We start from the raw sequence: 144,179 nt of genomic DNA, 5'->3' as shown, positions 1-144,179 counted from the left end.
TTCATAAAGTAAAGGACAATTTCATTACAACGGTTTCCTTTGAATTTTTGGCTTTAAGTATTTGGCATCAAAAAGGAAAAGCATTACTCATTCAAGAAGGGAAACTGTCCTTGATGAAGAATCTGAAGAATAAGTAACACTTTTTGGAGACTTTCTAATGTAAAAATGTATACGATATTTGTCCTAATGCATTCTGTTATAAACTATGTCATTCAAGTACCTCTAGGACTGTGGGCTTTGATATCACATTGCCTGGATTCAGATATTTGGCTCCAGCACTTATTTTGGGGAAATCCTTTAATCTCTATGAGCCCCAGTCTACTTGTTTATAAAATGGCTAATAATATTAGGCTGAAATATGAAATTATTATTTTGATAGGTCATAAGCAGTCAAATATGAGCAATTTCCTATGTTAAATCTGATAATTCCTACTTTACAAGGTTCTTGACAAGATTACCTGAGATAATGACAGTCAGATGGTCAGAATATTTGTAACCATTTGCCTAGCAGGACCAGTTCCAACTGACCCCATCTCTTATCGACAGAGTGACTATGAATTGTTTTTCAGAAAACTTGCAAAGTCAGGTAGTCATCGCATGCACAGAAGAGGAAATCTTGGCCTAAAATGACTGTGGAACCAAAGATTCTCCTCCCCAAGGACCCACAGGACTAGGACATGACCAGAACTTGCAAGTCGGACTCTCATCAGAGCCAAGGGTTCCGTCGTCCAGAATGATGTGGTGTTAAAACCCCTTCCCCACCTTACCATAAAAGTTTAAAAGCTTACCCTAAATACTTAAAGTTCTCCAATTAAAACCTGCCCCACCAGCATTTCCATGTGCCAGCCAGTTTTCCATCCTGTTTTCCCTAACCTCTTAAATTTTGCCCCAAATCTTGAATTGGGGAGACAGATCTGAGAGCATATGTCTGCTGTCTCCTTGCAGATCGATCTCACAATAAACGTATTTTTCTTTCCCTAAAAGCTGATGCTATAATAATTGGCTCTTTATGCGCATTGGGTGGTGAACCCTTGCTTGGTAACACATTCTTGGCACTTAGTAAGTACTCAATTGCACCAGCCAAGATTAATATATACTATTTTCTTCTTATCTGTAAGTTCTAAATATGTAATATAACAATTTAGAAACTACTGCTATCATGATTGAACACACGAATGGTAGGCCCACTTCTTGCTAGTCATACACACTCTATGTTTAACTTAGTCTTGGCTGAAGTGAAGGGAACAGATCAAATCAGGACCTGGAATAGAGGTAGGGTGGCACAATACTTCATGACCCAGTTTGAGGAGCAGCAAAAGACTTCACTCCCCAAAAAGATCTTCCTGATCATGCTTACCATTTAAATATCCTCAACATTTCTTCTTCTTTTTTTTTTTTAAAGATTTTATTTTTCCTTTTTCTCCCAAAGTCCCCTGGTACATAGTTGTGTATTTTTAGTTGTGGGTCCTTCTAGTTGTGGCATGTGGGATGCCACCTCAGCATGGCTTGATGAACAGTGACACGTCTGCGCCCAGGATTCGAACTGGCAAAACCCTGGGCCGCCAAAGCGGAGCGCACAAACTTAACCACTCGGCCACGAGGCCGGCCCCATCAACATTTATTCTTTTAGGTTTCCCATTGCATCTACCAAAGTCCCCTTAAACAATTAAAATGTCATAATTATATAAACATATACACATAACAAGAGGGTGGGGGAGAAATTCATCAAAAAACAGCTAGGATGAAGCAAAGATGAGAAGGATGAGGGACCAAAGCCAAACTTCTCGCTTGTCAAGATGGCACCAACCCAGCGCTTAGCAGAGACGATCTCAAGAACTCTTCCATCTTAAGACACTTTGACTTCATAGCATAAATAAATTTCTTGGAAAAGGAAGGGAAAAAACGAAGAAAAGACAAACAAAAAGCAAAGCGAAAAATTCCATCTGAAATGAAATTTTTAGTAAGGGCTACAGAGTGGTGACAGCATCCCTATTGACTTTACGCTGCAAACAGTATTTTTAACGTTATCTCATATAAAAAGTGATGTAGAAAAGAAGCCATATATCAATAAACTTAATTTTTTTTCTATTCAAATAGGAGGGAAAAGTAGCCCTACTGACCAGAACGAGGGCTGATTCATGCACACTTTAAATGACTGATTTACAAACATCACCATGAGAATGGGCTATGTCTTTGATAACAAAAACCCAAACATTAACAAATCTTTTCCTCTTCCAGAAGAGATGCAGGGCAGCACAAGGAACCTGTAGTCTTATGCTTGCAGTAGAAACTGTCTGGATTATGTGCTCCTTTGGAATCTACATGCCCTTGTTTACTCCCTGAAAATCTGACAAACTACCACAGCCAATAGAGTAATGAGAATTCATTTTTTCATGGGAGAAATCTTCCCAGGTACTTCTTAACAAGATTTTATAAAGATTTTAAGAAGTTTTCTTTTTAGCACTTCCCCTTTCCTTTCCATTTTCTCTAGCACTAATATTATTATTATTTTAAATTTAGTATTTCTATTTTTCACTCTTTCCCCACCTTTCTCCTCATTATTATATATTGGTTCACTCATGACATTTCTGGTAAAATTATTCTTTGGAAATAAAGTGAAGTAAAAACAAAGAAGAAACAGCTCATTGAATTAGGCAAAGAGCAAACTGGAGCTGCGTGGAGAAGGAACATCTCCTCAGAGGCCCTTTGTGGCCACTCCGTTATCTTCCTCTCCCAACTCGCTTCTGCATAAGCAGTTACCTAATGTCCTTGTACCTTAGTTTTCTTTACCCATAAATTAAGTTAGTATGATGAAGTACCTGCCTGATAGGGCTTTTAATGAGAAAATACCTGTCAAGCACTCAACAGATGTTAGTGATATGGATGATTATGATAATGATGACAAAGAAGGAAAAATTCCTGGGGCCACTTAAACAGAATTTCAACCATATCTCTTAATTTGCCTGGGTCCCAGGAATGTCAGTGGAGAGAACCCGGCTCATGGCCATATTTGGTATTTAGTCACATAGAGAAATGTCTGATGTCCTCATGGGAGGATGGGTCTAGGGAAGCGAGATTAAAGGGAGGGCAATGCGGCTTCTGAAAGAAAAATCCTTATAAGGGAGTCGGGAGTCTGTTACACTTAGGTGACTTAGGTCTAAGTCTGAGTTAGAAGGTAGAAGAAGATTCCAGATAGAATGTGTGACTGCACATGAATCCACCGTGACTCAGTGTCAACCCTGCCAGCTGCTATATACGAAAGAATGATATCTTTAGGGGTCCAAAAAACTCTGCTGTGGGAACCCCTCTAAAGAGCTTAACAGGAAAAAGAGAAGGAAGCATTCATCAGTCACTGCCTTCTGGGAGCTCAGGGAGATCTTAGTTAAGAACGGACCTATAAATAAGAGACATACAGATAGAACAAAAACAACATGAACATATAAAGTATTTATCCATTTACATGATGTGTAAGTCAAAGAGAAGCTACTTTAGAAATGGAGGCCATAAGATTAGTGCCATAAGATTACCAAATGGATATCGGTTATGGTGAAAGACAGATGTCAGCTCTCATTTGGAAGTGACAGGGCTTGGGACAAATCTTTTTTTAGAGCTTGGGACAATTTTATTTTAGGATTTGACCTATTTTAGACTCCCACTGGAGGCTGGATCAAGGGAAAGGATCCTGGGTGTTATGAGTTGAATTGTGTCCCTCAAAAAGATACATGAGGGGCTGGCCCTGTGGCCTAGCAGTTGGGTGTGCTCCACTTTGGTGTTGTGGGTTTGGTTCCTGGCCATGGACCTGCACCACTCATCAGTGGCCATGCTGTGGTGGTGACCCACATACAACATAGAGGAAGATTGGCACAGATGTTAGCTCAGGGTGAATCTTCCTTAGGCGAAAAAAGAAGAGGATTGGCAATGGATGTTAGCTCAGGGTGAATGTTCCTTAGGAGGAAAAAAAAAGATACGTTGAAGTCCTAACCCCCAGCACCTGTAATGTGACCTTATTTGGAAATAAGGTCTTTGTAGATGTAATCAAGTTAAGATGAGGTAATTAGGGTGGGTCCTAATCCAGTATGATTGTTGTCCTTATAAGAAAAGGAAAACATCATGTGGAGAGAGACACACAAGGAGAACACCACGTGATGATAGAGGCGGAGATTGGAGTGAGGCAGCTGTGAACCAGGAACCACCAAGTATTGATGGCCACCAGCAGAAGCTAGAAAGAGGGAAGAGAGGATTCTACTCAGGGTCTTGGAGCATAGCCCTGCTGGCACCTTGACTGTGGACTTCTAGCCTTCAGACTGTGAGAGAATAAATTTCCGTTGTTTTAAGCCATCCCGTTTGTGATACTTTGCTACGGCAGCTCCAGCAAACGAACATACTGGGGTATGTTGATAGTAATAAGTATTGTTGCCATCAACTTATTATTAAAGAGTGTTTTTTTCAGGCAAATGTTCACAGCTTATTTTTTTCCTTCTCCTTTTTGCCTCTTTTTTTTTTGCCCCTCTGCTTTTTCTCCCCAAATCCCCCCAGTACATGGTTGCATATTTTTTAGTTGTGGGTCCTTCTAGTTTTGGCACATGGGATGCCGACTCAGCATGGCCTGATGAACAGTGCCATGTCGGTGCCCAGGATCCGAACCAGTGAAACCCTGGGCCACCAAAGCGGAGGGCACGAACCTAAACACTTGGCCGCAGGACCGGCCCCAGGTCACAGCTTTTTTAAATCTTGACTGTGCCTTTACAAATAAAAGTTTCAGTTCATAGTTGCTCTTGATAGCCATATTAGAATCTATTCTGTATCTGGCACAGAGACTTTACTTAATATAACAACTTTTTGCTGGTCAGCCTTTAATCTCCCCATTTCTTGCTTCCTATGTTGTCACTTGTTTCTACCTCCCTGGTGACTGGTCTTCAGTAGCCTATTCCAAGGTATCTACCTTGGAATTTTGATTTCGTAGCATTTCCATCTTGTAGCCTTTCCTGTTCACTTCATGCTGTTCTTACTGGAATCCATTGGATGTGGGGTCTATTCCACTCCAGTGTACTGAGGGTAGGCGGTTCCATGTTCATGTTGTTTCTGGTGTTTTCACAAGCAAAACACTTCATTACTGTGGGTGCCCCCCTAGTGCTGACATTTTAAGAGGAGTTTTCGGTTCTAAGGTTTCTCACACTTTCATTAAAAACACAAATGTAGGGAGATCTCCATTAAGTCAGGTCCCACCCCAGCTAGGAACCCCTAAAATTGCTTTTAATTTTTGATGCTTTTGCAGGTCATTGACTCATGAGTTTTCACTTTGTCACTGCAAGATAAGCTCAAAACAAAGTCTGTTTTTCTTTGGGACTGAGAATTGTCTTGAGCCCCAGAGAATCTTGAGGTTGCATCCTAACTCTTATCAGAGTGTCCTTCGGAGGCCATTACTCTGGTTCCTTCATTTCACAAGTTAAGTGAAAATCAAGGCCTGCCTTAGTCAAAAGCAGACTGAATGTTGCCTCCAGTCCTGTCCTTCTCTTTTTGGGCTTCCTTTTCCATCAACAACTTCCTGTTTCCTATCCTTTTTAGCCCTTGGGAGGTGGTCTCTCTTTAAAAATCTGACAAAATAACACAGCCAACAGAATAATGAAAATTAATTTTTGCAAGGGAGAAACCTTCCCACGTGCTTTTTAATAGGGATTTTCTAAAGATAATATGCTAACTTTACTGGTAGGAAGGACAAGCCTTAAATGGGGAAATTTTTTGTTTTGTTTTGGGCAAGAGAGGCCTTATGATGCAGTTTAGATGTACATCCCAGTTTAGTCTTTCAGACATTTTTAGCAGATAAAACCAAAAAAAAGAGGAGGCTTATGTTTATAGTGCTTTCTACAGTGCAACCGTTCTAGCATTCATTGTATTTTCAGGCCCCATCAAAAGAACATTGAGCATCTCTCTTCCTTTTGGCATCTGCTTGGTTGCTCCGTAATTCCAAGGACTATTAAAAGAACTGATTTGTGCATTTGGTTCAGGAATTCCAAAATAACCTGGAGCTCTCATAATAAGCAGACTGCTGGCTTTTTTCTTCTTTTTTTTTTTTTGAATCAAAGCAATTATAAGATGCATGCAAAGTAAAGGGTTTTGTTAACTGGCCATTTTCGAAGTGGCAAATGGAGGGGAGGCAATGTGGTGACAAACAGTTCTCACCACTGTGTGATTTCGAAGTCTCTGATATGTGATCTAAATTAAGCAGGTTTTCAGAATATATAATTTCTATTCTTCCACCACTCCTTCAGGAAAATAATAAAGAATAATAGTGTGTGACATCTTTCATCGATACGTTTTCTTTCTTTCTTGTTTTTAAAAAAATTTTATTTTTCCTTTTTCTCTCCAAAGCCCCCTGGTACATAGTTGTACATTTTTAGTTGTGGGTCCTTCTGGTTGTGGCATGTGGGATGCTGCCTCAGCATAGCTTGATGAGCGGTGCCACGTCTGCACCCAGGATCTGAAGTGGCGAAACCCTGGGCCACCGAAGCAGAGTGCATGAATTTAATCACTCGGCCACGGGGCTGGCCCCTCATTGATACTTTTTATTATTTTTTTTTTTTGAGGACAATCAGCCCTGAGCTAATATCTGCTGCCAATCCTCCTCTTTTTGCTGAGGAAGACTAGCCCTGAGCTAACATCCATGCCCATCTTCCTCTTGCTACTTTTTAAATGATGGTTTGGCAACACAACTTCTTTTATTTATTTGCTTTTTTTTTTTTTTTTTAAAGATTGGCCACAGTTGTTAGCTCAGGTGCCAATCTTTTTTTTTTTTTTTTTTTTAAAGATTTTATTTTTTCCTTTTTCTCCCCAAAGCCCCCGGTACATAGTTGTGTATTCTTCGTTGTGGGTTCTTCTAGTTGTGGCATGTGGGACGCTGCCTCAGCGTGGTCTGATGAGCAGTGCCATGTCCGCGCCCAGGATTCGAACCAACGAAACACTGGGCCGCCTGCAGCGGAGCGCGCGAACTTAACCACTCGGCCACGGGGCCAGCCCCCTATTTATTTGTTTTTTTTAAAGATTGTCACCTGAGCTAACAACTGTTGCCAATCTTCTTCTTTTTTTTTTTTTCTTTTCTGCTTTTTCTCCCTACATCCCCTGAGTACACAGTTGTATACTTTAGTTGTGGGTCCTTCTAGTTGTGGCATGTGGGACACCGCCTCAGCATAGCCTAATGAGCGCTGCCATGTCCGTGCCCAGGATCTGAACTGGCAAAACCCTGGGCTGCCAAAGTAGAGCGCGTGAACTTAAACGCTCGGCAACAGGGCCGGCCCCACAACTTATTTCTCATAATGCATGTTTGAGTCACTGAATGCATTTGTCTCTAGCTTCTTTATTTTCCTCTATCAACAAATGTTTATTAGTAACATTTTATTATATTCCAGGCAGTGTGCTAGAGACACAAAGATAAAACATAGTTCCTATCATCAAGGAGCTCAGAACATGGTATCAAGCTAATCAATAATTGCCATATAGCTTGAAAAGTAAAAAAACCCCAAAAGTATGTATTTGTTACAGAGGCAGCAAGGGGGAAAAAAAGGACCAATGTAGATTTGGTAGATTGGAGAAGATTTTGTGAAGAGGAGATCGTTGAGTTGGGTATTGAAGGAAGAGTACGCATTTAATGTACAGAGGTAAGAGGCAAGGGCTGATGGAAAGACGTTTCTAGTAGAAGGAACAGTTCGTACCAGAGCAAAGGGGTGAAAATAGGAGGGCATTTGAAAGTCTTTTTGGAATGGCTGGAGTGTAGGGTGATCTGGGGAAGATCTGAACTGTGAGGCTCACAGGAGGCAGGGGCGCAATCACAGAAGACCCTTCCCCGCCTTACCTAGGAGTCTGTAGAAAAGGGGGAAACTCTGAAGGAAGGCTGTTAACTGAAATTTGTGTATTAGAGAAACTAGATACTGGATTTAAGAATGGTGAAACCAGACAGAGGCAGACCAATTAGGAGACTGTTCAATGTTGAGGTAAAAGATGAAGGGGGCCTGAGGTCAGGCAGTAGGTGTGGGCAGGAGAGAACAAGATAGAAATAAGAGATGTTTAAGAGAGAGAATTGAATAACTAGTTGAGCCTTGGGAAACGCTCACATTTAAAATGTGAGTGGGAGCAGGGAAAGAGAAGAAAAGGCATTTAGGTAACGCAGAAGGAAATTGGCCAAGTAGCAAAAATTGAACTAAGTATAGGATGGTATTCCACAGCACCTGAGTCTCAGCCTTGTACCTAGGCAGAGCAACAATGACTACGTTCATTCATTCATTTGACACATCTGTTTGAACGTCTGTGGTGTGTCAGGCTCTGTCTAGGTTCTAAGCATGTAGGGTTGGATAAGAGAGATTGATCCTTGCTTTCCTGGAGCCCGTGATCTAGTGGAGGGGAGACAGTACAGAAGTAAACACATTGATAAACAAGATGATTTCAAATAATTACAAATAAAAAAAAGAAATCAGGGTTATGTGACAGAGCATGACTGAGGGGGTAGGTGCTGTTTAAGACTGGGTGATCTGGGAAGGCATCTCTGAGAATGATGAGAAGGGGTCAGCCATGAAAAGATCTTAGGCAGGGAGTTCTAGGCAGAGGCAACAACTAGGGCAAGACCCCAAAGGGGAAATGAGCGTAGAGGAAAGAAGGGAAGCTGGTGAGGCAGAAGGGTAGCTAGAGTGGGTGAGTATAATGAGATGGGTTGGAGAGAAAGCTGAGGCTTAATCATGTAAGCCTTAACAAACCATGGTAAACAGCTTGGACTTCATTTTAAGTGCAATGGGAAGCTGTTGAAAGATTTTAGATATGAAAGCAACATGATCTGATTTTCAAAAGTTCACCCCAGGGGGCTGGCCCCGTGGCCGAGTGGTTAAGTTCGTGCACTCCACTGCGGCAGCCCAGCGTTTCGCCAGTTTGAATCCTGGGTGCGGACACGGCACCGCTCATCAAGCCATGCTGAGGCGGCATCCCACATGCCACAACTAGAAGGACCCACAACTAAGAATATACAACTATGTACCGGGGGGCTTTGGGGAGAAAAAGTAAAAATAAAATCTTCAAAAAAAAAAAGTTTACCCTGGCTGCTATGGAAGAATGGATTGTAGTGGAATCTTGGAGACTGTTTGAGTAGCAGTCCAGGTAAGAAACGGTGGTGGCCTGATCTTGGGGTTTGGTGGTACAGATGAAACAGATTGTGGATGTATTTTGGAAATAGAATTAATAGCATCTGCTGAAAGGTAGGATTTTGGTAGGGTACCACTGGGAGGTTGATGATGCCATTTTACTAAGATGGTGGAAGACTTGAGGAGTAGAGGAGGTCAAGAGTTTTGTTTTTTATCTGTTAAACTTGAGGTGCTTATCACATGAAGATGTCAAGTAGGCAGCTGAATATATGAATTTGGAGTTCAGGGGAAGATGTAAATTTGGGAATCTACAGATGTATTTAAAACAACAGGACTGGATAATATTACTTTGGAGGAGTGAGACCACAAAAGAAATGGGGCTCCAGAACTGAACCTGAGATAACTGAGTTTGAGCTGGGGAAAAGGATCCAGCAAAGGAGACTGAGAAGGAGCCTTCTGTGAGATACGTAGAAAACTGGGATGGTATGGTGACACTGAAGCCAAGAGAAGAAAGCTAATCAACAAGGGAGGAGTGATCACGTGGGTCAAACGCTGCGGAGAAGTGGTGCAAAACTGAGGACAGATTCAACACCACTGGGGACTTTGACAAGAGGAGATCTAGTGGAATGGAGGGATGGGAAACTCGACTATAGCAAACTGAGGAGAGAATGAGGTGTGGAAGTAGAGATTGTGTCTTTCAAGACATTTCACGGTGCAGGGAAGAAGAGAAATTTAGTGTTGCTGTTTATTGAGCACTATCCTGTGCTAGGCATTTTTGCATATATTATTTATAATTCTCACAACTCCACAAGGTGGGTATATTTATTTTAATTGTTTAGATAATTGAACAGAAGATGAAAAGGACAGGAAACATTCTTAAAGCCACATAACTAGCAATGACAGAGCTGGAATTCAAGCCCAGGTCCATCTTGGTCTAAGTTCTATCTTGTTCCGTTACGCCTTATCCCCCTCAGAGTAGCAGATCACCCCATCGGCATGATTTTCCAGAGCCTAAGAATTCCTTCTCAGCTTCTAGCTGGAAATATTTTTCCTGGGACTTATAGTTTTCCTGAAATTTCACTAATAGGGATTTAAAAAAATATCCATTCTTGAAAGTTTTGCAGACTTCTGTTATTAATTAAAATGTCAATAACAAAGGGAAAGGTAACATCCAACAGCTTAATGCAGATTCCCATGGTTTCAAGTACTGTCTATAAGCTCATGACATCCCAATTTTTATCTTAAATCTAGAACTTACATTTGTGTTCTGGGTTCATATTTCCAACTTGACACTTGAATAGCTTACAGGCATTTAAAAATCAACATCTCCCAAAAGGTGCTCTTGACTTCCACAAACCCTCTTCCAATTTTCCACGAGAAAGTAAATGGTGACATAGTGCTTTCAGTTGTCTGTTATGGAAACCTAGTAGTCATCTTCTATTTCTCTCTTTCCTTATCCCTCACATCAGATCCATCAACTTATGTCAGCTCTGCCTTCAAAAGAGACTTTAAGGGCCAGCTGGTGGTGTAATGGTTAAGTTTGCAGGCTCTGCTCTGGTGGTCTGGCTTTCATGAGCCCAAAGTTTGTAGGCCTGGATCCCGGGCACGGGCCCACACACTGCTCATCAAACCATGCTGTGGTGGCATCCCACATACAAAAAAATAAAGGAAGTTTGGCAACAGATGTTAGCTCAGGGCCAATCACTCTCACCAAAAAAAAAAAAAAAAAAAAAGAAGAAGGAAAAAAAGAGACTTTAAATCTGTCTGCCGTTCTTCTTCTTCAGCATCCCACCTTTAACTACTACCCCACCTAAAGTGGGTTTCTCCCACCGCATCATCTCACCTATCAACACTAATTTCCTTCTAGCACTTATCCCATGCTATTATCATTTGGTTTCATTTTTTGTTTATGTCTCCCCTCTAGAATGTAAGTTCCATTAGGACAGGGACTTTATTTTGATTACTGTTGTATCTCCAGTGTTTATCATGATTGGCACACTGCTAGGCATATGGTAGATGCTCAACCAATATACTGGTACTTGAATGAAAGGATTAATGAATAAATAATTTCCCTATGGGTGGCAGAGACTCAATGCAAGGAAATAGCCCCGGACAACTGTAACTGAAAAAAAAAATGTGACAAAACCCATGGTCATCAAAATTGGGCTCTCCAGAATTTTTGAGGCATTGAGGTGACTAGGGCTGGCTCCCCAGTGGCATCCTTTCCGTCTCCCCCGCCGGTTAAGTTGTACATTACTCCTGTCTGACATGGCAGTAATACAAACAACAGCTTATTTTTTGGTAGTTTACAAAGTACATGCAGATACGTTACTTTAATAACCTGCGAGATGGGGACATAGGTTTTACAGATGGGAAGTTTCAAGAATAAGAGGATTATGTCTTAGAGCTGATAAGAGCTGAAACCAGCGATGGGCCTGCATCCCTGACTCTAGCTCTTCTTTGCATTCCACACGCTACACTTATATATTCTCTCAAAAGGACATCATAGCTAGTTTCAGAGAACAGCAGTATTATAAGGTCAGTGCCTGGTGATTTGCCTAAGTATAAACCTCTCTGTTGAAAAGGGATATCTACCTTAGAATTTGGCTTAGGATTCATCTTGGTCATTTCTAAAAATCAGAAAAGAAACTGAACACTGTAATGATTTATAACTCACTGAGACTTTTACATATAATGATCTCATTTACTCCTCAAAAAGACCTAGGGAAATACGTAGAATAGGATTATTATCCTCATGTTTGAGATAAGTTATCTGAGTTTTAGGAAGGAAAGGGCTCAAGGTGACCCACTTTTAGAACATTGATTAAAAGCACAGGTTCTTGGAGGAACACTGCCTGTGTTTGATTCCTGGTCCAACCACTTATTAGCTATGTAATTTTGTGCAAGTTCCAGAACTCTCTGTGCCCCAGTTTCCTCATTTTTAAAATGGGGATAATAATAGTATGTACCTCATCAGGTTATTGTGGGGATTGTATCTGTTAATCCACATAAAGCATTTTGTGTAATGTTTGGCATATCACAGGTTCTCAATAAATGCTGGCTGTTAAAAGAAGTGACTGAGCCAGGCCTTGGACCTACTTCTTCTGGCTCCAACTCCAGCGGTCTTCCTATCATTCATACTAGTCCTATTCTTAGAAAAGCAAGTTGAAAGAAATTTCTCTTGAAAATGCTCTTTTCAGGAGCATCAGAGGCCAAAGACGTCTTGTTTAGATTTTTACTTAACTCATAACTGGATTGCAGAGGAGCGATAAGAACTTAATGTTGCTACATCTTATGAAATCATGGCACGGAATGTAATTTTGGCAGAGAGTATGCTGAAGATCATAATAGCAACATAAAGAGTTGTTCTTTTTCATTTTAATTTTTTTCTCCAGAATTTCAGACCTGGAGCAAATGTGCCCATGCCTTTTTGTTATGACACATGCTCAGACTTATTGTGTGTCGGAGGAGAAATCTTCTCTTTCAACTTCAGATATTTAACATGGTATTAGAGGCTGCATCAGTTATTTATTACTTCTTCTGTCTCTTTAGAACTGTATCCCAGAAGAATAAAAGGCTGATATATTCAGATTATATGTATAAGATATTTTTTGCAGCATTATTTGTAATGTAAACAAAACAAAACAAAACAAAAAACCTGGAAACAACCTGAATGCTCATGAAGAGGGGGACAATTAGATGAATTCTGAAACATCCGTTCTGCAGAATATTAGGCAATGAAAAAGACTGAGTTACAGACTGGAGGAGTACCTGTGATGTACTGCTAAGTGAAGATAAATTCTGCTGCAGATTATGTACAGAGCATGATGCTGTTTTATTTAAAAACCCTAAATTCGACTTATATGTCTATCCTTCTACAAGGATGAGAGGCACGGAAATACAGAGGTGAGAGAATCTCTCAGGACAGGGCAGTACAGGAGAGGGCTGTTAGCATCTGCAAGAACGCTAGCTTAAAAAACAATTACATCGTGACATTATTTTACACACAGGGAGCATACACTACGTATGAAATAAAAAGTCTAATAAGGACAAATAAAAATTTGTTTTTTCTTTAGCAGTGGCCAGTTGACACATTCACTTTCCCAAAGCCCAGTGATCTTGAGGAAACATTGATAAGACGCCTCAAGACAGCCAACAGTGAAGCTGTCTGTCCCGCTTAGGAATCAAACCTCCGACCTTGGTCTCAAGAGCACAAAGCTCCACCTGAACTAGTACCCGCTGTTTACACACAATCATAGCAAACTCAGAGTCTGCTTGCAAATTATATAAGCATGAGCTGATGCAGGAGCACACAGCTCCTTAACAAACTAGATTTAATTATTTAATTATGTTAGCCTTTTGATTCATAAAAAAATGATACTTGAATTTCAGTACAGTGTGAAGCTAGAACCTATAAAATCTCAACCTCAGTTATAATAAATGTAATTGCCTTTTTTCCGCTGATTTACCGGTGTTCTTTAAAATGTATGTCTGATGTCATTTAAGCCATATCTGCTATTGTCACAACCGCCTATAGGTTTCAGATTAGTGAAGTCTTTGAAATATGACTCTGCTCAGCAGAAAGGAATCTGCAGCACTTGGCATAAAGATTATAATCTTTGGCCTTCCTGTGGCAAGATTTACAACTGTGACCTTAGGCTCTATTTCTTTTGGAGCGTAGTCACTTCAAGTTACCAGTGATGATTGTTTTGAGTTACTAGGTCAGCGTGAATTGCCTACTATAATGTCAGATTCGTGCTTCCCGAGGGCTGGGCAGTATTAGGGACACGAAACAAAGTGAATTTTAATGTCTGCAGGAGGCAGGGCTCTGATATATGAGCCACCCCAGTAACAACGACTTTCCACGGCAGGAGACTTTATCACCGGTTCCTAACCTCTTCCATACTATCCGTCCTTTAATTCATGAAAGATTATGAGTTCACTTTTAATTAGGTGAAATAATCCGAAACTACTCAGTTAAAGAGATGAAAGGAAAGAGTTGAAAGCTAGCTCTACCGTAGGGCCAAACTTTTCCTAGAATGATAAAAAGAGGGAGTTGTATGATGGATGATGCAAAGCTGAAAACAGTGCCTTTAACACTGCCTAGAAGCTGAAGTCTCCCTCTTGCTGCATTCCAAAGTGAATATTTTGTTTGTTTAAAATTCAGATCTGTATCCGGATGACAAGCGATAAAGGTAGTTTGAGAGTTTGGTTCTTCCTAGTCAGATGTTGCCTAGTTTTTAACAAGAGGGAGTCGCATACGGTGCATGAAACAAGACCCTTCTTGATACACTGCATTTAAAGACGTTGCTAACACTAGATGGCACTCTAGGGTTGCTTTTCTAGTATCTTCCGCCAGTTTCAAGGTCCTTCAAGATTAATTCCGTCCTTTAAAAAGAGCAAACATGCTATTCAAACAAAGGTCCCTGTAGTTGCTCTGTAGTTCTGTTTTTATATTTATAGTCATGTAATCAATATGTTGGAAGAGTAATTAATTTTTAACCTCAATCCACGGGGAGATCAAATGTTAGTGGAGTTAATGGATGGAACAGGCTTCATTATTCTAAAGTAACACTAATGATAAGGCAAGGAAGAAAGAGGAGGTTGTAAACAATTGTGCTTTCAAACACAATCATAAAGCCACAGTGCCATGTGGTCACGGGATGCTGACCTATTGCCACTCTCCTCAGTACAGCTGTAGTTTCTGCTTCAGTCAACTAGTCTGAACAGAAATACTCTCTGAGCTGATCTTTTAAAATATATCCTATTCTAGTCAGTGCTGTTGGAGTTATTATTCCAAATAATAGTCCTGGTTTTGTTGCCCTTCTGTTTTGAAAGCCTTTTGTCATTCCCCATTTCCTAATACCTTAGGGCGATATTAAAGGCCCTTCATGATTTGGGTCCTCTGCACTCCTGGAGCAAGCACCCTAGCTCCAGGTGTGCAATGTGAATCTTCACCCACAACATTTTTGCAGTGCCATGTGCCTGACTGCGTGCTGTATTCTTCCAAGAGATATAAAACTCAGTGCAGACTCTGTATTGCATCATATCCATGGGCACAGAGGGTTCTGGATGGGCTCACTCCCAGGACAGGAGTGTGGTGGCATGGACAGAGCTGAGGGGCTGGAAGCCAAACAGGACAAAGGACTTACTCTCTTTTGTCCTGATTATATCCTCCCATTACCCAGCCCCATCATTGAATTTCCAAACTTACTTCCCAGGGTCATGAGAAAATAAGAAAGATCATACTGTTGTAGGCAGCAGAGATGTACAGTTGATTGTATACCAAGGCTCATTATCAATAGACACATTACTATTTCTTCCCTAAATGTTATTATATTCAAATCAATCTCTCTTGCTCCTTAACCATTCTTGTATGTTCCTTTTTTTTTGAGGAAGATTAGCCCTGAGCTAACATTTGCCACCAATCTTCCGCTTTTTTTTTTTTTTTTTTTTTTGCTGAGGAAGATTGGCCCTGAGCTACCATCTGTGCCCATCTTCCTCTGCTTTATATGTGGGACGCCTACCACAGCATGGCTTATAAGTGATGTGTAGGTCTGCACCTGGGATCGAACCAGCAAGTCCTGGGCCGCTGAAGTGGAACATGCAAACTTAACCGCTGCACCACTGGGCTGGCCCACTTTCCTGACTTTGCTTATGTGATTGTCTATATGTGGAATGTCCTTTTCTTGTCTGTCTATCTGGGCCCATCTTGCCTTCATCTTCTTTCACAAAACCTTCTTCAAAGTCTTCTATCATAATGAATCTCTTTATATGCTGAACTCCCAAATTTCTTAATTTACAGGACAATTCAATAGCCTATTACAGTGAGGATTTCCGTCCTTTTTCTTTTTCCTTTTTTTTTTTGCTGAGGAAGATTCACCCTGAGCTAACATCCGTTGCCAATCTTCCTCTATTTTGTACGTGGGTTGCTGCCACAGCATGGCCACTGACAAGTGGTGAAACTCTGCACCCCAGAACTGAACCTGGGCCGCCAAAGTGGAGTGCATTGAACTTAACCACTAGGCCACGGGGCTGGCCCCTTATTTTTCTTTTATAATAAACGTATATATCATGTGAGGATTTGTAAATCTTTGTATCTCCTATATTGCCGAACCAGCTGCCTCATGCAACACAGATGGTCCATAAACATTGAATTTACTTAAATTAGATAGGGTAAAACTTGATCAAAGGACTGAGGATGGATGGCTTTATTAAGGATAGCTTGTTTTTTTGGACTAATCATTAAAAGAGGAAGATTCTTAAATGGTTTATTCCATAAAAAACACTGGTTGATAAGGGTTGTGTATACCCCCTCTGAAAGAGACTACTAGTTGCCTACCAACATCCATTCTCCCCTTCTCCCTTAACAGAAACCTGGTTTTTAGCTGGCAACTGGGGCCAAAAGGCGGCCCAGTCACCCCCTGCATCTAGGTGTAGCTCTAAGACTACATTCTGGCCAAATACAGTAGGGAAAGAGTTTCACAGGCCTTTTAGGAAAGTTCACAAAGGATGCTGACTCCGTGGTTCCTCCATCTTCCTGAGACTCAGGAAGCCACCCAGACCACAAAGGTGACTTTGACGATAGAAGCCTTGCGCCGGGAACGACGGGGCAGGAAGATGGGAGCCTGGGTCCCCGACAACACCTTGCAGCCTCCGCACCAGCCCCCAAATATTTGTCTCCCAACTTGTTTTGTGTAAAAAAGGAAACTCTTACCTCATTTAAGCCACAGTTGTTTTGGCATTTTCTGAACCTGATCCTGATACACATACTCTAGATTAATTGTGGATCATTACTTTTGTTGTTTTTAGAGACTTTCTGTAAGTATGATAATGATCCTATAAACATACCATCTAAGTATAAGCAGGAGTTAAGGTGTTCAAAGAGAACAGGTAAACGCAGGATGAAAATTTTCCATTTTAAAATGAAAGAAGACAAGCTTGGGTAGAATTTGTGTTAATTTAGTAACGTAAGCTTTAGAGTAATTAGAACGAGACGGAATTCTTTAGAAGGATAGGAGACCTGTCATTTGGGATTACTAGTTGAGACGCACAATGACTTGTCAATGTATGATCTTTGCTGGTTTATTACATGCAGTTGGGGCCTATGTAAAATTGAGCCAAACTTTTTTTATTCCTAGGATATACAGTGGCTCCCTTCTCTTTTTTTTAGAACAAGTGATTAATTATATTTGGATATCGGGAGTGGGTAAGAAGGGAGAAGGTTAAACAAAAAGGAAGAAATGAACAATTGTTGAGTGTCTTTAACTGGCTAGTAGCAAACAATACATAATTTTATTTAATCTTTCCAGACAGTAACTTTGCATTTTACGACGAGGTAGGTAACTCCTGCTCAGTCTCACTTCCCTGACCTCTAAACATTGCATGCCCTGAGGTTTCATCCTTGACCCGCTCTAGATTCTATCCCTAAATGGTCTCATCTGGTTCCAAGGCATTATACCACCAAATGCTGATGGTTTTCCTCCTCTAAACTTTGGACTTTGTATATTCAAATGCCTATTTGGCATTTTTTTTCTTTTTGAGGACGATTAGCCCTGAGTTAACATCTGCTGCCAATCCTCCTCTTTTTGCTGAGGAAGACTGGCCCTGAGTGCACATCCGTGACCATCTTCTTGTACTTCTTTTGAGGAAGATTAGCCCTGAGCTAACTACTGCCAAGCCTCCTCTTTTTGCTGAGGAAGGCTGGCCCTAAACTAACATTCATGCCCATCTTCCTCTACTTTATACGTGGGACGCCTACCACAGCATGGCTTTTGCCAAGTGGTGCCATGTCTGCACCCAGGATCCGAACTGGCGAAACCCGGGCTGCCGAAGCAGAACGTGTGAACTTAACTGCTGCGCCACGAGGCCGGCTGCTACGAGTCATCTTTGATCATTCTCTTTCCCTTCTCATGCACGTACAGTTCATCAGCATGTTCCATTTATTTTATCTTCAAAATGTATCTCAAATCTGTCCACTTATTTCTCCCTCCACTGCCTCCATCCTACTTCAAGCCCCCCATGATCTCATGCCTGGAGTTATTCAATAGCCTCCCTGCTTCTCTCCCATTGCTACGATCTACTTTTCCCTCAGCAGCCAGACTGATCTAGTAAACAGAAATCATGTCCTCTCCTGTTGAACTCTCTTTAGTAGCTTCCCACTGCTGTTCGAATAGAAATCTAACTGGTTGTTGCTTACATTTCCCACTTTGCCTCACACCACTCTTAACCAGCTCAACATATTACTGCCATGCAGGCCTGTTACCTGGGCCTTCAACAGGCAAAGCCCTTTCCTGCCTCCAGAAGCAGCCTCTGCGCTTGATGTTCTCTCCGCCTGGATTGCTCCGCACCAGCTCTTCACAGGGCTGGCTTGTTCCCGTCTTCAGGTCTCAGCTCACATTTTGTGTTCCTAGAGAGGTCTTTCTGGATCACGCTATGCCACATAGGATTATTTTACTATCCTATTTATTCCTTTCATAGCACTACAACAATTTGAAATTAACTTTTGTGTATCTAGCTCTTCTATGCATCTATCTACAACATCTATCTATCTATCTATCTATCTATCTATCTGTCTGTCTGTCTATCTATCTACCTATCTGTCTTCCTTCTTGCTTTGGAATAAGTGCTCCACGGAGGCAACAGTCTTGTCTAGCACATGCCCTGCTGTATCTTCCTTCCTTAGAACAGTGCTTGTCATGTAGAAGGCTCTCAATAACTTTTTTAAATGGAATAAATAGACAACCGTATTTGTCCAGTGGCAGATGGTGAGTAGATGGCAGAGCTGGGATGGCTACTTGGCCCTTTCTTGCTTCAAACCCTTGTTTTTTCATTACAAGACCTCTGTACCAATCAACCAGGACTCAAAGTTCTTCTCTGCTATTGAAGCAAAGATTATTTTAGCTAAATGTACTGAAGAATTGCAGTAAAGATTTAGTTAATTGGTGTTCCCTCTAAATTATTTTACCTGAACTCCATGGATGCTTCAGTTAAACATACATTTTTTATTTGAATTATTTAAATAATTGCTTCAACTCTCACTTTTCTTTGCTATCAATTTTTATCCTTGCTATGTATGAAGAATCATTTCCTTTTAAAAATAATGTTGTCCATACCCTTATGAACTAGTTAATTTTCTTTCCAACATTTTCTTTTGGGCCATGTAGATACGACCTAACAGTTATTGCAATAATGCTGCTTTTTTCAAAGGGCAGAGACCTTTTTTCTTATAAAAAGTTGAATGTGAAAAAAAAAAAAAACCCCACCACATACAGTGTGAAAATGCCTGTTTTTCTTGGTCATATTTCATTTCCTTAGCAAGACTATTTTCTTCTGCTTTCCATTGTCAGCAGACAAAAAAGATCCAATTAAATCAAGGAAACCTGGCAGGGCGATTTTGGAAAATAAAGGGAATTCAGTTTCTGATTTGAACAAAGAGCAATTTATTATGTTGGAAAAACACTGCCCTGATGAGATTCAAACTCAACATGTCTCATGTTAGCCCAGGACACCGCTTCAGATCTGCGTTTGTGTTTATCTTTGAGAAGGGGCAGTGATTTCACCCCCAAACTTTGAACTCCAAAGAGAATGTGGAGTTCTTTAAGGGTCAACTAGCAATGAGCACCCAGCACCCCTGTGCGGAGGCCCAGGGCCTTCTCCAGTCCTGAGCTCATTGATTCTAAGTACAGATTTCTGTAAACAACTCCAGCAATTACGTTGGAACAAACGAAGTGCCAGGGTTGGTTAGAGGAGATTTTATGAATCAGATGAGATCTAAGGTGACTTTTGAAATAAAAAATATTTTGATGAATCTAATAATAATAATACCTTATATTTGTATAAAACCTTATTATATAATTTAATATTTACAACTATCACTGTGAAGTATAATTATCTTCACTCTTTATAGAAAAGGAAAGTACAACTTAAAAAGATTGTGACATTGAGGGTCACACAGGTAGTAAAGTCAGACGGGACTAGGACCCCATTCCTAACCTCGGGCTGGTACCACTAACAAGGATGAGGAAAATCAGCGTCTATTTTTATGACTTTCACCCTCACATATTTCTGGATTGTGCTAAAATTTGGAGCTGTTTGTGGTAATTTCATTCTAGAGACTTCCACTTTGAATCTTTTTTGTGGAGCAAGGCAGATGATAAATAATAATAATGATGATGATAATAATAATAATGATAATAGTAAAATTCAAGGTCTTTAGAAATAATTACTGCCACTTACTGAGAGTTTTGCATGCATGGTTTCATTCAATCCTTGCACAATCTTACGAGGAAGCCACTATTCGTATTTCCATTTTACAGATGTGGAACCTGAGGCTTAGGAAGGTTAAGCAACTAGTCCAGAATCACGTTACTGGTAAGTGGTGGAAATGATTCAAACCTAGAGTGTCCCAACCCAAAGTGTGTCCACCTAACCTCTATGTTACAGCACTTCTATTCAGAATGAGAATAAAGGGTGGGTCTGCCGGGTCACTGGGCACTGAATTATGACTGGATTAAGTCAGTAACATGATGTTGGGCGTTTCAGGCTTCCACTTGTAGCTCCTTATGTAACGGACAAAAATCAGGTTGAGTGTGCTCCTGCCAAAAGGACGGAGTGCAGCAGAACGACCCGCTGCAGTAAACAACCCGTCTCTGTGGTGTAGGTTTACCACACATAAGTACGGTTTCCAGTGAGTTAAAAGTCGTCAGTCAGCTGAAATTCTGAAATAATCCCTCAGAGAATGCTGCTTATCGGGAATGGGTGACTTATTTTTATTACCTAAGTTGAAAACCCTTTATAACTTACAAGCAGTCTGGTTCGGAACATTGCAAAAGAGAACTAGAATTTTAGAAAAGTGTACTATTTTGCTGACTTTTTTTTTTTTTAAGCATATTGATTCCGCTTTGTTAGATGGAAATAAAGAAATCTGTTCTTTAATTTTCTTAAATAAGAGAAAATCATTTCAATCTCCTCTCTATTTAAACAAAAGTTAGGAAAATATTTAAAGAATATCAGTTTGAAGGGATATCAAATTATAGGCCCCCTTAGCGGGTGAGGGTGGCCCGAAGACCTGGTCTAGCCATGTTTAAACAGCTCATATCAAAAGGGGGATAATTTTGGTGGAAGTTCAAAGTCACAGAGGTAGAGGGACAATCTCTTGACTGCTGAGATTATGCTAATAGTTTGGTCAGTAAGGTGGAGGCTTTTGAAGGACGTCTTGAGGTGTCTGGCTTAGTTTAGAACTGATGCAGGATGGAAATTTCTGGAAAAATAGACAAGAAAGTGTTAACACCGGTTACCCTTAGGAAGTGAGGATGGAGGGTGTGGGAGAATGGTCAGAGGATATTTCCTGTCCACTTTATACCTTTTGTCTAATTAAAATTTTTTTCCATGTGGATATATTTTATAAAAAAAAGAAACAAAACGAGACATAACAACATAAAGAATTGAATTGATGCAGGGAACATCTAGGAATGGGCGTAGGTTTTCAAGCAGGAAAATGATGTAATCAGGTATATTATATAATTTTGGCAGCTGGTTTTAGATCATAAGGAAGAGTCAATATGGAGAGGGCAGAATTAGGAAGCTAATTGTCAGAATAATCTTGGAATAAGACGTTGAGTAATGACTTCCAAGCCAAGTATAATTTGAGACAATATTCTAAAGCCCACGTGGAGGATCCACATTTTCTTCACATCAGACTATTTAAAAATACGATGATTCAGAGCAATCATAATTTTAAACTTGATATGCCTGCATTAGGGGGAGTCACATTTTTATTCACAGGTTAAATCTCTGTCAATAAAACAATCCATAAGTAAACATATCCTCAGAGTAAAAGTAGGAGATAGATGTATGAAAGAAAACAATTATAAAGAATATATATTTTTCCTGAATTACAAGTGAATTAAAAAAATGAGTAAGAGCAACGCATGACACATTTTGCATTAGCTTTTTTTTTTTTCTGTGAATCAACCAATGCTAGCAGCTCTGATTTTGAAATTTCTGTCATTTTAAGCATTCGTTTACTAAACTAACAGCATTTCATTAAGTAAGACTAATTCCTGAGAGCGTCCCCTTAGCCCATTAGCTTCCAGACAGTCATCAATTCCTGTGACATGTCTTGGGATGAGATCATTATTATTCTCATTATTATTTTTACCAATTAAGTTCATTTTCAGAAAAAAATATCTTTGTAGTTTTAACACTGGATATTTGCTTTCTGAAACAAGTTTTTTCAGTATCTTTGCGATAGTGATTTCTTGCTTTATCCACGTGTTTCCATAGACCCTTTGGCTACCACCAAAGCGAAGTTAAATTCCCTGTGTTTAATTCTCATAGTCTAACTAAAATTAGAAACAGCTTTGCAGAAGTATCCCGATAGGATATTTTGGTTTCTCTGTAACTTTTCTTTATTGCGACTTCTGAAATAATCTCTGAAGGTCACGCGACTGACTTCAGAAGAGAAGGGCAGGATTTCACAAAGGCTCTGAATTTGGCATTCTTGTTTACAAGGACTGTTGCCCCTGATGAATAAGGTGGTGCTTTAGTCACAGTGCTACAGGAGGGAGGGCCCAGTGTGACTCTAATGGAAAGAGCAGATGTCCCTGGAGCACAGTGACAAACGTCAAAGTGAGGGCTTTGGCTGGCAGGGAGCGGTCTGGCCATTACCACTTTCCAGTGCTTTTAGGATGGGAGACAGAAAGAACACTCATAAAACAACTGTGAAAATTATAAACAACCAAGAGAGGTAAATGAAATATGGTGCTTAAAAATTCCAAGCTGCCCAATAAAATAGGAACTGAGATTACAGATCCCATGGACCATAATGGGGAACACAAATGGTTTGGGGAGTCAGCAAAAAACAGTTCTGACACGTTTGGATGCCAAAGATTTTTAAAGTTGATCTCTTTCGGCCTGGTAAAATTTTATGCATTTTTGTCGTTCCAGCCCAGAGATCTAAGGATTAGTGGATGTTTCTGCCAGCCTGGAACTCATGTGGTGAAAAGAATGTACACATGTGACAGTGAAAAAGTGAATGCATAAAGACAAAGGGCTTATTTTCAAGAAAAGGATAAAAATTAATTATCATAGTAATCCGGATCCAGTGTTTCAAAATAATGTTAAGAGTTTAAATTAAAAATTTCTCTTTAAGCATCCTAAATATGGCCATTTTCAGCTTGGAGTTGCTTCTTTCATGCTGTCTAGTTTTCAGAATGCCTAACCAGGTAGCATTTAACTGCCCAGGACAATAGGACCTGAGCCCTATTCTAAATTGGTCTATATGAGGAGCTAGCCCTTTGTTAAAAAATAATAATAAAGGATTAGGAGTTATTTGGATGTTTGGATCTACACTTTTTATTGATAAGAAGGAAAACACATTCATCAGAATAGCTCAGAAGCATGCAAGGAGAGAAGGGAGAAGACAGAAGTTCCTCCTGTTTCCAGCATTTGTTAAATATTTGCCTTGGAGCCAACACAGTACTCGCTGGCTGACAGAACAGTAAGTCCTATTAATGATGGGCTCTTCATTACTGTAGATATGCTTTTGCAATTTTCCTAGATTTCTGCTCCAGGGTCACATGGTAAGTCAATAGTAGTTATAAACCTCTCAGCGTGGTGATCAATACCTTTGGCTGACGTAATCTAGACCTCTGGTGTAATTTACAACAGAGGACAGTTTGGGCAAGCCTTTGTTTTATTACCTTCAATTCACCAACTGAAATATTTCACTGGTTTATGACTGAAGTTATTTCCAATTTTTGATAGATAGGGAATTGAGATAGTCCTGAAGAAAAACGTCAAGTATGAAGAGGAAAAACATTTCATGGGATGAAAAGCAATGCATTTCTTCCTTTGGGGCATAATGTCTGCATACCTATCTCCTGAAATTGTCTAAAGCGCCACAAGAGTGAATCGTGTCTGTGCAGTTACCTGGGTATGTCTGGTCCTAGTCATCCAGATGGATTACAACATTAATGAAGTTTTCCTTATCTTCAAACACACACCATATAACTAAAACAATATTGTATTTAGTCTACTTTTTCCTGAATCTGAATGATCATTAACCATACATGTGAGTCAAACAAGCAACAGTAATAATCTCTAGACATGAATACTGAGGATTGTGACTCCTGTCATCGTGCCTTCATGCAACCTTCCTATAATTTAGGTGGATTCTTCCTTTCCATGTCTGTTGTGGATCCTAGGTCTGAAGGCTAAACCAGAAAAAAGGAAACTAGTTATCAGAGATGTGATTAAAGGAACAGTAGGAAGTTTGGAGAAAGAAGAAGGGATGGCGGTATTCTTCAGGTGTTCTGCACTAAGAGGAAAGGTGCCACCATCTTGTCACCCTTGTCATCCCCCACCCGCATTGCCATATCAATACTCAAGGATGAGGTGGAAATACTACTGCATAAAGCAGCTATGAGGTGAAGGATGGGTAAAGGATTTGGATTAAAACATCTGTTAGGTCCCTTTCAGGCTTAATTTCCCTTTCAATCAACCACAGGCTAACTTTAGATGGGCTCTTATTGTCTGAGACTGAAGATAATAATAATATCACAATTATTGAGCAACTATATGGTGTGCAGGTGCCTTTACATACTAGTTTTTTGTCCTCAAAAAACCTTATGAAGTAAGTAGAATTAACCTAGTTGACAGAGGGAGGAATTTAGGTCGAGAGAAGTGCAGTATTTTGCCCAAAGTCAGTCAGAACTTGATCTATTTGCCCAAGAAGCTTCACTTTGGTATGTTTAAACTGTGATGCCCTCCCTGATTTCAAAGTATATTACAAAACTGCAGGAATCAAAATAGTATGATATTGACATAAAAACAGACACATAGATCAATGGAACAGAACAGAGAGTCCAGAAATAAACCCACACATATATGGTCGATTAATTTATGTCAAAGGAACCAAGAACATACAATGGAGAAAGCTCAGTCTTTTCAATAAATGGTGTTGGGAAAACGGGACAGTCACATGCAAAAGAATGAAACTGGACCACTATCTTATACTATACACAAAAATGAACTCAAAATGGATCAAAGACTTAAATGTAACACCTAAAACCGTAAAACTCCTAGAAGAAAACATAGGCGGTAAGCATCTTGACATAGGGCTTGGTGATGATTTTTTGAATCTGACACCAAAAACAAAGGCAACAAAAGCAAAAATAGCTGGCACTACATCAAACCAAAAAGCTTCTGCATAGCAAAGGAACCATCAACAAAATGAAAAGGCAACATACTGAATGGGAGAAAATATTTACAAATAACATATCTGATAAGGAGTTATAGCCATAATATCTAAAGAACTTATATAACACAATAGCAAAAAATCAAATAATCCAATTAAAAAATGGGCAGAAGATCTGAATAGACATTTTCCCAAAGAAGACATATAGATGGCCAACAGGTACATGAAAAGATGCTCAACATCACTAATTATCACGGATACGCAAACTGAAACCACAATGAGATATTACTTCACATCTGTTACAATGGCAATTATCAAAAGAACAAGAAATAACAAGTACTGGCGAGAATGTGGAATAAAGGGAACCCTTGTGCACTGTTGGTGAGAATGTAAATTAGTGCAGCTACCATGGAAAATGGAATGGCAGTTCCTCAAAAACTCAAAAATTGAGGGGTTGGCCCCATGGCCTAGTGATTACGTTTGGTGTGCTATGCTTCGGCGGCCTGGGTTTGGTTCCTGGGTGTGGACCTACACCACTCATCAGCAGCCATACTGTCGTGGTGACCCACATATGAACTAGAGGAAGATTGGCACAGATGTTAGCTCAGGGAGAATCTTCCTCAGCAAAAAATAAAAAATAAAAAATTGAACTACCATATGATCCAGCAATTCTACTCCTGGGTATTTATCCAAAGAAAATGAAAACATCAACTTAAAAGGCTATATGACCCCTATGTTCACTGCAGCACTATTTACAATAGTCAGGATATGGAAACAACTTAAATGTACATTGATGGATGAATGGATGAAGAAAATGTGGTATATATATATATACAATGGAATATTATTCAACCACAAAAAAGAAGGAAATCTTGCCAGTTGTGACGACATGGACAGAACTCGAGGGCTTTATGCTAAGTGAAATAAGTCAGAGAAAGACAAATACCGTACGATCTCACTTACATGTGGAATCTAAAACAAAAAACAAAAACACAAAAAACCAAGCTCATAGATACTGAAAAGATAATGGTGGTAGCCAGAGAGGAGGATGGAGGGTGGGAGAAATGAGTGGAGGGAGTCAAAAGGTACAATCTTCCAGTTATAAACTGTGAAGCCTCTTCAAGAGAGTTTACAAATGTAAGAAATGATAATTCTAATACTCACTAGTGCAGTAATTTTGTTTGTCTCTTTCATTAAATTCCTTGGGGTGGGAGGGACTATTCATTCTTCAGTCTTCATTGCCTAGAACAGTGCCTGACATATGTAGATGCTCAATAAATATTAATTGAATTAAATGAATACTAATCAATTTCTTTTACATAATGCTAACTGGTTTCCTGAACTAAACTGGGTCAATCAACAATGGGAGAAGTCAGCATTCAAACATTTAATTTGCTCTACAGGTTTTATATCCCTTCCTCATTTTTTTTTTTTAAAGATTGGTACCTGAGCTAGCAACTGTTGCCAACCTTTTCCTATTTTTTTTATTCTTCTCCCCAAAACTCCCCAGTACATAGTTGTGTATTCTAGTTGTGAGTGCCTCTGGTTGTGGCACATGGGACGCCGCCTCAGCGTGGCCTGATGAGTGGTGCCATGTCCGTGCCCAGGATCTGAACTGGTGAAACCCTGGGCGGCTGAAGGGGAGCGTGTGAACTTAACCACTCAGCCACGGGGCCGGCCCCTATATCCCTTCCTCATATTTCTTTATGATGCAATCTGCTGTCTAGGTCAGAAAGAGCAAAAACACAATGGATGCCTACATTGTGAAGTGAAAGATACTGTGTTGATTAAAAATTCACAGCATCAAGCAAAACTTTGCAAAAGGATATCTTTTTATCCCTCTCTCCCTAGAAAGGTACACCCCCGCCCCTCAACAGTGTTCAAAAAACATCATGGGAGCTACATAGGTAATAACCGTATCTGTGGTGGTTTAAAGTGGATGATTGAGGATAAGAAAATTCTGTTTCAGTTCAGCAATTGTCTGAGAATCTACGTGCCAGACATGAGGGATATAAAGATACAGGTTCTTGTCCTTCAGAGGCACAGGGTCTGACTGAACTTCCGATGGAAATGCATCTCTTGGCCAGGAGGCAGTCTGGCTGGGTACAAGGGTTGAATTCTCTCTCAGTAAAGAATCAGCCCCCATTGTATTTTGTAAGCACCAGTTTAAACTTGGGTTGTTCTTTTTTTATCAGATTGCTCCAAAGTGCCACATGATTCTCAGATGACCGAAATATCACCTCTGCGTTCTCTTACCATTACAAGAATATTCATGGAGACAGCCTGAAGGTAGTTGCTCTTGTAACCGGGGGCTCTTGAACAGTGGGAACCTGTATAGATGGAAAGGGTAGTTTTAAGGGGGTAAGAAGGCCTCTTTCCTCCAACTTTCAACTAGGTATTTCTATGCTAACTGTGGGGTTGCAGCTCTGTTGTCATATCTTCTGGTTCACGGATGCACTTTGCTGGAGCCACGTGCCCTAGCAGTTGAAAGATTGTCAGAGAAATGCAAGTAATTTGGCAACTCAGGGCCAAATTAGAAACCCAAAGGCTTCCAGAGATTCAGGGATGCAAATTAGTTTAGCTGCTCATGCATTAACTTGACTAAGGTTCTCATAAATGGACCATCTTGAAGCAGCCAGGTGAAATCAATCTTAGACATCCTGTGTCATTATGTAAAAGCAGGCAATCAAGCGTGACTAGCAATAACCAACTCTCAGTATACAAGATGATACAACACTTAATTTTAATTGTATGATTTATCAAAACAACAACTATTAACATACAAAGTACCATTCAGCTCAAATGCAGGTATCGGCAGTGACAAGTATCTAATTCTTAGAAGAATCACTTATTCCCACAATCTGTCCAGACACATTAATCTAAGGACACGTTTATAAATAGCAAACATGATTTTCACATTGCAGCTTTCTCAAACATATGTACACAGGTGTGTAGTCTTGTTGATGGGTTGTTTCCATAAGTTCTTTCTATACTTGATGCATTGATTCTCCTGACATTGGTAGAGATAGTTATTTCTTTCTGCGGAGTAGATTTTTTTTTCGTCATCCACCATTTACAATACTCTGTGAATTAGTATCACTCTTTACACTTTTGAAATAGTAACATTTGAATGGGAATATCTCTGCAGTACAATTCTTTGTGTCTGCTGGTAAGTTCCACCAATGTGAAAGAGCTTTTGGTTGTGATCACTCTCTTGCAACAATAGCCCAATTCTACTATTGGGTTTTAGTGTAACACCTTCTCTTTATAGCTTGCTGTGTTAACCCTTGGCTTCAAGTCCTGGTGATGTAATGAGGGTGGGGTGTACTGGCAATCAGTAGATTTCCTTATCATTATTTACAGCTATTTGAAACCATGCTGTTACTAGTCCAAGTCTGACATACCTTTTCTGAAATGTTCACAGTGCAGTATTTTTGTGGCCTAACGAAAATTTTCTTATATCATTAAAAATAAACATTTTTATAAAAATATAATACTTTAAATGTTTACATTGACAAAACCAGTTAGAGTATCCTGTGCCACATGCACCATACAGTAGTAAGCACAAAGTCCCACAGAACAAAACATCACAAAAGTCCTGCCCAGAGTAACTGTTCATCCTGGCGAAATGGCCAGAACTTTCAATTGCTTTTTTTTCCCCTAAAATGTGTTTTGCTTAACACAAAATATACCCTAATGCAAAACAGGACTCCCCAAAAGCTTTATTGTCTCCAACTGTTTTGGGGATAGGAAGTTGCCACTTGAGAAAGAGGCTAATATTCCAGGCCATTGATCATTTCTTTGCCCTATATGAGAGCTGTTTTTGGAACCAATGAACCTTTTAGTCAGATGTATTCTGCTTTAAAAACATGCTGAATTACCTTAGACACACTTATCATCACAAATTACTTGTCTTATTTGCAGAGACGTCATTTAAAAAAAATATAGACAAAACATCTAAATGTCCACATTCATTAGATCAGAATAGCATCATTCTCAAACAGTTGATTTTCAAACGACAACTAAATATTCCATTGTGACTAAGCTATTTTATGAAAACCTTCTTCATGTCATCTATGTACAATATGTAAATATCCCTATTAATTTATAAACACATTTCATGTCCTGTTGTTTTGAAATGTTGACTGTGTTGCCTATGGATATTTCTCCCATAAGAGGAATGTGTATGCAAAAATTTAAAAGAGAATGTTTGCCTAATGGGCAAATGACAACATCAGTAATAAAAAATGTTAGAGACCATACAATATATAAAAGTTCTTTGAAACGCTTTAATTCTAAACGAGTGGCCTGGTCCTGGGGCTGCCATATATGTCCTGGACACTACCGCTTCTTTTGAATTTTCCGTGATCAAGAAGTCCTCAAAATTCATCGCCTCAGTTCCTCATGTGAAATCAGGAGAGATCCCGATTTTCAAAAATTTCAACCCAGAATTCAGGTTTTGGCTTGACTGTGACAGGAGTGTCATCATAGCTGCAGTGTTGCCGTTGGACACTGGCCTAGGGGACAAAGCTTCTGGCTCTGATGCTTTGTCAGATGAGAAATTCCTTAGAATCCAGTTATTTTAAATAACAATATAAGGTCCTATAATAGTGCAATTTTGGCAGAAGCAAAAAATATCTGGTGGCCTTTCAGTGGCCAGGCAGTGAAAAAACATTGGACAAAGGGTGGACTGTTGTTTGGACAGTTCTGTGATGTTTCTCAGAAGGGGGCCAGTGGTGTACCCATCCATCATGTATCTACCTCGCCATCAACGTTATCTTGTGATGACAACAGAGAAGGATATGGAGCAACACATTTCACATTCACATAAGTAGCGTTCACATGGACGTAGTGCTCCCCGATGAAAGTAGAGAATATCGCTGATATCCTGGAGACCAGTTCAGAAAAGGATGGGCGCAGTTCAGCTTTAGGGTGCCAGCATTTTAGCATCACTTCATACCTGTTTCAGAAAGGAAGAAATGCTCTGAGAGACCCTTTGAAGGCAAGCATTTCTGCAAAAGTAAAGAATATAAGAGCTATAGAGGATTCTGTCAGAATTTCTACTTACAAGGGATCTGGGCAGTACTCTGGTTGTAAGAGCCTTCTGCCTTGCAACAAGTAAACTGTTATATCAAAGGTGTTGACATCGGGATAAGGTGGTGCTCCTCTTGTCATCAGCTCCCAGAGGAGCACGCCAAAGGACCACTAGTCAAACAAGGGAAGGGAGAGTCCATGTGAGAGGAGTTTGACTGTACAAATGTGAAAGGTGATCAGTAGGTCTTAATAACTAAAACTTGGCTTAGAATATTCAGTACTATTGCTGTTTCGGGCAAAAATTTCCTTAAAGGCAGTCAGTAAACTATACTTTTTATGACTTGTTTAAAGTAGAATTGGATAAAGTTTAGAGCACAAGTAAATGTAAAGTTTTCAAAAAGACTGTCTGAAGTCCACAGGATGAGGAAGATTTCGTCTGTAGTTAGTGGAGTATGAACTTCAAGTTCTCTCTTATGGATCAAAGCATTAACATGTTTCTATACTTCTCTTTTCCAATCTTTCTCTTTTCTATCCTTCTCTTTTCACCACAATTTTAGATTATTAGTAAAAGAAGAAGACAAATAAGCCTTGCAAAATTTAAATTTGTGGGATTTCACAAATGAATGTAAATAGTCTTTAAGAAACGTAAGGTATCTAAAAGTTAATGTTAAAAGAGAAGATCTAAGTCAGTATAAGTAAAAATCCATATTAAAAACAGAAGTTATAAAACTGCTAGGCAGCAAGTCTCTCGACTGAAAACTAATTTCAATACAATAACTGTAATTTGAGAATGTTAAAGTAGGAGATTAGTATAAAACGGTTGTATCAGTACTTCACAGGAAGATTGCAGGGACACCAGGAAGTTAAGAGACTTTCTAAAAATTCCTCAATAAATATGAATTCACACTAGGATAAACATTTAAGAGTTCTTGACTCTTGGGTCTTGCTTGGTCTACTAAACTGCACTAAATACGCAATTTCTTGATTTAAAACACTAGGAATAGATCAGGTCATACACATTATCTCCCCCTGGACGTGTGCCAAGGTGATAATGACACAATGAGGGTAAGTCAGCATGTGTGGGTCACGCCAGGGCAGAGGACCCAGGCAGTCAGCTCTTGCTTAGCCAACACTTCCAGGACACTCATGGACTGAGAAGCCTATGGGGGGAGAAAGAGGCTCTGAGAAAAAAGAAGCTTGGAGGGGAAGGAGAATGCAGACCAGACAGGTGGAGTAGGAAAACCCTGAGAAGGAAGTGTAGCTCGTAATATGCAGCGGGAAGGAAAATAAAGCATGTCCTTGAACCTTGCGATCAACCGAAAGAAAGAAACCAGGCACTGTAGTTGTTGATACAAATCTCCCTTAATGGCTCTTTCCCTTTGCCCAAGTGCAAGAACCCTTTAAGACTGCCTTGACTCAAATTGAGGAAACAAACTCTTTCCCAGGTGGGAACTAGGTAACTTTGCTGTCTTCCGCAGCCTTTCAAAATCAAAGTTTTCAAAGCTTGAAAATCCTAGGAGTCACTTCTGACAACTTCATTGTGTTAACCTTCAAGTTCCAGAATTTGCATTAAAATTTAAATCAATTTAACAAGCATCTAGTGAACCTTGATTAGGTTACTGTCCAAGTTAGGTTACTGTCCAAGTTATTGGATAGGCCCCAAAGCTGATTTAACAGGGTTAAGAGTATTGTGCAACTAACTGACACATAAAACAGTAAGATATCATAACTGTAATATAGAGCAATAACAGAAAAGAGGTACAAATGTGGAAGTCAAAGAGATAACAGTGGGGTAATGAGAAAGGCTTTAGGAAGAAAGTGACAGTACAGTGGGTCTTGAAGAACAGGGAGAATTTGTTTAATAGGTACATGCACTGTGAGGGCAGAAAGAGCATTCTGGATGGAGGCAGTGGGCCTAGGGGTGAGAGTACTCACGTGTTTTTTTGAACTGTCAGGACAATAGGTCACTCCGATTGACGTGTGCAGTACATGAAAGGACGGCAGACAGATAAGGTTGAAACAGGACCATGCTGTGGACGTTTGTGAATGTTGAAAGTGGGTTAAACTGAAATCGATGGGACGTGACTGGAGTTGAGCTCCGGGACATTGCATTTGTAAACACTACGCTTTAGACAAATAGGGGAGGTGATCCACAATACGGAGACCAGTCAGGAGGCTTCTGAACAAGAACAGGTGAGAGGTGCTACTGCACACTGGCAACCTGGAACCCCGAGACTGAACCCCGAATTAGGGGGGTGGGAGAGAGTATGTATCATATAATGAGCTGAACACAGGCATCATGCCCTTTAAAAAAATGATTATCTTGGGGTCAGCTCCATAGTGTAGTGGTTAAGACCAGCATGCTCCACTTTGGTGGCTGAGGTTCACAGGTTTGGATCCCAGGAGTGGACCCACACCAGCCATTCAGCCATGCTGTGGCAGTGACCCACATACAAAATAGAGGAAGACTGGCACAGATGTTAGCTCACAGTAAAAAAACAAAATGGAAGACTGGCAACAGATGTTAGCTCAGAGTGAATCTTCCTCACCAAAAAAAAAAATTGTTTTATTTAATCCTTATAACAACTCTGTAATGTAATTGGTTTTGTAGATGCTTTAAGGATGAGGAAACCAAAGTTCTGAGAGGCTGATTACTTGTCTGGGATCAGGTCTCCCTAAATGCCTAGGCTATAAGTTTGTCTGGAGGCAAATTCACAAAAAAGGGGGGAGAGTTGCATAAGTTTCTGAGGAACTATAGGATTTGAGCAATAACTGGGTATCAGAGGAGGGTTGGAGGACTCGAGGGACTGGAGACGTGAGAGGGAGGCAGTTTCCAGGAAAAGCACAGTCCTGTCTGCATTCCAAACTCCCCTTAACAGCTTTGCACTGACAGGATGGGGAGGGGTGAGGCGATGAAGGAGAATGATGACGACCAAGAAGGGTGGGGAGGGTGGGGGAAGACAGACAGAGAGAAAGAAGAAGGAGTAGGAAGAGGAGGAGGGGAGGGAGGGAGGGAGGAGGAGGGGGGAGGGAGAAAGAAAGAGGGAAGAGAAGGGGTGGGAGAGAGAGGGAGAGGGGGCGTACAATGTATGTGCTTTAGGAATGAGGGAAACAAGTCAATTTTAGTTTCAAGATAGGAGAGCTCTGCCATTCATCCTTACTGTGGGAACGGTTAAGTCTTTTTGAACATCTGAGCACCAGCAGTAAGCTCATCTAAAGAATCTCTGCCTAACTTTATCAAAGGTGAAGACCAAAGCAGTGACTAGATGTGAGAGAGTGTCATAAGCTATAAACAATGATAGAAAGGGACACTGCTGAGGCAAGCAGGGAATAGAGACAGCCAAATGTGAGCATTCAGAAGTAGGTAAACTGAGATACAAGACAATTTGTAGAAAACTACAATTGACTGAAAAAATGGATAAATTAATAACATTTTTCAACTGGTAAACTGATAAAATTTTGAATAAAATTTAAAACTTCTGTTCTTTGAAAGATAACAGTAAAGAAATGAAAAGTCAAGCCACAGACTGGAAAAATATATATGCAAAAACACGTATCTGATAACACATACCTCATATTCAGAATATATGAAGAACTCTTAACAACTCAGTAATAAAAAATAACCCAATAAAAAAGTGATTTTCTAAAATTTATTTATTTTAGAAAATAAATTCTAAAACTTAAAAAAAATGGACAAAAGATTTGAGTAGACATTTCACTAAAGGAAGTATAAAGATGGCAAATAAACACATGAAAAGATACTCAACATCATTGGTCATTTGGGAAATACAGATTAAAGAGAAAATGAGACAGCACTACAACCTATTGGAATGGCTAAAACCTCCAGATTGACAATGCCAAGTGCTGGTGAGGATGCTAAACAACCAGAACTCTTACATATTACTGTTAGGAATATAAAATGATACAGCCCCTGTCGAAAACAGTTGGTAGTTTCTCATAAAATTAAACATACACTTATCTTATTACCCAGTAATCCTACTTCTAGGTATTTATCCAAAAGAAATAAAAAATTATGTTCACATGAAAACCTTTAAGAAAATACTATAGAAGTAATAATTACATATAAGCAATTTCCTAAAACTGGAAAGAACCCAAATGTCCTTCAAATGGCGAATGGATAAGCAAAATGTGGGACATCTGTACAATGGAATACTACTCACAAATAAAAAGGAATGAATTACTCTGCTATAGAAAACAGTATGGAGGGTCCTCAAAAAATTAAAAATAGAAAATAGAATTACCATACGATCCAGCAATCCCATTTCTGAGTGTATATTCAAAGGAAATGAAATCAGTGTCTTGAAGAGGTATTTGCACGTCTATTTTCATCGCAACATTATTCACAATAGCCAAGAGATGGAAGCAACCTAAATGTCCATCACCAAATGAATAGATGAAGAAAATGTGGTATATACATACAATGGAATTTATTTAGCCTTAAAAAAGGAAATCTTGTCACATGCTACAACACGGATGAACCTTGAGGGCATTATGCTAAGTAAAATAAGCCAGTCACAAAAAGACAAACTCTACATGATTCCACTTATATGAGGTATCTACAGTATTCAAACTCTTAGAAACAGAAAGTAGAATCGTGGTTGCCAGAGAGGCTGGGAGGAGGAGGAAATGTGGAGTTGTTCAGCGTCCATAGAGTTTGTTTTGCAAGATAAAGAAGTTCGAGAGAGCAGTTGCACAACAATGTGCATAAAGTTAACACTACTGTACCCTACACTTAAAAATGGTTAATAGAAGGACCTACAACTATAATACACAACGATGTACTGAGGGGCTTTGGGGAGAAGAAGAAGGAAAAAAAGAAGATTGGCAACAGATGTTAGCTCAGGTGCCAATCTTTAAAAAAAACAACTCGTTAAGATGGTTGATTTTATGTTATGTGTTTTCTCACCACTAAAACAAAAAGAGGAATAACTACTGATACACTGACGCCACTGATACCACAACATGGATGACTCTCAAAGGCATTATGGTGAGTGAAAGGAGACAGACTTAACGGCTACTTACTGTGATTCCGTTTATATGACGTTCTAAAAAGGTAAAACTCTAGAGCCAGAAAACAGACCAGTGGTTTCCAGGTCCCAGGGAGAAGGGAGGAGCGGCTACAAAAGGCACCAGGAAATTTTCTGGGGTGATAGAACTGTTCTATGTCTTGGCTTTGGTGGTGGTGGTCATACAACTATATGCATTCTTCACAACTTGAAGAACTGGACACTAAAAAGGGTGAAGAGCCGTTATATTGCACAATGGAGATGCCATTAATGGAAATAAAGAAGTGAGGAATTGACAGTTGGCAGGAAGGAATTTGACTTTGAACATGGTAAATTTGTGAGGCTGAGGAAAACATCCAGAAAGAGAGGTTGAAAGGTGACTGGTGATGGGAATGGTTGAAATTGTTGAGGCTGGCTGACACCTGAAAACCAAAATCCTGGGGGACAGTTGTATGATGTGGGATGTGAAAGAAGGAAGAGAAGCTGTCAAGGGTAAAGAAAACACAACCAAGAAGCAGGAGGAAAACCAGATGGTGCAGAGTCCCAGAAACCAAAGAAGGAGGACATTTCAAGAAGGAAGGAGTGGTTGACAATGTTAAATGCTGCAGAATGCTGAAGCAGGATGAAAAAGCCAGCTTGTTGAACAACTGAGAAGTCAATAGTGACTTTAATGGAAGCATTTGTGCTAAGTGTGAAACACTGTACAATACTGGGTTTGAGTAACTGCAAGTATAGTGGCACTCCCATTTTTTCTGAATGAGTTTCAAGAGCATTCAGACTTTAGCTGAACTCCTTCTGAGTATTTGTGAAAAAGTGGACCTTCCTACAAGCAGGCAAGTTTTTGTTTGTAGGTTTCAACATACATAGAGCTTATGACATGCTTTTGGAAATGTTCCATGTCAACATTCAAAAGACTGTGCTATCCTGGAAATGAAACTTCACGCAAATTTATCCTTGCAATCAATAACCATTTGCCAAAGCAGCACTGTGCAGGGATTACCCAGTTTCACCCTTTATGTAATATACTATAGTGTCTTTTAATGAGAGGAAGAGAGACACAGTACTTCATTTCTACAGAAGCGTCTGTAAATTTCCAGTCAAGTATTTGAGTGATAGTTGCTATGTGAGAAGTGCTGGCCTCCGTACTCTGTGAGTATATTGGTGGAGGTAGGGGTGTGTTTGTGGGGTTGTCAAAAAGCTCAGAATCTCAACTCTTGCCTTGAACAGCCAAAATTTCATCAGGCTCTTTTTGTTTTGTCTTGTTTTAACAGCTTTGCTGAGGTATAATTTATATATCATAAAATTTGCCAATTGTAAGTATACCGGTGATGATGTAAATTTACATAGTTGTGCAGTGATCATCACAATTCAGTTTTAGATCAATTCCAACATCCCAGAAAGTTCCCTCATGCCCATTTATAGTCAATCTTCACTCCCACTCTCAGTGCTAGGTGACCACTGATCTGTTTTCTGTCTCTACAGTTTTGTCTCTTTCTAGAAATTTCATTTAAATGGAATCATTTAACATGTAATCTTTTGAGTCTGCCTTCTGTCACTTGACAAAAAGTTTTTTTTTTTGAGGAAGATTAGCCCTGAGCTAACTGCTGCCAATCCTCCTCTTTTCACTGAGGAAGACTGGCCCTGAGCTAACATCCACACCCATCTTCCTCTACTTTATATGTGGGACACCTGCCACGGCATGGCTTAACAAGCAGTGTGTAGGTCCACCTGGGATCCGGGCCGGTGAACCCCAGGCCGCCAAAGCAGAACGTGCGCACTTAACCGCTGCGCCACTGGGCCGGCCCCGACATAGAGTTTTTAAGGTTTATCCATGTTGTAGCATGCATCAATAGCTCCTTTATATTACTGAATGGTATTGTTCCATTGTATAGATGTACCACATTTGGTTTATCCATTCACCAGTTGAAGGACATTAGGATTGCTACTGATTTTTGGTTACTATGAATACTACTACTCTGAACACTGATGTACAAGTCTTTGTGTGAGCATATGTTTTCATATTCTTATTAGTTAGCTATTCATGTATCTCTTTAGTAAAATATCTATTTAAATCTTTTGTCTATTTTTTAAAATGGAGTTGTCTTCTTCCTGAGTTGTAAGAGTTGGATCTGGTTCTTAATGGTAGACTGACAGTCAAGTCTGGGTGAAATGTAGGTTCTTGGAAGATGGGTTAATTCTCCCTATCTTATGCCTTCACCTGCCACAATCACTAACACGTCCCCAGCCTAACTCTCTAGTACCCACTTCTTTCATTTTTTTCAGAGCCTTTCAGGATCAGAATCCCAGGCATTAAGCTCTAACATGTGCTATCACATCCTCGTCCATCCTGAAGTCCCAGTCGTTCACCACATCCTGTGTCACACTTGTTTATTGAAGATAAACTCCCAGTCACCCTCAACTTATTCTCTTTCTCCCCCACTTCCTCAGGAACTGAAATTCTGCTTTCACTGGAAGACTAAAATATCTTTGAAACTCTTACCAACAGGGGCCACACCTCTCCCTCTTGCTAACTCCCAGGGAGGAGGGTAGATGACTTCTCGCTTCCCAACGCTGCCCTCAGATCCCTGTGCCCTGTTCTCTCTCAACGGCCGGCAACCCTTTCTCTTTTGAGGCCTATGCCCTCCATTAACATTATTTTCTGTCCGTCTTTTCGCTGATACCACTGTTTACACTTTTTCCCTTTTCAGTTGTTATCCTCAAGGACTGAAACATTCATGTTTCTCTACCTCCACACATCACAATCCTCTTGACTTGCAACATGCAACAGAATAAGTGTACTCTTTATTCAACTCAATACCCAGGCTCCTCGGCACACTCTAGACCTCGAAGTCACTCAGCTTCCAAGATCCTTCTTGTGCAGTGAGTAGCAGTGGACCCTGTTGATCATGTCTCATTTCTTATCGAAACTTTCTCTTCCTCTGCCTTTCATGATGGTCTCTTCTCCTGACTCTCCTACCTCTGCTTTTCTCCCTCACTTCATATATGTAGGTTCTCCTGAATAATTGTTTTTGGACTCTCAAAACCCTACTTCTAGCCTTGACCTCTGTTATGGACTGAACTGTGTCTCCTCCCACCGCAATGCAAACGCTGAAGCTCTAACTCCCAGTGTGATGGTATTAGGAGGTGGGGCCTCTGGGAGGTAACTGGGTTTAGATGAGGTCATGATGGTGGGGCCCTCATGATGGGATTAGTGCCCTTTTAAGAATAGACACCAGAAAGCTTGCTCTTGCTGTCTCCCCCATGTGAGGACACAGGGAGAAGGCAGCCGTGTGCAAACCAGGAAGAAAGCTCTCACCAGAACCTGACCATGCTGGCACCCTCATCTCACACTTCCAGCCTCTGGAACTGTGAGAAATAAACGTCTATTGTTTAAGCCACCCAGTCTACGGTATTTTGTTACGGCAGCCCAAGTTGACCAAGACAACCAAAGAGGTTGTACAGACTACAGACGCACATTTCCATCTGCCTAACAGACTTCTCTGCCCGGACGTTCTACTCCCAAGTCAAACTCACCACGTTCAAGGCTCAGCTGGTATTTTTCTTCCTAAACTGGCTTCTGTTCTCCTGCTTCACATACTTGTTATTGCACCAGTATACAACTTGGCTCTTCTTTGACTTTTATCAATTTCTTGCTATATATTGTTAATTCTACCTCTGAGATGCCTCTCTTTCCATCTCTTTTCCATTCTCACAGCCTCTCTATTATTTCAAGTTCTACCTCTCACTTCGTCTTCCTGCATCCACTCCTCTCAGAACATCTTACGGAATGAAGAAAGACTGTAATCTGATCACACTTTAATGTTTCCATACGGCCGGAGAATAAATTCCAGACTTGCTAGTTTGCTAAGGACTTCTATGATCTGGTATGAATATATTTTCCTCAATTTACTCTCATAACTTCCCTCTGCGCCTTCTGTTTTTGCCCAATCATCCACTGCTTACTATTTCCTCAGAACTTTAAAGACGCAGATACTTCCCTGCCCCTCTGCCTCATGTGGATTGGTATTTCTTATTTCGTTGCTCATTCCATCCTCCCTTAAGGCCCATTTCAAGCACCACCTCCTCCACCGGGTGGAAGGGCAGAGCAGTGGCTCTGGCTGCTCAGGTGAGCACTACCCTTAGTGCTTAGGTGCATGCCTTCTGAAGCTTGTTCTATGAGAGAAGGATGACCTCTGCAGATAAAGGAGAGCATGTTTCTAGCTAGGTGCAGGGATCATGCCTTCACTGCTAGACCTGTCTGTTATAGCTTCCAGATTTCTCACAGTGAATTCCTGCCTGCCTTGAGCTATGAGTGGCTGGACTAATCCCAGTCTACTTTATGTGACAGTTATTGATGGGCATGCCTTCTCTTCCCTGCTGAGCCAAAGCTCCTGGAGGACACGGTTCATGCCTGGTTCAGCTCTGGGATTCCCAAGCACCTAGCCTGGTGCCCTGCTAGACAAATGTTTTTGAATAAATAAAGGGATTTATGAAACCATACTATGGGTACCTATTAGACAATCAAGCTCATTTTTACTTATGAAGAAAACTGAGATTAGTGGTGAAGGTTTCCTTTTTAAAAAAATTAGCCATAAAACTACTAAAAATGTGGGGTATGAAAGTAAAAGAGGAGAAGGTTCGGGAATGATCAATACGTTACCACATCTGACTTGGTGGTAAACTTCTGAGTTTGCAGACTCTCTAAAGCCATCCACTTCACAGGCAGTTTTGCACCTGTTTTGTTGTGCACACTATAGTATTCTTTATCATACATGTCTCTGGCAAGCCCAAAATCAGCAACCTTGACAGTGAATTTTTCATCCAGCCTACAGAAAAAAACAAAAGTTATTACTGGTGGCTGAAATAGAATAATTTACAGCAATGCTGAATATCTATTGATTAGAACAAGCGACTTCAGTATTTGAAATCCATAACTTCTGCAGGAAGGGCTTCATTGGGCCTCCATTGACTAACACTAAACTACAATGGACTTCTTGAATAAAAATGCTTTACATTTACATTACAAATTAAACAGGCCAAAGAAAGAGATTACGAATGATATGGCATAAGAGAATCCTTTTTTCTTTAAAGTATGCTTTTTGGTGAGGAAGCTTGGCCCCAAGCTAACATCTGTTGCCAATCTTACTCTTTTTTTTTTTTTTTCTCCCTAAAGCCTCAGTACATAGTTGAATATCCTGGTTGTAGGTCATTCTAGTTCTTCTATGTGGGATGCTGCCAACAGCATGGCTTGATGAGCAGTGCACAGGTCTGCACCCAGGACCCAAACTGGCAAATCCTGGGCCACCGAAGCAGAGAGTGCAAACCCAACCACTCGGCCATGGGGCCAGCTCCAGAGAATCCTTTATGCTTTAACATAGATCTGGAGACGTAGTAAAAGTGGTCCCCCTCTCAGCTTTCCTTTGTGGCTAAATCAAGTACGCCAACTGACTACCCAAAACAATTGCCAATCTCCCCTTGTCAGCTTATTAGCAATACTCAGTTTCATGAGGGAGATATGCCAGGTGACTGTTATTTCACTTTTTCATTCTCAAATGGTCTAGATTAGAACATAAAACTCATATATCCCACCACTGAGGTAACAGAGAAATAGGATCCGTCGTAAAGCTTCTAAGAAAAACAGCAAGGTTCGACAACAATCAATTTCCGCTATCTGAGGCTATGTATCTTTTGTTTAAGCTGGCTTTTATGTTGTTACCTTGACCAAAACCAAGGTAGGAAATTAATAGCACAGCTATTTCCTTCACACATACCCTAAGTCATGAATCAGTGCCGTGCGAGGGAAAAGCACTGAATCAATTACAAATTGTTGACTGTTGTATTAGACAGCCCAGGCAGCCAGACACAAATAAAGTTCTTTGTATATTCATTCCCAGATACCATTTTTGGTAGGGCTTCTGCAGGCTGACTTCAAATCCACTCTGGGAAGTTATACTATGTTGGTATTTGTGTCACCAGCCCTCTCCTTTTCACTGGAAAATGCTGAATATCAAATTCTCCTTCTCAAATACTAATGCAGTGTGAAACCACAAGATTGGGGGCTACCGGTGGGAAGGAAAAGAAAAGCAAAAGCACACAACAGCTGTTTAAGACCCCCTCTGGAGAGTCCCTTTTAAATTCTCCATTTGATAAAGACTGAAAGCCCCACCTACATCCCCAGTTCTCATATACCGATTAACACGGTAACGGAAACGAAGGACTTTTGCATAAGAAGAGAAAACATCCTCACTAGGCTTGAACAGTGGGAAACAGATTCCTCCTTGTCACTCAGTTTGCACTGTGGGCACAGAGATTCTCATACTTACATACAGTTTCTTGCAGCCAAGTCTCTGTGGACAAACTTTTTGCTTGCAAGATATTTCATGCCTTTGGCTACTTGAAGACCAAAGCCAATAAGATCTTTTACAGTTGGGTTCTGTAATCAAAGAGAATTGGAAACATAAACTAAACACCCACTGTTCTAGCTATGATCTCAGAATTCTGAAGCATTTATAAGAGTTATCTTGTTTCACATAATAACTTGTGCCCTGTTGATGGCTGCAATCATTTATTAAGTACCTATTGTTTGCAAAGCACCAGGCTACATGTTTTTATAAATTCTGGCTAACTCTTACACATTTCTGTAAGGCAGGTGATACAGGTTCCATTTTCCAGATGGGAAAATAGAGGTGTTTTAAAATGTAGGTTTTATTATTATTATTCAGGTATGGTGAGGCCAACAGATGGGAGACAAATGCCACTGAAAAGACAGTTTGTTACTTGCAATTCCCAAGAGGAGGGAGCATGCCACGGCACTGGGGTTGGTTAGGAGGCAGAGAGAGCGAGGGGAAAACAGGCTGGAGCCTTTATTGTGATTTGTGTAGGAAGGAATGGGCGAGGCAGGGTGAGCAGGTTTAGGATTAGCTCGTCTGAATGATTTCAGCAGGCTCTGGGTGTAGGGCCTGTCCTTGTTGTGGTACCTGGCCCTGAAGTGACTGGGGCAAGGGAACAGTGGCCCAGAGTGAGCGCACCCTTTAAAGGTGGTGGCTGGGGTATGGGCTCTGGACTGGTTGGTTTGCTTAGGAAAGCCCTGTTCTTTGAAGGTGACTTGCTTATTGTCTCTGGGAATTTGCTAGTCCTGGGAGGGGCCATCCGTCCCTGCTCAGCAAGGCCCCACAGGTCAGAGCATCAGAAACACATGGTTAATACAGGAAGTTCAGAGAGAAATAAATCACCCCAAACCACTCAGATGGTAAGTGGCAGAGTTAGGATTTTAACCTAAATTTGTTAGGCTCTAAAGCCCACGCTGTAGTGAAGCCAATCCTATCAGAAGCCCTCTTACTGGTACTAAAGCACCAGCCCACAACTCCAGTGGCCTGGACCCACATAGAGAACAGGAAATCTCATTCTCCAGAAACTCCATCCTCAAAACCGGGTGGACAGAGGAATGCCTTTAGTAACTATATCTGAAGTCACATAGATGTCACTGTGGCCCTACTGGCACCTGGTCCTTAAGAAAAGAGTATCTCTTCTTCAGCAGCCACTGTGGAGTTTGTGAACCCATGAGGCAGGCGATGGGGACCCTGCAAGGAGGGCTGCAGCCCCTTCACGCACACAGCATGTGGAGCGGCCAGTTCCTTGCGTGTCAGGCTTCTCTTTAGGACATGCCTGTTAGTGGTTGTAGCAAGTACAGACTCCTCAGACTAGAAAGAAAAGGTCAAGGTACTGGATAATAGGAAACCCCTACCACGCTTTAATCCTGGGCAGTAACATCCGAGAGAAGGCAGCACAGCCAACCAGAGGAACTCATCAGGGTAACGACAAGAGTTAAAGTGGAAAAGTGGGATTTGTTAGAGCAGCTCTGTGCTCTGTAAGGTAAATCCGTCTTATCTGCAAAATTCACTACCAGGGGGTATTTTATTCTTTTGGCTGAACACAAGATATTTCTTTACCATCTTAGAGCTTATTTCCTCTGAGAACCTGACCCCATGTTTACGAAGTTGTTTTTGATCCAGAGTAAAGTTACTCTATTAACTACCACAGAGGCCTGGACGCAGGAGCCAAGAAGGGGCGTGAGGCCATCTGTGACTTCAGTTCTGGGGACTCCTTCCTCTTCCCTCCCTGCCCTGGCCTGGCCATTGCTTGCCCACCCCTTAGGTCCTGGCACAAATGTCACTCAGAAACTCTCATTTGCAAGAACCTTTTTTATAACCCTGATCTCATTCATTCAACAAATATTTACTGAGAGTCCATGTACCGAACACTATGTTAAGTGTTAGAGCTACAGCAGTGAACAAAATACATGAAAATTCCTACTCTCATGAGTTGCATTCTAATGGGATGTGTGTGTATGTGAGCATGCATATAGTGCTATTTTTTGGGGCAAGGGGGAGGAAGATTGGCCCTGAGCTAACATCTGTTGCCAATCCTTCTCTTTTTGCTTGAGGAAGATTAGCTCTGAGCTAACATCTGTGCCAGTCTTCCTCTACTTTGCCTGCAGCTCCTCCTGCCCATGGGTCCTGTCCCCATGCCTGCAGCTCTCACTGCCCATGGGTCCTGTCCCCATGCCTGCAGCTCTCACTGCCCATGGGTCCTGTCCCCATGCCTGCAGCTCTCACTGCCCATGGGTCCTGTCCCCATGCTGCAGCTCTTCCTGCCCATGGGCCCTATCCCCATGCTACTCCATGCTATTTTCTGAATAAAGGAGCACTACTGCCAGACCTTGAGAGTCCAAGAAATCTTTCTTTCGACTCCTTGACTCACCGAGCCTGCATCAAGATGATGGTAAGAGTGATGGAGAAAAATACAGCAAGGGAGAGGAAACAGACAGAAGGCATGGGGGTGGGGTGAGTCAGCTGCAATTTAGAAAGTTCAGGGAAGGCTCATTTTGAAGATGACATTAGGGCAAAAGGCTGAAGTTGGTGAATAAGTGAGATACGTGGATATTCTGGGGAAGAGTGTTCTAGGCAGCAGGAACAGCAAGTGCAAAGTCCTGAGGCAGGAGACCAGGTGGCAAGTTTTAGAAATAGTAAAGGACTCATTTGTAATTAGTTCTTCAATGTCTTTCCTTCTAGAGTTAAAACTCCACGTGGGCTGAGGCTCATTCTGCCTCTATGTTTCCTGTGCTATGCAGTTTCTGGCATATAGCAGGCACTCAAACATGACTAAATGTACCTATCAGGGGGATGGTAGAGCAAGGTTGTTTGCAGGGCGGGTGAATCACTGTCCCCAGGAAATCCTTCTAGATATCACTATCTTCCCACTGGGATAGAGCATTTTGAAGTAAAAGCGAACTGAATTGGCCTTTTACATGTGAATGGTGCCAACGTTTTACATGCACTTCTTCAGCTAAAAGCTTTTAAAAAGGTTCAAAATAAGGCACATTCTGGAAGGCTGGCTGGCTTCCAAGCTTGGTAATACACTTACGTGGGTCTCATTTCTAATGAAATTTCGAAGGTCTCCATGTTTCATGTACGGTAGAACCACCAGTGGAGATCCCTCACTTCGAAGGCAGATTCCCAAGAGCGAGAGAACGTTGGGATGACTAAAATCTTTCATGATGATTCCCTCGGTGAGAAACTGGGAAACTTCTCCTATGTCAGTGATTCCTGAGAAATCCAGCGGTGGAGACATTAAGTTCATTATGGAACAACGAATACTTTATCAAGTTCAGATGGGGCTGGCAATGGAATGTAAAACCATAGGGTGACGTCTTGCCCTGAGGCTTCGTCCTCAGCGTGTTTTTGGGAGTACATCTGGGTAAATGATGTCACCCAGTGCTGCCCCTTCAAGTCACCACCTACACCCACTTCCGTAAGACAGAGTCTAGCAATCAGTTTGTCTCACACGCAAAAAGGCGAGGAAGCCGCTCAGTCCGTTTCTGTACTGATTTTCTAGGGCAGGAGGGGGCAAACTTTTCTAAGGGGCCAGAGAGTAAATACTTTTTGGCGTTATGGGCCCTATGGTCTCTGTTGCAAATACTCAACCCTGCCGTTGTTGTGCAAAAGCAGCCACAGACAACAAGTGGCTGAATCTCAACAAACTTTATTTACGAAAACAGGCGGTGGGGCATGGTTTTCTGATCCCTGGCCTAGGAGGATCTGAAGACTAACTACTGTCATGTGGTCATATGACCACAATGTCATATCTATGTAGACTTTTTTTGGTATAATAGCTTCTAATCACTTCCAGATAGTGATCCTGAGGGCCTGACACTAGTCAGCATCAATGAGGAGTTAACAGTCTTTAATTTATTAATCTGACCAGTACCAGTCTCAGTGACAAGATTCTTTTACAAATGCAATGCATTCTGAGACCTCGAAGTCCATCTGGACTGAATCGAGATCAATGCACACCAGGGTCAGAGAAAGATTTCTTGGTGTTAGGATTGTTCTGAGTACAATTGGCAGTGGTGCTCTCTCATGAGGCCAATTTACTGACAATCATACTTAATCCATCACACTTTCTAGCTGGGTTTCATAGACACTGTTCTTTTAATTACCTCATGGTCAGACTTCCAACAAAATCAACCATATAGAGCACTGCTCAGCATGGAGATTTATGTAAAAAAAAAAGGCTGAAAGAGTTCTGGCAAACGTATCTTTCAGGAAAATCTTCTTCTTGTGCATTTAAAGCTTATTAATGCCAATATAAATTTGTAATATAGCTGGTTAACATTTTTCAGTCTGCTGCAAATTATAAGCAGAAATTTAGAAAAGGCAAGCACACTGACTTTATATGTGAGACCTGTCAGCAAAGGTGGAGCCAGGAAAACTAGCTGAGGAGTCCACTGGGTTGTATGAGAGAGTAATTTATGCCTGGTCATCATTAAAGACTTAGTTTATGTTTGGAAGCATTCCCTGTTTCTTAAATGGAGAATGCCTTCCATTTAAAAAAGATTTTCTCAATAAATGCTAAAATGTTTTAAAATGTTCTAGCATTAAAAGGGGGGGGGGGAGTGAGTTTCACTTGTTTAGGAAGTTTATTTATGTGGAATACCTCATTCCCCAAAAATGCGGATAAATGAGGTATTACCACATTTACGGTTTTTTAATTTTCTGCCAGCATAGTTTTCTCCTGCTTGTCTTATTTCATTTTTTTTTCTTTTTAATGAAAGTTGTGGTTAAAAAATAATTATAGTAATGCCTCTGGGTAAAATGAGTCATTACTACTGTATCTGCCAACATGCTTCCAATAGTTTCCATAAATGTCACTTGCAAAACAAATATCACAAGCCAAACATAGTTAAATGATGCTCAGCTCATCCAAGAACCTCATTTCTCCCTCACTCTTACTTATGAGGGCTCTGACGAAAATTTCTGAGGAAATATTTCAATAAGAATTTAGACCAAAAAATTTTCAGGATTAGATACACAGTTCCAGCAGTCGCTGATTTTTCCAAAAGGGATAGTGTAAATCAACTTTCTCTCTTTCTTTCTTTCTTTTTTTTTTTTGCTGAGGAAGATTTGCCCTGAGCTAACATCCACTGCCAATCTTCCTCTTTTTGTATGTGAACTGCTGCCACAGGATGGCCACTGACAGACAAGTGGTGTAGATCTGTGCCTGGCAACTGAATCTGGGCCACTGAAGCAGAGCACAGAACTTAACCACAGGCCACAAGGCTGGTCCTAAATCAACATTTTATTATGAACTATTGACTAGTTTGCAAACCACAAAAGTGTAGTCCACCATTAAATAAAACATCACTTACTATTCAAGGATTTCACAGCACAGTGAATTTTCTTGTCATCATTGTCCAACAAAGTCCCATGATATACACACCCAAAATGTCCTACATGAAAGAGGGAACTTGATTAGTGCTGCATTACTTTTAATTGTGCAATAATTGTTTATCAATTCATGATCTTCATTTCCTTTTTTTCCTACATGGCAAAAAAGTGCATTGTTTCTTCTACTTCTGAATACTACCACTGTGTGTGTGTGAATATACTAGATGTAAGACATTGTACCCAAAGGCATAAGCAATATGATTATTTAATACATGGTAAAAAATTTAGGTGACATAATTGTTATTAAAGGCTAATATAATAAAACATTCAACCATAGTGGAACCACTGAAAACAGGAGTAACATCTGCCTCATAAAAGAAATCTATATTTTTAAGGATCAGTCAAATAATATCTTTTAAACATGAAAATAAAGTTTGATCCACATGAAGAAATGCAATTAAATAAGTTCCCTATATTCCAATAAACTGAAATGAAATAAAAAGGTTACCATTAGAAGTAAAATGAGCATTACAGAATAAGGATTTCCCCCCTTAGTCACCGGTTAACACATAATCCAGGTTGGCAGAAACTAAGAGGCCCAAATGAAGCAAATTCACTCTGAATCATTTTGTCTAGTTCTCTCTGGCTTTAGCCACATCACTTTCCCAATGGTGGCCTTTCATCCAGTGGCAGTAATTTTCCCCAGAGGTGCCAAACGTCTGATGGCTGTGTAAGTCACTCACTAATTAATGCATCTAGCCTCCGGGACTCCCTGAGTGCCTAGTAGGTGAGTCTCAGGCGAGAGTCTCCCCTCTTGTAATGCAAAGATGAATCAAATAAAAGCTATGCTCTTGAGGGCTCATATTCCACTGGGAAAAAAACATATACGTAAGTCATATTACAGAATCATTAATGATTATTACTTCATAAGAGAAATAATTCCCACTTTAGCACTTTTCACCATAAAAATAGAAAATTATAATTTTACAATGTGTAGAATTAGAACATAATCAGCGAGGGCACACATTCTAAAGCTGGTGCAATTACTAGGATTTATAGACCAGTAACAGAACTATATATTACTCTGATGTGAAACATGTTTGTTAACAGCGAAGCTGCTATTTGGGAAGGGGAGCATGCTAAGGATTAAGACCTGGAGTATGGGATGGAGGAACGTGTGGATGCTATCACAGGAAAATGGGAAGGCCTCATGTTTATACAAGGCACACCGTCCCATCACCTTCCTCTGCATCACGCTGGCAGATGCCTGTGCTGCCTCTTGCAGCACATATTGAATGAAAGGGATCAGAGGCCATTCAGTATTAAAGGTAAAAGCTTTTTAGAAAAAAAGGGGAGAGTGGAGCTAATTTCCTAGCCTCTGGTTGGTTTCTTTTCCTGCTAAACATTTCCTCAAATACTTGTGTGATGTTAGCTGTTACTGCTGCTCTGGCTGGCTTATTACAAATATTCATTCCTCCTTGTATAAAGAAATTGGAGTGCATTGTAGAGATGATATATGTTGCTTCAGATCAGGGGGATGCTATAAATTCCCTGTCTTCTGATGCTGTCCAGCAGTGTACAAACTGCTATAAACCAGGACTTCATGGAGTCAGTCACTGTTCTCAGGGTAAAGAAAGACTGGAGGGAGGTATGAGTAAAAATACTGGAACTTAAAAGAATGATTTTTAGAAGGAAGTAAATGGCACCTTCCAAGAAACTATAGTTGCCATTATGAAAAAGGTGAGGAAAGAATGTGATTTATTTCTAATGTGTTCAGGAGATTATCAAATTGCCTCCATGCACAGGGGCAGATCCCCCTGGATATGATTTGCAAGGCTGTATTTTTGCAGAACAGAAATCAGGAGCACTTGTTATCACTGCTCTGTCAGTTGATTTCACCATTGTCTAAGTTCCTAATCTGCAAAGGCAGAAGATAAAATGCTTACTGGAAAATGGTCTTTAACCAAAAGCTGAGTGGAAATACTTACCTCTTCCTATGACTTCATTGAAATGCACAATCAGACTACTAGGCCCAATCACTACGTGCTGGACTGCCTGCACCAGCTCTGGATTTAGAGCACTGAGGTCAATGTGGACGGTATTTTGCAGTAATGGACTGGATATATCAGAGTCCCCACTAGTTAGGATGGGGGATAGGTCCGTCAGAGGATACTGCACTTGTCTGCATGATCCATTCTGAGATGAGTTAGGAAACTGGTCTGCAAGATAAAGCAACATTATTTGAAACAATAGCAAACCCTCACTTACTGGGGAATGCAACAGGGGCAGCAAATTAAATTAATAATGAAGCTGATTTTTAAAATTAGAGAAATGCTGGTTTTATCATTGAATGAGGCTAGGAAGAGGCTTTACAAAAGAATTGGTTTAATAAACACAGTAAGTTGGGAAAAGATGTATATGTACAACTGTTTTAAAAAAAATGTTTATGAAGTTTCTTTTAAGTAGACTGAGCACTCTTTTCTTTTTGCTTGAGGAAGATTATCCCTGAGCTAACATCCAAGCCGATCTTCCTCTGTTTTGTATGTGGGACGGCATCACAGCATGGCTTGATGAGCAGTGTGTAGGTCCGTGCCAGGGGTCTGAACCCACGAACCCCAGGCCACTGAAGCAGAGCATGTGAACTTAACCACTGTACCGCCTGGCCGGCCCCTGAGCATTAACTTTGAAAGCTTGTTTACTCTCTTCCTTTCCTTAGACATTTCTCTTTTTAAATACAGCAAAAAGCCATGCTGGAGGTTTCTTTTTTAATATACTATATTCTTACGAATGGGAAGCAGCAAAAGTAGTCAAGCAGCTGCCTTGTCTCACAAAAATCCAACTCAAATAGAAGAAAATGACACAGATGCCTTTTGAGGGACTAGTGTTTATTAATGGAATTAATTAGGATTGCTTGAAACCTATCTGGGTTCCTGGCCAAGGAAAAATAAATATAGTGAAATATTTTATATATGATTAGAAATAAATAATGGCTAACTTTTCAGAACTGAAAGCTTTTCACATTAGTGGTAAACTCGCCATCATGCGGTGATAGTAGCAGATTTAGTGTTATTGCTGTTTAGAGAAGGCAGGTTGGAGCTGGGTTAGCGTGCTGTGCCCACTGCTTAGTTGAGGCCCTTTGGAAAGGTATCAGCATTCTTATAAGTTGATCTTTACAACCAGAGATCTGTAAGAGCCTCAGGCAAGGTTCCCTATTGCAATGTGAAGCTTTTCCATTTCAGGGGTAAGAAATTGTGGGCTTGAGAATGCCAAATAGGGCAGAAAAGCCACCAGGTTCTCTACCCTTTCCACCGGGCAGGGAATCCGTGCAGGTCAAGGAGAGGGCATCATATCCACAGCAACTGACTTGAAGATGAGGTAGGCAGGGTACTGAAATGTATTAGTATATGATGTGGGGAGAGGGGACAGGGTTATGTAGGAGGTCCCCGCTGGAACCAAAAGGTAATATTGTTTGTTTGCAAATGAGCAGGAAAGTCAGAACTTGAGAGAGGGGCATGTTACAGAAAGTTGATGGTATCCAGACTATTCCTAACCCCATTTAAGCATTTTTAGTATTTTCCACAGTGGACAGTTTGGTTAATAACAAATCAATTTGGCCAGAGTAGTAAATCTCAACAGTAGAGCCAGAAAAGCTTTGGGGGCCACCTATAGTTATAGGAATCATTAGCTGGAAATAAGACAGATGCAATCTTCAAGGAAGGATCTAGACTATCAGAGGAGTACTTGAGATGTTGGATGGGTGAGGGAAGAAGGGAGCCTAGCTGGCTGCCTGTTCCTTTAATCCCAAAGAGTCAGGGTCTCCAAACCTTCCCTATGGGCTGGAAATGCAAATGAGCCTCTCTAAACCCAGTTCCTTCACTTTTACTTCCTAAACCTTTGCACCTGGAGATCAGGGTTCTGAATTCTCAGAGGCGCAGACATCAAGGGAAATCCTCGGTGAGACATAGCGAAGTCCTCTGGCGTGGAAATTCTACTGACCCTTGGGCTAAGTTCAAACGTGCACAAACCAACTGAAATCATCAATGTGTGATTCTGGTGTAACATCACAGACACTCTAGGTCTGCGTGAAAGACTGATGAGGAGGCGGTCCCCACCAGATAGAGAAAGGCTCTGTAGTTGCTTCTTCATTAGGTGCTGGTTATGCATTTCCTTTTTCTCCCTGGAGGGCCTTCTTTTGCCTACTTTCCCATGTCTCCAAGGATCAGGTGCAATGCAGGAAAAAGGATGAAACAAGCTTCTTGGCAACAATGACAGAGGTTTGGTGAGTAACGAGGTTGAAAGAAGATTATGTAAACTTTAATTGTGAATTTTAATGACCTCAGGTTGGAGCTATTAAATGTGAATATAAAATAACAGAGATCTAAATATGAAAATTATAAACTGGATTTGATTTGTCCGCTGTGTTAATGGCATGGATTTTTAAAGGTGAATGGTGTCACGTGGGCAAAGACAATATTTATGAGATGCATCTCTACAGAACTAACACAAACTTCAAAAAATAAAAGGCAAAAAATAAAATGTTAAGTGCCTCATTGCTCTTGTACTTGTTTCGATGAGCAGCTTCTAAGTTTTCCAGTATCCTCAACCATCTGTGACTCATTTTATTTGCCCAATGGTAAATATTCAACCAGGGAAATGCTTGTACTTGACTCACGTCCTGTAACTTCTAAAGATAATGGAGCAGATACAATACAGACATTTTGCTCTTACCAGGAGATTTTAAATAAAACAATGTGAAATACTCTGGTTAATCCGACCATTATCAGGCTTACTGTTTTGCAAAGCTGATGATGTTAACCCTTCCTTTTTTAATAGCATAATTAAGGTTTATTGGATAAGACAAACTATACTCAAGCCCTGGAATGCTGCGGGTAAAAGGCTGTGTGTTAACAGTTCATCAAGAGTCTCTCAAAGGAGAACTGAAGGTATAAGTTCAATGTTCGAGGACCAGCAGGTAAAAAAAAATGCAGCAGTGCCAACCTATATTTAAATAAATCTAAGTTTTGTATCTTAACTCTTCCCGGGTTGTGAAAGAGAGCTTCATAATTTTTTAGCATTGCACGCAGATGATAAACACCTTACCTTTGCTCAAATGATTTCAAAATTAACCTTTTTCTGAGAAGAGCGCTGAAGGACTCTAAAAATCTAACATAACATATAAATGAGTTCATTTAAAAAGAAGAGCCATATAATTCTGTGTCAAGTTAAATACTTCTTTGGCCAAAGAAGAGGTAAATACTTCTTTCATATTTTCATAAAAATATAAAGGCAAAACCAAAAATAAACAACAATGCCATAACCCACTGAGGTGTATGTATAGGTATTTCTCAGAACAATAAACTGAAATATACCTTCTGGAAAAGTAGCTCGGTAGTCTACAGATTCATTTGAAACCATTTCTGTAGTTGGGCTTACACTTCGGGCACTTACAAGCCTATCCAAATGAGGAGTGTGTACTCTTGCATCATAGCGAACTAATTCACTGCCCAGATCTTAAAACAGAGAGAGAGAAAGAGCTCGTTAAAGACTTGGCTATCATGGGTCTCAGCAGACTTTGACCCAGTGACCAGAACTCATGGGTTTTATGGATTGCATATAAGACAGCACACATGAATCTATGACAATTTTAAACCGTAGTGACTGTATTCTTAAGGCAACTCCTTACAAAAAACAATAAAAAAAAATATGCACCTTTAATTTGCTTTCTCCTTTTCAGCCACAGGAAAAGCCCGAGTAATAATAAGAGTATTATTGATATTGAGACAACACCAACAATCAATCCTGTGAAATTCTGATCTGGTTGAACTATTACTTTTCCAAGGATGGTTGAAGAAACTGCTTGCTTCCACTAAAAATGACAAATAAAAGTCACAATTTAGCCACGACAGATACAAAATATACTACACAGATTGAACCACAGTCTCTCTGGGCCCCAAATATCATCTGGTTATTACTGTTCTAGAAGTGGCATAATTGCCTTCAGAGTAATAAGACATTCCTCAATTCTGCTTCAGTGTTCAAATAATTAGGGGCTACTGATCCCTAAAGTACTTATATTATACTTCGCTATTTGTACTTGTAACTAAGTATTAGGGATAAAAAGAGAAAAAAACCAGTCTCTGATCTTGAGGAACTGAAGTTTAAAAGGGAAGATGAATGCACAAACAAATAATTATAATACAATGTGTTATGTACCATAGAAGTATGAATAAATATTAAGAAACAGAACAACAGGACATTAATTCTGTCCTGGAGGATGGGGTGGAGGGCAGAGAAGACTTCCCATAACAGTTAAATAATCATATTACTATTATGGGATAATAAAGTCTCAAAATATTCTTCTTTCAGTTTTGACACACAGAAAAAATCTCTGTCGTCCTTTCTGGCTCTAACATATCATGATTCTTAGGCTTTACAGTCCTGCTGAATTCCAAACTCTGATTTCATGATTCAGCTTTAGATTTCCTAATTTTCTTCGTACTTTCCCATTTCACAACTTTTTAGAAAACTTCAGAACCCTTTAAAAATCACTCATTCTTAGATAAACAAAATGTGTTGTGTATATACACATGCAATGGAATATTAGCCATAAAAAGGAATGAAATTCTGACATAAGCTACAACATGGATGACCTTGAAAACATGCTAAGCAAAAGAAGTCAGATACAAAAGGACAAATATTGGATGATTTCACTTACATGAAATATCTAGAATAGGCTAATTCACAAAGACAGAAAGTAGATTAGAGGTCACCAGGGGCTGGGAAAGAGGAGGGGGTATGACATTCTGCTTAACGGTTACAGAATTTCTGTTTGGGGTGATGAAAAATTTTTGGAATTAGATGGTGATGATGGTTGCATAATGTCATTAATACCACTGAATTGTACACTAAAAAATGGTTAAAATGGAAAATTTTATATTATATATTCCACAATTAAAAAAATTAATAATATACCCCAAACCACTCTAAATGGGTGAATTGTATGGTATGTGAGTTCTATCTCAATAAAACTGTTCAAAAAAGAATTAAAAAAAGATCACTCTGTTCTAGGTTCCCTGATTTAGCTGTCTACCTGAAAGATGTTACTGTGAAATAGTTTAATTCTTAGTTTACTTTGTCCAGTGCATACAGATTCTTTTACTTATGGGGTCCATGCACTTGCGATCACTGTGGAAGGCACAGTGCACTGGCTCTGGCCTCCTGGGGTGGTGAGAGTTGGGGAAAAGGGCCCCCTTGGATGTCCCCTTATTCCTCCTGAGAACTACAGCCAATTCTGGCAAGAGTGTGGCATGACAGAGAGGCAGCGTGGCTAGGAAGCACTTTTGAGATCTACCCTCTGAAGCTTGGGAAGAAGACTGCAATAAAAAACTCACCATTTCTAAAATAAAAACTATTCAAGAATCAAAGCTGAACTGATGAGCCACAGCCAACACACAAATGAGCTTTAATGATTTATTTTAAGCCTGCAAGTGACATAATTACACTGGCATCTTTATTTACATCATGAGAGGAATGCAGGAATCCCACCTCTATATTTAGCTCGCTGTTCAATTTCAGCAGGTCACTGGGGACTGTACATAAAACGGCTTCAGAATGTGAGTGTATATTCTCACAGCTCTTATTTCCAACTTTTAACACTTCACCTTTAACGGCTTCAGGGTCAATATCATTTCCCTGGAAGGAGAAAAAAAAAAAAAGAGGTCGTTAACACTTCAGTTTTGCAGGAATGCTAACAATTGTGAAGGAATATAAATATACTGCAAACACAGGCCAGGATGTTTGCCAAGGCATGTGATTTTATGATACTCATTTTCATGGGAATTTGGATGGCTGGAAGACAGCATAACCATTTCAGGGCACTGATTAGTCAGGAATCATAGCATATAGCTTTTCCATAAATTGGATTTTACAGAAAAGGAAGGAGACTTTTGTTTCACATGATGTCTCATCCATAATCACCTTACTGATGTCTTCTAAGGGCACTGATGGTTGGCAAGAAGGAAACAATTTAGAGACTGAGTTGTTGTGATGCCCAACACTGCCTAATGCCCTGACACTCAGCGTTGGCTTCACTTTTAGAATCACATTGAGAGCTTTATAAAATACTAATGCCTGGGTCCCATCTCCAGAGATTCTGACTTAACAGACATACGTTAACATATTCCTTTTGTGTTTGAGTTGGGCAGTTTCTTTTCATCCTTCTAACACAGTTGAATCCTACACATAAATGAATTCATTTCTAAAGAAATTCCTGTAAGATGCTATATGACCCTTATGATTTGGGAGCATGATTACATCATTTTGAACAATTATATAGCTACATTAGGATTTTAAAAAAATTACTCAATTTGACATATTTAGTTAACTGAAGTTAACATCAAGCATTTAAAAAATATCAATGCTTTGTTGAAAAAACCAATAATCAGCTTTGGGAAAGAAAAGAAAACATAGATACAATTTCTCATATCAAGACTTAACGAGTGCAGATATTTATTAAACAAGCTACTACTTTGAGGAGAGATATATCAAAACATATTACTATTTTTCTTATGGACAAAGAGCAGCAAGCAATAACTATAGTACTGCTATTTCATTTTATATAATCTTTAATACTTGGCAAACTGCTTTCACATACATTGTCTCATATGGATCTCAAGAGATTGGTAGGTCAGATATTATTCTGGAAAAAGAAGTTGAAAGAAAATACTTCTTCATAACATGAATCTGGAGTTTAAAAAAAATGGATATAAACAAATCCTATCCTTATGATATTTCTAGAGGCAGAATGTGTACTCCATTGGCCCAGGTCAGCCACACAGGGCAATTTGATGTAGAGGCACATAAATCTAATAGGTCACCTTCGGGCTTCAAATGACAACTTGTTGGTTAGGTCTGAGGAGGGCCAAGGCATTCACTCACATATTGGAGGGAATTCAGCGAATGACAAAGAAAAGAGATTAAAGAGCTTGAGGTCTTGATTTATGAGGGAATGACTAAAATGTGTCTTGCTTGCTTGGATAATAATGAAGGCTGGGGGAAGGGATGAACATGCTGCATTTACATTTCCAATACTGCTGGGCTCAGGATGTCCTAGGATGTTGCATAAAGGCTTCTCTAAAACAAAAACAGATCACACGGTGTAACAACTGCACTCCTTTTCATTTGTGCCTATTAAGGAACACGTAAGTAGTGACTTACATAAGAAATTACTATCAGCTTTGTATGTTTAGTAATTATTTTAAAAATCTACAATCCAAGATATCACAGAAGTGAAGCTGACAGCCCACCACTATATAAAAGAGGGGCCTGAGTCAGAAAAATGCATAAGATATAAGGTATAAGCTACTTTTTGTCATTTGAAATAAACACCATGGAACTATGGAAAAACTGGATATGTTTAGAACTTTTATTATTTACTTTTTCATTATTTATTCCTTTTTTTTTATTGGCACCTGAGCCGACATCTGTTGCTAATCTCTCTCTTTTTTTTAATTCTTCTCCCCAAAGCCCCCCAGTATATAGCTGTACACTCGACTGGTAGATCCTTCTGGTTGTGCTATGTGGGACGCCGCCTCAACATGGCCTGATGAGCAGTGCCATGTCCCCACCCAGGATCCGAACCAGTGAAACCCTGGGCCACCAAAGCAGGGTGCATGAACTCGATCACTTGGCCACAGGGCGGCCCCTCATTATTTATTCTTGACTATTATTAACTAGAAGAACATATTTACAAAATTGGCTCAGTTCTTCAGTCATTAAAACGGTAATATATGGGTTTTTAAATAAAGCAACATAGAAGGAACTTTTTGGTCTTTAATCACCTATACACATAGAGCAATTTAGAGTTATAGTTATCTCTTTTTATCCTGTAAGGATACCCTATGAGGTAGGTATTATTATGAGGAGTATTATACTATGAGGTAGTATTATGAGGAGGTATTATTGCCATTCCTGCTTTACACATTGAGAACTAAGGTTCAGGAAGGGACTCGGTCATGAAGCAAATCAAATTCCATTTGATACAAAATCTACTTACCATCTACTGTATGTTAGACACAATTCCAGCTACTGAGAATATAAGGATGAATATGAGTTTCTTCCTCTCACTGTAACGTTAAAATGAATATATTTCTAAAGTGAAAACTAATTACTCTCTCTCAATGTGTCATACTAGGATGTTCCTTGTCCCTTTCCTCTCCAACTCTGATGAAGTGTGATGTATGTTTCTATCTGAGATTCAGTCCAGGGGATCCAGTCTGAGCTACTTACAGAACAGAGCAGATGAGAATAGAAATGAGTAGGATTTGAAAAATAGCATTAGAACAGGAGAGGTCTGACAAGTTTGCAGACATTCAGGTGGCCACAAGACTGAGTCTGGGAAAGTCAGCTAAGGCTGTGAGGTGCAGGTTGGTAGCAGGACTCAGCCAGGCAATGGTCCAGGGAGGTTGGCAGCAGAAAATCAGTGAGTTGGTGGTGGTAGTGAGGAGAGAGATTTACCCACACAAGTCCCCCAGCCTAGGAATCAGGCCAAAGAAAGTTTCACAGAAAGCTTCAGAACTGAGTCCACAGGAAGTTAGCAGGCATTATGGGGGAAAAGTTCCAAGGTCATTTGAGAAAACCTGGGTAAACCAAAATTAAGCTTGTTTCTTCACTGGCTTCTTGGGGCACTGTGAAACCACAGGTGCTGCCTATGTGCCCTGGAATGTTTTTTTTCACAGAATACGTATTCCTGTGTGCAGCACAGGGAAATACTAGTTTATGATTACCATCAATAAGAATAGGTCTTGACACTGGGCCAAATACCTCTAAGAAAAGAGCCCTTCATTCCATCCTATCTGGAGGTACAATTGGCCTCACTGGCTGTGACTGGGATTCGGCCCATAGTTGCAGGCAAATTGGTCAGAAGGAGGAGGGAGACAATCTGGCTTTGGGCAGCAGGTGGACGGGTTGGCTCAGAACTGCAGTCCCTTCTACATCCTTCTGATGCCAGACACTGACACAGGCCTTGACCTGAGCTCCCAACCTTTGTTCTTGCGCTCACCATGTCACAGCCCGAGTCCCTGCTCTCTACTTTAGCTGATCTTCCTGCTCCCTTTTTCCTGTTTTAGCTTTCTCCAGACTAGACTTCTGAAGCATCTCTATTATCATATACATCAATATGCTCCAGAATAAGATAACCCCCCAGGGCAGTGCCAGGCAGTCCTTGTTCCAGCATTAAATACTGTACTTCTCCGTTTTCCATAAAATATGCTCATGCACAAAAAGTCATAAAATAAGATAATTAGGGAAAACTACAGGGTATCTTTAAACAGGATTGATTTTATCTATTTGTAAAGAGTTTAGAGCTATTTCACTTGAAGAATTGTATAGGTATCTACATACCATATGCTAGAAAAGTTTTTCTGTTACGAAAGGCATTTTGGTATCCATTAAATGAAAGCTAATATGGAAAGTACTGTAATTTAGTGGAAAGAAGACCAAATTCTAATTAAGAAATCTGAGTGTGAGTCCTAGTTCTGCTATTTGCTCCCTAGGTGACCCAAGACAAATCACCTAATCTTTCTGAAACTCTGTCTACTTATCTATAAATGGAGATCATCATCACTGACCTTCCAACTTCACAGGTCCACACGAGTCTCAGAGGAAATAATACATCAAAGTACTGTGTTAACTAAAATTCCATGCAAATGTGAGCTGCTATTGACATGAGCATTGTGCCTTAATGTGTACTCCCAAAGAGACGTCTACTTCTGCTGACCACTGTCCACAATCGGACCTGGCTGACTCAAAGCCTTGGTCATCAACTACCTCTCACATCAAATCAATAGGGTTTCTGGTTCGTTCTGAGGAGTGACTGATCCTTGGTCTCCGTTATGTTCTCTTGATCTAAACTTGGCTGGCCCTCTTGGCCACGGTTAATCATTGGGCCAACTGCTGACTTAGGCAATTCTCACAACTAGGGCTGGAAACTATCATAATCTCTTTTTTGCCAAGGAATTCTTGTATGCATGGCTGTTTGAGGAACATGAACTCCTGCTGGCAATGAGAAGCAAATCTCACTCTAAACACGATTCTCTCCATCGTGCTTTCACTGACAGAATACAAACACACTTCACACTCATGTTTTGGATGGTAATTGAACGAGCACAACATGAGATAAAACGGCACCTTTTCTTTTGATAAAAACAGTCCAATGCTTGCCCAGAGAGGCTTTCTGTTCTCTTTTCTTTTCTCATGCTTTGCTTTCCTTTGTTTCTGCCCTGAGAGAGGCAGAGGTTTTAATGAGATCAACTTTAGAGACTGGGAAAGTGTTAAAGGACTGTCACACAAATACTCTCTTATACCTTAAGATTTCCTCTTAAACATAAGGAAATGGAGTATGGGAAGAGACTGAATCATGACACAAAAACAGTCCCCCTTAACTGGCCCCTTTTCCCCAAGATTGCCACTCTGTTGCATGACAGGTGCTATACACTGATAGAGAAAAGAGTCATTCTGTATATAGGCAAAAAAAAGGAAAGTGTTTTGTGTCTTGTTTCCAGAGACCCCTTGGGCCATGTTGGGAATAGCACTGAAAGGCTGAGGATGATGTCAAATTGTGTTTTCCTTGGTCCAACAATTTTGCAGGATGTTGAATAATGGGTGTTTAATTTACAGAAAAAGAAGCTTTCTCCTCCATATCAGTGCTTGGAAGGGTAGATAAAGAGCCATTTTATCTCTAATCCTTCCATCATAGATACAGGAACAGAAAAATAGAGTTTATCTGGGCATAAAAATATTTGCAAATAAACCTTTGTTTTCATCAAGGAAAACCAAATGGAATCTTTCAAATGGCAAACACGGTAATTGTTAAAAGCAAAAGGTCACACTAGATTAGTTTTATTGAAAAAAAAAAGAAGAGATAAAAGCTCTTTCTCCTTTTCTAAAACTAATTAAAGAAGCAGATGAAAGAACTTCGCTGTGGTAAACACACTGCTCACTGAAGCAGGCTTGCATTTCATTTCATGCTGGGTTTGCTTAATTATCGTACAAAACACAATTGCAATGCTGGAAAACTTGTATGGGTGTGAACGTGTGCTTGGATTTGGCTGTAGATAAGATCTTACTGAAAAAACAGAAACATTTCAGTAGAAATGTATTATTACTTGGATGAAGATGATCTCTGGGAACTGATGTTACATCTAAACAAGGACTATCCTATTTATGTTTGTTCATATTGGCATTTAGGCCATCTTTCAGGGAAAAAATTCTGAACGTCAAAAACAACATGTTGAAGATAAATATTTTGCTGTTTCTAAGGACTGGGGCTATAGATAATTCAAGTCTTCATCATTTTGCCTGTTTTATTACTATTTGAAGTAAAAATGACTGAAGCAACATAAGAGAGCTGTGTTCTAGACTTTGTTCTGCGACTATTTCATCACTTGTCAAAACACTTAACCTCTCTGGGCTTTAGTATTCTTTGTTTGAAACAGGCTGGGTTAGAAAAGATGATCTGTTATTCCCCAATTAAATTGCATTTGAGGCTAAGATACTCCTAAAGTAGAGGAAGACCAGCTCCATTTATAAATCAGCTTAGAGATGACCACACCCAGATACAAAATCCCAAGTATTACAAGGAAGTACAGAACTACAATTGTTGCCTTCACTTTTATGGCTCTTACCTTTTATCTCATAATGAGTACATTTAGGAGTCTGGGGAAATACATAACATTGGCAGGATAATGCATCACAGGCAGCCTATTTAATGGATTTGTGTCCCACATTTGCTACTTTTTAATATATACATAAGAAAGAGTTTTTAAACGCTTCATTAAAAAGCAGTCCACGATTATTCTTACCTTTTAGTCTTATGACAAAAAGACTTGTTTTTCAGAGCTTAGGTGTTTGCTGATGGAGTGTAAGATAATCACCAAGTACAGCAATTCTATTCATGTAGCTATGAAGTCAATTAAATTCAAGTTGATGATTTAAGAGAACATTTTAAGCATTTCTTACCTTAATTTCCAGTACATTTTCATTGCCTATTGAGATCATCACTGGCTTTTCAAAAGGCTTAAACACAGGATTATGTACATAAATGAGATCAAAGTATTTGGAATGGATCCCGTCCAACATGAAGAAGGCTTTGGTTTTCAGAGGGAGTTGCAAATTCAGCTGTTGTAGTGAAGGAGTTGTACAGCAGATTATCTCTGAATTAGAGCGATGCTGACATGCCTGTAGTGAGACACAATTATCCACTGTAGATAGAATATCGCTGACAACATCAATAGTAACTTCCACATTTCACTGCTTCAGATAATCAATTGAAAAGATACAATTTTTGAAAAAAAAAATCTGCATTTAACTTCCTAATGTTGAGGAACACATTTCTGGAAACATGAGAGACACAAAATTATCCGCACAATGCTGTCTTCAAAGGGACACAGAGCTTCAACTACCTGGGATAAGCTTGCTGACCTATCGGAAGCTGGCTCTCCCTCCATCACTTTCTTTTCCTTAAGAAGACAGGACAGTCACCTAGAGGGACTGCCTCCTTGTTTATGAAACAGCCATGGCAGAGTGGGAGCTGGACCTAACGCAGTTAGAAGTCCTTGATGCACATCCTACCTTTACCTAACCAAGCTGTGAAGGCACGGCCCTTTCTTGGAAACTCAGTCTCCTCATTTAAGAAGAAAGACTAAAATGTCATTCACCATGACATGACATGACTACATGAAAAAGTGCTCTGTCAACCGCCAAGCACCATATGGTTCACATTACAATTATCTATGTAGTTAGGTCATCTTGTTCCTGTGTTTTAAGTTATCAATTACTGAGTGCCAGGTTTTGTGCAAAATACTTTACAAGGTTGGTCTCATTTAATTATCACAATAATGCTATGAGGTAGGTGCTATGGTTACCCACATTTTACAGACGAAGAAACTGAGCTTTTCCAGCTTATGTCATCAGACCAGGTCACACAGCTCTGCGTGTCAGAGAAGGGAGCACAAATCCTAGGCCATTGGCTCCAGAATTCACGGTCTTAACTCCCATGCTATACAGCTTCTGACTCACTCTATATTCTATATTGGTAAATCTTTTCCTATGCTCTCTATTTTACAAAGGCTCTGCTATTATTATTTCATGCCCTTTCATCTCTCATTTCAAATCTTCCCCTTTGGAATTCTGATTTATGGAAGATTGGAAAATGTGGTTTCCTCTTGATTGTGCTTAGACTAAACCAGCAGCACAAAGTGGCAAATTTAAGGTTAAATGGTTGAATTTTTCCCCCAAGGAAAAGACAAACAAGCAACAACATCCCTTAGATTTCCTTTTCTTTGACAAGTAGAGTTGGAGATAAAACAATTACTTATGCCTACAATAGAAAAAGGACTCAGGATATACATAAAAAGCACAAACAAAAAAGGGTATTTGATATTTTCTTTTAAAAATAATTTTAAAAAATTATCCTACATTTTAAAATGTATGCTGTAAGTAGATAAAGGAAACTGATACATAGATATATGAATAAAATATTAGTTTTGTATCAAATTCATATTACAATGCTTTTGTTCCTATCATCTTAAAAAATGGAAATGAACAATTTTACTTCCATTACAATAATTCTCTGCATAACAACAAGAAATTGGGAAACTATACAATAAACTGAGGGACATAATGCATATTAACAAATTAATATACATTTTGTTAAGAAGGAGATTAGTATCTGTATTTTTATTTTAAAAGATTTGAGTTTGTTTGACTTAAAAATAATTGTGGCTGGATCAATAAATCTAAATCAGACCTGACCAAGAGTTTTTATTCATTAAATAATGAATGGGCGCAATTCATCATGGTCAGCTTTGAATTCCATAAGCAGCAGAGAATATGGAAGGAACACATGTCTCTTTATGAAGTAGTTTTCATAAACAATAGTCAAATAGGCCTACTGAATTTTTCCTTCTTGTGTAATTCTAATGCATAGTTCTATTGCACTAATATGTTTGTGGCTAAAACAACAGAAGTTTATGTTTCCAGATATGTAAAGATACAAGATTTTTATCTTCTACCATTGTTTGAATCTTCCTTAGGATGTGCTACTCTCACGTCTCACATCTAGGAGGTTTTTAATAAATGTTTGATTACAAATGAATGAACAAAGCCAAGAGTAGGTCTACGTGTCATCATAATGTTAGTGAGGGAGAAGGAAGGAAATCTAGCCATTATTTTAATAACATACGCTCGGTGTGAATTAGATAAACTAATAATTTCCCAGATTTCTACTTTAAAAAGTCACACGCCAACACCAAAGAGGGGTACTGATATTCTTATTTGGTTAATGAAAAATTGTTATGTTTGGCTGTGGAGAACTGATGTCTTTTAAATTAATAGCAGTGGTATTCTAACTTTGTTTGTGGCTGTGTGAAGGGATTGGTTTCAAAGCTCTCTACTTCATACGGTGACTCCCTGGAGTACAATCTCTCAGGAGTATGATAAAAATCTAATAATACTCTTTAGAAGTGATGCAATGTGGCTGATTGAGAAGGTCAAGAAAAATCTCATTGGAGATGACCTTATTGTTTGGTGATCTGGCTTGACATTTTTAGCCCCAAATTGGTTTTTGTAATTAAAGAACACTGTGGCCTTAGTCTTCAAGAAATATTGGATGGGGAATCTAAAAGAAAGCGTTGTAATTCAATCTATCACCCACCCAATCAAGAACCTACTTGAGAGGGGGCACTTAAAACTTTCATTCTAAGTTGAGTGCATAGGTCTAACTAGATTATGGTATTTTATATTAGTGAAAAACAAAAATATGAAATATGAAAACAAAAATATGAAATCTTTGTAAATAACTCCAACCTTCATGAGGTCTAAACTAAAACTATCATTTTAATGCGACCTATCTAAATTGTTAAAGTACAAAATAGGTTAATCACTTTTAAGGAAGCATTCAATTTAATTATGATTGACCTTGCAAATAAGAGGAGAGGCAGAGAAATACCAAACAACACACACACTCTAGGACATACATAAGTATTCTAACGCTCCTTCTCATTACTTGATAATGTGCTAACAAAGGGCCAAGAAGAATGGTAGGAAGGGGGTGGAAGGACACATGGTGTGCCCGCCACTTAGAAAGACAAGGATGCTGCTCCAAGATTAAAGGCTTTACCCAAAGGTGTTTTTAAGAGCAAAAGGGTTGATGTTCTATGGTGCATTAGAAGGGGGAGATGGGGAATAACGGACTGAATGTTTGTGTGCCCCTCTAAATTCGTATGTTGGAACTCTAATCCCCAACGTGATGGTATTTGGAGATGGGGCCTTTGGAAGGTAATTAGGTCATGAGGGTGGAGTTCTCACGAGAGAATCACTGCCCTTATACCAAGACACACAAGAGAGCTTGCTTCTTCCTCTCTCTGCCATGTGAGGATTCAGTGAGGGGATGGCCTTCTGCAAATCAGGAACAGCGCCCTCACCAGACACCAGGATCTGCTGGTGCCTTGATCTTGGACATCCCAGCCTCCAGAACAGTGGGAAATAAATGTTTGTTACGTAAGCCATCTAGTCTATGGGATTTTTGTTACAGCAGCCCGAACTGACTAAGACAGAGAATGGTGTGGTTTCCATTTGTACCGCCTGTCTTTAAAGACACTGCCTCTCGTTGATGATCCTCATTTGTGTGTAAACATTATATATGTATGCGTGTGTGTGTATTTTTTACAATGTTGGCCTAAGACTAGATAACTTTAGTTTTCAAATAAAAAATACTATTTGACCTCTGCTGCAAGACGGTAACTAGCAAACATTAAAGGCAAAACCAAAATATCCTATGTACCCTGAAAGCCAGTGGTGGAGGCACAGACGCAAAGCTTTAAGCACAACCATCATTCAAAGGACTTACCACTGTAAAGTTCCTTCCTGCTTCACGCACATTTATCACCATCCTCAGGACACTAACCGAATTCAGATTTTTTCCAACACCTGTAATTGTGCTCCCACCACTGGCAAAATAAAATAGACAAATAGCAATAGCAATAGTGAGACGTTCTTTCCCTACCAAGTATTTAAAGAGAGAAGTTCAATTAAATCACATGTAGTGATTGCAAGTTACAGCCAAAGGCAAATGGAAGTTCAGTGGTAACTCTTCTTTGGGAACAACTTATTTAACTGGAAAATAGTTTTTAAAACTTATTTCATAAACTGAAGAACTTCATTTGTCCTTTTATTCACCAAATATGCAAAAGAAATATTTTTTCTCTCCGAAAAAAAATCCAAAGAAAAATGAACTATTGTTGCTAGACTGATAGAATTAGCGGAAACAAGGCAGCCTGAACTGGGTCCAACGAGATACCGATTCAAAGGGAGTCTGATTTCGGGAAAAGCTGCCTGTGAAGCAGGCAGGGCTAAAATATACTGAAGAATGGAGGGAAAAAGGGTGATTCCACTTTTGGGCACTAAGGTTAGTACAGAATTGACATGTACATAATATAAGAGCATAAATACTATGGTGCCACTTTAAACTGCCTTACTGAAGTCCATTTTAAAAGTAATAGAATAGGATAAAATGTTTCTTCTCGTGAACTAGCACTGATAAAGTCAAACTGTACTCAGACCTTGAATGTAGTTTTCACTCCTGATTTGGAAAGGCAGTCTTCAAAGGAAATGCAACAGCATCAAAGCCACAGATAAAGCTGCAATTCCTCTACACTATTCGACAGCTAAACCATCCTTATGTTCATTATTTTCTTATACTCATCAGACACTCTTACTTACCTAATAAAAGATTTGGTTGGATGAATTTCATAGACAATGGGGTCTTCCCGGTAACTGAAGCTGTTCATCTCTCGGTTGGCTAAGTCAATTTTCAGTTTAACGGGAAACTCAGTTGGAGTGGTTTGGGCTGGAGTATAACATTCAAGAATACTATCTGACACACTGAACAAAAAAATTAAGAAAACGAACCTTAGCTACTAGATAAACACATATTTTAGAATTATATCCATATATCAAGAGGCTACCACTCAATGGCTCGCAAATGGGAATTTCCTGATGTGGTCTAGAAAAACCTCTTACTAACATAGGCTGTTTCCTGATGTGGTCTAGAAAAAGCTCTTTCTTTTTTTTTGAGGAAGATTAGCCCTGAGCTAATACCTGTCACCAATCCTCCTCTTTTTGCTGAGGAAGACTGGCCCTGAGCTAACATCCGTGCCCATCTTCCTCTACTTTCTATGTGGGATGCCTGCCACAGCATGGCCTACCGAGCAGTGCCATGTCCGCACCTGGGATCTGAACTGGTGAACCCTGGGCCACGGAAGAAGAACATATGCACTTAACTGCTGCGCCACTGGGTGGGCCCTTAGAAAAAGCTCTTTCTAATGTAGGCTGCTTGCATTTGACTGGATCCCAGACTTAGCCTTATGGTAGACAAGCCATCCTTGACTTCAAAATATTTGAGATTTTAAGCAATTTTTAAAGTATCCTTTTGGTAGTTGATTAAACTGAGCTCTTCCAACTCTAACAAGCAAAAACATAACTTCCCTCCAAACCCACTCTCCCTCATGATTTTCGCACCTCCCCAAAATGACTTAGTCTAATTGTAAATCTTGATTGAAATGTTTATTTTAATTTATTGTCAATCACCAGAATCTCACAGCTCATAGCATAGCTAGGATACTAAGCTATAACAGTATAGAAGGTTGATGGGAGGAGAAAACTTAAAAATGGAAGTCATAAACAATAAGGGAAGGGTAGAAAAATCCACAAAAGGGAGTAGATAGATATGGGAAGGAGGAAGTTTTGTAAGCAGGAGAGTAAATAATAAACATCTTGATATTTCTCCACAAAAAAAGAACAACCTTTTCCTGACTTGTTAGGTACAGATATTAATCTGACGTGACTGATGCAACAAAAAGTAAATTTACAACACCTTTTTAAGGTACATGTTTTTCCACCAATTGAAATGTGTCTAGAATTCCCACTGTTTAAGTACTTTCCAGTTAAAGTAAGTAAAGTGCCACCAGTCTTAGGACCATAACTTGGAGAAATACTTGTTATTATAGGATCCTGAATGGGAGATAAAAACAAAACAAAGTAACTTGTTAAGTTTATAACTCTAAATAGATTAAGTTACAATTAAATATCCTAGATCATGAGAAAAGTAATGCTTAGACTTACCACATAGGAAAATGTACTATATCGTGCTGTCCCTCGACTGTTGGAAACAGTTATGGATATATTGAAACGCTCATTCATTGCAGGACCAACTGTGCATTTCAACCTGAAAAAAACAAAGTTTAATATGTTACAAATCCAAAGGCATTTTCTGGTTTGGCTGTTTGATATGAAGGGACATTAACTCTAAATTGTGAGCTGACTACTCCAAATAGCAAGCAGTTTTGTGGTAAGCATTTGGGCTGAAAATGATGTAATTCTGTTTCTGTACTACTATGCTAAACTTTGTATTGACTGCATTATATTATTTATACAGACAAAACAGGAAATGTTAACCTCATCAATGCAGACTTCAGCAATTGAAAAGTTCAATCTTAGTCTAATCTAAGTCTAATAATCTAACTCTAATTCTATAAAATTGTAAGCATGATGTTTGACATACTTAAGATAAAGAAACGGTATTTCAACAGCATATGAAACATTGGGTTAATTATAAATAAACCCTATCTCTTTGTTAAAGTATGTCAACAGGTACATCTCTGTGGTTATACTTGTCATGATGTGCTTATTTAAATCACTTAAAAATAATGAAATTGTGATTTTCAAGACAATTATTTATTTATTTTTTCATCAGAAAGACTGGCCCTGAGCTAACATCTGTTGCCAGTCTTCCTTTTTACTTTTTCTTTTTCTCCACAAAGCCCCAGTATACAGTTGTATATCCTACCTGTAAGTCATTCTAGTTCTTCTATGTGGGATGCTGCCACAGCATGGCCTGATGAGTGGTGTGTAGGTCTGCAGCCAGGAGCTGAACCAGCTAGCCCTGGGCAGCCAATGCAGAGCATGTGAACTTAACCACTTGGCCACGGGGCTGGCCCCCACCAATAGAATTATTTTATTTTATCTATTTATTTATTTTATGAGGAAGATTAGCCCTGAGCTAACACCTGCTGCCAATCCTCCTCTTTTTGCTGAGGAAGACGGGCCCTGAGCTAACATCGGTGCCCATCTTCCTCTACTTCATACGTGGGACGCCTACCACAGCATGGATTGCCAAGCATTGCCATGTCTGCACCTGGGATCTGAATTGGCGAACCCCGGGCTGCTGAAGCAGAACATGTGCACTTAACCGCTGCACCACTGGGCTGGCCCCCAGAATTATTTTTGAATTAACAATCTTATTATAGTCCTGAAAAAGTATAAATATAGTTTGTTTTATTAAATAACCTTTTAAAGAAGAGAGTAAATTATGTTTCACTTTTACAGGCTCTAATTTGTAATGTAATGAGTAACAATTTACAAGGGGAATTTCTAGAATGAATTTGTTTTGCCATTAAGCTAAACAGTATGACATTAATTGATTTGATCTCAGTAAAATGAGTAGATTTAGACCTTTGTGTAACCGTGGAAGGAATTCTACTAGGTATAAAATAACCGCTTGATAGAATAGGATCAACCATAAAACCTTAAATGCTTGGTGGTGTTACTACATGATAACTAAAAATTTCTGGGTTCTCTGCTCATTATGAGATTCAGATCTTACACAAGGTCCATGTAGGATATAGAACAAGCAGAAGTCTTGGATCAGGAGAGTAAAGTCTGAAGGGCTGTTTGGCTCTTTCTCTCTGGATTACCTCTGCTAAGCTACACTCCATCTCTCCGAACTTTAGGTACCACTTTTGTAAAAGAGGAATGGTATCGCTATCTCCCAGGATTTGGGAATGGCTAAATAAGATATACCCTTATATTACAGTGCCAATAAATATGAGCAAATATAAATTTAAAATCATCAAAAAAAAATCAAGTCTCAAAAATGTGATTTAGCTGCTTCACTCCTTTCTGAGGTTAGAAAGTGAATTTAGAAGAGAGGGACTATACTGAGCTGTGCACTGACTTTTATTCAGAAAGCCGTTGGAGACTCTATATTTGAAGACTTTTAAAGATAGAGCACCCCCAACTAGTGCTACTCTTTCAAATCTAACCAGACAATTTGTGAAGAGTTGTTACAAAACGGTTGAAAAACTCCCAGTGCTGGATTCTTCTTCACCTAGGTAATGTCATCTTTCTCCCTCCTTAATCGTGGTAAGGAAATAGGATTATAAACAAAACATATCCACAAGGGACGGGATAGGCCAAGATCCTTTTTAATTCAAGAGATGGACTTTTGGGGCAATTTTTACAAGTATTCATTCAAAAACAAAACCTGTTTTCCCACCACACCCCAGCAAAGTACTTTAAGCTCCTTACGTATTTGACGTGCTCTCACTTAAAGTCAAGGTGCAGCTCTCATTTCCAAGGAGAACTTTGGTTTTCTTTGAATCAAGTTTATTATTCTTCCTGAATCCAAAGTCCCAGCCACATACTGTCAGCGTTGTCCCTCCTTCGAGGGGGGCACTGGTTGGGAAAACCTACAAGAACAACATAGAACTTGAAAAAAATCCCAGTATATTATTATCTTTCATATGTATGAAAAACAAACAAAACATCTGTCCTCAAAGGGTCCGAACTTCTTCCATTTTCCCATCAACTAAAGAAACTGAATTTTCATTAAAGGAAAAAAGGGTCACAAATTTCAGAAAATCTGGAACAAATGTTAAAACTATCTGGCATGCTGATGAAACAAATTGTCTCCACGAGCTCCAGAGATGGGACAGAGAGCAGATTCAGCCTGGGTGCGAATGCAGGGCCTTCTGGGGCCACTCTGAAGTGTATTTGTCTCCTAGGAATCTTCCAGGCTGAAGACGACACACTTTGGACCCAGACTCTTACATGCTTATAACTCTGATTATAACTCCTTCATGGGCCTCCAGATCAAACTGCTCAACCCTCCTTCATGGGCCCTAGAAGCCAAGTCCCAATATATGCCCCGCTCTGTGCACCCGCTGGGTGTGTGCGACATTTTTGTTGCTATGGTATTCCCCACTCAGAGAAGAAAGTCACACAGTAAAAATACCTCTTTTGGTATCTAGTGTTTTCACAGTTGCATTCAGCAGCTATCATAAAAACAAACACATAGGTGGTATTCCACACATATACGCCATTCATTCATTCTTTATAAATCATCCACTATGTGCCAGGCACCAATAAATGAATAGCTGAATCTATTTCTTTACACTTGTTAATTCACATTTATTACCGATTTGTGATTTTTCTTTTTTCTTTAAATATGGTCATTATTTGATATACACCAGCTTGTTGGTTGACAAACTTAGCCTTTTCAAACTGATGTAATATTTAATGCAAACAATATATTATTTCTATTCGAAAGAGATAAAAAAAGAACTGGAGAGAGCCCCAAATGTGATTTGTATTGTAGCACTGTTTCTAATTACATTTATTTATTTACATTATTTACATAGGATTGATTTTTTTCCCCCATCCCATGTTCAATGTTAAATAAACAATAGGTTCATGTTTATTATTGTAGGCTCACTTTTGGTGTGTTAAAAGTAAAATTTGAATTTATTAATTAAACTTTGGCAACTGTGACATAAGATGGCACTAGCTCTTATGAAGTCTATAAGACAACTGTTTTTAGGCTACAACTATTACGACAAAACAAATTTCCACGTTAAAAATAATCTCCTCAGCAGCTCTGTGACAATTGAGAAAGGAAGTGCTCTTTTTGGGGGACACATTGTAAATTGTGCTGTAAAGTACAATGGTGGGAAAACACAGCACCACTCCAGAGGCAGTTCAAAAACCAGGAAAGGTATTTGCTTAAGGCCAGTTAGTGAAAGCCTCCAAGTGATTCTTTTACAATTTAGAAAGGTCTTTAGCAAAATTCCAATTTGCAAACATTCCCATCCCTCCCAAGTAAATAATCGCAAACTCAAACTCTTAACTTACCCTTGTTACCAAACCCCTTTAAAGTCTTAGCTTAATGCTTCTATGATAGCTGTTTTACCCATAAAATCCATTACACAGTGTGCCTTTCATGAAAACTTACCTCGTGCATGTCTAGCCAAATCAGAGCTGCTAGGGGAAAAATATCTGTTTATTATTATGTTAGAAATCCAGTAGGAGAGAACAGACAGCTAACCCTCCCCGACTCTCCTGCCCAAGGCAGCCACACAGTGCTGTTCCCTCATTTAATGAAGAGGCTCCCCCATTGAAAGCAGCTGCCCAAGGCTGATGTTGGCCTGATCCCGCTGCCTGAATCCCCCTGCCGCTTTCTATGTAAAAATTGAAGTCTGTCACTCCACAAACATCATCACTTTCTAAATAAGGAAAAAGGAGTGGGTGATGATTCAAGAAAAGACACTGAGAGGTGTTCAATTGGTGCACTGGCAACAGAAATGGATATTATAAAAACTCTGCTAGACTGTTAGGATTCAAAAGGCCAGCTCTACTGAGCTTTTCTTTCCAGGCTGAAATACTAGGGCAGGGGGGCGCTTCTGAGCATCTTCCCCTTAGCTTATGGGGTAACGTTCACTCTTCCAAGGGAAAAGGAAGGAAGTAGTCTTGGACTACACACCCTTGGATAGAACCAACAATGGGCTGGCAAACTCTGAATTATCCTGAAGGGCAGAGAAACTCTGTGGGAAGGAAATGAGTGTCTGTACAAAGCCACAGAGGCTGGACTCCCACCTGTCTGGATTAGGGGAGAAATAGCCACAAAAACAGCTATCATCCTTTCACAGGTGAAAATGATTGAAATGATCATTTTTTTCAAAATCCACCAAGATAATACCTGAGAAAGCTAAAAACAGCAACAAAAACACCTTGGAAAGTTAAAATTTGCCTCTTCAGTAGGAAAAAAGTCACAGATATATTGGTGACAGTGTATTGCCGGCACGACCCCTCCCTCTCATAAGATATCACTGTAGCTTCTTATCTGAGTCTTCTGATCAATTAATAAATCGTTTTACTGTCTCACTGGGATTGAATTTGATCCTACAAGATGTGACAATTTTATCCTAATAAATTCAGAATACACTGGAAAATGCTCTTCCTTTTCTGAAGCATTTCTCATTGCTCTTTAACGACAAGATCAGATAACATGTTTGAAATAAAATAATGGGCTTGCAATCCTGAAATCTCTCCAAAGTAGAACGGCAAAGAATTTTAGCCACTGAACATTACGTACCTTGAAAAGCAGGTTAACTTACACTTATTGGAAAGTGAAACTCTAGACATTAGCTGCGTTTTGTGCCTATAGAGTTTAAGACAGATAAGAAAAAGATGAATAATCTTATTTTTTGCTGTCAGAACGCTAAATGTCACGCTCTAGTGCAGCATGAAATCTTTCTAACAACTATGAACTGAAAGGGATTTATGGACTCAGTTGCACCGCTTCCCTCTAACCGTTCAGCCCCAAGCCTCAGTGACTCGTGCAGGATGCAACGCAACCTTTTAAAATCACCAACTAGAGTGCTGGAGTTAAGAAAGGTGACAGAGGAAAGAGATTCAAACATTATGAGAGATTCTCTGGTTCCAGAAAATTCTAAAATATTTACTCTGTTTTTAACCATTTTAATATCGCTTTCATGACTCATAAAAGGAACTACATTGGTCAAAATGAAATGTGTCCTTGGTAGAGGTTCTCAACTTGCTCTTTATTTAAAACACCAGCTTGGCTATTTTTGCAATGAAATTGTTGTGATTTAATTGTGTATGCACTCCCCATCTCTCGTTCACGGACTAGCTGAGTTCAGATTTCCAGTGTCTCAAATTGCCAAGGCTGTGTGTTTAAAAAAGTATACAATTGCATGTAGTTTTAAAAGTATATTAAACAAAAAAAAGCTGCATAGATACTACAGTATAGATTTAAATTTGTTTTCTTACTATCTTCTGGTTTATTCTCTGGCTGATCAAGCTAAGTCTTACTAATTGTGTCACACCTAACAGAAAATGATTTGGTTTAAAATCCACTCACCCAGTACAAATCTTGCCCAAACCGTAACTAAATGAAAACAGCTATGCGCCTGGGGGCGTCTCTTGTTCTAACTCGCGCACTTTGTTTACTTGGGCTTCCATCAGGCGACCAAGACCTTTAACTTGAATCTTTCACAAGAACTATTTACTAAAGTCCAACTGTTCTACACGCAGACAGAAAAAATACACACTGGGTCCTCGGCAGGGAAGTATTTTCAAGCACAGTGTATTTGGATTAAGACATTTAAAAAAACTGCCAGGGAGATTTTCATAGTGCCAAATATATGCTTAAGCAAACAGGGCAACAGAGAGTTAGAGCGTGCCTACAGTGTCACGGCTGAAGTCCACTGCTAGAAGCTAAGTTCTCTAATAGCAAGAGGCACTTTGTCTTGTTCAGACTGTATCCCCCCAGTGTCTAGAAGAGTGCCCGCTGTGTGGTATGCACTCAATAAATATTTTTGGAATGAATTGGCTCACAGAGCACAGAGGTTAGTATAGTCACCAGTTGCTCCTTTACTGCTCTTCCAGGAATTTTGAGAGAAGGCGCACAGCTACTCATGAGTGTCGACCATCCACTTTCCTCCCACATAATCCTGATAAGTAACCTCTAGTCTCATCTGTGATGAGTCCAGGCCACCATCTATGTGTCAGACAGGAAGAAAACTTCTGTCCTGTCTGCCCCAGCATGGCTGTGATCTCTACCTTGCATGGTTCAGCTTAGGGTTCTGGGTTATGCCATGAGCAGATCTCCATGTGTGGTGGAGGCTCATGTCTGGGCACCTGGTAGATAAAGTGAGTAGTGTGGAATCAGAGAGTGGGTGAGTCAGGCAGGAACAGGCCCCAGGGTGAGGAAACGGGGAGCAATGCTGCTCACTAGCTACCACTCTTTTATTCACATGGCACTAAAGGAGAGCTATTGCCCAGGAGAGAATCTACTTAGTGAGCATGAAGTCAACACTCCAAGGGCAGGACTCAGGGGGATGTGCCCAAATGCCACCCTAAAGAAATAACACAGAGGGAGACGGTGCTTTGGCTGACGTCTTACAGCTAAACAAGAAAATTAATTTTGGGATTTTTTTTTTCATTAAAGCTATTTGTGTTTACCAAGAAACACACACGTCAGCAGACAGAGATTCCTACCTTGTAGATTGTAGGCAGACAGATCTCTTGAGTCCATGTTCCGTTGTGGCATTCCTCCAATCGCACACATTTGTCGTGGCACCAGCCACACTGCACAAAGGGAGGGGCGGAGAGACACTGACTGCAGGACTGGAAATGTTCACAGCCCAAGCCATTCAGTGGGATCTTGGTGATCTGTGAAGAAAAGTGATGGGAAGAGCTTCCAGAGGAGTTGTTTGTTTGTTAAATAAAAACTAAATACACCAAAGATACACGTAAATATAATTTTACAGAATCTGTGTGCAAATCATATAATAATTAAGAGATTAATATTAAAAAAATCAAATTCCTTCCTTCCCTCTATTGTTACGTGATAAAAGTTAACATTACTGTCCAGTGAACCCAAGCATTGTCATGCAATATTAGAGGTTCTATTTAGTAGGAACATTTTGCACTGTCTGAGACGATTTTAAAATAACAAGAATATAATTTAAGCTGCTGGAAAACACACTTGGACCCCTGGGAAATTCTAAGTAAGTTTACACATCATTCTGGCATCAAGACGTACCTCCTTCTCTCAGAGAAAAGGGATTACTGGCTGGCATCAGATTCCAGTGCACATTTCAGGATTCATCTGCCTGCCCTAGAGTTCTGCCAGTAGGACTGGAATTCTCATTCTGTGTTTGTTTTTCTCATTGAGAAATACAGGACAAAAGGAGAAGTACTCATTATGACGAGAACCTCCCCTAGGTCCAATCTTCCCTGAATAAAAATTTAACTTGATTTCGGAAGATCTCTGGAATACTCAAGAAAGAACTTGACAGAGGCGAGGTAAATCCAGGATGAAGAGAGAGTTTAAAAAGAGCCACATGACGCTGGCTGTAAATATCCATTCAGGAAGACTTGCACTCATGAAACCTCCCTGTGGGAACAGGGCTTACCTTTTTCCCGGTGACAACCAGTGTGTAACCATTTTGGTTTAATGGGTGTTCCACAATCACTTCTGGAGACACAGGGTGGGAATCCAGGTGAAAATTCACATGAGGGGTTGACGATCCTGATCGAGAAACCACAACCTGAGAAATAAAACAGAAAACACCCTTAGTCCAACAAGCTCAGTTTAAATATAAGTGGAAAACGTGGATGATACGGTAATAACAGATTAGGGGGGCTTGTGGGTATTTGAACTAAAGGCCCAACAGTTATCTCATTGTAAATCAATAAGACATCTTCTAATCTCCTGCCTTGAAGATAATTCATCTGAACCCCCAGGACAGACTTTTGCCTATGATCTTTTAATGATTTCTAGGGAAGGAGATCTTCAGGTCAACCAGCCAGCACATGGCGACAAATCCTCACGACTGTATTGGGAACTGGAGGAGCCAAAACTCTCCCTGGAACAGAAGACCTCACTTATGCTACAAGGATCCTGGATTATTTTTTAATATCCTCCCGACGCTCCCACTGGGCAGCTTCTCTTGACATAATAGAAAGTGTAGTGGACGGGAGTCTGCAGACCTGGCTCTAGTTCCAGCTTTGCTACTCTTAAGCCATATTTATAGATCTTTGGAGGTCAAAATAGGCCCTCAGCTAATTTGAAATGAAGTGCTGTAGTTTTTATAAACCATTGTCCCATCATGTGTTATTACTTGGATTATAAATAAAGTTCTGCTTCTTGGCTTGGTTTTATAATGAGGCCTGAGGGTTTTAACAATTCTTTGGAAATGAGGTTTGTTGGCTGGTGTCATTCTTGCTTTCAGGTATTTCTAATTTGGGATGTTTCTCAGCTATAGAATTTCCATCTGACCTGTCGTTAGAACTCAATAATAATGAACTCCAGGGATAAAATCAGGATGACCATCTGAGATGAACACTCAGACTTCAGGAGAGTTTAGGAGCACTCAGAGACTTTCAGTCTTAAATAGGCCATAAGGTTGCGTCTACATGAGGGGGAAGGAGGCTGAGCACAGATCTGGGCTTGAAATTGCCCGACATCCCCAAAATCCATTTAGGTTTCATTGAAAGTGCATTCATTTGCTGTGGGTATGAAGTCACAGGACAAACATGCACCTCTGTGAGTTTAGGATTACTTGAACAACCACTCCTTCTACCCCAGCTTTCTCATCTGTAAAATGGGAATGAAAATTATAGGAGTAATTAACTGCTTAGTACTCAAACTCACACACAACATATAAATGTTCTGGGGAACCAGTAATAATTTTTTTCTTCAACATGATAAAGGAGTCAAGCAGCCTGAAACAATTTGGGAAGATTCCCAAAGTACCTAATTTACTGCCAGAAAGTGAACTGTTAATAGAGAAACTAACCAACCTCATATAGAGCCATAAGAGTTAAACACCATGACATTTTTCATTTAACATTTGTTCTACCCCCAACACTTAATCCTTTCAAAACATCTCCACTAAGCAAGATGGCTATATGTGCACAGAAGTTAAATGACGGATGAAAGGTCATTTGGCCAGGATGGGAAAGGAGGGAAACTACTGTTATTCCTAAATTTAGAGCCAAATAGGTATTTGTGACTTCTGCAGGCACAGTAAAAAGAAGTTCAGTTACTAGTCCTGCCTCCCTCTGGGTGCTGGTTATGAGCAGAGTATCAGGACATGAGACTTCTAAAGCCTCTATCGCAAATTATCCAGATTTCAGTTATCCAATTTTTCGATCTTAACTCACTTCTGGTGCTCACCACATCTTGTTTTTCCTACCCCCTCTTCCTGCTTTTTTCATGTTTCCCTGGCTGATGCCAATCACTTCAAACTGCAAAGGTGAAAAAAATTCCTTCTCTCACACACAAGTCAAAAACAAAACAAAACACCAGTCTTTCTTAATACCCTGACTCTGTTCTCCACCTCATCCTGTGCTTTCCACTTCACTGAAGACTATTTATCCCTATGAACCTTCCTATGGATATTTGCATTTTGTGTCTCTCCCTCTTCCATCTTCCATTCTCTTCAGACCTGTTACATAGCAATCACCTTCTAGTACCCGTTTCTCTCCTATCTTCTAGCTCTCTTTAATGTCATTTCCCATATATATAATAAGCAATCTCTTCTTAATTACTAGGTCATCATCTTTGACTTTATCAAATACCTGACGTCCATCCAAATATTCATTTCCCAGAAAAGATTAACCTTTCTGTGTCTTTTCATAAAGAAGCTCTTTGTACCTCTGGAACTAGGATAGATGGATTTGGTGTGTCCCCTGTCAAGACTTCTTGTCTAACATCCCACAACTAGAAGGACCTGCAACTAAGATATACAACTGTGTACGGGGGGGGTTTGGGGAGATAAAGCAGAAAAAAAAAAAGACTTCTTGTCTGGAGAGTCCCACATATATGGCACTCTCATAATAGGTAACTGAGCCAGGCATTGCGCTAAGTGCTTTAAATGGATATTTTGTTTACTCTTCGCAGTAATCCTACAAGATAGGTACTTTATTTTCCATAAAAAAAGTATGACAGAGAATTTTAGCTAGAAAATACAAAAGTCAGGTTCTCAAGGAGCTTTATCTAATGCCAGAATCTGTTTGCCTGACCTCTTCTTTAAACACTCAACTGCTACACTTTTGGAGCACCAGAGTAAATACGGATAAAAAGCTTCAAATCTGAGCTCCCAGAGCCACTCATGAGTCAAAGCATTAAAACAAATTTCACAATGTATTTGCCTTGCCAAATACTCCTTGTTTCAGTAATCTTGGCTGCACAAGTTAAGTGTGCTTAAGGAGAAAGACTCCACATCTAAACAGCCTTTGATGGCACAGGGAAAATGTTACCAGCACCGCTGGCAAGCTCTACTTTTGATCCTGAGCTGGGATGAGTGTGGCTTGGTATAGGAAATGGGACGAAAAGAGAAGACATGAAGGCTGTGTTTTTAAAGTGAGATGACTGTTTGGAATCTTGAGCAGAGGTCGTATCACAGATGCAAATACCTTCTTAGTTGATCATTAGCTGTCTCTCTGTTGGGTTACCCACTGCTATAAAATGCCAGGAATGCTTTTCTATCGTTAATTCTCCACTTTCTCTTATTGCCGGAACTCTAAATAATTGAGCAACCACTTTAACTCTCAAAATACTCCTGAACTAATGTTTTCCAGAAATTAGGAATTCCTTTTGGTTGTCATGGAGCTATTTCTAGGGATGGAACTGAATCTAGCATCTAAATCTAATTCTCATGATGAATCAGCTGGCAAAAAGGATAATTAGTATGAAATAGAAGACTGGCAATTATCTTTTGTGTTGCCACTGTGTTAACAACTAATCGTTAGTATTTAGGTTTCAAAACCTTTTCTTTAGTGCTCTTGAAAAAATACAAGACTAAAATGTTTTGGGGCAAGGGAGTAGGGAGGAATCTGAATTTACTTGATTGTTATGGCTATGATCTCAAATTATCTGGGTGAGGACATGGGGAAAAAAATATGTATAAATAAAACACAACCTTTGTGGCTAGGCTCCAAATTTCATAAATCTAGACAAAGTAATTTTGTGTGATGTATCTACAAATACATAAAGGCCAGATCCCCTCACCCCCGACACACAGTTTTGTTTTTAAGATGTTTTAGAATTTAATTTTTTAAAAGAATGATGAATATAATTTAACATAAGATATTTGTACTCTCCTCATTTTTTTTTAAAGTGGACAATTCAATGGTTTTTAGTTTCACAGATTTGTGCAACCATCACCACAATCAGCTTTGGAACATTTTCATTACCTCAAAGGGAACCCCACATCTCTTAGCCATTCCCGCCCCCGGCTCCCCCCCACCCCCCCATTCCCTCATATCCTCCAGTCCCTGGCAACCACGAATCTACTTTCTGGTTTTCCTATTCTGATTTTCCTATTCTGGACATTTCCTCTAAACAGAAACTTACAATACGTGGTCTTTTGTGACTGGCTTCTTTCACTTAGCAGAATGTTTTCAAGGTTCATAAATGTTGGAGCAGGTATCGATACTTCATTCCTTTTTATTTCCAATAATATTCCACTGTATGGATATACTATATTTTATTTATCCATTTATCAGTTTTTGGGCTTTTGGGTTGTTCCTACTTTTTGGCTATTGTGAATAATGCTGCTATGAACATTCATGTATAGCTTTTTGTGTGAGCGTATATTTTCATTTCTCTTGGGTATATACCTAGGAGTGGATTTGTTGGGTCTTATGGTAACTCTATGTTTAACCTTTTGGGGGACTGCCCGATCATTTTCCATAGGGACTGCACAATTCTACATTCTCACCAGCAATGCAGGAAGGTTCTAATTTCTCAATATCTTCACTGACATTTGTTATTTTTCATTGTCTTGATTATAGCCATCCTAGTGGGTGTGAAGTGGTACTTCATTGTGGTTTTGGTTTGTATTTCTCTGCCAAATGTTCTCTTAAGTTAAGTAAAAGGCAAGTTTACTTCTGGGGGTTCACAGCCTTCCGCCCATTCCTCCTCCCTGAGACTGAGTACTTGAGCATCACCTGCTGAGCCTCCCAACCAGTGTTCTGAAGAACATCCCCTTATGGTCAGACTGGACTTTTGTAAAACACGGTCCTAGAGAGGCTGGACGTGGGGGAGGCACACAAGGGACAAAAATAATTCTCACTAGGAGAATCAGTCAGAGTGGGAGATGCAGCACACTCCCCAGCCCTACTATTTTTGAAGATCAAAGTGAATTTTCCTTTCATAAGAACAGAAAACACACTGTTATATTTCTAGGCAAATAGAACTGAATGGAAACTTTGATATTATCTAGATTGATTTCTAATTTAAAAGTTAAGAAAAATACAAGGTTTCTGTTAAGGAATAAGGAAAATTTTATTTTTAATGAAAAATGATGCAAATTATTGGAGTTTGAGACAAAGAAAAAAATGAGAGTGGAGAGAAAAAACTGTGAGTGAAGCTGATGACACCATTAATAAACAGACTGGGTTATAACTGGATGTGACCTTAGGGATCCAGGGAGTGGGTCTACTTTCCCAGTAGCTCCTAGTACAGAGTCAGGCACATGGAAGGTCCCAAAAGCACATTTATTGCCTAAACATTTGAATAGACTGAAATAAGATGCTCACTTAAGCCTTGATGAAGGGATGGGGTTTTTAAATGTTTCAGATGTTTAGATAATCTTCAATAGTTTGATCTGCATTTTCAAGGTATGACTTCTGATGCCTCTTGCCTGTTCCCTGCTGCAATGGACTGAATGTTTGCATCCCCCACAATTCATATGTTGAAATCCACACTCCCAGGTGCTGGTATTAGGAGACGAGACTGTTGGGAGGTGATCAGGTCATGAGGCTGAAGCCCTCTCGAATTCGATTAGTGCCCTTATAGAAAGGATCTCAGAGAACTCTCTTGTCCTTCTTCTCCCATATAAGGACACAGCAAGAAGATGGCCTTCTATGAACCAGGAAGCAGATCTTACCACGACAGTAGATCTGGTGGCACCTTGATCTTGGACTTGCCAGTCTCTAGAACTGTGAGGAATAAATGTTTGTTGTTTAAGCCACCCAGTCTATGCTAATGAGTTACAGCAGCCCAAACTAAGATACCCGCTCTGGGTTTACTATCTTCTTCAGTATGTGAGAGAAATTGGTGTTTGTTTAGAAGGAAATTAGATACAAAGAGTAGAGTTATGTGTTTCAGTCAAGCTAAACATCTAGTTTTACAGAATAGAAAAAAACACAAAAGTGAGAAGAAGTAGAAGTTGCTGATTGGTGCTGACAGCTCAAAATTAAAGTGGTAAGACAAAGTACCAGGTGGTGAAAACGGAATTAAATGAAGCTTTATTGGGTTCTTTCCTTTTACTCTTTCTGGCACATGGGCAGAGGTGGTTTTGCACCAACTTGACACTACAAAGGGCAGGTGTACGAGAAAACAAAACAATTTTTCTTACTATTACAGTACTGATTGATGGATGTGTATTTCAACTTTTTGAAATGAGTCACTGAGTTGAAATGAGTCATTACCAGGTTGAGACTTTCGTAAAAAATTTCAAGCATCTAAAAACCAAATAAGCCAGTAAGTTTGTAAAAATTTTAAAATAATACTTTCAAGTCATATTCCAAATACAATGATTGTAGGATTAGCCAATCTGCACACAAAGATATCTGTTTCTGAATTTTCACTGTCATAAAAATTCAAAAATACTACTGATATATATATTTTATGTCTTAAAATGTCTCTCCACTCTTTTAAATAAGCACCCAAACAAGAAATTCCAGTTATTCCCTGCTACCAAAACCAAAACAGAAAAAAAGTTTAGCATTATCTCATGGTTTCAAATATTTATGGTATTTTAAATTGTAACATCATTTAAATTGTAACACATGTAACAGTATATAAAATATATGTATTTCAAGAGCATGTATTTATTCATTTTAGGTGACTATACATGAACTGGGCTTAATTTTTGATTACAGATATAACTGAAATTATTATTTATAATTGGTTCTTTTTCACACAAAAGAAATTTCAGAACTCATGAGTATATTTTCTAAAGAAATGTACCAAAGTTACCATTCTTTAGGGATGTAACTAAATCAATAATGTACCCATTAAAAAAAGGCAGATGATATTTTTATCTGAACATTTTATAAAGACATATAAAGATGGTAAGTTAGGAATCCCTAAAGAGAAATGCTGTTCGAGTTCAAGTTTCATTTGGCTGTGTCTCTGCTGGATGCTCACAGCATTGATGATCTGTGTCTACACACTCTAAAATAGCAGTAATCCCAAACGTAAAATATATGCTTCCAACACAAAGCACTGATATGCCATGACGGTGGCACAGGAACCAAAGGAATCTGAAGACAAGAGGTCAACATATTGAATTGATTGTGGGTGATGAGTGGTAACAGCATCAAGGAACAGGAGAGAGCAAAAAGGGGGATGGGAGAGGAGCAAAGATGATGCCGAAGAACCTAATGACAGCTGTGATAGTGCCCAGGCAGTAGCTACTGTATGCAGACAAAGTAGCTGCCCAGGGAATGTTTGTGGAGCTGAACTTGAAACACGTCTTGAAAGTGCCTCCCCACCCCCACCCTGCCCCTGATCCACTCACTCTCCCTGGCCTGACAGTCATGCACAAATATTTTAATAGCAATGCCTTGCATCTAGAGATTAAAGGCCTTATACAAGAGCTGTAAAAAAAAAAAAAAAAAAATCAAGCAAGCATTGTTTTTGGATGTAGATTAGACGAGGAGCTCAGAAGGGGAGATGTGGGCAATCCCTGTGATTAGTCCTGTGATCTTCACGAGAATCCCTCTTCCCTCTCCCATGTAGCTGGGTGGGTACACTGCGCTAATGTTCCGGAGCCTGTTCTTTTCTTCATCCCCTCCCCCTCCAAATTTGTAAGGCGCGTTCTCACCGTTTACGTATACTATCTCAAACATTGCTTATCATATTATTTTACTTCAAAGTATCCCAAGAGAGTGATCACAGAAACAAAAACTGTTTTTGAAATCTATATCTATATTGACATGACTCTCCAGATAGAGAGACTTAAATATATGTACACATTAGTGTATTTATACATAGCTGCACCTGTACTGGATAAGTTTCACATGTTTAAATGTTAGAAACATGTCAAAAATGTCTTTTCTGCCATACATAAAATATTGTTAGCTAAACAATATAATTCTTTCTAATCAAATAACCACTGTGAAATACCTGATTCACTTTGCACCCGACAGCTGGGGCTGTAGCTTGTATTCCCAGCCGGAGCTCAACATAAGCACAATAGGAAAGGCAGAAACAGCTGCAAACTCTTGGGAGAAAACATTTGCAAAGCAACTTTGCCTTTAGGCTTCAGGGTAGGAAGGAAGTAAAATCATTTTTCTGTTCCTTTTCATGTATGGCAGCTGTCTTTGGAAAAAAAAAAATTATGTCCATTCTACTTTGTAACAGAAACTCCGTAGTATTATTAAAACATGAATTGCAGAAACGTAGGCCTGGCCAACAGATTTAGCACTTTAGTGCAGTCAAAACATTTACAGAACTAGGTAGGTAATTACTGCTCTGACAGATTAAGCTAGAAGGTCCCCATGTCTTCGCTGCACTCCTGACTCCTCCTCCAATAGTATTTGGTGTAAACAAACTGGATTTCAGTAACGTTGATTCTTGATCCTCCAAATGCTTTAGGTTTATTTACAGAAAATTTTACCGAATGGAGTTCTCTTAGGCAAGTATCAGAGAAATAGATCCTCTCTCTGTGGGTCTCGAAAGCCCTTTGTGTGTATGTCTTTGTCTCATGTAGTCTTGGTAAGAGGTACACATTTTTACCTCCCCTACTAAAATTTTAGTTCCTTAAAGGCAGATTCTGTGTCACTGCTTCCTTTGCTTCACTTATTTCTCTAGTAAAAGCCAAGTTAGTAAATTCCTGATATGTATTTAATGAATTAATAGCCACCTGGTTTTAAAAAAAATTAGTGATATCAGTACTTTTCAGAAAATAAATATCTACTTATTTACTTATTTTCATCTTTAATGCTTTGGATGCACAGGTAATGGGCATACTATAGCTTCCTTTATGAAAATGCTGGGAGGCAAGAATAAAACATCTGTTACAGCAGTTGTTATAATGAGACTGATGCGTGACATATCAGTTGGGTGGTGGCATCTGTCACACAGCACAACTTATTCAGTTATTAAAGCTATCTATCTAAAAGTGTGATTTCATTAGAACTTTAGAATCTGGAAATAGGCCAGGAACCTTTTGATGTAAAATAGTGGGGGCTGGCACTGTGGCTGAGTGGTTAAGTCCACATGCTCTGCTTTGGTGGTCCAGGGTTTCGCCTGTTCGGATCCTGGGCAAGGACATGGCACTGCTCATCAGGCCACAATGAGGCAGTGTCCCACATGCCACAACTAGAAGGACCCAAACTAAAAATATACAACTATGTACTGGGGGGATTTGGGGAGAAAAAGGAAAAATAAAATCTTTAAAAAAAAAGTGTCAGACCTAAAATGACTATAGAAAGCTGCTTAATATGAAACTGGATTGGTGAGGTAATAGAGAATTTAGAAAGAAAGAAAAGCAGAAATAAAGATAAAGGGAAGCAAATCAATAGAATGAACATATTAGGAAGTCAATAGATGTTAGCCTCTCTCATCCTCCTCTAAATCTTTAGGAATTCAGCACAATAACATCGATGTAAACTAAAAACACATAAACACAACATAATACTATGTATTTTGCAAGGATAATAGATATGACCATATTTCAAATATGTTAGAGTGCTTGTCTGTGTGGGAGGGGACCGGGCACCCCTCCTTCAGATTTTGAGGAGCTAAGGACAGAATTAAACGGTGTGAGGTGGGTAAATAAGAACACTGAGCTGGGAGGGTAGGAGGAGGGGGAGAAAAAGGGTAGTTAACTGTGAAGCAGTGGGAGGAGGAGAGACTAAGCGTGGGAACACTTAGATAACAGGATCCATATGATACGTTTTGAGCTAGGAAGGTTTTACTTACATGTTTTATGACTTTGAAAAAGCTCCACCCTGCCCACTAGTACAGGACAAACATGATTTAAAATATGGTAACGACCAATATCTAGACTGCTATAAAGACAGTGGAATTTTTAAAAATGTTTTGTAAAAGAATACAGATAGAGGATGTACATACGGATGGGCAAGTCACAGGAAAACATCTTCGTCCTCAGTTGGTTTACTAGAAGTCATTGTCTGACGAGGATGTTACTTATACCAGACAATTATGAAATAAGCATCTCTCTTTAAAAGATACTTCTAGTATTTGTGGAAAGTCAACATTTCCATAGATGCCATCGTCATCCTGCATTAATCAAGAATCTACTAATGAACTCAGGTTGAAAGCTCTACTTAATAACCATTAAAGCCATAAGACAGATCCAACACAAGAGCATTTTCATTTCTGCAAAGTGCTATAATTCTTGTATCTAGGAAACACAACAACTGCAAGTCTGAAATGTGAACTTTTATTGTATGGAAATACTGTTGCTATCCATTAAGAGCATTTCTTAACAAAATCCGGGTATTTTTTCCCCCAGTATCTGAACTTCTTTGTGTCTGAGCCCATCATTTTGCAGAATCAGGAGAGCTGGAGTTACAATGGGATTTTGATGATAACGTCCCTTCCTAACTCCTGCCAATATTTCTCAATGATGTGAATGTTTCTTCTCATGGAGGCGCACGGTTCACACAATAGCTCTCCTTTGATCTGTAGCTTCCCTTGAAATAGGAAAACATCGCCTGGAAGTTCTTTAATTGTTTCATTTTATTTTCCAATCATGTGATAGAATTCATGAATGGAAAAAAAAAAAACCAAACTCAAACCATTCTGGGCAAGAAAATTAAAGCAACCACATTTAAACTGAAAGCTTCATGAATTTAACAAAAACAGGCCATACACTTCCTAAAAAGTGGACCAGGCTTCATTGTTTTGCTTTCAGTCTGTGTCTCTAGCTTCTACTGTGATTTTCACTTTACAATATTTGCAAACACCTTACTGCAAAAACAAAAACAAATACAAATTAACTGCATAAATCCAGATAAAACAGACACACAGTCACTCTCAGAAAGCATTTACCTGCATGAAGCGACCTTCTGATGTCCCAAGATTAGCTATAGTGAGGTTTCCTTTAATGAAGGTGGATATAGATGTCAAGAGGACTTGGTTGAATTGGCCCATGAACAAGTCAACGCGCTGCAAAGCTGTGGTAAACTCCGTTCGATATTCATCATTGCGCACTTCACAGCCTGATGAATTTCTCAAAAGTGTCTGGAATAAAATGTAGTCATAGAATTAATGAGTCCAGATGCGAACAAGCTGGTAAGAAACTCTTTGGTGTGTCTTTTCAGAGCTTGGAGGGAAATGGCAAGGATAACTGTGCAAATAGCTCCAGACAGGCAGAAATATTTCTAGTGACCTAAATGGCTCCAGTATTGCTAGGTGCTGTTGTGTATATATAGACCCTAAACTGAGGGCAAACCTTACTATCATAATTTGGACTGTCGTTCAATATGTGCATACCTAAAGATGGAACTTCGCTGGTGCTATTAAAAGAAAAACAAAACCATAAATGTCTCAGCCCTGGACAGAAAGGGAATGCTTCTAGTAGGCAAGTCCAATGAGATGAAGTTCAACTAAAATAATCATGAACGTTGGAGTCACACTAGGACATTGTAATTTAAAAAGTGTGCCTTTGTGCATCTGTGTGCAGGGAGATAGTGGGGGGTGGTGGGTGACAGATATTTCATGGGGAGCCCCCAGAGCATAAAGCCCAGACCCAAGTGCCTGCATCAAATCTGGTCCCCAATGCTTATTTACTTTCCACAGTCCCTATAATCTCTCTCTGTTTGTGAAATTCACGTTATCTCTGTTTCAATTCCCCCATCTGTAAAATCAAGGGAATTACAGAAATATGCCTAGCTGATAGAGCTGTTGTAAAGATTAAATGGGCTAGTTTATAGAGCTCTCTTACCACACAACCCAGCATGCAGAGAATACCACTTAAGTATTTGTCATCGTTAGGGTGAAAAGGCTCAAAAAATGTAAAAGCGGCACATCAAATCCCTCAGTAGCCAGCTTACTAAAAAGCAATTAAGGGTTCAATCAGGTATTTATCCTTTAGGCTCAACTTTAAAGGGAAAGATTTTTAAAAATATTGTTCAGTAATATATGACAGTTAAACACTGTGGAGCCCTCCTTGCACCTTGACGCTTCAGTCTGCCAGTTTCCTCTACTTCTCAGTCTCCTTTGCAGGACCATCCATGCTTGGCCATCAGTGTCAGGGTCTCTCAAGGCTCCAGCCTCGGGCTGCTCCTCCGCTCACCCTTCACACTCCCCAGGCAATCTCAGTCTCTCCTGTGACGTCTATCACTAGTTAGCTGACACACACGTTGGGACCTCCAGGCTACCCCTCTCCTCGGAGCTGAGTGGCATATGTCAAACTGCCTATGAAACCTGCATTCAGATGTCTCAAAGAACTCAGGCTCAACAGGACCAAGGTAGAAATCACAATCTTCCTCCATGCCTGATTTTATGATAAAATGCATCCCAGCAAGTGGCTCTACCACTCCTCCAGGTGCACAAGTCAGGAATCTAAGCGTCACCCTTGATTCCTCCCCACATACAGTCCATCACCAATTCCACCAACTGCATTTTCTATCTCTTGGATCCATCCAGTTTTCTCTGTCTCTACCATGTCACTCTTCATCCAAGCCACCCCATCCCTTTCCTGGACTACTACAATGGCTTCTCAACTGGACCTGCCACATCCAATCTCATCCAATCTCTTTCCATATCCCTTCTCTATATTGCAGACAGATTTTCTTTCTACCTTTTTTTTGGTGAGGAAGATTCACCCTGAGCTAACATCTGTGCTAATCTTCCTCTATTTCATGTGGGATGCTGCCAAAGCATGGCTTGAGCAGCAGTGCCAGGTCTGCACCCAAGATCCGAACCTGCAAACTCCGGGCCTGCTGAAGCAGAGTGTGCGAACTTAACCACTACGTCACTGGGCTCGCCTCCAGATTTTCTTTTTAAAACACAAATCTCATCATATTACTCTGTTTAAAACACTTAATGTCTCCCAATTGCACTCAGGATCAAGGAAAAAATTTTCAACATGGCCTGTTGGGCCCTACATCATCTGGCCCCTACTCAACATCTCCAGACTCACCCTGGACCATGCTCTCCCTTGCTCTCTGTGCTCCGGTAAGCTGGCCTTCTATCAGTTCTCCAAATACGCCATGTGTCCTCCATTATAGGGCCTTTGCACATGCTGTTCCCTCTGCTTGGAATGCTCCTTCCACCTCTTTCACTTTGTTAACTCCTATACCTCCTTCAGATCTCAGCTTGTCATCATTTCCTGAAGTTAAATGTTTCTAGGTCAAAGGCTTCTATTGTAGACTGTCATAATACCTTTTATCTATGTGGCATTAGCACTCATTACAGCTGCAACTGTTATTTGCTTGCGTGATATATGATTGATGTGAGACTTGTCGCAAGTGGCTCCCTGCGATCAGGGACCCTGCTTGTTCACCACTATATCGCTGGCAGTAGATGAAATATCACACATAGTAGATGTTTAATAAATATTAATTGAATGAATGAACAAGTACGTAAATCAATTACGGGTAGATGGGGAGTGAGTGTGGAGATATGAACCAATTTACGACAGCTATTTTTTCAGGAATGGGGTAGTTTCAGTTTGTAAGGGACAAATAAAGGAACTGGATCTTGACTGTCTTAACAAGATAGTTGTGAATTGGTCAATTTGGGGCAGAAAATGGGGGGCAAGAAGATGTATTAATGAAAACAAAATCTAACTTGGAAGAAAAAGAGGAAAAAAGTTCATTTCTACACACCTTTGGATGCAGCTACAAGTCCAGGAAAATGATTTGAAGATTAGAAATTCTCTATTATTGCCCTATTATATTTATAATAATCAGAAAGTTGTCACAGCATATTTCAAACCAATTTAATGTTTAAGAACAAACTGAAATAAAAAATTTAGTTATCCTTATGTAAAATAACCCTACTTCTTAACATCAGACTTCTGTCACATAGAATGCAAAGTTTTTATGTCTATTGACATTAAAGGTTAAAAATCACCTAAGATGCTGTTTTATTTGGTGACAACTGTTTCTTCATTTTAAATGGCGATAAATGAGCAAGCAGAGAATCTCACAGATGCTAAACCTACGGACTCCTGTAATTAATAAAATGCCCTAGTTCTAGACATTTATTTTGATATATTAATGAGTGCAATTTCACTATTTAATTAGAAGCTTTTCTTCACTAAAGTACTGTAGATTGCTCTTAGGAGTAGCAGATAACTGAGATGTACCAGCAATTCAATAGTAACCTATTAACTGGTAATTAAGTTTCTATCGGTGATCAATCGTCCATTTTGCAGAGATAGCCAGAGCTAAGCGAAGCTACTTAAAGGAGCAGAGACCAGTTTTAAATCAAACACCATCCCAAGTTTTCCATTCTAGAAGTGACTGCTTTCCAGGGCCAGCTTCTGTGGTTTTGTTCCTTCTCTTGCTCGTTCTTACTTTTTTCTACGTCTAGGTGGCATTCTGGGAACTTGAAAGCCTCAAACTTGACCTGGGGTTCGGTGCTGGTGAGATATAATGGATTCACTGGGATGGAAAACAATTGGCTGTGTGTGGAGTAGAGTTTTACACTGTAAATTAATAGCAGCCTTCAATTAACAAGAGGACAGGGCTTGTCTCATTCATCTTTGATCCTCCTTGTGTATCATGCCCAGCACACAGTAGGTATTTAGTAACAACTTGCTGGAAAATTAAGGCATATGCAAAGAAACCAGAGAGAAAGCCCGTCTGCCTACCCAGCTTGCTCTGTGGTCTGTCTTGCTGAGCAAGGTGAGCTGGGGAATGGAGGCGAGAGGGATCCTGGAGTGTTTGCAAACCTGCGGGAACTCGCTGATCTTTTCTAAATGGCAGGAGAGCAGCATGAGGAGAACTTCAGCTTCTCTGTGTTTGTTTCCTCACATGTAAGGCATAAATGTAGAACTCAGCCTCAGAGTTAACGTAACATTTATATTGTGCATTTCAAGGTTGCTCCTTCAGGAAATAACAAGCTCTCTAAACGGTACCTCCTCCAGGACTGACAGGATTAAGTTATGTCTCTATTTCCCCCCAAAACAAATTCCTCAGTAAAGAAACATTGCACAATGTTGGACTAGGATCTACGGAACTCCTTTACTTTGAAAAATTGTGCAATTTGGAGCCAAAAAACAAACATCATGTCAGGTTCAGGTGGCATTCAAATTCATAAGCCAGGGGAGCCCCACCTTTTTCTTTTTCACTTTCTCCATAGCTGAGATCTACAGGAGAGGGGTAGGGGCATTAGCATCCAGGAGAGAGTGACATTCCAGGGTTCACTGTAGGAGAGGGGACTACTGTTGTCTCTTCCCTCGGAGAATCCTGATAAACTCCATGACTGGGGTCAGCGTGGCAGGAATTGGCCTGCAGAGCCGCAGGCTGTCTTTGAGCTTGAAGAGTAGCACTTTAACCATTACAAAGCCTCAGCATTGCAAAGGTAAAGCCTTGTGCAAATATCACTAAAGCTCAGTCTGACTCACTACGTCCCTTAAAGATAATGAGCGAACATGTTTGCTGCTTACTTGTGCAGGGATGCTGGGGTGGCTGCTTCTACTGTGTGATACACAGTTAGCTCCTGGGTGTTGCATTTGGGGCAGGATTGGGTCCAGCTGGAAGAGCAACTACAGACTTGCTGCCAGAGGTCTCCTTGCCACTGCCACTTCCCTCAAAGCCAGGAGGTCTTGTGCTCTGGGGTAAAACTAAGCAAGGCTGGTGGAAAGCAGTTCTCTGGTACAACAGCTGCTTTGGGGCACCGCAGAAGAGTCTACAGAGAAGGTCTCACCCCAGCACGAGTTGGGGAGCCAGACTAATGCTCTCCCTTTAGTAACAAAGGGAGGAAGAAGGAAGGAAGGAAGGGAGGGAGGGAGGAAATGAATCTTTACCCTGCACCTTCACTGTGCCAGGCACTGAGCTGGGCATTTTCACATCAACCGGACTCATAGCAGCCCCGTGAGCTTTTATTGCGCTCAATTTCCAGGAGGAGGTGGTTCAGGGCAGCCAAGGGTGTGGCCACAGTGTCCAGTTCACTGTAACTGGCACTAGAATTTAGTTCTCTCTGATTCTCAAGCTCATGCATTTCTTTTGCTACTGTTTACTATTCTGGGCAAAGTTCTGAGAATTGCACAATTACAAAAACGGAAAGGGCCTTCGAGACCATCTTACTCCAGCTCCTCATTTTATATGAAAAAATGAAAGTCAGAGAAGTCACAACTCTCAGAGAGCTGGAATCATTGAACAGAAGTTATCATTTAACATGTAAAAAACTTACAACTCTTCCAAGTAGGAAATGTAGATTTGCTGACCCTTGATTCCTTTGCTGAGAGAAAGGCTGGAATTAATGTTTTTCTGGCTAACAGCACAGGGATGACCACTCGCATTTTGGGCTGTTCTAATCAGCTTGGCTCTCATGTCTAGCTCTCTTTGTTACCTATTTAGGTTAATGAACATCACCATGTTCCATCCAGGTAACTGTGAAATTTCGGTCATCACCAACTCCTCTTTCTCTAGCATTTCCCACATCCAACTAGCGGCTAAGTCCTGCTAAACCCCATCTGCAGTCTCTCCTGTGCAGCCCTCCAGCCACACCTACACCCTGCCCCAGGTGAGATGTTTCCTCAGTGCCCTTCTGGCCTCCTATCTCAACTGCCTTGCAGCAGTTAGGAGCCATCACTCCCGGCTTCAAAACTTTAGTTGTTCCCCAAAGGCCTTCAAGAAAAGTCCAAATTCCTTAGTACGGCATCCAAACCTGTCTCGATTTATGCTTTTAGTCTTTCTTCCATTAAGGTGAAGGTCGGGTGACCATCTAGGACAGAAATGAATCTCAGAGTGGCCATCCTGACACAAGACCCTTCCCATCCTTGGATTCTTGCATTTGCTCTGGCAGCTGATGCCCCGCCTCCCGCTAGTCACTGATATCTGCTCCTTGCTCATGTAAACCTGAAGCCTGGCTCTCTTCTAAAGTCTCTCTTTACAAGGTCTTTTGACTGATGGAAGTAATGTGCTTTATTGGGTAGGGGAGGGGAGACAGTGACAAAAAACAAAGTGGATAGTATAAGGTACAGGAAGATACCATGTAGCTTGAGATTTGAGTCAAGAGGAAAAGAGAAATCAGAAAAAAAATTCACTCAATACAATATATTGTTCAGACATATACACATGTGTAGTGCAACTAATGGCAAGAGCAAGATGGACAATTTACAATTGCTACTTACCCACTTTTCTAGGAGGGAGAGGGACATGACTGAGGGGGATGCAGAGGGGGCTGCAAAGGCATTGGTAATAGTCTCTTCTTTAAGCCCAGTGATAGAAAAATCCCTATTTGTTTTATTTTTCAAACATGCACACACACACACACACACAACACAAATACATTATATACATTATGTAGTACATGATTCTTTTGTATATATGAATATATTATATTAAAAATAAATTTTAGGGGCCAGCCCCATGGCCGACTGGGTAAGTTTGCACATTCCACTTTGGCGGCCCAGGGTTTCGGCGCTGTGGCTCCTGGGTGTGGACAGGTACTGCTCATCAAGCTGTGCTGGGGCAGCGTCCACATAGCACAGCTAGAAGGACCTGCAACTAGAATATACAACTATGTACCGGGGGGCTTTGGGGAGAAGAACAAAGCAAACAAACAACAAACAAAAAGACTGGCAACAGACGTTGGCTCAGATGCCAATATTTAAAGAAAAAAAATTAAAAGAAAGCAGTGAATAAATGGGAAGTGAGAAAGTAGAGAGCCTATTGAGAACTCTCTCCACTCCAATTCCTTAATGTCCTAAGCAGGTCTGAAACATTCTCAAGGCTTTTCTCAGCTCACAGGAACTCATACTAATAATATTAAATAACATCTGCGTAGTGGATTATGGTTTCCCAAGTACATTATCTCATCTGATCCTCTCAACAAGTTTGTGACTTGCGTTTGTTATGAACATCGTATTTCTACAGATGAAGGAACTGAGGTTCAGAGAGTTGTCAGTAAATTCAGAGCTTGAATCCTAGTTGTTGATTTCAAATCCATGCTGCATCATGCCACTTACTTACAGGTTCCTACATATTTCTGAGACGGATCCACACTCTAGGGATGGTCTGAGGACCTGGTAGAGAAGAAGAATCAGCATGCCTACAAGACAGGACTGGTGCTACCCAGCTAGAATGTGAGGAGTCGAGTGACTTCAGGCAAATCACTTGATCTCTCTGGGTCTGAGTTTCATTTTACATATTTAACAAATATTTGTTCGTAGTGCTCACAATGTGTCAGACACTGTTCCACAGCATTTTCCAAATATTAATTCACTGAATCCCAGGAGGAAACTGAGGCACAGAGTGGTCACATGACCAGCAGCGGCAGGGCCAGGACTAAACCTAGGCCATGGCCTCAGGATCTTCACCACCGCACTAGGCTACATGCTCCTTGTCTGTAAAGGGAAGGGTTGAGCAAAGTGATCTCAAAGTTCTCTTCCAGCTCCACCACGCTTGGATCTATGGATGGCTTTCCAAAGCTTCCCCTGGGCTTGGAATCGCCAAACTGCCATCAGCCCGCAACAAACAACAAACAAATGGTTGCTCAGGATGTTTAGGACGCCATGAGTAAGCAGTCACCATCCCCCACCCACCAGAGGCTACTCCAAAACCTAAATAGATTCTGGATACATATGCCTATTCTAAAAGAAGTTTTGAAAAACATTTAATTTTTCAAGACTTATTTCTTTCTAAAATAATTACATGACATCAACTCTGAGATCAGTGGTAAGTAGTTTTGTTTTTTTTAAAACTGGTTACAAACTTGATTCCGTAACTCAACAGCTTATATACTGTCATAGGGCTAAATAACAGGAATTACTCTAGAATCTGTAAGCCTTGAAACAATAATTAATTTAGTCTTTCTTTAACTTTTCATGAGAACTTGCCAGCTTTTTTTTACCTCAGACATACACCTTTTTTATAAAAAGAAAACTGAAGTGGTATATAGCTTAATGTATTTGATTCAAAATGTTTCCCCTAATTAACATTATGATGCATGCAGTGAATATGCAATTACATTTAATTCAGTATAATTAAGGATGTGATATATTTAAAATAGTGATTCTTTTAATTGATCTATAGGACAGATTTACCTCATCTATAGATAATTTAAATCAGTCTTGCAGACAGATTTTTAAAAACGTGCTATCTTGCAAAATCTTTGCCAGTTCACTCATACCAGCTCTCTTCCCTCCCTGCCCATAATTAACTGAAGCAATTTAATATAAACTTTATTCATAATTATACTTTGTACAAATTCTGTGGTTTTCAGGGGGATACATATTTCAAAATAGCAAGTTCCTCTTTGCCTAGGGCTTTTCATATAGTTGGCTAAAAACTCAATTGCTTTAATTTCAGGAATTCCACTTAGCTTATTTCCCTAAATTTCATTCATGTGCTCTCTTTATGCAGTGGGACTGGGAGGGGGGTGGTGTGGAACTGACCGCAGGCAGAAGCACAGAGCTTTGAACTTCAGTGTCTGGTTATGTTTCTTTCAGACATATTTACCTTCTCTCAGTCTGTTCTCAGATGTCTAAGATTTCAACAATGAAGACTGATTCTCTGTAAAATGCAGAAGAGTCAACTCTCTGACAGAGCAGACGCTTCTCTTTGGGGTCTTTAATACAAAGCCAGACTGTTAGGGTGGTGTAGTCAAACCCTAAGAATCTGACTACGTTGTTTTGCACTATGAAGAGGACTTGGTCTGATGCTGTGCTCAGTGCACAGTTTAAAAAAGCTGCCCCAACACTTCTGCTGCCACGAACTCCCCTTGAAGTAATCCTGCCTCACGGCTTCAATAGCCATGGTTCACAACAACCTGAGACCTCAGCTGGAGTTCTAGCAGGGGAGCAAAGCTGAGGGGCAGTTAAGGAAGAGTTGCTTCCTCTCTAGGAAGGAAGAAAGGGCATCTTCTCTGGCTGTGTGCAGAACCTCAGATGGCCATGAACGTAGCATAATCAGGCATCTGGCCAGCCAGCTGCTGGTTCAACACTGGTGATTCATGAGGTGATGGATGCTGCCTCGTGGCAATGATCTAACTTCACACCCTAGCAGCACTCTGTCTTCTGAGGACCAGCCCTGTCTCTGCAACTGCCTTCAGGCCAAGTTTGCATGTACCGTGGGTGACATTCAAACTCATCATTTTTTCCAAAATGACTCCCTCTTCTAGTTTCCTATTTCTTTATGGCATCAATAGCTACCCTCTCCCTCAATCTGAGATCTCATCTATCTTTGACTCTTCCTTTTCTTTTATTGTTTATATCCACCTATCAACTCTTATATATTTTTCTATTGAATTAAAGGAAATCTCATACTTGGCTTCCTACAATCTGACTTCCTTGATTCCAGAATCTCCTTCCTCAAGTCCACTCCTATAACTTTTTAGTGTAATGTTCCCCAAATACGTCCTTGGTCATGTCCAGTGGTAATCACCCTAGCCTACTGGAGAAGGGCATGGGCTCAGGTGTGGCCCTGCCCTTACCAGCTGTGAGAACTTAGAGAGGATACTTAGATCTCCAAGCCTCAGGTCTTCACTTGTAAAATGGAAAAACACATACCTATATAACAGAATTGTTTTGAGGTTTAAATGAAATTAATCCAGTACCAGCTATATATTAAATGGTTACTTCCTTCATTCATTCAGTCATTCAAAAATATTTACTGAGACCTGTAACAGGTTGAATAGTGTCCCCTCAAAAATTCATGTTCACCTGGAACCTCAAAATGGGACCTTATTTGGAAACAGGCTCTTTCATATGTAATTAGTTAAAGATCTTGAGATGAAGTCATCCTGGATTTAGTGTGAGCCCTAACTTCAATGAACGTTGCCTTTACAAGAGGAGAGGACACATAGAGACACACAGGGAAGATGGCCACGTGAAGATGGAGGCAGAGATTGAAGTTGTCTGCCACAACCAAAGGACTGCCTGGGACCACCAGAACTCTAAGAGGCCAGGAAGCCTTCTTCACTAGAGCCATCAAAGGGAGCACGACCTTGGCTGACACCTTGATTTCAGACTTCTGGTTTCCAGAACCATGTGAGAATAAATTTCTGTTGTTTTAAGCCACAAAGTTTGTGGTAATTTGTTATGGAAGCCCTAGGAAACGAATACAAAACCATACCATGTGACAGATACTGTTCTGGGTGCTAGAAGGATACAGTAGCAGACAAAAAAGACCCAAGTCCTTGCCCTTACATAAATAGTTATTACTATTTTTGCTGTTGATGGTCTAGTGATTCTTCATAACGCCTATAAAGACAAAGACTAAAATTCTAATTATTTAGATTAACAAGCCTTCGGGTCTTCTTCTGTAAAATGGAAACACTCACACCTATCTAATAGAATTACTTACAGCTAGTAAGTAAGGTTGGACCTGTTACCTGTCTACTATTATTTTTCATTATGCTTTAAAGCAGGGGTTGGCACCCTTTTTTTGTAAAGGGCTAGATGGCAAATATGTTAGACTTTGAGTGTCACAGGGTTTCTGGAGCATACATTAGTTTTTGCCTGTGTGTTATTTTTTAACCCTTTAAAAAATGTAAAAACCATTCTTAACTTGCTAAGTGTACAAAAACAGGCCACAGCTTGCCAACCCTAGCAAATGCTTCTACCTGTAGTCCTGTCTGTTTCCTCAATGTCCCTTGAAGGTACCATGCACACAGGAAGACAAGAGACAGATACACAAAACAGCTAGTAATATTGCAAAGGGCAAAGAACACAGTGGATAGATAAGTTCTAAAAACACTGGTACAGGTAGTAAATGCTATCAGATTAGGAAAGGATAAGATCAGTGTGGCACTAACGGCTAGAGAAGGCTCATGGCAGAGGCTGAAGGTGAGCCAGGTCTTGACGGGACAGAAGTTAGATTAGTGAAGAGGGAAGAGATAAATACTTGGAGCAGAATATATTATACGTATATGTGTGTATGGATTTATAAACATGTACAAATGCATTTATATATAAATAAAATAAATATATATCCACTCTCCTCTCAAGGTCTCCCCAGGATTCAAAAGACTCAGAATTCTACAACAATAGGGGCTGTGGAATTCTAAGTGTTAAAACTTTTGCTTCTTTATCATCATTTCCTAACGTGAATCAGATCTGAAACAGACCAAGTCCACGTGGTTTCGGTTAGCAGCCTTCATATTGCACTTCAGTCACAGCCAGGAGTGACAGAGTGATTCATTAAAAAAGTTGTTCCAAGCGAGGCACATTGTAATGCTGAGTGTTAGAGGTTTTCTGCTTTTCTCTATTTAGTTAAAAGAAAACAAATTTCAAAGTACTTACTCATAGAAATACAAGAGACACTCAGAAGACAGAACACCGGTTACCCTGCATTAACCAATAAAACAGAGGCAGTTCTTCCTGTAGGCGATAAGAGCTACGGTCTGTGTGCTAACAGTGTCACACGCAAACAGGAACAGGCTGAGGAATGTCTTAGTGGAGGGCCGGGAGAGGTGAAAGAAGGATGAAACCAGAGTCCGTCAGCTGTGCCCGATATATTGTTTAAACCCATGACTATATTCTAGCCTGCCATCACTGTCATCGCCTCCTGTCCCTCCTTCCATCCTACCATTGTGCAGTGAGACTCTTTACTCATCTCCTCCTCTTGTTCCTGACCAGAACCTCAATGTGTGGGCCACCCTACTCCCTGGCCAAAGTCCCTGAGGCCCTTACCAAACTCTCTACTAATCTTACTGCATTTACGTCAAGGCCAAGATCAGGAAAGTTTCTCCCTGTAGCAGCATGTAGTTGGTGCCTCGGAAGGTGATGCTATGTGAAGTATAATCTTGCGGCCACAGTCACAGTGGTATTAAAAAAGACCGTCACCCTTCACTTCTTTTCCTTAACCCATACATTATTTTGAACTTGAAATCATAGATTGGTGGGCAATAGTGAACACGTGTGGATTCCAAATGCAAACTTCATGGCAGGGCACCTCTATGGGTACCACTGCTTCAGCAACATCCACCAGAAGGTGTTGTTTAAAGTCTCACACAGCGGTTGGGCCAGTGGCCGAGTGGTTAAGTTCACATGCTCCACTTTGGTGGCCTAGGGTTTCGCCAGTTCGGATCCTGGGCACGGATCTGTCACCACTCATCAAGCCATGCTGAGGCGGCATCCCACATAGCAGAACTAGAAGGATCTACAACTAGAATATACAACTATGTACTGGGGGACTTTAGGGAGAACAAGAAAAAAAAGAAGACTGGCAACAGATGTTAGCTCAGTTGCCAATCTTTTAATAAAGTCTCACACAGACAGTATCACACACTCAGAGGGGAAGCCCTGTTCACAGGCTCAAGAAAGCCTTAAGGAGCAAAGAAGTTACTCTGTTCTTTCTCCTTTTAATGGCTTTAATTGTGTCTTCCCAAAGTTGATCACAAAGCTCTGGAATTCCCGTCTATTCACCCTCCCTCTCTTCATCTTTTCTTCTCCTTTCATTTTTCTCCTTTGTTCTTTGATACATCTTCATCCCAAACTGGAGGATGGAGGAAGGGCTGTGTGTGTGTGTGTGTGTGTGTGTGTGTGCATGTGTGTGTGTCTAAGGAAAGGGCATAGGTAGTGGTGAGTGGAACTTTCCCGAATTTCTTCAATGCTAATTTAACTCTTGGAAACTACCCAATTCTATAAATTAGTTTTTAGAGATTTGGGGGAGAGAATGAAAAATTGTTTTATCTAAAAATTATTTTTACTAATCAGCAATTTATTACATTATTTGAAATATGGGGGGCTTTGTTATAATTATTTACTCATTTGATAAATATATATTTTGTTCAAGCTATTGTGTTAGGTAGTGGAGATAAAAGCCATAGTCCATATCTTCAGGGGGCTAATGAGGGAACCAGTGAACATATCAGCACAGAGTTTGGTAAAAGATACGGTAGAAATAAGCAAAGGGTGCTACTGGAGTAGTCAAGAAAGGCAGCTTATCCAGAATGGGGGTGAGGGGAAAGCTAGAGAAGATTCTCAGGGGAAAGAAATGCCTGAGTGCAGTTGTAAACAATAAGGAGAAAGTGTTAACCTGACAAAATGAGTGTTAAAGGGAATCTGAGGCAGATAAAGTGATATGTGTTAAGGCAGGTTGTGAGGGAGACTGATGAATCTGGGAATTACAAGAATGACAGGTTGACACATAACCATTAAGGCGTTAATATCCAGAATATACAAGGAACTCATAAAACTCAATAGCAAAAACCCAAAGAACCCAATTAAAACATGGGGAAAGGACCTGAATACAAATTTTTCCAAAGAAGACATGCAAATGGCCAACAGGCACAGGAAAAGGTGCTTAACATCACTAATCACAGGGAAATGCAAATCAAAACCACAATGAGATATCACTTCACACCTGTTAGGATGTCTCTTATCAAAAAGATAAGAGATAACAAATGCTGGAGAGGATGTAGAAAAAAGGGAACCCTTGAATGCTGTTGGTGGGAATGTAAACTGGTACAGCCACTATGGGCAACAGTATGGAGGTTCCTCAAGAAATTAAAAATAGATCTACCATATGATCCGGCAATCTCACTTCTGGATATATATCCAAAGGAAATGAAAATATTATCTCAAAGACATGTCTATACTCCCATGTTCATTACAGCATTATCTATAATAGCCAAGGTATGGAAACAACCTAAACGTCTGTCAACGAATGAATGGATAAAGAAGAAGATGTGGCATATATATATAGATAGATAGATAGATAGATAGATATACACACACAATGGAATATTATTTAGCCTTAAAAAGGAAAGAAATTCTGTCATTTGTGACAATATAGATAAACCTTTTATGCTAAGTGAAATAAGACAGAGAAAGACAACTACTGCACGGTATCACTCATGTAGAATCTAAAAAAAACAGTCAAACTCATAGAAACACAGATAGAAAAGTGGTTGCCAGGAGGTGGTGGGTGAGGGAGAGGTTGCTAAAAGGGTACAAACTATCAGTAAAAAGATAAATAAGGTCTGAGGATCTAATGTATAACATGGTGACGATAATTGACAACACTGTATTGAATAATTGAAATTTGCTAAGAGAGTAGAACTTAAATATTCTGACAAAAACAAAAAGACAGATTGAGAATAGGGTAGAGTGGCAGTGGTGTGCTTGAGCCATCTTGTACATTATATAGAGAGCCAATTATAGAGCTTACACAGAGCCAATTAGAAATTATAGAAACAACTGTGAACATTTCTTCTTAGTTCTTGTTCAGTGACTTTACCTTGATAGCTTGAAGTTGGTTTGTTGGGGGTATTTAGACCGCACAAATGGGCAAACACTACAAATCAGGGGCTTCTGATCCCTCTCTCCCCAGAGTTAAACATTTACCAGCACCACACTGGTAAGAGCCAGGAAATATCCAGGGCCAAGGTAAGAAATTCCTTAAATATCATGCTAAAGAATGTGGATTTTACTCTGAAACCATTGGGGAGCGCTCAAATTATTATAAGGGATGCAGTTACACAAATGGGTTTGCTTTCGAGAAAGATTACTTACTCTAGCAGCAGTATGGAAACAAACAAACTGGCCGGGGATGAGGATGGAACCAGAAAGATCTAGTGTTATCTTACTGGCATCATTTTCAACATGCTAATAAAACAAAACTTGTCTGGAATGATAGCATACAATTTTTTGTTTCTGCTTTGTGTTTATGTAGAAGGAGAGAAGTAGTAAAGATTTTTAAACTTCATATTTACTATGAATGATGCTAGGTTTTATTCTGAAAAAGGAAAAGCAGCAGCAGACTGATTTAGATTGAGCTAATGAAGAAGGCTGAGATAAGCTGAATGATTTTTTGGAAATATTAAGTTTCTGGATTAAATAGGTGTTGTTAGTTGCACCCAAACCAGCAGCTGGATAAGGTGCTTTAGAAAGTCTTAAATAAGGTTGGTACAAAGAATGAGAATGTCAACATGGGTTAATGAATGAGAGAGGTTGTGTAAACTATTACTTAATCCCATTTGAGGGTTTCCTGAGCCACTGGGGAACTGGGCTGAGGTTGATAGACAAGAATAAGGTTAGAAGGAAACAGAACATTAAACAAACAATAGTTCAGTTTAACTTGTGATTTACCCAGAGTTTAGAGTATAAAATGAAAGCCTTGCTAGTAGCAAAAAAGGTAAAATGAAGCTAAGCCAACACTGTTATTAAAATAATTGTCCAGCCATTCATGGAGCAGAGATTTTATTATATATTGGCAGAGAAAATAGAAAATTTGATAGTTTCTTAACTAGTTCTTGAATCCCCAGCATATAGAGTATTAAATAAGGCTCCAGGAGTAATAACAGTTGGTTCCAAGGGCCCAGGGAACGCAGAGAAAGACTTCATATCTAAAGCTCACACAAATACTAAATTAATATTTACTTATGAAAACTTAGGTGTTTACTTTCCAAATATTTCATAATCCTTCTTTTTTCATGAGTTCATCTGCATTCAATTGGATTGTTATCTTATCACTAGGGTCATAAGATGTTCAATATCATCTAGCTCACACTACAGCTCCCCTAGATCCCATTATAATGTGGAGGTTTTTTTTAATAAAGAACTTTCTTTTGTTAGGTGTGGTAAAGTCCTGGTACGTATTTTCCTATGATCTATAACTGTGCGACAAATAGTGAACTTCAACTTTTCAATACTGAGGAGAATATGCTTTCCTGTGTAGAATCTACTAGAAACAAATGGAGATAGGAGGGGCAGCATGGAGCTAATTAGTGCATGCCCAGGATCATAAAAAGCATTGTTTGCCTAAAAACTTGAAAATGCTGCTTATGTTTTCATAAACATTTTATTCTAAAAAATTAGATAGAAAATATTATAAAGATTGTCACAATTTACCATCATATATTTTTTTAAAGCAGCCACATATCTTAGTCCTCTTTGTACACGTCAAAAACCTGTACTTTGACCTTTCAATGTTAATTACAAGTTATACCTACTATTGTTAAACTGCCACTTTTATATTACTCATCATTTTGCAAACACTGACTAATATTCTTAATATTGGGCCAGTAACAGAACTGATCTTGTGCTTTGCCCACTTCTACTTGGAATCAATACCTTTTCTATGATTCTTCTAAAATGAGAGTAAGTTTAGTTGAGAGTAAGAAACACTGCCCATTTTTTTCCATATTGGCTCTAGATAAACGAAACATAACTGGTGTTTTTTAAATTAGAAATATTTCTCAATTACTCTTACTAATACATTTACTGATTCTTGTTTACCATGATGTTGGAGCCACAAATAAGTTTACATTTAATGAATCAGCAAATATATCATATTCTATTAAAAATTTCTCTTCTTTATTCATTTAACTCAGAGCCTTAAGTACCAGGATCACCTAATTTGACCTCATATTCACCTCTTTTATTCCACTTTAGAACATTTCCAGAGTCTTGGACCTTCTCATATTAGTGAATATATGAAGAAAAATAGTCTCACTTCCTTATTATCTTTCCTGAGGCTTTGTATAACTCCTGCACACACTGTACTCTTATAAACAATCTCTTACATTCAAGATTCTGGTCACTTTACTGGAAAATAAATAGTCCTCTGCCTGTAATTACAGCCTTCAGGAAGGGGCAAGCCAGTGACCTCTCTGACTTGTAGGCACAGGAATAAGCCCTGAAGATTAACGCCTGCTATTCCCTCATCTTTTCCTTTGGCAAACTCTACTTCTTTCTTGGCCAAACAAAAGTGAACAAAGTGAACACAGAAAAAGGTGAGTCTTTCTTTTGATTCCTCACACATATTTTTTGCACCTGCATTTCAAATCTTCATGGTTTGTGGAGAGGACAAAAACAATGCCTTTTATGATCCAGTCATAAAAATACATCTGCAGATTTTATCAAGAACTTTTATCCAAACACTTCAGCAATTCAGGCCTCTGTTTACCGTGTCAATATATAGATTTCTTTTGGAAGACAAAATTTGCTGTCAAGTAAAATCAACACTGTTGTCTAGGGTCTGCAAAGCATATGCTTAGGTACAAAGAAGCATGACAAACCGCCCGTCCTCTAAGACCTTAAACTTATTTAGATATTTGCATGATTAAATATATATAGATAAAAATGATTAAAATGAAAGAGAAAGGCAAAATGTGTCTGCAGCTAGGGATGCATTAGAACAACACAAAGGAGGCACTAACTGGAGAGCGGGTCCCTGGATGTTCAGTAGGTGCTCATGACATCCTCATGAGGCCTGGGAGCATTCGTCTCTCACTCAGCCCTCTAGGCCACAAGATTCTCATGAGAAGGAAATGGTCTAAAATGGATGCATTTGTGCAGAGGACAATACACAGATGCAGAAAGACAATATGACTTGGACTCACTCAACATCACATTCCCTTGAATTCTATCAACTTTTATAATTTTGATAGTTCAAAAGAGCTTTTTGTGTGTTCTTGGAATTATATGATTTATTCTATCATAAGACTTACTGGTAACAGGACAATCTCTTCCACTCCCAAGAAACACAGGTTCTTCTGACAAATAGGGTCCCAAGTGTCGGCCACAGAAGAAAGGAGAGGGGGACAAGAAAGTAACAACTTGGACTGATATAAGAAATAACTATTCTCAAAAAAGCTGATAAAGTGATGGGCAATGAGAGGCAGTGAGAGTGAGTGCTACCTAAATTATGCCCTCAGCTCCTAGAAATCTTCGCATTGTCTTCTTCAGACTAAGAATGACTTACTGAAAAGGAGCTTGATTCATTTAGAAATCAAAGAAACGACAAAGTTTGAATACACTGACAACTTTTCTTTAAACAGAAACTGTTAAAAAAGTTAAATTCTCCAGCATAATTCTACTTCTTGTCATACGTTTTCTAAGACTAAAACACTATGCACTGATGGCCAGAAGCCGCTTTGAAAAGCTAGTTACATGCAGCAGCACTTAGTTAAGATCTAAAGCTTACAAAACAGATAATAATTATTAGCTTATTAAATATTGGCTGAGTACTTGTCCATGTACTAGAAACATATAGCTTTTTCTGAAATTTTAAGCTTTATGTAAAAGTTAACTTTTAGCCTATGTAAAAATTAACTTTCACTTTCTCAGGGTGGCCTTTTGTGACGACACCACCAAATCAACATGCTCATCCTCATTTACATTCACAGACGTTTATTTCTCTCACAGTATATTTCAAAAATTATCATGGTGTATTGGTTTATTGTTGTGACTGATGGTTTATTGTCATTTCCTCTCCTAGTCTGTCTCCTTCATAAAAACGAGACCCATGCCTATCTCATTCACCATTGTAATACCAGCAGAGTTAGGCACTCAAGAAAGAGCTGTTGAATTTCTTGTTGAATCTTGGTTGTCAGAATAAATCCCTTCCCCTGTCTCTTGATGAAAACAATGATAACAAGTTTTTGGTTGTTTTAGGCACTAAATAAAATGGTTAGGCTTCTAGCACTCGGCTTAAACTAATAAGATGAAGAACAAGCGTGTAATGTAATTAGCTTAAAATAAATGGAAAATATTGCACATTTTATTGTCAAGATAATTTTTAGAGATATTCGTTTTTGCTATTGACTGCCACTGCATTAGTGCTTGTAATCTGCTTAGTGCATTAGCACTAAATACTATTGATTCGCTCAGCTAACAGACCAATTTAATCTTTGCATTCTGCCCATTTCCTGAGCACCACTTTACCTACAGTTTAGTTAGTAGACTGGCTGCTAGATGCAAGTGTTAATCAGATTTTAAATTTAAAATGTCATTCGAAAACTTAATGTCATACGGATTTACACTTTTCTGGGACATGGACACAAATTCTAGCAAATCATGAATAATCCATGTATTTTGAGATGACAAGTCAGCAAACTTAATTTTCATAAAATCAGCTCGAGAAAAGAATGCTTTACAAATCAAAACTGACCTTAATTCACCCCTTTTATCTAGAGCACGATTTGAAATATCACTTTCCATTTTAATGTCCTCTGATTGATGAACATTTTGGTGATTTACCCAAATAGGACAACTGAAGTCAGACTTCAGTGTGAACTCAGAATTTTTATTTGTTTGTTTTATAGTATACTATTCATAAGCCATTTTCTCCTATTTGTGAACATCAAGAATGGTTAAAATCAGCCTTTAGTCTATATTTAATGCATCTGTAAGACATTTTTCTGTCTTCTTGTGGAAAACTAGAGGATATTTTGAAGTCTAGAAGGTAGACACACTTCATCCGCTCCAGCGCCAGCCCAGGTCTAGGGTGAAGAGCAGTAAACCTCCTCCCCAAGCTTTGAGGATAGGAAGTCAGCATTGCTCTGCAAGTCATTCACATGCAAATGAACCTGCCTGGAACATTTTACTTAGAAAAAAATATATAATTAGCAGACTGGAATGTATCCAGGATCCTAAAATCACTTACTTCATTCACTATTATTAAAAAAAAAAAAATCAAGGGAGTTTTAACAATTTCAAGAGTAGCTGAGCCCTTGGTTTTATTTCTCTGATAAACGCGCCCTTTACAGCCCTCCCTGGCTGCTGGAGAGGCCACTTACACCGCACATCTGGGCACTGAGTCATTCTGGACTCCGTGTGCCCACTGACTCAGTATCTGTGCCAATCCATGAATAAGCAATGGCAGAAATTCCCAGTGGGTCTTCTAGCCAAATTCTGACAGATCCTCATTTTTCTTATTAGAGTGAGGAGGTGAGAATGCAGGGTGGGACGGTGGCGGATAAGATAGAAGTCTGAAATAAGGGTGTAACACTCCAAATTTGACATATTATTCGGAGTGAGAAAATCCATTATTACTCCAGGAATATTCTTATAAAAATGCAGGATCCCACATGCTTTCAGAAGTCTCTAATCGTGTGTAGTATGGCAATGGAAATATCACGTATTAGAGACGTGTCTTCAAAGTTCTATTAACACTTCAGCTTTTCAAAAACCAACTTTAAGATTAACTTTTCTGCATGAACTCCTTTTGTTTACTACACTTATTTTACCAAATGAATCTTCGTGTAAAAATCAACTACTTAAATAAAACACAGATCACACCACCTGCTTCAAAAAACATTAAGAACAACGGAGAATAAAATTAAAATGCATGCGGCACAGTTAATGCTTAAATACCTACCCCACATGGGAAATGCTATCCATCAATCATGAATCAACATCATCCACAGGTAAAGCCCAACTACGTTTTTGGTGACAGTTTCAGCATTACCTATGTTTCTTTGCTGTTAGCTTATAAAAACGTCTTGCCTTTGCTTTTTCATTCTTTCCTGGGGTGGACTTGTGAATAAGCTAGGAAATGGTTTAAATAAAGGTCAGCAGGAGGGAGAGGAAAAAAGCAAAAGGAATTAATGGTTCACTCTGTAACACATTTTCTAATACCCTCAGGGTGTGCCCAGTGATCTCAAAAAGTGTTACAAAATTCTAGAAAGAAAATAATTTTAAATTCCTTTGAATAGAACAATGCCACATGCCACTTTTCTTGGGACGGGTAGCATGGAGAATTCAAATACACAAGTTAGGGAGCAGAGAGGCCCCGAGCCCGGGAGAGAATAAAGAAGAGTTTACAGAAAGAAAGGAATCAAGTGTAAAATTAATAAAGGTGTACTTAGGTTTTTTAAAAACGTATACTGAATCCTTATACTTTAAGGATTTTCTTTCCTGCAAGATTTTGCTTTGGTAGCTATTACAGTTGGCATATGGCCAAGATATTTAGTGTTTAGAATGAAGAATCCTCAATAACATTTTTCATATAGGATAACAGTCTCTTATTTCTGAGCATAGGAAGTAAAAAAAAAACCCCTGAAATCTGACTTCACATTTTTCATCCCTAAAACATAATGCGTTCTCTGGAGAGTGCTAGATTGTTTAAATAAGACATGCCAAACCAGTATAATTACATGGATGTTATTTGTAACATTGACTCCACATTCTCAGTTCAAATGGTGTGGTGTGGGAGATTATAGATATATGGCTTATAAAGAGTTATAAATCTTTGTTTTTTTTTTATTAAATATTAGGAGACATGCCCTGAGGATGACAGATCAATAATGGTCCTTGTGGTTTCCTGATGGAAGGCTGCAATTATTTTCTTCCATTACAACTTAAATGTAACCCAATTTTACTCATCTATCATCTTCATAATAGTAATAAAGAAACATCACTATATGTTTATTTTTCTGCCTATTCCTATTATTCCTTGTTTGCATCTTGTTTTGATTTTGTTTTCATTCAAAATTGTTCTAATCACTTTGCTTTCTTCCTTTGATGGCTCTGAATGGTGACCCTTTAACTTTGGCACTCATTGAAACGGAGATGGAAAATTACTACTTTAAGTTTCCTTTATTTTGGGAAGCAGTTGGCTACTCTTTGAATGTGAGTATAAATGATATTTAAAAACAAGGAAGCTTGATACAAACAACCTGTGAGGTTGACTTTTTTCTAAAACTGCATTATCTGCAAATTCTGGAATGCGGAGTATAACAGATTACACAAGCATAATATTTTATAGTAGCATGGCTAGTTAGAATTGAAAGTTGGGAAAAGGAGCACACCTTATACCTTCTAGCTTGACTATAGTACAATTCTGATTCAATCGTCATTTTCACTACCCCCAAACCACCACCATTCCCCACCTCTCCTTTTTTAAGAAGGACTTATGGGGCCCAGCCCCGTGGCCGAGTGGTTCAAGTTCTGTACGCTCCGCTTCGGCAGCCTGGTTCATAGGTTTGGATCCCAGGTGCAGACCTGCTCCACTCACCAGTCACGCCGTTGAGGTGTGCCACACACAAAGAAATAGAGAAAGATTGGCAAAGATGTTAGCTCAGGGCTAATCTTCCTCAAGCAAAATAAGAGGAGGATTGGCAACAGATGTTAACTCAGGGAGATTCTTCCTCAGCAGAAGAAAGAAAAAAAGGATTTATGTAAATTAAGCATTTTGGAGATAGGTCACTCATAACAGGTAGGGAGAGAAGTGAAAGACCTTCATAAGCAATTGAACCAGACCATGACTCTTTCAGGAGACAATCCAAAAATTTGAATTTTCCTTTCTTTACACACGTATTCCTTTTTTTTTTTCTTTAGCTAAGGAGGACTTGCCCTGAGCTAATATCTGTGCCACTCTTCCTCTGTCTCGTATGTGGGTTGCCACCATAGCATGGCTGCTGCCAAGTGGTGTAGGTCTGCACCTAGGAACTGAACCTGGGCAGCCAAAGCAGAGTGTGCCGAACTTAACCACTAGGCCACAGGGCCGACCCTATACAAGTATTCTTACAATAATAACTGCTGTTTATAATATGCCAAGGACTAAGTTAGGGTCTTCTACAAACATTATTGCACTTGTCCACACAATAGTCCTGCGCAGAGGAAAATGGGTTCAGAGAGGTTAAATAATGCTTTCATGGTCAGACAGGTAGAAAATGATGGGGTCCAGATTTGAATCCAGACATCTTTGATTTCAGTCACATTCCATTAGGCCAAGCTGCCTCCCAAAAAGCTAAATTTATGGCTATCTTATTGTGCCAGGTACTCTTCTACACATCATTCCAAATTTTCACAAAACCCTGTGAAGTAGGTACTATTTTCTGAACATTACAAATGAGGAGACCAAGGCTCTAAGAATTTAAGCAATGTGGCAGAAGTCACACAACTGGTATGCAGTAAGCCAGCACTTCCATCCACATATGTCTGGTACCAAATTGCATGCTTTTTGCCTTCAATTGATCAGTCATTGGTCATTAAGATGACCAAGATGTTGGTGAAAATATTTGCTACAAGTCTACTTTTATTCTTTTAAATGCTTATATAGAGAGCAAAACTATAATAATGGGATTGCAAGAAAAAGTATAATGTGATAACTGTATTTTCTGGGTAGGTGAGAGATATTTCAAGAACTCTTTTTTTTTATTTCAATTTTGATTAAAAATCTTTCTAAAATGTATTATTCCACTTCTCTTAGTAAGTATATCATAATTCAGGGAACGGGATCTTTGCTGATTTAGGATTTAAAAGAATTCCCTTATTTAATATTGATTCTCATTTGTAGGAAATTGGGCCAATGTGTATTGATTCTAGTTTTTCCTGGAATAACTGCCATATTAATAGATTCCTTATATGATACTGTTGGAGATTCTGGTTAATGTGTTTAAAATGAACTGATTTTTTTTTTGCTGAGGAGGATGTGCCCTGAGCTAACACCTGTGCCAGTCCTCCTCTATTTTGCATGTGGGTCGCCACCACAGCATGGCCGCCAGCGAGTGGTGTAGGTTGGCACCGGGAACCAAACCTGGGCCGCTGAAGTGGAGCATGCTGAACTTAACCACTAGGCCATGGGGTTGGCCCCCATAACGAACTGAATTTTTAATACTGCTTATCCCCAAATAAAAGGTGAGGATTTTTTCCTCCCCAAATTTGGGGATGTACAATCTCCATATTATGGGGGTATTTTCTTAATTACTTTATTTTGAATAATAATGTGCTGTTTAGGGAATACACATTAGCCTAAAACAGCTTCAGTCAAACTAGTTTAGGATGCTTATAGAGGTCAAATGATGAATGAGTAAAAAAGGCAGCAAAGATATTTAAGACTAAAGATTTAGCAATTCTTTGTAGGTGTACAATCTCATAATTCTAAGTGTTGGAAATCATTGTAAACAAACCCTTTAAGAATCCCTTTCAAAACTAACATAGTGAGGGCTGGCCCGGTGGCATAGTGGTTAAGTTCACACGCTCTGCTTTGGTAGCCTAGGGTTTGCCGGTTTGGATCCCAGGCACAGACCTACACCCTGCTCATCAAGCCATGCTGTGGCAGGTGTCCCACATATAAAATAGAGGAAGATGGGCACAGATGTTAGCTCAGAGCCAGTCTTCCTCAGCAAGGAAAAAAAAGAGGATCGGCAGCAGATGTTAGCTCAGGGCTAGTCTTCCTCAAAAAAAAAAAAGTAACATAGTGGGGCCAGTTCAGTGGCTAGTGGTTAAGTTCACATGCTCTGCTTCAGTGGCCCATGGTTCACCGGTTTGGATCCTGGGTGTGGACCTACACACAGCTCATCAAGCCATGCTGTGGCAGCATCCCACATAGAAGAACCAGAAGGACTTACAACTAGGATATACAACTATGTAATGGGACTTTGGGGAGGAAAAAAAAAAAGAGGAAGATTGGCAACAGATGTTAGCTCAGGGCCAATCTTCCTCACCACTACTACCAACAACAAAAAGTAACAGAAAATGGTTACATTGTGAAGATGAAGAGCTTATTCTTATAGCACAACCAATATAATCAACACTAATATTACATGAAATGGGTACCCATGTGTTGAAATAAGTTTTCAGAAACAGCATTACATGTGGAATCAAAGAATTCTGAAGCACACGTAACTTAGAGGTGAGGATGACGTGCTTTGGAAACTATGGGATGACTCAAAAGAGGGCTTCAGTGATGTCATCGTATGAGAAAATGCATATCAAGAATTTGCACAGATGCATTTCATAAACTGTGAGAGTGGGAAAAGCAACCTACTACGTGATTTTAAGTAAGCAATCAGGCCTGATACACCTGCTGGATCCCTAGAATTTAAAAGACCCTTTCCTGGCACTCTGTCTGATCCTGTGATAGAAACCCTTTTTGCTCATGGTGGAAGCTCAAGGAAGGCCAGAAAACCCCCGCCGAGGCTGTGCCCAGTCAAGATCTCGTGGATAAGAGATGTTAATAACAAAACTACAATACATGTGTTTACTCACCAAACTTTATGCCAACCCAAAACTCAGTTCCAAGAAATTATTAAGTCACCTGATACCCTTGCCAAGTAAATATGCCAAGACAAAATGGACTTTCCTACTGCTTAGAGTCTTTCCCAACTGGTCTGATCTTGCAAATCATTTTGTTTTTGCGTAAGCAATGGCTCTAGGTGCCTTCATTTTAAGATGAAGCTGGGCAATGACTGTCTGTTGATTACTGGAACCATCTGAGGGCCTTCAGTGGAACCGGTATGTGAAAACTGGGAATGTAGGTAGTCTCATTCTCAGAAGATCTTGATCTTTAGTAACCAGAAGAGATGAACATGCAAATAAAGAGAGGAGGTTTGAAGGTTATTTGTCTTTATGGACTTTCGCTAGTTCAAAAATTGGCTTCCCTTGTAAGAAGACTATGTTGGCAAGTTCCATCTCGATTCCCACAAGAATTTTTGCGATGGGAGCGATAATGGTTTCAGATGTGGCTGCTGCATTTTGGGCATTTTTCGGGGGTGATAAAACTGACCTGAATTTCACTGGATACTCCCACCCTTCTGTTCCCCCTGGAACACTAGAAAGGTCAAAGGAGGAGGATAAAGTTCAGATGTGTTTTGAGAATTTCTAGAATTGCTAAGTCCTTGTACATCTGGGGGCTGAAATGTAAAATAAAATAATGAGATAAGATATCAACAAATCCTCCTAAGGTAAAGTCTCTTTTTAATTTTTAACAGAACAAGATTTAACTAGCAAAGTCATGTGCTCTGGAGGCCCTGGAGGAATTCCTAATAGACTCTTTAAACTTGTGTTTCTGAAGCAATTTCTTGGATGCAGGAAAAGCGGTTTCTCTGAAATGCTATTAATATTACACTTTTATTTCCTAATTCCAAGTTTCTAAACGTCCTTTTGTTTCCTTTCATTCTTTTGTATTTTCTAGTGAAGAAAAAGGGGCAGCCTGGTGACAAATTCCATTGCTTCTTATAGAGTTTGCAACACATGTTAAACATACTCACGGGAAAATAATCTTAGTTGGGATACATATGTATGTATATTATGTATATTTATAGACAAGAGAGGGAAGGAAGTTATGTCTTTAGTTCACTAAAAGATGAATTCCTTTTCTTGACAATATTTTTTCAGCTTTATAAAAAAATTACATGGAGTTTCCATCTGACGAAGTATCCTAGACATTTCAGCAAAGTGAAGCAAATATTTCTGAATTCATATGCCCTTGGTACTCCTCAGCAAATTATATACTTCCTCTTATCAAGGACATGTTTAATGTCCTTCCTGCTTGCAATTATAACCTTTATTACCTAGACTGAAAACTCCTAGAGTAAGTAAGATGTACACTTCCAAAGTTAAATCATCTTTAGAAAAGCTATACTATTTACTCATCCGATTATGATCACTAATGGTCATTACATTAGGAGGCAGAGCCAGGTCCTTATGTTCAAATCTGGGTTCACACCAAGAAAGCCCAACACCACAATGGTCTCACAATTTGGTGTTCTTCCTCTGGCACCAAGCGATCTGATAACTAGCAGGATAAATCCTCTGGGTAGAGCTGGCAGTTTTTACTATATCTAAATCAAATCAACAAAGAATTTCCCTAAAATCTCCTGTGAAAATACCATTTCATGTAAGTACAAATAATCATCAATCAAAAATATTTATATCTATAAATATCAAATACCAACCAGGTAAAAAGCACCAAACTAGAACTTGGTAAACACATGGCTATGCAAGTAGGAAGTCCATGATTGAAGTCAAGATCCAAAGGAGGGATGTGGGAGCAAAAATTTCCTCTCTAGTTTTCTAATTTATTCCGAGAGGTATATTAGCACATTTAAAAATGTTTTATTTACCAACATTTTAGAAGATATTTTTTTGTTTTGTTTTAAGTTTCTTTAAGTAATGCCAAGAATATAGATCATTTTTTTATATATCAGTGAGCAAATGAGGCCTCATAAGGAACAAGCCTTCAAAACTCACAAATTAACTCGAATGTCTAGCTTAAAGGTTGTAAAGTTTGCATCGGGATCTCAATAACTATTTTTTACAGTAATTGCTGTTATGTTAAATTTTGTGTAAATCTGACCAGAACTACAAAAGGTTATATGAGAAATAAGTTTAATAATCTGAAAAGTGTTGGCAAACATGCAAACCCAAATTGTCAAAATATTTTATATTTTCTTTTACTTACCACATTAACTTTTTCTCAAGCTATGATTTTACTTTTAAATGAAGATTCAACTCCTAAATCTTCTTGGAAAGAATTAGCAAATATTTTGGACAAAGACTGTTTACCAAGCACTAAAAAGTCCGTGATATTCTTTTCTACGTTGATACCTATTCTGATTTATACCTCATAATTCCTAAGTGAGGAACCTGTGTGGCTTACCCTATTGAAGCAGTGTTCATGGTGGGGTCCATAAAAATGCTGGAGACATCTCACGTTGTTTTTGTTGACAATCTTGTTGAAGAATTCATTGACATATTTGACAGGGAATGCACAGACGGCAGAGCGATTCATTGGTTCAGCAGAATCTGGCTTGCTCTGTGCAAACACCCCATAGAGAATGTCATCATTCAGGTTGGCACCTATTTGCTTAGCAAGATGAGCCCCAGGCTTACTGACATACGCAGCTTGGAGGATATTAAACACTTCCTCACTTGTGGATCTCTTTCTTCTCTTTTCTGTGAGAATACACTCCAGAGGCATTTCCATGTAGGAGTGCAATCCAGAGTCCACGGAACAGAACCTGATTATTCTTGTGTGAAAAGTCTGAGCATCTAGAGTTTCCCGTTGGACCGTTAAAAAGTAAATAAAATGGTTGCTTTCAAAGGCGTGGATATACTTAATGGGGTAAGAATCTCGGAACTCAGGTAGAACATCAATATAGGACTGATCTGTCAAAAACTTAAAACCATCTTGCGTTTCCTTTAGCCTTCTCACCGATATCGAATGCAATGAATGATCTGGAAGGTAAGAAGAATTTATGGTATTGCCCACGAAGAAGGTGACAAATCGGTCCTTTTCAGACAGCAGGACTTTGGTTCCCAGGGCACTCACCACACAGTCAGGACACTGGTGGGGCTCTTCTGCTTGTGGAGAGTACATGCAATAAACTTCTGACTGTATGTCAGCAACATTGTTGAGTGGAAGGACGTGCCGCTGGCAGGTCCCTCTGTGGACGCTGCCGCAACTAATGAGTTGATCGTCATAGTATGTGTCAACAAGCAGAGCCATGTTGATGTTATCTTTCCAAGCGCCACCTGATAAATTGGCTTTGCGGCTGCAGTCCTGACATGGGAAACAATCTGGGTGTTCCAGCACGGGCCCAGTCTTGTACTCAGCAACTTTCTGAAGATCTTTGTCATTTAAAACATAAATGTAGTTAGTGGCCCCGAGGTAAATGTGATGCTTGTGTAAAACGACGTTCTGGATGGGTGTTTCTGCAGTGAAGTTGGGAAGCTGATACTTCATGTTCACATTCATCTCGGACTTTACTAGCGCCTCTTTACACTCCCCATCGCTCTTCTGCACCAAGGTAAACAGAAGCACAAGGATGCCAGGTGCAAGCACAGCAGGTGCCTTCATGGTGAGAAGTTTATCTGCCAAAACATGTTCAAGGCAAGAGCAGTTTAGTTGCCATTAGAAACAAAGAAGAAGAAACTGAAAGAACTACACCAGTTAAAGTATTACAAACAAAGCTTCCTAACAGGAATTTTTACATTGAGTGAAAACAAAAAACTCTAGCTGGTTTCACATAAAGATGCATTGTGTGGTTGGACATGACTCTACATAGTTTAATTTTAGAACTCAAGCCATGAACAAGTAATTTTAGAGAACCATTATGAGATGCAAACAATGTTCTGTACTAAGGATGATACAACAACTAAGTTAGACTCATTCAGCAACAAAGTCAGAAACACAGCAAATTCCTTTCTTAACCCCTTGCTGGTTGTTTAAAGTGGTTTAATATCTGTGGTTAATGACTAGGCTGATATTTAAACTTTCTCAGTTAGTCAAGTAAAGGAATTGTGGTTCAGATTCATTTATTCTAGAAATCACAGCAGGCATTGTTTTCTTGGGAGCATGTAGAATTGCTAGGCTAAATTTAGCTTCCTTTTGGAAGAAAACAATCATAAATTCTAGAAGCAATACGATCACATGCTGTTTATAGGATTTTGTGTGCAGAGGAAAGGTACGGTTATAATTTGGCTATAGTTGACTTATTGTTTTGGATAGACAAACGCTTAACTTAATGTAAGATCACTGGGAACATAAAAACAGCAAGCCGAAAATGTATAAAATAAAATATAACCTTCAGGACTAAAGTCCTAGAATTATTTCTCAGGGAAAAACAATATATTGTTCTTACCAGGTCAAAAGCTACTAAACAATAAAAAGAACATTATTTTAACATTCCGTTGTATGCACATGAACAATATTTCTACTAGGAAGCATGAGTGGATGTTACGCAGTTTTTAAAAACTTAAAGTGCACAAGTTATAAACACTGTGAGTTCTACGTATAATAGCTATAGGCAGGGTGGTAGGTTGGAAAGGAGAGGCCTTAGAAGGAAAAGAAACCAAATAGCTATTACATGTTTTTTTTAATGCAAAATTCTGACAGGACAGTGGGAGGCTCTAGAAACATACTGGGCATTATAACTATGCCAAAGACTAACCCTGGGTCTACAAAATTACAACAGAATTCACTTAGCAACCAGTATGTACATGGCTCTGTGTTTGCACTATGGGAAATGTGACATGGCGCCTACCCTTGAGTAAACCTACAATGAGGTCAAGAGATAACATCCACATGCAAATAACTTTGATACACAGTATTATAATACCTCACATAGCACAAACCAGAAGCCAAAAGCATCAAGAGAAGGAGGCATGGCCTGTGCTTAGGATTACTATGATTATCAGAAATATGTGAGGTCCAGGAGAGCAAGGACAACGCCTGCTGGCTCATCACTCTATCCCAAGTACCTGACATGGAGCCTAGGACACAGTAGGTGTTAAACAAATATATGTTGAATAAATGAGTGAATAAAAATGAAGCAATAAGTTCAAAATCACAGAACAGATAAGTATATCAGTCAGAACTTGAATCCAAATCTTTTTGACTTGAAAATCAAAGATAATTTTAGTTTACTAAATTGATAGGAATTGCAGACATTATTTAAGAGCTAATAGAAAGTCACTGTAGGGTTTTGAGCTGGAGAGACATATAACCAAGGTTTTACTCTAGAAAGATTAAGCTGGAGGCAAAGTGGCTTAGAGCAGGGGGAATCTGGTAATGGGAAGACCATATGAAGGCTATTATTATAGCCCTTAACAAAGTAGTAAGGGCCAGAACCAAGATGGTGGCCCATAGAAAGGAAGGGATGAAGGAGAGACATATTTGAACAAATAAGATTTGACACTTAAATTGGTGGCTCACAAAGGAGAAGGCAACAATGATTAGCAGTCATCTGGGAAACAGTGGAACAAGTTACAAAACTAGAGTAGTCGGTAGGAGAAGTCAGGCTAAAGACTGGGGAATATGATAAGTTGGTTTTAAACATTGTGAGTTTGATGTGTTACTGAGAAATGAGTGAAAATGTTCTACTGCGTGGATGATTAGCAGGTGTTACATTATTCACTAGGAAGCAGGTGTCTGGAATAAGTGAAGAATGAAGATTCCAAGCAGACAGAGCATTTGTGCCAAGCAACAGAGGAGAAGCCTACCCTTAACTGGGAAAGTGGCACGATCGGTCTTGGGTGAGACAATATGCATCCTGGATGAGACAGCAGCAAGTGGAAGCATGAGTGCCAAGTATTTGCCATCTCTGCGCTAGAAGGAACGAAAATTCGGAAATTGGGTTGGCGGAGCAATTGGGATTCTAGTTGAAACAGACAAACTTTACATGTTATCTGAACAGAGGTGACAGTTAAAACGAAGAGTATGTTCATGGACAGACAAGGTGAAGGAAGAGAAGGCAAATAAATGAACCAAATCTTAGGGAATACTCACAATGGAGAAACCAGTGAAGGAGTCAAGGAAGGTAAGTTCAGTAAGGTGTCAGGAGAGCCAATATTGCAGTGTGTCACAGAAGTGAGGCAAGGAGCTCAAGAAGGAGGACATGGTCCACATGGAGCTCTTTGTTGACCTTCACGAGAGTAATTTCAGCAGATTCAATAGTGGTATGCTAAATTGCAAAGGAATGTGTGGTGAAGAAGTAGTGTTTGTCAAAGGAAGGACAACAGAAGGCAATATCAAGGTCAAGAGGAGTTTATTCTTAAATTGTACGAAAGATATATGCTTATTTGTAGATCTCCTTGTCTTCTACTAACACTTATTGGGCATGCACTAAGGGCCAGGCACTGTGGCAGGTGCTGGGAATACAGAGACGTGGTTCCTTTCCTCTAGAAGCTCGCAGTCGCTTGGTGGAGGCATAGTGGTTGACAGATAGTTATGGGAGTGTGCTGGAAGGGCAGCCAACCAGAGTGGAAATGACGCTAGAGCTGAGCCTTGAAGGAGGATGAGGAATGGGAATTCCTAGTGGCAGAACAGTTCGTGCAAAGACATAGAGGCAGGAGAGAGCTCATGGCATGGTCAGGAGAACTGCAAGTAGGTGAGCCTAGAGAAGCGGGGAAACCAAAGAGGGCAAATGAGGGAGATAAAAATTGCTGGAGCAACATTCCAAAGGAGCAAAAAGAGGCATTTCCAAGAGCCCTGAACATAAGAGAGGTCATTCTTTCTTTCTTTCTTTCTTTTTTTTTTTCCCCAAAGATTTTACTTTTTTCCTTTTTCTCCCCAAAGCACCCTGGTACATAGGTGTATATTCTTCGTTGTGGGTCCTTCCAGTTGTGGCATGTGGGACGCTGCCTCAGCGTGGTTTGATGAGCAGTGCCATGTCCGCACCCAGGATACGAACCAATGAAACACTGGGCTGCCTGCAGCGGAGAGCGTGAACTTAACCACTTGGCCATGGGGCCAGCCCCCGAGAGGTCATTCTTTCTGAGACAGCAGGAGAGGAGGAGAAGTCAGATAAAGATACAGGGACACTGAAGGAGTTCAGGGCATATGATCTCAATGTTCTAAAAACAAATTAGGGTATATGACCATCTGCTGAAATTGATGGTTCCAGAGGAGGGACTTCAGGGTGGAGGAGGTTCAGAATACCTACAGCAGGGCAGGCAGACTGAGGTCAGCAAGGAATGAAAGAAAGGATTGCACAGTAGCTCTGAGGGCTCCTTTAAGATAAGGCACAATGTATTATGACTTCCTCTTCACATTCGTGAGGTATGGAAGAAACCCAAGGCAGAAGGTCAAGCACACCATGAATTTCAGGGTCCAAGTGAGGCATCTGATTGGGGATACAGGCTTTAAAGGCTAGAAAATTATAGTTGGACCAGAGGGCAAAGCAAAGCTTCATTAAGGTAAAGAATTGGAAGAGGTTCAAACCATATAATAATAAAAATAACAATAACATGCATTGAGCACATACCAGGTGCCAGGCATTCTGCTGAACCCTCTGATTTACTCTTCATTAACACCCTGTGCAGTAGGAAGTAGTATTATTCTCCATTTCCAGACGAACAAACTTGCCAAAAGTCACACAGAACCAGATTCAGTCCCACGTCTGGCTGACAGGAATCTGTCTGGGCTCTTAAGGGCTTCACTCACACTGAAGCAGCTTCCTGAGCTAAGAGGGAGCATGGACTGGAGCAGAAGCTAGACAGTTGGAACTCTGGTCTCTAAGCCTAATTATCTGGCCCTTTCCCTCTCCGCCTGTGTACTTCAGGCAATTCACCCACTTCTGAGTCCCAGGGTCCAGCATCCTCACATGGCTGTTTTAAGTATCAAAAACAGATTTCATCTTTGAAAGCACTTGATTACTTAGCGTATATAAACATAAATGTAGGGTGTTGTACTTGCTATTTTTATATATAATTCTCATTGTTTTGAAATGTACTAGAAAATTTTGGGTGCTGGTAGAGGGAATGACAAGGAGTAGAAGAAAAGGATTTGGGACAAGCTGTCCTATGAGAAGACAAATACAAACTGTAAATAAACTGCAAATACACGTCTAAGCCTTCTAGAATGTATTATGTGGAAAAATTAAATGTACTTCTCGATAGTATCAGCGTATCTTCTAAAATTGGGAACATTAGCCTAATAAATAATTTATCACCATATTTTTCTCCAGGAAAAACAATAAAGGAAGAAAATAAATGAACCATTACTGCCAAAAGAAAAAAAAAAGCATTGCAGCCAATTTGCATCTTACTTGATGCCCATTAACGTAGCATGGAGAGTGAATGACTTTTTTTTCTTCTAAGCTTCTTGAAAGAGCCTTCAAAATTATCTTGTTTTTTAAAAAATCTGAGGTATTATACTATGTTTTAAAAATAAGGTTCTTATCTTAAGGTTGGTACATAAGTCATTCATGGTACTGACGTCAATTAACTGGAATCCAAGAAAATGTACAAACGTACTAACAGGCTTTTTTGTTATTTCATTTGATGAGATGGAAAATCATAAGAAAATCAGTAGGGAAGGAGGAGACTTTTTTTATTTAAGCAAAGAAACTTGCAGAATACCCCTGGAGTTGGCAACCCAGTCTCCCACACCTTCTTTATAGTCTCTTGCTAGCAAACGGTGATGCCATTTTTCAGATGGAGAAATCAAAGACAGGGTAATTTTTTTATTAAAGCAAAAAAATAGGACTAGGGCCCATTGTCAACAACAGGATTTTTAATTACAATATGAGTTTCCGTTTAATCCTCAGATAATGAGAAAACTTATACATCCTATTTCCTTGATCATTCCAATTAAGGCTCTTCCCCATCAGCAACGGTGTGTGTTCGTCAGATGAGACCTTCTCCAGGAACTGTGTGTGTCCTTCCTAAGAAATGGAGGAATGCTTTTGGGAGTGTTTGTTACTGAGCTGTGCACCCTGATAACAATGCCAGTTAACTGAGTGACAGCTGAGTGGTCAAGTGCACAGCCTCTAGAGACAGACTGCAGGCTCTGAATCCATTCACTGTCTGTGTGACCTTGGGCAAATAACTTCTCTGAGCCTCTATTTTCTCATCTGAAATATGGGAGTGATTATAGTACCTACCTCGATGTGATGGTCACTCTGAGGATTCAATACGTTAATGCATAAAAGCCATTAAGAGCAGGGCTTGGCACAGAGTAGGCTAATAAATGTTCTCTATTATTATTGTTTGTTCATACCCTCAATAAATATTTTTTTGAGCATTTGCTGTTCTAGATACTGTGCAGAGTGCTGAAGACACAAAAATAAAATATTTTTCAATTGTCAGTGAGATCTCAGACTAGTAGGGAAGGCAGACAGACAGACCACAGTTTAAACTCAATGTGGAAAGGTCTATAGGGGCCCCTAAAGGGGAACTTAACGAGGGTGGGGAGCCAGGCAGGTTCACCGATCAATCAGCCATGGTCCTTTCTTCATCATCTGTTCACAATACTGAGGGGCGGCGTGGGGGAGAACCTGAGTTTTAGCTGCAGCAGTTTAGCTAAATAGTCGCATGACTCAAAGCCAGTCACTCAACTCCTTTGGCCTCAGCTGCTTTCCAATTTGTGAAATTGTACTGTTGAGCCAGTTGTGTGCTGGAGCCTCTGACACTGGCTCATGACAGCCTATTGTGCCCTATCTTTTCCCAACTTGCGTTCAGTGACCTCGTCTTGGTAACTTGAAATCAGCCATGGTGGGAGTATTGACATGAAAGAAAATGGAAAACACTGCACAAATCAGGGCTTTTTTCCTCCCCTGGAGGGATGGTTATTAAATATTTATAAGCATATTCCTGGGTTAAACTAATGAACTCCAAAGTATTTTCGAACTCTCATAATTTTCAGCTCTGAGACTGTTTTTGTACAATTAGATTTTACTTCAATGCCACTGGGTTGGCACGTACTGCTCTCTCTTCTCTATCTCTATAATCTGCCAGATCGTGCTGGGTGAGCAATTTTAATATGTATATTGATAGTGACTCCAAAAATACTTTCACTTTTCGTATATTTTTGTCTCGATACCTTTATTCCTGTGATGTGCCTGAAACAGCCTGTCAATATAGAATGTCTTTTTACTGTTTCTGTTTTTTCTTCCTTTCTTCCTGTAACAGTGCTGGCCACTTAGCCAACTTTGAGTTCCTTACTAAAAGGAACACGTAAAGATGATTCAAACAGACTAATTCATTCTCTTAAAATGTGCACATAGCAGGTGAAACTGAATCATCCATAAAACATTTCTTTCTTTCTTTTCAGTTGATAGTTAAGATAATCTCACTGGCAAAACATTTCCTGGGAGTGATTATCTCAATGGCACCATGGTCATTAAACCATTGGTATTTAGGAGTACTTCCTTTAAAGAGTACTGCTCTGTTAGCTGCTGAGCAGCAGCTCAGCCTAAACTTAAGACCAGCTATTCAACTCTGTCTGCCATCTCTCTGCCTCTATTTTTCTCACTAAACTAGCTTACACTGGTCTTTTCATCTCCTCGAAATCTAGCAATACATTTAATTCTCTAAGAATTCATTGAATAGCTATCTATGGCTATCACCACCATTACTGTCACCATCACGGTCCTCATCATCAGCAAGAACCTGTTGCAAAAGCATCTACATGTGTTGTATTCAAGTATTGATTCCTCAGGAAAACACAAAACAGGTGTAATGAAATACATTTTCTAAGACAGAGACTTTCCAAACTTTAACACATGTAACTTTGCTTTCTTATTGATTTTCCCAGAAATCATAATATTTGTTAACTATATAGATAGTACTTTATTGTTTACAAGACACTGTCAATTATCATCTCTTCTAATCTGCATGATTTCTTAGAAGGTTAAGGATAATTCCCACGTTTTCAGATAACAAAACTGAGATTCAAAGAGGATAAAATATTATCTTAAATGTGATAATGATGCAATCTAGTTCTGAGTATATTTCTAATGCCTTTTGTTTAAGTATGTTGCTTATTTGAACTGTTTCAAATTATTTGCATTTCTTGGAAAAGATTTTTATTCAAAAAGTGTAATATTTTAATAAACATGTTTTTACCTGCCCAGCCCCCACTGTCTCTACTATTAGTGACGCTTTTGAAAATTCTCCCTCCTCTATCTAATGGGGCTGTCAATCACATGGCCTACCTCCCTTACCACAAGGTGAGCTTGCAAACCAGGCTGGTCTTTCAATGAACTCTATTCCTTTGACTCAGAGCTTCATCAGGAGGGAGCATGTGACCAAAGTAAGGTCAATCAGAGTCTTTTTTGGGATTTAATATAGTTACTGGGAGAAGACCTCTCTCCTTCAAAGATCACGAGCACTAAAGATGATGTTATTTGGAGTGTCTGATTAGTGCAGTTGCCACTACGTGAAGAAAGCCTGCCTGAGCATGACACTGACCCAAGGGGCAGGAGATCCCGGGCATGGAGAAAGGCAGGTTACTGACGTTATTGTTCGAGCATCTGTATCCACCAAGTCTTAAGCTAATGGGAACCAGTATAATTTTTTGTCCTTCCTTTCTTCCTTTTTCTTTTTTTGTAATCAGCAGTTTCATTGTGATTCTTTTATTCCTTGCTCCTGAAAAAGTCCTGACCAAATAAGATCCATTTGAAGATACTAAAAACCTGCAAATTCAAACACAAAGTCAAGCGCATAAAAGCAACTTTATGTAAAATACTCAAGTAATTGGAAAAAGATGGTTTCTTTATTCACTTGAATAATTACTTTAAATATTTCACTTTGCATTTGGAATTATATATATTAGTTAAAATTTCTGAGGTGGTATACTAGCTTTTTCCTACTATATAATTTCAAATTCTTCTATAATAGTTACTTAACATAATCTCAAGATAGAAATAACATATCTAAGTGAAGAGTCAAGGTATAAAAACTAGAAAACATTTCAATTCTGCTTTTAAGTGTATAAAAGGGATTTATGATGATGGAAATTGCCGAGACTCCATATTAAGGAAATTGCAGTCATAAAAACAGTCACGGGTAAATCTCCAGGAGGACTTGCCAGAGTGAAATCCTAAGGAAAATTCTTAGCCCTTTCTACATTTACATTATTCCCATTAACTCTAAAAGTGAGCCCATAAAAACAAAGTTAAGGAAAGAAGATTCCGATAGGAGATTCCTGATGACATTTAAAATACTGTATTTATAAACACTCACTGGTTATAAAGAGTCATGTTATATTATATCACACAATACTAATCAAATATTTGTGAGCACCCATTGCATACCACACTGTTGTCTAGATACTGAGAATTCCACCCTCAAAAAGTGTACAGTCCAAGGACTTGAAGATAGCAAGATAAACACCAAAAATCTAAATGTGTAACCTAAGTTGAAAAGTGAATGGATCTACTGGGCTGCTGAGAAAGCAAATTTTAAAACATGCTTTGCTGGACATTTGATTCTTATGTCTAAAGACTTAACACAGTGTTACGATCATCAAAAAAGCCTAAACTGACTTTAGAAAGGTAAAACAATACACCACGTCAAAAATCCCTTCTAATGCAGCCAGGCCTTGACGATGATTTGTAACAGTAAGTTGAAGGACAGAAGAACTCTTCAGCAGTTTTCAGCCCATCCAACTGCTCTTTTATATGACCACACTGAAATGATCCAAAATACCCATGAGTCAATCTTATGTCTAATATTTACAGACTGGTTTGCGTGACAACATTCTTCCTAACAGCTCATAAAACCTTCTGGAGAAGAGGTGGGGCACAGTGGAGAGAGTATAGTCAGACCAATTTCAATGTGATGTAAATCTGGGCTTTACCATTTACGTACCTCTGTCTTTGAGTGTCAGTTTCTTCATCTAAAACCTGAGGATAATGGTACATGTCTTGTGGGTGGGCCATGAGGATTAGAGATAATGAGAGATACTGGGATTCAATTATGCAACATATACTGGCATTCAGTAAACATAGCTACTATGCTTACCATCCTAAGTTGTGTTTTAGCCTGCCCTCATCAAAAATGAGGAACTTGGCACAGTCCACAGGGTGAGCCCACTCCAAATACTTGGTGACTCTGTAATTACCTTAGTCCTCTCATCTACAGTTTAAATAGTGTTATTTCTTATTTTCCCACGCTTTGGCTATCTTGTAGTTTTCCTCTAAACTCATTTTAAGTTCTTTAGGTCCTTCTTAAGTAGTCCTCCAGGACAAAGGCCACGGTAAGAGCTTTCTACACTAAGGAAGAACAACAAATAAAGAACTATTACTTTACCTCGTTAAAGAGCGAACCCATACCTCCACTGAGGTTTAGCAGATAAAGATACAGGATGCCCAATTAAACCTGAATTACAGGTAAGCAATGAATAATTTTTTAGTGTAAGTATGTCCCATAAATCTATTTACAATCCTAGTTGTAAGCAAATGAAGAAAAATAAAAACAGCATAATCACTGTTTTTACTAACAGAACTTAGATTGAAAAGATTTTGACTGAACCTATCTGTTGGGGTATAATAGTATTTTCAAGGTTTCTGTAGCATATACATGTTGCAACACTGCATACAATTTTTTTTGTTTTTGTTGTTGTTTTGCTCCTGTGTATCTAAAACATGGTGTTTTCAAAGAGATCAGGGTAACCTGTTCCTAACAGGTGGTTTTAAATATCATGGGAAGGTATAACTATGAAAGGGAGTAAAGACTTTTTTCTACTAAAAATCAAGGATTTGTGTGCTTGTAGATTTGTGTATATGGCAGCCTGTCACTGACATGAATTTCTGAAACAGAAAAAGTATTCTTAGATTGAACTGCATACTTAATTTATAATAAGCAAGCTTTATTAAAAATTCATATGTAGGCAGCAATAAGAGAAAAAAGTTAAACATAGTGCAAGAATAATTTTCATGTGTTATAATTAATGTTTTGGGGGCTCCTCTAAACACTAATTCTTGATTGTTACAAAAATGTTGTTTCTTTGAAAGAGACCTAAATAGTGCTTTTATTCAGATTCTTATCCAATACTGCATCCCTTCTCTTCCAAAAAACATTTTAAAAGTTGAAAATGACTGAATCATAGCATAAGAAAAAGCCAACTGTGTATTTTCTAGTTGTAATATATGATTGGGATCATTGTCCAACTCTGATATGGTAAGAATAAAGATAAAAAGAATTGAACTGCATTATATTCTCAAGATTATCCCTCATACATTCATAATCTGTTAGTAAACATCTTTGTCCTTTTAAGAATGGCTGAAAGTATTCAACTTCTGGGAAAGAAGAATAAAAGGACATTTGTTTTATCTCATTGTGCATATTGTAAAGAGTCCTGTTCAGAAAATACATTGAACTGTCAAAATCCTGATTGATGGATAGGCTTTTGTTCCATTAATAAGTTGTAGGTCAGACAAGAATGTTTCATTGTCCTTGAAAATGTGAAGGTTGAACTCCCCCAACATTAAGAAAGTGCTAAGATGCTTGAAATCCTATAAAAGCACTGAAAAATATTTTTCAGCCTAACGGATAGTTGTAATTTTGTAGCTCAGAGTGTGCAGAAGTGCTACCAGATTTTGTTCAACTAATCCAGGAATACTGAATAACATGAATCCACAAACCACATTTGAGAAACATCTTTCTAAGTGCGTAAGTTAAAATAAAATAAGTCTAGTAACCTTTTCCAGTTGCATTCAAATACAGAATTTGAATAGGATAAACCTGACTGAACAGTCAGAATGTGAACCCCAGAAAGGAGACAAGTTGGAGAGGAAGCCGGTACATTACTCACTAATGAATCAGACATTTCCCTCCCTCAGTGTTTGAAAATGTTCTCGGCATAGGGCATGGTAAATTCCAAATGAGGGGAACTGTGCTTAGGATGGGATTATAAAACGAATCCATCTCCTCTGGTGTTACCTAAAGCAGAAATCAAACGGCTGCAGAGGAATGGTGGTGAATGGACCCCATTCTTGTCACGGTGGCTGTCACGCAAAGAAAGGGAAATCAACATCAAGGCAAAGAGACAAAAGGGAGAGGCACAAGGGTGCCAGAGGCCCTGCGCTGGCCCTGAAATGGGGAGTGGTCAAACGAGGTGGGCGTTGACTATTTTCACTTAGTTCTTAGGGTATGTCTGGATTCCATTTTGCTCACACCTGAGAACTTTTTTTGGACATCAGTTCGGCAAATAGACTCTCTGGCAGTGGAATGAACTAGGGATCTTTTTCAAGGTGAATTTTGTTAGTATATGACATTTCCTTTTTCAGGCGAAGTAGAAAAAAAGTTCTAGAAATCATGAAAACACTGTGAATGGAAGGAACAGCCAAGCCTGGCCATATTTTGTACAGATGTGGATTCCTTCGGTGAACATAATGCAATTCTAACAGTGTTGGGAGAAAAATCAAAAGCATATAAATAACACTATGTTGAGTTCAATCTGTAATCAGAGAATAAAGAACATATATGTGGAAGATAAAAATACAACAATAAACAAACACATAGATACAGAGAGCAGATATGGGGTTACTAGAAGGGAACAGGGGTGGGGGAGGGTGATATGGGTAAAGGGGGTCACTTGCACAGTGATGGATGGAAACTAGAATTTTGGTGGTGATCATGATATAGTTTATACAGAAGTCAAATTATAATGATGTAAACCTGAAATCTCTATAATGTTATAAATCCACATTACCTCAACAACAAAAAAAGCAGCCAAAACTTTCTACCAAAATCTTAACTACTTTTAAACCAACAGAGAATGTGAAGCAAAGCTATCCTAGTAAAAATAGAACAGTACAGAAAAATAAGTACGTGAGTACAGAATCCAATTTCTAAAACTCAGTAAACACTCTGAATCTTACAAAATCAATAAATCAAAAGGTTAGGGCAACTTAAAAACAACTCTGTTTATGTAACTGATCAATTCAAGGAAAAATCGGGGCAGTTTGTGCGTGTGTGGAGGGTATGTGTGTTTGAGGGAGAGAGAGGGAGAGAGAGAAACAGAAAGAGAGAAGAGAGGGCAAGACACAAAAAGAAAAAAACCCTTTTCAACCATGTAGGTGCTGCTCACTGGCTGGCAGTCCCAGCACCCCAGCCCGCTGCACTCCAGGCGGTGCTGCAAGGACAGGTGCACATCCCTGGAGGAACACAGAGGGGAGAAGAGCTGACTACGGCAGGCAGAGGTGGGACTGAGGAGTATTTCAGAGTGGAGATATTACTAGAGCTGGGCATTGTAGGATAAATTGGAGTTGCTCAGGCATGGCTGAGGCAGGGGACAGACACTTGGGACAGAGGACCCACACACAGGCACCTCAGGGAGAATGTGCAGGGCTGTTCGGAATGCTGTAACTGGCATAGAGGCTGTGTGGGCTGGGCCGAGTGTGGGTGAAGCTGGAAGGTTAGGCTGGGACCACATCACAGCAACCTTTCTATGTCCTGTTGAGGGGCCTGCACCTTATCTATAGTGGAGAGTCATTGGGAGGTTTCAAGGAGAAGATGGAAATCAGCATACTATATTAGATAATTTTGGTGACAATGTAGAGAGTGGACTGGAGGCCAGAAGACATGCCAAAAGGCCACTGCATCTGTTCAGGCAATAGGGAATGAAGATTAACGATAGAATGAAGACTCCCAGATCTCCAGAAAGTCCAGAAACCCATCTCTCAAGCATCAGTTTTGTATGTCCAACAGCTATTTACGACTAAACTTGACAAATGTTTATGGAGGCCCTACTATGTGCCAGGTTCTTGGAGTGCACCAGTAAACAAAACAAACATTCCCGCTCTTACAGAACTTAGTTTCTCGGAGGGTGATCCAGACAACAAATTATACACATAACAATTAAGTTGATCATGTTGTATGTTAGAAGTTGATGAGTGTTACAGGTGAAAAAAAAAAAGAGAGAGGGGTTGGGGCATCAGGATTACCCAGAAGGAAGGTGGTGGGAGAGATCAGTAGCTTTGAAAAATCGAGAAGGTGGCTTTTGAGGAACGAGTTGAAGGAGGAGAGAACTTAGCCATCTGAGATGTGAAAAGAGATTTCTGGTCAGAGGCAAGAAGGACCAAACTGAGAGCATGCCTGGTGTGTCTGAGGCACAGCAAAGGGGCCAGTAAGCCTGGACCTTAGTGACCAGAAGATGAAATCAAAGAGGAGAAAGAATCAGAGCACACAGGGCCTGTGCCCCACTGTGAGGCTTGGGCTTTTATTGGTGTGAAATGGGGAATTGTTGAGCAAGGGAGTGATTATGTTGGAACTGGCATCACCTTGACCGCACGTGGGAGAAGACTGCTCGTGGCACGGGGTAGGACAGGGCAAAAATGGAGAAGTGAGGGTGGTTGAGAGGCTGCTGCCTTAGTCCAGGTGAGCGATGGGTCAGAGAGGAAGGAGTGAGTGATGGGAGGGGGCTGAACTCTGGCTATATTTTGAAGACAGAGCTAACAGGATTTGCTGATGGATTTGGATATGAGATGTGTGAGAAAAAAAGGAGTCAAGAACGCTCCAAAGATTTTGGCTTTTGTAACTGGGAGAATGGCTTTGCCAGTTACTGACATGGAGAAGCTGGTGGGTGGAGCAAGTCTGGCAGGGATGTGAGAAGATCAGGAGTTCAGTTTTGTTATGTTTGAGATGCTTTTTAGGCATCCAAGTGGGGCTGTTGAGTATGCAGTTGAATATTTGAGTCTTGGAGTTGGTCTGGACAAGAGATGTAAATTAGGAAGTTGTCTGCATATCGATGGTATGAAAAGCCATGAGATTGGATGAGACCACCCAGGAAAGGAGCGTAGAGAATGAAGAGAGGAGGAGGCCTGTGCGCTGGGGCACACCAGAGCTCAGAGGCTGGGGAGAAGAGGGTGAATGACACAGAGACTAAGAAGGAGCAGTTGGATTTCCCTCTGGCACCTCCATTTACTCCCATGAAACTTGCTCTCCCACTCAGTATCCTATCTCAGTGCTTAACACTTCCCATATTTCCAGGACAACACCCTTGACTCCCACCTACAGGTGTTTTAAATATGTCCATCTTCTTCCATCCCCACTGGCAGTGTCAGGACAGTGTCACTTCTTGCCTGGATTACAACAGGTTCCTACCTGCCCTTCCCTCTCTATTCTTGCCCCTGATCATCCATTCACCAACGTACCAGAGATATCTTTCTTAAATGACAAACTGATTATGTTACTTTTCCGTTTAAAAACAGTTCGACTCCTTAGCACAGCTTAAAACCCATGCATAATTTGGCTTTTGCCTAACTCTCCACCCTTGCCTCTTGCCATTGCCACCCTAGAAATCTAGGCACTAGCCACCCTGCCCTTCTCCAAGTTGTTGCAGCAAGCTATGTATTCTCCCACTCTGGGTCTCAGCACAAGTGGACCCCTCTTTATGGGACACTTTGCCCTGATCTTCACCTGGTTAATTCAAACTCTCTCTTCAAACCTCATCTTAGGTAAGACTTCTTTTAGGAAGCCTTCTCTGATGCCTCTCTCACCCTGTAGTAAGAGATTAGGAACTCTCCTATGTGCTAATACATCAAACCTGCCTTCCCCTTGTATAGACTTTATCATGTTGTGTTGTAATTTACTTAACCTGTATCTCTCAGTAGACTGTAAGCTCTACTTTTAGCCCCTGGCATAATGCCATCGCATGGCACCTGGTAAAGATTTGTCGAAGAATGGATAATGGAATGAATTAACACATGAAAGAATAATCCTGAACAAAGACTCTGGCAGTATGGATATGATAGAAAGAAAGGACAACACTAGAAAGATATTAAAGAGAGAAAATTTATGTGACAATGATTTAACATAGATTTTGATCATAGGAAAGAATGAGAAGTCAAGGATTGCTAAACAAATGTCTATCTTGGGTGTCATAAACAAAGCTAAGGAAAACAGGCAGAGAAAAGTTTTGGGGCCAAAATAATACTTCAGATAATAACTGTGAGGTATCTGTTGGTCAATCAAGTGGAAGTGTCTATAAGGTAGTTAACAACATGGGCATGAGGGTATAGAGCAAAAAGGGAATCAGAGAGAGCAATGTGTGAACCACCAGTCCATCAGTGTATCTGAAGTTATGGAGGTAAGTGAGACCTCCCCATGGACACGTTCAGTAAGTAGAAAGGAGGCATTCAGATGGATCCATAAAGACCAGAATCTAAACTTTAAAGGTAAAAGGAAGAGTTTGAGTGGTATTTCAGAAGCTAAAGAAGAAATTTCAAGAAAGGAGGAGCAAGATGTATGTGTAGTGCCAAATTTCACAGAGGGATCAAGTGGGATTAAAAACAAAAATATCCATCAGATTTGGCAAAGAGGAGGTTACCGGTGATTAGAGTGAGGACACTTTCTTGCGAGTGTGGAACAGACTGCTTGAGTTGAATGAGTTAAGGAATGAATGGGAATAGAGAAAATGACTTAGAAACTTATTTTGAAGAATTCTTTATTTAAAGGCTAAGGTAGAAATAGGAGTGCATACTTAAGATAACTGTGTATTAAAGACCTATCAGAATGTCTAACATATGTGTTTTATTTCTTTCTAGAAGAAACAGCCAGTTGAGTAAGGGCTGAATGAAAAAAGGTAAGGGAGATTTCAAAAGATAGGAGGGGTGGGTAGGGAGGATGGGATAGATGGAGCAGGGTGCTCGATTTGGTGGGGAAGGATGGGATCAAGACCATAGGTTGAAAAGTCCACTTTATCATTTGAGACAGAAGCAGGGAGATAACAATGGGTGACATGGAAACCATATGGGCTTCTGTTTACTGTCTAAACTACAAAAACATATTACACTAAGAATGAGGGGAGCCAAAGAGATTCAAGAGCTTGACAGAATGGTGGAAATTTGAAATCACTGTAATGGGGATGGGGAAAATGGGAAATGAACAAAACAAGAATAAAAGTTTGCTCGAGGTAATACTCATCCTAACATACAATGCCTGTTCTCATTGAGTGTCCAAGCAGTCAGCAAGGCAGATTTGGGAATTAAATAATTCCATAATCATGACCTGTGTAGTGAATTCCTTCTAATTTTTACATAATTCATCAGATCTGTGGGCCTTTATTAAGAGGAAATGCCAGCATTTGATTATTTTATTTCAAAATCAGTTTTATTGAAATCTGCAAGGAATAATTTCAGGAAAAAGAAAAACACTGAAGTAGATACTCTCTTTTCTTTCCAATAAAACCAACAGTCCAAAGATGTTAAAGAAATGAATCATACATAATGATCATCTAACTCTGAAAATTAAAACCCACTTAGGAATTGTGAGCGAGCCTTGATCCTAAACACCCGTCTAGTTATTCATTCAGAATCTTTAATAACATTTGGAAAGTAATTAATCAACTTATGACATAGACTCAAGGGCTGTCGCCTTTCATTGTCGTTAATGAAACTGTCCGGGGTTTTATCTGCACTTTTCTGATGATTTAAAGAACAATTTTTTTTTGGTAAGCTCTATGAAGACCAGAAGAATGTTTAAAATCACTGGACCTCGACATACAGATTTCAATGAACAATCCCAGCATGTGTTAATGAGAGTGAAATAAAATTTAGAAGTATCTTAACTTTGCCATGATAGAAAGTGAATTTTTGAAAAGTCCAAAGTGCATATCGATTTCTGTTAGGAGGAACCTTTTTCCTGTCAACAAACTTTGCCTTGGCTGCTTCTTTATACACTTCAATAGAACTTAAAATATTTGTTGTACTATTTTACACTCAATTAAAGAAAAACAGCTAGGGTAATATGTTAAGCCCAAAGGTTCCCACCGGCCCTAAATGACTCTATTTGTCTGGTGTCTTTGTGTTAACTAGATAGTGGCTGGACCATAAGCTCACTTTGGACAGTGTAGCCCCTGTAGGAGCTGGAGGGATTCTGCCTGAACGTGAGGCCAGTGAGATAACAGGCCACCTAAGACCCTCAGAGGAGAAAAAGACACGAAGGGAAGGCAGGCCCTGATATGAGCTTTCCACGAATCTTCAGACCACTGTCTGAGTTTGTGTTTAGAACATGAAAAATGCAACTCCAATGCACACGCCAGCATGAACTCTGTATAATCAAGGTCCAAAGAAACGGCCTGAAGATAATATCTGCAAGAAAAACTAATACACATCTACACTAGATGATATTCTAATGGAAAGTAATTATGGATTATAGTTTTTAGGGTCATGACTTTTGGTCCCAACAGTGATAAATGCATTAGAATGCTCTGATCCACTAGAAAATGAATACAGTCATGATAATAGTGTAAAACATTTGTAAGATTGTGTGGTTTTTCTTTTAATACTATGATTTCCTTTGAGAAAATGAAATTTCATTTGAGTGTTTGCGAGAAGCTAATAGAGTGCTTAGGGCATGACTCCGACACTCTTTCTGCTCCTGCTCCAGAATCCTGCATTCCTCCTGGTAGCTGAGGGAAGGACAGACTAAGAGGTCTGATTTAGGAATGAAGAGATGACAGTCTAGGGTCTCCCCATATCAAACCACATGTGACAGAGATGGAGGAAGTTTAGGCTTTGCTTATCACAAGCTCTGCCATCTTCCTGTGGATGTCCCTTGATCCCCACCCAGTTTTGACCAGCCTTCTTCCTACTTGGAAGGTGGCAGCCTGGTTCCTAATGGGACACTCTCTTCATGACTTGCAACGCACCCAAGCCCACGACTCTCCAGCATGTCCACCTACCTCTCCCCTCCCGTAACCTCACGGATCCAATACCCCATCAAAACCTCCAGGTCTTCTCCTTCATTATCTATTTTCTATATCTGTGACATGAGAGTTAAAATGAAAAATTGAAGTTGAACTACATTTTTCAAAATGTAAAAATATAGAGGCATCTGACTGCTCATTTATCAAACCGTGAGACCTATTAATTGAAGTTTAGAAAATCATCTAAGTAGGAACGTGTACAAACACACTGATACATGATTATTACTAATGGTTTGGTCAACCATTGAAATAAAAATTAAGCATGTCAAAATTATATAAGTAAATTACTCCCTATACAGAGCTATCTAAAATTAAATTTCAAAACAAGCTTTAATGATGGTAGACATACTCAGTACACCTCCAGGTTCACCTAAGAGAATCTCTATTTCAAGTCCATAATAAGACAACTTTCCTTCTTCTCCACACCAAGACTTAAGAAATTGCCAAATTCTGGCCTCCTGATGTCACATGGAAACAATACACTTTTGATTAGGAAGGTTTTCTGAGGACAAAATGTGATGAGCAGTTAGAAATTCACAGCATGGTATCAAGAAAGATCTCAATTCGCATGTTTCAGGACTACGCCTTCTTCTATTACCACTTTCTTTCTTTTAGAGAAGAGTTGCTGCCTCCATGGCACTTGGGACTCTAATCACATGCATTTCAACTGCACTTCAAGCTACCTATTTGTGCCAGTCTACATGGGAAGTCTAGTTAGCAGAAAATACACACTCACAAACAGGAAATCTAACTACAGTAAGAAGGTGTTTTTCTCCACATAATAGAGTCAAAGATGTGTCATCTGTGTAATTTGGAGTAAAACCCAACACGACTCATTGTTGAGTACCTCTCTCTCTCCCCTCTTATATTATGGCAACTTATGATTACAGCATTATGTTTTCTAAGCCTGTGTGAACCTGCTTATAGATACAAACAACCTGCCCTTTTCTGTGTATAGCTTTCAATCAGTAAGCACGTCAAGGTGCGAGGAAGAATGGCAAGAACATTTAATGGAAAAAAAAAATCAATTTTGAGAAAGCATATGGTAACAACTGAATATTTAATCAAATTAGCCTAGAAATTCCTTCTTATTTTCAGCACTCTTTGCAAGGCAGTTGCTTCATGGTACAGGATGAATTTCAATAAATGTCATATATTTCGTTAGGTGGCTTATTTTTAAAATTTGTCGAACCAGGTCACTGACTCGGAATAGATCTCATTGCAAGACATGACAGATGGGTATTGATATTGAATGGAAAGACTGACATTAGCTGAAAGGTTCCGGGAAGAAGAAAAAGCCATTCATCATTCAACAAAATATTTACTGAGTACCTACTGTGTGCCAAGACAAAATGATAAATATTTGGACTTTATATTTACATTACAGTAGAAAGAGGAGTGGTGCCAAAATAATTTCCTTGGGGTTAGTAAAGATTACGATTGAATACTATTGGTAAGCAAGGTCTTCAAAAATACTTATATTTTCCACAATGCATCAGAAGAATGCATTAGCACTCATTCAAACATCCATTCTGTCATGGTTGCAGGATTTTAGAACTAACTTCGATTTTTGAAGATGCTGTTTACTGACCCTTAGTGAAAACCAACTTCCTATTTTTCTGGAACAAAAAGGGCCTTCCACGGTTTCAAAGATTTCTTAGACATCAAAGAGCTTAGAGAGACATACAGTTTATGGGTAATGATTTAGGATTTAGAGAATCAAAAACACATGGATTAAATTTCCTTTAAAAGACCCCTAGGTTTCAATTTTAAAAGCTAAAAAGTTGGTCTACACATATGTTAGTCCCAAGCAAAGCCAAAACTTCTTTTTAAAGATAGTTGGTGTTGTCTTATGGACCCAGAACTTGGCTGGATTTTGCCTTCCCACATGATCTGGCCTCAAAGGAGGCAACCTGCTTCTGCTAAACAAATTCACTCCACCTCTCTCTTTCTCTGCCTGTGAAGCCTACATTATTTCAAAGGTCTCCAGCTTTCAGTGCTCTTCTTGATATTTTCAATAAAATATTAAAAATCAGAAACATCCTGTGGTCTTAGAGAACAATTAGAGTACTTTTTAATTTCTCTATTATTATTATTGTTTTTACACACAATTTCAAAATGGGACCTGAGATGTTAGGTGCTGCCGCAGATTTCCAATTATTGGGGAACACGAGATCATTTCAGAGCAGGAAAAGGCCACTGATCTTAATATGTGCAGTGTTTCATGATATATCATTATATTTGCATTTAAAATAGTAGGAAGAAATACAGTACATAATCTTCCATTCTAACACATCGGCCTTCCAGAAGGCCGCTAGCCTGGGCTTTTCACTGAGTTTTTAGGATTAAAGGGAACAAGTTAGTGCACAACCTGTGAGCTTTCATTCCTTTGGAAAAATAGATTGCAACACTGATCTGATGGCTTTTAAAGGGCACTGGAAACCAACACAGTGAACGTTTTGAATTTCAATGGTCAAGGAATAACAACTGATGAAGTTCAGGCAGATCTAAAAAAAACAAAACAAGGAAAGCACCAGTATTGCAAAAAGAGAGTTCATTCTGAATGAGAACTTGGAAATGAAATATGAAATCTACATATAAAGTTATGATGAATTTAGGTTTCAGAAAATGATTGCTTCAGTTTAAGAACGAAATAACTAGATTACCCTTTAGTTTAGAAACATACATAGTTTGATAGAAACACTGTGGGCTGATGAGTTTAGAAAAATAAGTATACGCCAACAGATGATGAATTATAAAACATCTTTTTCTTTTTTAAATTGCTAAGCTAATTTTCCAGAGAGGAAAAATATCTAAGAACTCAAGAAGATAGAATACTTTGCAGAAGCGGTCCTGGGGCCTTTGGCCATGCATACTGCTAAATTCAACAGCACCTAAAGGTGACACAGGGGACCACTTGGCAGGTATGGTCAGGGCCAAGATTGCAAAGGACAACCACCAGGAGCCAAATTTGGCCTGCAGACATTTTGTCTCTCTAGCTTGCACAGTGTTTTAAAGATGCTGAGTCAATATTTTAAAATTGAGAGAGTCTAGCTTCTCCTGAAGATTTGAAAGACAACACCACATGGGCCCATGCCACACACTGGACCTCATGGCAACTTCGATGATGCCAAGTGGTGGCTGCTCCTCTTAGGCAGGGCTTTTTCTGAGCAGACCGTCAGTCCCTAGTGAAAGGGTTAGTTTTACCCATTTAGGTACCTGTTTGCAAATCTGATACAGGATATAGACAGGGCATAAAGGGGAAGGAAAAAAAGATGAAGAAAATCCAACACAGTGGTTTAACACTGGAGAGGGAAAGGAAAGGAGAGAGAGAAGGAAAGAAAGAAGTGCACAGCAGACAGAAGCTGTATATCATCAGCAATTGCCTCCTTTGCTGTCTCCAGATTTATACTATGGAAGGGATCCATGACAAAACCTATGGGTATTATTCTCAACAAATCCCAGTGGGTCAGGCTCACAGTATAGAAAATAAGAAGGAAAACTGTCTGAGTGGAGCAATATCCCCAATCAGAGATAGGGTGTGGGGATGGGACCAGGGAACTGCAGGAAAATATCATGTGTTCTCTCCTTCCCAGTGAACTTTGACAGGCATTGTCTAGGTCCTTCTCATAAAAAACAGGGACTCCATATACAGCTGTGCAGGCTGTGCACTGCACACTTCTAGAGAAAACAAAATGAGAGTGGTACTCCTGAGGAATGCAAAATAGAAGCCCTGCTCCAGATATCCACATGGCTCTTTCTCTTGTCTCCTTCAGGTTCTAGCTCAAAGGCCACCTTTGCAGAGAGGCTTTCTCTGACTCCACTACTGAATTTTTCAATCTCCACTCGACCCCTTCTTATCCTTGACAAGTCCCTACTCCCCTTCACCACTTTTCATGCTTCCTTGTAGCTCTTACCACCACCTCACATACATCACGTTTTATTTATGTATTTTGTTTGTTTGCCTTCCTCAACACAGAACACAGCATCATGAGGTTGGAGACTTTTGTCTGTTTTATTCTCTGCTGCACTGCCGGAGTCTAGAATTATGCCTGGTAGGTGCACAACAAATTATGCTGATTGGCTAAATCCACAATCACATTCTTAGAGTACAGCAACCAGGCTTTCACTAGAACCCGTGATTCTCTGACCACATTTCATAATTGCTCTTCCTTATATTAGGAGAAACACATTTTCAAATCTTACGGACCATTACATAATTTCTGCGGCTCATAAGCTTTTACATAGTTTCTAGGGGCCCTACAGCTACATAATTTATTACAGAAATTAAAACAACAGGAGTAACCTGCATAAACATACTTGCACAAATTTATACAATCACAGAAGAAATATGTATACCCAGGTATGCGATTAGCCAGTTAGCTGTTTTTTTATGTCACTGTGCTTACACTTCCTTCTATAAATGCCACACATGTGATTTTTCTCTCAATTACGTTTTATAGCTTATAAAAACACTTTATTTTGTCCCTTGAGAAGCAAAGCAGTCTGATTTTACTGAATGTTTTTATTGAAACAAATCCCAAGGGGAATATACTAAACTGTTAAACACAGCTGGAGAGATATGTGAGAATGGGCCTTCTGATAGAGGAATAGATTACAAAATTACTCACAGCTCTTAATCTGATCATGGGAGAATGTCCCCCACATATGAATGGAGCCTTTCTTGGTATGCTTTACTACAATGAGAAAGAGAGAAAAAGAGAACTGGAGAAAGAGAAGGTGAGAAAAACCCCAGAGACTAGAAATGTTCTAGTCATCATTTATCACTAACCTAAGAATCCCAACCTATTTCTCAGTGGAAAATGCATCAGATAGCCAACCTTCACTGATGTCTGGGCAGAGGCTGTGTGGTGCTGTTGAATTATGAGGGCCAGGCTCAGGGACACAGTTTCCTTGTCTATAACACGGGGAGGTCAAGATTTTGATATCAGCCTTGTCTATCTTGTAAGATTGTTGTACAATCAGAAAGATGATATACTCAGAAACAGCTTGAAAATTTTAAGAGGTCTCTAAGTTCGAAATTTTTGATTTCTAAAAAATTTCTATTATTTAACAGCAAACAGGATGACTTCTAACATTGTCATTCTTGTGTGATGTCCCCTTAATAATTATGGATCTTGGTTCTAGTGTCTACGTGTGACATTTATCTGTATATGTAGATTGTAAACTCTTCAAGGGCAGAGATTTCATTTCTTTCTTTTTAAAAATGTTCCCCTAGGGGCCGGCCCGGTGGCGCAGCAGTTAAGTTCGCATGTTCCACTTCTCGGCGGCCCGGGGTTTGCCAGTTCGGATCCCAGGTGAGGACACGGCACCGCTTGGCAAAAGCCATGCTGTGGTAGGCGTCCCATGTGTAAAGTCGAGGAAGATGGACACGAATGTTAGCTCAGGGCCAGTCTTCCTCAGCAAAAAGAGGAGGATTGGCAGTAGTTAGCTCAGGGCTAATCTTCCTCAAAAAAAAAAAAAGTTCCCCTAGTACCAAACAGATATGATGCTCAACATACAATCCTCAGCTATTTTCGGTGAGGCAAATGTGGGCCTGGCAGCAACTCAGCGTCTGTTAAGAACAGGGAATTAAAGTGATCCTGAGTTGACAACAGTCAGTATATCAACCATTTATTACTAAGAGGTGACTATGTTCCAATGAGCAAAGCCCTTGAAGAAACTCTGCCCTGAAGGCTCAGAGTCAAAGACACCAGTTTCAACACACACTATGGAAGTAAAGGAGGTTACCTGCCCAGCCCTGGAGTTTCTGCATATTTTCTCCCCTTAAGGTGGCACAATTAGGAAATTTGCTATTCCATGAACAACCACAGAGAATATTATGGATGGTGGGAAAACAAAGCATAGATGGTTCTGGTGAGAAGCATTAAGCCTAATGACAGTGAAGAAGAAACCATGAAATTGGAATGGAGAAAAGCATAGAAGGGCTTAGGAGCAGCTCTGACCAAACCAAGGGAAAGGGATGAGGAAGAAAGGGGCAGAGAGTTGGGAGCAGCTCTGAATGTGCAGGGAGCTGTGTACACATCATGGATGTGTCACCATAGGCACTGGCGCAGCCAATTACAGAAAGGGGTGTGTCCTGTTAGCCCGCTTGAGTTATTCACTTTGTTCTGAGATGACCACGTTTGAGAAAAAGTTTATTTGAGGATATTATATACATTTGTCAAAGGAAAATTAGACTAATGCTATTTTGGACTATTTTTTTAATCAACAGATAAAGAAATTGATGTTTGAAATGTATTTCTTAGTCTAACTCATTGAAATAAATTTTTAAAAATTTCAAGATTATAGTGGGACATATGCTTATATAATTTTAAAAGGAATTTATAAGATAAGGGTATTTTTCATGCTTAGAAAAGTGTCATTTTTCTTTTATTGTAGGTTTAAAAGTCATGAAAATACTACTTATGAGCTTTCATATTGACTGGCTGTGGTTAACCTTGTACATCTTTATCATTCAGATAAACCTTATCCACTAATTCTGAAGGCACCGAGTGCACATCTAATGTAAACCTCTACTGCGATGTATTAAGAACAAAGCCATCTTTGAAAAAGCAGTAGTCAGCAGGTCATCTTTTATATGCCATAAATTCCATCATACTAAAATCAAAATATACTTAGGTTAATAACTATAGGCTTATGCACTGTTAAGTCTGAAACCTGAACAGAATTTTTTAAACACCAGTATATTTTATAGGCAATCAGACACATTTTTGGTACTACAAAAATTTCTTATGAGTGACGTAAATTTTACCTGTCTTATTCAGCCATTCAAAAAGAATGAACAGTGAATACACCACAGACTTGCAGTCTATGATTGGAACCAAAGCACCTCACTTCTGTTCCACTATGGAAGTTTACATGTTAAAACAAAGCCCAATAAGCTTAGAGCCAGAAAGGAAAGCTCTGTACCTGTAAATAATCCAAGCATCACTTACAGTTTACATAAAAGCACAATTTATGCCCAGTAGCACAGAGAAACATGATGTACATCATTTTCAGATCATCCTCATGCAGACAAAATTCATTAGTCAGCTATAATAGTTTAGCTATAAAGGAAAATAATGTTTTTCTGAATCCATTTGCATGGCAATGCGCATGTGTCTGGCTGATGAAAATGACAGCATAAACCTCCACCACAGCATAAACTCTACAAAATGTGAACAGTCTTCTTAACATTCAGGAGAGGGTCCAGATAGTCCATATTCTCTCCAATGTCAGTTTTTACAATCCTCTCGTATTCATCGACCATCTTAACTTGGCAATTAAAGTATCCCGATTATTTTGCCTAAGAGAGTTGACAATATTTCATTCTGCCCCAGGGCTCCTTTGAACATAAAACGGTGATAAGGTAAAATACACTGGGCAACTATTCATGTGTGAGCCACTGCAATCCTCTTCAACTGTCAAACGAGTAAATGACTCTTAAAACATAAAAGGTATGAAACGGGAAACCTTACTTCGGAGTAAATTCTGCATTGGCAATGGTTGGTGAAAATACTCTCGCTGGTGCTTTAATTATTGGGTCAGTACCAATACAAGCCAGACTGCTGACCTCTGGTTATAATCTACTTCACCCAGTAAGACAGATGTCGTTCACAGAGCCCCAGCAGAGAGAGAAGGTACGATTGAAAACGATGAATCACAAGCCTGTGTATTTGCTAGAAATGAAGAATTCAGAACTTCACAGAAACACCTGCCCCTTAGAAGAACCCCCATGTAATACAGATAAAGGAGAGCTGGGAAAAGGAAACCGCTCGGCGGCCCGAACCTTGCCGGCTGCATCACCCTGGGACTGGGTGACCGGATCCCTTTTGTAAGGGCTGAGTCAGATCACAGCCTTGAAACTTGCCCGGCCATAACAGTCATACAACCCCCTCTACCCCAGCGCCCCTCTCTCTCCAGTCATACAGGCGGCCGTCAGAAGCGACCCCCTAAAACGAAAAGCCCCATTCTAGCTTCGACCTCCCCCCTGGGCACAATCCTTCAGTTGCTGAAGCCCCTAAACTCTCGCCCACCTCCCTGGTCTTGTCCTCTGGAGCAGTAGTCGGGTCTCTTAAGGGAACAAAGAGAGCAGAAGCGCTGGGGCGAGGGGTGGGTACGGGATCCGAAGGGGCTGTAGTTTTACCTTGCAGTGCCAGGACCCGGCCGGGCGAGAAGTCAGCCGCGCCGGGACCACCCGCGCGCTCCGCGCTCCCCGCCTCCTCGCAGCAAGTCAGCTGTCGCCCCGCATCTGGCTCGCGCCCTGCGCTGGGCTCCGCATCTGCTCACAGAGCGCTCGGGGCGCTGCGGGCGGCGAGAACCTCCGGGTCACCTGCCGCCGGGCCCAGCCGAGCGCCCCGTCGGCTCTCCGGCCGCTCCCCCCGCCCCTTCCCACCCGCGAGCTGCCCGGCCCGTGACTCAGCCGGGCATCGGCGCGGGCCCGGGCGCGTCCAGGCTGGAGGCACGGCCAGGCGCCCCAGCGCGCCGCCCGCCCGCCGCAGCACGTGTCTGTCTGTCCGGCGCACCGTCCGTCCGCCCGCCTGCCTGGTCCGCGGGTCCAGGGACCGCTGAGGTGCGGACCGGCACCACCCCGAGGGGGAAATCGGCCCCCGCCCTTCCTGCCGCCCGCGCGCCGCGCCTGGCCCCGCGGGGGTCGCGTTTCCTCCTGCCCCGCCCCCGCCCCCGCCCCCGCCCCCGCAAGGTGAAACTTTCTCGGGGGAGAAGTTTCTCGTTTGGCTGCGCGCTCTCGCCTCTCCGAGCTCGGGCAGTTTGCTGGGAGCCCCGCCGCAGAGCGGCGCGACCGAGTCTCCCCCTCCTGGTGCTCGCGCGGCGAGCGTCCTCGGCGCGCACTCCGCTCTGCCCGCGCGCCGCCGGCGGGACAGGCGCGAGGCTCGGCGGCCGCCGGGCGCTGCCCCGGGACCGAGGGATCCGGGCAGGGCCGAAACAAGGCGTGCATTGTCGGGGCGGAGGTAGGAGTGGATGCACGAATTGTCCCCAGGATTTCCTTGCGTAACCATGATCCCGTACTATCATAACTCGAATTTCTGGAAGGAAGAACAACACGGGAGTTTAACCCTGAGGAAACTTCAGTTTCTTAACGTTTTCTTTCTTTCTTCTTTTTTTTCCGTAGCAGGAAACAGGCTGATTAAATAACTAGGCAAACAGCAATGAACAAGCAAAACAGAACAAAAGTTTAATTCTTGAATGTTGAAATCTTATGATGCTTTGTAAAAAAAGGGTTTTAGTGGCTTAGTGCATTGTATTAGGATAACTTTTTATATCTCACATGTCTGAATATAGAAATTGACATAAACCTTCTGGAGAACACAGACACTCAAAGGTAACAGGATCTAAGGAAGAGCATTGCCTGCTAGGACGTGTCATTGTCCCGTTTGACTCTCAGAAGGCCCTGACACATGCGGGCATCTGGTAGTTATCGACTGTCGCAGGACAAAACGACATTGTGCAGGTTCAGGAATTATTTAGTAGAGAATGAAAAATAAGGAAATACAGTAGGAGTAGTTACGGTTTTCCTGAGATCTTATTATATGCCAGGCACTTTACTGGGGACTACATAGAACAATTACAATTTTCAAGAGAGATTACCTCATAATTCCCCAATTTTATGGAAAAGGAAAGTTCCTGTTACATAATATTGTACTAGAACTCTGCCTTGAAGCGTTTTGCAGATGGGGAAACTGAGTGCCTGAGAGGGTCCCATAGCTGGTTAGTAAAAGAGGAGACGTTAGAACCCAGCCCTCAAGTCCCAGTCAGGTGTGCTTCACACCGGGCCAAGAGGCCGCAGTCTGTCCCGGGTAAACAGACAACGCAGTCCTACCGAAGTTTTCCTGACATCACCTGGCATGATTTAACAATGACTACAGTTCATAGTAAAAGGCTGATTTACTGGTTGGAGGGCACTGGGTCTATTTATGGGCAAATCGATTATAGATTTGGGGTTCAGTACCAACTTCAACAGAAGGTGAATAAACCAATGAATTTACACACACACACACACGCACACACACACAATTAGCCATAGTTGTCCAAAGGCATGATTAGAGTGCTGTTTCTATTTCCTGGTTTCCATAGCAATGTGTTAACTGGATTTTTAGATTGCATTATGTAGTTGCCTTAACAGGTTTTCTGAGTTTGTGTGTCATGATAAAAATATAAAAGAAAAAAATTAAAGTGGTAGAAAGATCCAGAAAAGCCAGTGTAAACTGGAAAATAAAATAGATTATAAATCCAAATAATCTATTATGTATTTTTAGCTCTGAAGTTTCCTAGTTACTAGTTACCGACAAATTTGAATCCAGCTTTGAAACTGTATTAAAAGTTATCATTTTGATTTATTAATTTTAAATAAGGAGATCACATTTTATAAAAATAACATAACTAAGAATAGCATAACTGAAAGTATGTGTGTGCACATCAAATAGTTAGTTTTTACTTACTGCCTAGATAGATTTGACCAGAAAAAGAGTTAAAAGTAAATTCACATATTTGGAAATGGAAAGAAGAAGAAAAAAAGTTAATAGGAGTTCTACAATTCAATTTTGGTTTTGTGGCCAACTTTAATTGTTGCTGTTTAACTTTCCTTGGATCCATGGCATGGGTGACACACTGTATGATGAAGTTCTGTTGGTATTTTCCTAACCAAACCAAACCCCTGTGGCCAACACTGTTGGCAGTCTAAGCCAACACCTGTTCCCAACCAGATAGATATTCTCTTGCCTACCTCCACTCTTGTGGCTGGAAAGGAGAAATACTTGCTTTCCCAAACACCTTTGCAACCAGACATGACCATGTGACGTCATTCTGGTGAGGAGTTAAGCTGAAGTCTGTTGGGGACTTCTGGGAAAGAGTTTAGTTTCCCTAATAAGCTGGTACCACCCCTTCTCACTTCTTGCTTTCTTCATTTCATATATAATGCCCAGCAAAGAGCTAGCCTTCTTACGACCTGAGGAGAGAAGCAGGTCTCTGATATTGCTGAGATACAGCACCAATGCCAGTAGACACCTGCTCCCAGATTTCTTGTTTTGTGGAAAAATACTTATGACAGACAGTTAGCCAGAGTTTCTGTCTCCTCTGGCCAAAAGCATTCAAACCTAATACACCCCTCAAATGGGGAGCAAGACATCTCCAAGTTTAGCATAGTAGTTAAAAATGTGAGTTTTAGAACCAGACAGCCTGGATTTCAATCCAGGTTCTGCTGCTTGCCAGCTAGGTAACTATAGGCCAGTGGCTTAAATTCTCTGTGCCTTATCTGTAAAATGAAGATAATAAAAGGATTATTGTGAGGGTGAAATGAGGAGCTACAAGGAAAGCACATGGAATAATGTCTGGTAAAATATAAGTGCTCGAAAGACGTGAGCTATCCTTGCCCACATACTTACGGATAACGTAGTGCCCAGCTATAAACAAGACCCCGTCTTTAACCCTGAGATGGGCCTAAGGGTAGCCATGGGCAAAGGAGAGGAACAGTGGCATCTTGCTCTGGATATGCCACATCCTTTCTGCTCTCCCTTCAACACAGTAAAATTTGGATCTTTGAAGGTACTCTTTTGTTCATTCACATGGTACTGTTCTTGAAAGAAAAGGAAAGACGTCTTCTTAAGCACAGGGCCTTCATGCTGGCAACTGTGGAGGATAGGGCCCACAGACTTGCATAGGCCCACACAATGTTTTTTAAAAGTTTGGGTTGCAGTAGACAGAACATAGGTTCTGCAGGTTGCCGTCATCCTACTGTCTTTTCTTGTAGTCCATCCAGCCAACCTCCAATCTTGATGCCACTTTCTCTTGGCGGCATTACGGTCTGTGACCCCTATTTTAGAGTAGGTATTCTTGGATTCTTTCTCTCTACTCT

At 39.8% G+C, this 144,179-nt stretch overlaps 1 protein-coding gene across 2 annotated transcripts; it reads right to left on the bottom strand.

The window, feature by feature from the left end:
• Positions 1-28,039: 28,039 nt before the first annotated feature.
• On the bottom strand, positions 28,040-140,824 carry MET (MET proto-oncogene, receptor tyrosine kinase). 2 transcript variants are annotated; one of them, XM_070616352.1, is made up of 21 exons: positions 140,457-140,824; positions 113,030-114,243; positions 85,845-86,036; positions 75,220-75,354; positions 74,300-74,473; positions 69,530-69,690; positions 67,286-67,388; positions 67,038-67,174; positions 65,885-66,046; positions 65,013-65,112; positions 61,124-61,342; positions 54,653-54,799; positions 52,817-52,973; positions 52,477-52,617; positions 49,096-49,326; positions 47,089-47,169; positions 44,805-44,986; positions 41,705-41,814; positions 40,042-40,207; positions 30,389-30,525; positions 28,040-30,280 (listed from the first exon to the last, which is right to left on the bottom strand). In XM_070616352.1, exons 2-21 carry the CDS (start codon positions 114,227-114,229, stop codon positions 30,070-30,072), a joined length of 4,146 nt encoding a protein of 1,381 aa, XP_070472453.1. In that variant the 5' UTR covers positions 114,230-114,243; positions 140,457-140,824; the 3' UTR covers positions 28,040-30,069. The 2 variants fall into 2 exon arrangements, with proteins under 2 accessions (XP_070472453.1, XP_070472454.1); XM_070616353.1 differs by lacking the exon at positions 52,477-52,617.
• Positions 140,825-144,179: the final 3,355 nt, after the last annotated feature.

This window comes from Equus przewalskii, chromosome 4, assembly GCF_037783145.1.
Source record: "Equus przewalskii isolate Varuska chromosome 4, EquPr2, whole genome shotgun sequence".
NCBI lineage: Eukaryota > Metazoa > Chordata > Mammalia > Perissodactyla > Equidae > Equus > Equus przewalskii.
The sequence above is the reverse complement of the archived record's forward strand: the minus strand, read 5'-3'. Positions and strand labels throughout refer to the sequence as shown.

Bases quoted from the DNA above. Each gene is read 5' to 3' on its own strand.
- MET (XM_070616352.1), bottom strand. From the start codon at position 114,229: ATGAAGGCACCTGCTGTGCTTGCACCTGGCATCCTTGTGCTTCTGTTT. The intron at 67,389-69,529 runs GTAAGGAGCTTA...TGTTTTTTTCAG, and splicing joins AGTGAGAGCACGTCAAATAC to GTTGAAATGCACAGTTGGTC. The intron at 41,815-44,804 runs GTAAGTGTATTA...CTTTGATTACAG, and splicing joins TCATTAGAAATGAGACCCAC to AACCCAACTGTAAAAGATCT.